Genomic DNA, 136,696 nt, shown 5'->3' with positions numbered 1-136,696 from the left:
CTGAACGTATAGCGTAGCTATCGTCGTAACAATAATTCGAGGTTGGATCGAAAATTTGAGTAATAACAGATAGTCTACAGATGAGTAAGTTTTAGCTTTGTGCGCGAGTATATAATTTTATGTAAACTTTTTTTTAACTATACTTTCCATTCATTTTCTTAATTGGAATGTTTTTTATCACTGTGTGAAATTTTGTCTTTAAGTAAGCTTTTCCATGATATTTAACAGCGATAAAATATTTATTTAATAATTATTATTAAGTACGTGTTTCCCGGTTCTTCAAACCCTCAAACATCAATAAATTGAAATTTCCCGTTTTCAGCTCCTTGTGCTTTTATCGTTTAGTGAGGTGCAAATTTTGGAAAATGAGAGAAACTTACAGAATGTTTATCGTTGTTTTCACGAGAAATTTTATACTGACTATGCAGTGCTGAATCGTGACATCAGTAATATACAGGGTGACTGCGAAATATATGCAAATATTTTAACCACGGCATCCCCCACCCTAGTAGAGCCGAAATATAGAAAAAACAAATTTAAAATCGAATGGGGCAAAACCCCCATGAACCACCTTCGATACGAAGGCACTGAGCCACCTTGTAAACAGAGTTGCAAAAACGTTCGAATAAAAACGACCTAAACACTTTCAGTTTCAATTAAAAGTAAAACCGACTTTTTGCTGCTTATCATTCGTTCATTCATTTACTCATTCATCGTTAAAGGTCAGTATGAAAGTTTTTTGGTAATTTTGATTCTGACGGATGTTTGGTCCTTGTCACAACGATTTTACATTGTTTATTGGAACATAAATAGGAGCAACTTAGAATGCTACTACCTTTTTAAAAGAAATGTTGAAAATGTTGTCCTTGACTAGCAATACAGGCATCAGAGCGTCGCAAGATGTTTGTTGATAGGTAAAAAAACACCGGAGTAGCGGCTGCCACTTTCACTTGTTGAAGCTCTTCGATAATTTCTGGACACTGTTGATTTCCACAAACGAATTGTTTCAACCAACCAATACACGTTTCTCGAAAACCGTCTCTTGAAATCGTACTTGTTGACGACTATGTGAAGTTCCATCGGACAAAAAGTGAGTTACACAACGTGGACAATCAGTGGACTCCAAACCGTCCATTTTGTCAACATGGCATGAATGTGACCGTGTTCATTTAATGTAGGATGCACTACAAGTTGCGAAAATCCAATTTCTTCTTTCTGTCCCATCACGACCACGATCGTGAGTTTGAGGTTGAAAGTGCCATGATCTCGGAGATGCTGTACCACTGATGCAAATGTTCGCGCACACAAATTACCATATCGACACACTCTGCACTAGAAAACTGGACCATACACCGATTTCAACGACCGCTCGATAATGACTGGCCCTTTTCGTGTTTTTCACGTTGCGATTAAAAAAGTGCCTGATAAAGTTACTTTTTTGGTTCTTACTCCGAGTCCCTTGTCCATTCATTGCAGTAATTATATAGGTCACGAACATTACCAGTATAACAATTTACAATTAATTTCAAATATTTTTTTCTAAACACTGCTACCAGTTAGGATCATGAATTTTTGCCAATGACATAATCATATTGTGAGCTATTCCCCATTTTTTTTTGCAAGTATTTCGCAGTCAGCTTGTAGACTGGGAGGCTTCGCCGATTTCGGTGTCTGTAAATGATAACTGGATCATATTTAAAGACCTCTTAGTGCAGTTAGTTGGCAAAAACACTGTTAAAGAAACTGTGACACGTTCAACGAAAAAACCGTGGATTAGTAAAAAGTTACTCCAGATCGTCAAAAGAAAGCATTGTCGGATGGAGGAAGAAGTCCTTTTCATTGGTGTACGTAATAAATACTGCGCTATTTGTAGATTTGTCCAGCGAAATAATAAGCCTTGGCAGGATGATAAATGTTTTAAAAATTGGACAGATTTTTCAACGAGCATGGAGGGTGATATGTTGGCAGAAGGTTTTCGAAGAAGCATCGAAATGTATGGATTAATTTACAATGAATGGAGACAGAAACTGCTATAAAAGAATATTAGAAAAAAATCCATATGGCAATCCGTTAGTAAAAAAAATCGAATGCAAAAACCATTTAATGAGAAATTGTTAAAAAAAAAATTACGAGAACTAGGAACTGATACAACAGCTGGACCCCTTGATCTTCGTCAAGAAATACAAGTGAGCAAGTTTAAAAATAATAAATATTTGCAGTTTTAATTGATACTTTTTTCAGAAGAATCACTTGAGGTTGGCATGGGCAGTTACGAAAGCAATCTCATGTAGAAAGAATGAAGATCTGCCAAAACAGCAAAAAATAACTTTTTTGAAACAAAACATCGACAACTCTCTAAAAGGCATGTTTCTGGGGAACACAAAGAATGTCAACAGCTAAAATATTTTTTTAACGAAAGTTTTAATCCAAGTAAAGCTACGATTATGTGAAAAGTAAAATCAACAGGTAAAAAGGGTATTTTATAAATTTTTCCAGGTACATTATAATTGCTTTTATTTTAGAATTATATGGTAAATTATTAACTTACAAAAATTATCTCACTATACATGCTGATAGTCTTATTTATAGTGAAAATAATAACATTGTCGAAAAATATAATTTCGTAACTGAAAAGTTTATTGGAGGCAAACGAATTAATTACTGTAAAAGAAGATCTTATAAAAGTAGATGTGCTGCTTCTGTTGTCAGCCATAATACGAAAAGGACCAATTTATCTGATGCGAAAGCATTTAGGCTGCGGAATTAGTCTAGGAAAATTTACTAAGCAACTTCAACTAAGGACCATTGGAAAAAATGAAAAAAGGAAAAAAACTTCGATAGCTCGCAAAAGGTTGTTTTACACCAACCGGGAAGGGAGGCAAATTTAATAGGGAAAACTGTGAGAAGCCAGATATTGTGTTAGAATACGAATTTTTGAAAGTCAAGACAGAATTCTTGGAAACTTTGCGAAAATCTCCCATCGAAACTGCAGAGATAGAAATCGCTACCAGACGTCAGCAAGATAGTGATGAAACGTACTGAAAGGACAGTAATATAATTTACTCGAGAGATTTAGTATGTTAGTATGGCAAGAACAATGAAGCTGCAGCTAGAGAATCAGTCGAAAGAATCATTGGCAAAACACTTAGGCCCTGTAGATTATTTATTGATGTAGAATTTCCTTTCCTCAGTGCATCACCAGCTGGAATGACTGAGGATAAGGACATTGTAGAAATAAAATGCTCTTGGTCTACCAGAAATGTAACACCAGAGGAAGCTGTTAAATGGAAATTTCTTTCTTTCTGGAATAATTCCACCGGAAAAGTAAACCAAAACTATAACTGGTTCTACCAAATTCAAGGACAGTTACACATCGCCAAGAAATGTTACCGTATTTTTGCAAAGTGTCCTCCACATGGAGTTAAAATAGAAACCATTTTTCGAGACGACGTCTTTTGGAAGACAAAAATGGGAACCAAATTAAATACATTTTATTTAAATTGCTTGCTCCCGGCACTGGTCGATCCTAGAAGACCTAGAAACATGCCAATAAGGGATCCAGGATATATAGAGGAAGCTATAAAAACTAAAAATATATAAAAAAAAGTAAAACTCCTTACTTATGTTGACGTTATTTATGTCTTATTTTAGTGTTTGTTTCATCGTTATGGCTATTATATGTATATATGTTTTTTTCTTATTTTTTGTTTATATCGGCATATATATGTTAAGCAATTTAAATGGGATATAGATACCTACTCTAGATTATATATAAGCTATTTGTTTTTTTTAATTTCAAATTTTTTGGTAAACGCAACAATATAGTATACAGTGCGTTCTTTTTTACGAATGCATCATATAAATTTTCATCAACGTGTAAAATTTAAGTCGAGTTGATTTTTCTACTGCGATTTTCAAGTTCATTTTGGTATTAATTTTTACAAATTCTGATAATTTTTAGAACCAAAGAAGTAAACATAGTCCATCAGTTATTTTAATCATTTTTACCTGGTAGTTAATATTGTTGATAACATGATGTGTTCCCTGACATTTACATACAAATAAAAAAAATGTTCATTTATATAACTCAAGCAAGGTTCAACTGGTTACGGCTTATCATTATTATCTTATTGTGAGATTTTTGGTGACAACTAATTATTTTCTGCAATGAAGGCAATCGACTAGCTTCAAGAAATGCATTGAAAATGGAAATAAATTATTTTTTTTTAAATTTAACTTCTTGCGGTTCAAAGACTGTCGGAATGAGTAAAAAATTGAGCGTATACCATAAAGAATTGAGCCAGTATTTGTTTTTGAGCCCACATCTAAAATTCTTTAATAAATCTTCGTCGTGTACGTTTCCAGGAAAAAAATAACTGTCCAAAGGTCTTTCGCTAATTCAGTTATCTGTTCATGTATTCTTGTTGCCGAAGGATTAAACCACGTTTCTATGGAGCTGTTTTTTTAATAATAATTTTATAAATTTACAAAAATGTCACTTGAAAATTTAAAATAAAGTTACAACATTATATCAAAGACTACGACATTTTTTGTTCTGTAGAAACCTGGTTTGATTATTATTAGTCATTAAGGCTGACAAAACAGTTTTAAAAAGTAATTTAAAATAAAGTCGCTATTAATTTTCTATGTAAGTACTACATGGTATCACTTTACTATTGTTTCTTGTGGAGAAGTAAATAGCTGAATTTCTTGTGGATTTTACCGTAGCAGTGTCCTTAAAATGATCTTGTTATCGTAATTCCCTGTCTTCTATTTAGGAAGAAGACGTCAAAAGGTGATTTAATCACATTCAAGCAGTAAACGATTCCCAAATGAACCATTAATAATTTGTCAGATTTACACTATGGTATATAACATTACAATAATTATGTTAAATTTCGTAGTTAAGTAATTCACAATTAATTACGTCAAGGTGAAATATCCTGAAACAGCGTTTCATTGATAGCATGTGTAGACCAATTACAATTGAATTGATGTTCTTATCATTGAAATGTGTATCTTTGTTCAATAATTCCACTAGCCGTGTTTACCGATAAAACGACAGTTAGATAATTTCTTCTTGATATGCACAATATAAATTAAAGATATGTTATTTTATTAAATAAGCCTAATATCATGTGCGTGACTGGTAAGAGTTACAATGAACAATCAATTATGTAATACTTTAACTATACTCTTAAAAATAATCGGATATGAAAACCAGTATTCAACTTTGTTGGGAAATGCGATAGCGTGGAAATGATATAAAGGTAAAATTCCGTGCAGCTCTGCTTTTAAACTAGTTCATTCGATGAAGTCTTGGAGGTCGTAAGAATCACAGCATACCTATATAATATTTTCAGCAGCTTTACATTCACATTCTGCTCGTATTTGAAGCTGTCTTAGAGTTGCTGTAAAAAGTCAAGTGTGAAACTTCTGGCTGTTTTAAAGACATACTTTCTGGAATAGCTCGGAAGGGCGTAATTAAATAAAAAGAAACCCTGGCCATAACAGCTCGAAATTATCGTGTTTCAACAATAGGTATGTCAACAAGGAGAAACGCTTACGAAAATAACATTTTAGTGTGTCGTGTTAACCGCAAGGTATTTGAGTGGAGCTTGATATGGCCAAACGAAGGAACAGAATTAAATCCTGGAATTAAATATAAACTGAAGATTATTGCATACTGTATAATAACAGGTTTCCTGAGCACATTAATTGCTATTTCCTTGTTTTTTGTAATTAGAGGTAAGTACTTTCGTTTAATTATTACCTAATCACTAATCAGTGATTGATGCTTACGTTATTTTAATGTAAACAATTTTATTTTCGCATATAAACATTACGTGTAAACTTTGAATCTCACATACACGATGTGCAGACAATTTAAACAATGTAAATAAACAATTTCCTGTAATCATAAATGTTAAAATCTACACGGAAAAAACTCTTATTGTCTTATTGGTTGTCTGTGTGGTGATTTTCTAAATGAATAGCATACAAAAGTTTACAGACATTTTTTATGCGTATGTGTTCTAAAGTTTATAGTCAACTGATATAGTACTAGTTCACTAGTTCTAATACTTTTAGTATTATATCTTTTACGTAGTACATATTATGTTTTAGATGACGATTATTTGGACGTTGAAGATATTTCCGTCATCGTAAGTACGTACGGTATATACTACATGGTATTTTCCTTTATAAGACAACAACAAAATATCGCTGTCATTCTCAATAAATTATCGAATTTCAAAAGGTTTGGCAAACCTCCTGGATTTGATGTGCTTGATAAAAAATTGAATCTTTTTGCAAAACTACTTACCGTATTTGAAGTTTTCGTTATAACCTTTTACAAAACTATGAAAATAGTTAAAAAATCTGAATGTAAAAAAATTCATGCATCGTTCGGTTCAAAAGGGTACTATTGCGGATTAGGTTGTCCAGCGTGGACTTCTTTTGATGTTGATTTTTTCCCCGTTTTTCAGTTATTCATTCTTTACGAATTTCTCTTCACATTTGTGCATAGCAAACTGTGCTCTTAAATTTCGTATCACGTGCTAGAAATCTCTTGTCATGTTACTTTAAGAATTGAGCACTTAAAATCTCTTATACTTGAATGTTTTTCTACCGAAGACCGCAGTACTTTTTCTGTAAAATTAAAAAAATGCGTTGCTTATCACGACGAAATATTGAAGTAAGTACTCAAAAACAGACCGATTTTGTAGTGATGAATATTTTTGCAGTTTAAGCGGCAACATAGATGCTACATTTTCGTCAGTTATGTTTGGACATTTTGCTTTAACCGGTGCGGTTTGTGCATGTCTCGAGAAACAAATCATAGATGTAAGTAAAGTTATAAGTATTTGTACTGTGTTGTTTAGTAATGATTTAGTTCTTTCCAGGGACATAACGTGATTACAGGATTTTTTCATTTTTTGATGTGGATCGCAGCTATATACGTTGTATGCTTGGGGGGCCAACGTGTTATAGATTCGGTAAGTTGAATTAAACTCAAATTAAATCCAATTATAACTTAGTTCAACCCACCCTTTTATTTTTAAAATACATATATCTATGTATATATGTATATGGGTAATTCCTTGCCAAATCGACCACTTTTGAAACCAACCCCTTTCGATTTTGTTGAAATTTTTTTCTACCCCACTAAAGATGTTTCTGAAAATGTTTTAAAATTTTTTTACATAACAAAAAAAAATATCAATTTAAAAAAAAACTGAGTTATCGGGACTTTTTTTTTTTCAAAATTTTTGTCTTTAAATGTACTTTTCAGAAAATTTTAATTACCGATTATTGTAACGGTGTCAGTTAAACTCCTAATAAAATAAACATCTATTTTTCAGAGTGAGTCTGTCGCCGATGCACTGTGGACGTCAGAGTGGTATAAGGCCGATGTTTCCCTACAGAAAAGTTTCCTTACAATGTTGATAAGATCACAAAAAACTTGTAACATAAGCGCGGGTCCTTTTGGAATTCTGTGCTATCCATTCTTTGTCTCGGTAAAATATTATTATTTAAAAATCGGGAGGCGTACAATGGAGTAATTTTTAATATTTATTAGGTCCTAGCTGGTTTCACAAGGAAATCTAAGGAAATTACGACTTTATTAAAAATTGTTTCAATGTTGTACCCCTTCTCTAAAGGAATTGCAAATTTAATAACATTCTAATAATTTTAATTTTAGGTCCTTAAAACTTCATATTCTATTCTGTGTTTACTGACATCTTAATGATTTTAAACAATATATTTAGTGTTAAAATTGTTTGAAAATAGTTTTCATTGAGTCCTATTAAATAATGCGATAATTGTGTTTGCATTTTTACTTCCCATTACCCCTAGAGGACGGAGAAAAAAATCTCCCGTTTCAGTCCGTCTATCCGTCTGTCTGTCCATCTGTCTGTCGGTCCGTCTGTCTGCCGTCTCGGATTTTTATTAGACAGGTAATCTCCGAAAGTACTGGGCCGATTGTTGTCAAATTTTGTATTTATATAGGGTGCCGCATCCAAGTCTGGACATAGGGAATTAACATGGCAAATTGTTTTCTATTTTATAATATCTCCCCACATCACTTTAAAGCTATTATTGAGTGATGGCTTTGTGGAGGTCGAAGAGGGCTATCGGCCAGTATTTTTCTCAAATCGTCGCATAGCCCTCATTTACTGTAAAAAGGTTTAAAAAATCGTATTTTGAAATTCGCGCCTGATCCGATTTGTCGCAAAATGTTCCGTCGCACTGTCGAAGTTCGGAGATCGCGTCTTTGAATTAACCGTGCAAAATCCAAATGTCAAAGTGAAATTAGAAATTATTCTCAGAAATCAACGAACAACTCAAACTGAATTATTTTATCCATTGTGATGATTATTGTGGGACAAATTAAACAGAATAAATGCACAAATTAATCCATTCATTCGTCATAGTGCAGGACCCCGTCAAACGGGCCATCTCGAACTATACTCAGGCCGTATCCAAAAAGCCCGAGATGAAGACTTCGAGCAGCTGGTCTTTCTCAAAACCCCATCGGCAGCATTGTGACATGTCCTGAAGCCCGTCAAGCTAGGAATGTACTCGCGCTGCTTCACTCAGTAATCACTGAACGACTCAAATAGAATTATTTTATCCAATATGACGATTATTGTAAGTCAATATAAACGGACACAAAATGCTGCGCCCTGTATTAGGAATATCATGTAGAGGGTAAAACGCTAACCAAAATTGGTCTAATCATCCCCACCAATAATGTGATGACGTCACTTCAAAATTGTACATAGTAAATGGGTTTTAAATTGTATAAAATAACATAGTCCTACACATGTAGTTTAAGACTACGAATTGAGTTTTTACCCGAAACGTCCAGATTTTTGGAAAAAAAATCAAAATTATAAAACAACATTTTGCAATTTAATTTGGAATCTGCAAAACCGAATGGTTTGAAATCTTGCAGATGGTTTACAGTTATGATAAGCATGATACATTTTTAATCATCTTATCGCCTCCAAAAATTGATGACGTCAGCTCACAATTTTGCCGAATAAATCCTTTCGAAAATGAGTAAAATGTGATCAGACTAACTTGTAATCAGAGCTGTTCAAAGTACTCAAAAAAAGTACTTGAAGGACCAAGTACAAAGTACTACTTGAAATAGTGTTCAAGTAAAGTACCAAGTTCTTACTTTCAGCAGGAGTATTTCAAGTATCAAGTACTTTTCAGATGTACTTGAAGTACAAGCCAAGTACATTACTTCAAGTACTTACGAGTACTTGAAGTACTGGAGGTATACTTCAAGTACTTACAAATACTTGAAGTACTGAAAATGCTTCAAGTACTTTCTAATTATTTGAAATACTGTAGAACTAGATGACTTTTCCTGTTTTTTTAAAAAAGCTTAATATATTTTAGAACTGAATTTTTTAATACTCAGAATTTAAGTATACAATAATACATATTTCGCCACATAAAAAATTGCATAAGCATCAACTTAAATGCAGAATGGTAGCTCACTTATTAATAATATTATGTTATTTATAAACAATATTCTTTTGAAATACTTTTACATCTTTCTATTGACACAATGCCTTCGACAAAATTAACGTCTATTTCTAATTTAAAATAAAATACATGACGGCGTTGTCCATGTATGCTTACGATTAATTTATAACAAAAACATCGGCACTGTATGGTATTTTCTCAGGCTTGTGTTGTCTTTTTTTAATATTTTGAATTTTGGTTCACCACCAAAACGTTCTGATTTTTTAATAAAGTTGTGTTAAAAATATATGAATTTTATGAACCGGTTCCGTGTTTAAGTTTGTGGGTAGTTTACAGCACCCTTAATCATTACCCATTGTGAAAGTGCACAGGGCCCGATTTGTGAAACTGAAATTTTTCAGAAAAAAATTTTAGGAGCAGTGCAATACATATACATGCTCGTGACATAGAAATGTTTAAGTGACTATGTTGCACTTTCAAAAAAAACGTATGAATTTTTTAAATAAAAAATAAAATGCCTAAAACGAGAGTCCATTTTCAGAGAAAACTATAACTCTTGAAAAATATCAAGGTGATCAAAGTAATTAGTCTTTTTTTACTTTTGCGGTTACCAAAAATGCTGAGAATTTTCTTGGAATGAATGCCCCATATTCCTGAATATATCTGTCTACCACTTACGTATTTACTATTCTAAAAATTATTAAATTAACCTAAATACTACAGTGACTAAATAGTAAACACTAATCACTACAATGTTTGTCTAACTAAGTATGTAACTTTACACTGACAAATCACAAATAATAGGTTCGTAATGCTGTTCCGTCCATTTATACAAAATTTTGTTTCTCTAATGCCACAATACTTTCAGAATTTTTCTTTACATTTTCGATTGGCTTATTTTTTATTTTTACCTGAAAACCCCAAGAAGATGGCATTAGTAACTGATAACTACAATGACTTCAGGGAATGCCTAACAAGTCTAACAACGGCTTTTGCGAAAATTCAGGTAAATATGTACTAAATTTATTATTGTTAAAATATTTCGTAGGGGTGTATTTATCTAGGCAATTATACTAACTAATCGCGAATTTCATTAACTTTGTATTTTTTTATAATGTGAATACGTATTTTGTTCCATTTACGGAAGCGGCCACTGACCCTTTTGGGTATCTTTACCTGATATTGTAAATACAAATGTAAATTCAGTACTTCTGTAACCGTCCTGTATTTAAACATCGAAACCGAACGCTGTCTATTATTTGGCACACAACAAAACAAAGGTCCTTCGAGCAATATCAAAGTACAATTCGGTACTCATCAAAACCATACAATCATGGTCGTATCAACTGGATTACAAAAAACATTGGTACTACGAGCCGAGTTTCACAAAACATATTTCATTTTGAACAATATTGGGTTTATGTAATAAGCGATGCAATGTAATACCATTGTTTAAGTATATTATAGTTGGACAACCCATACGGAGAATCACTTTCCCATGTAGAAAAGAATGAACATATATTTTACATCTCACTCGCTTCACTGTGAAGTGGCGGTACCTTACGAAAGGAGGTAAAAATAGTCTGTAAGCACGTGGTGTCGATAAGGTAGTAAACGGACGTATTAATCAGTACGTTGTACGGGGAGCAGTCACAAAATAAGCGAACGTACGTGTTGAAGACTACATATATGTAACATATTTATATGTAGTGCATACCTATTTCATGTGTGTGGTAGCACGTATATTTGCACAAAAACAAATAAAGGTTAAGGTAACAAAAATTTAATATTATCGCAATATATTGTCCATGAACACCACTGCTTTAATTAATAAGTAACAAGTCATCTAATTTACCTCCAGAATAACTATGGGTTATCATCAAACTATGAACACCAAATTAATGAACATCTTACGTATTTTTTTTATTAACAATAGTCAAATCACTAAATACATATTATCTTTGAAACTAAACTGCATTTTATCACAAAATATTTACCACCATTTAAATATATACGATTTAGACATCAAGAAATAAATTTAAAATCGCAAAAATTAAATGTAGCAGACTTAAAACAGCCTTAAATGCGTCTTGTGCTTATCAGTATGTAGGCATTTGAACGCACAGCAATAATCGTTCTTGATGAGTGATGACTACTGTAACACAGTAAATTCTCGAAATCGAAAATTTAAAACATTGAAAAATTCAAATATGGGAAAATTGTAAAATCGAGAAATCGAAACATAAAAAAATGAAAAAAATAAAAATTGGAAAATCTAAAATTTAACAATCGAGAAATTGAACAATCGGTTAATTCAAAAATCGAAATATCGAACAATTGGAAAATCGAAAAATAAAAAAAAATTGGAAAATTCAAATATTCCGAAAATTGAAAAACTAAAATATAGAACTGAAAACTCAAAAAATCCAAAAAACTAATAATTTAAAAATTGAAAAGTTAAAATTGAGAAATCGAAAAACTGAAAAATCACAAAATTGAACGAAATATCCAAAAATTAGGAAATTAAAAAATTGAGAAACAGAAAAGTCAAAAAAGCAGAGTCGAAAAATTGCAAACTTAAAAAATCGAAAAATTGAAAAATCAAAAACCTGAAAAATTGAAAAATTGAACAACTGAAGAACTGAAAAATCGAGAAACCGAAAAATCTAGAAATTTAAAAATTAAAATATGGAAAAGTTGAAAAATTGAGAAATTGAAATATAAAACAATCGAAAAATTGAGAAATTGAAATATAAAACAATCGAAAAATTGAAAAATTTAATGTATTAAAAACGAAAAACTGAAATCCCAAAAATAAAAAATCGAAAAATCTAGAGGTCGAAAAGTCAAAGAATCGAAGTATTGAAAAATATCAAAACTGAAAGTAATATGCAAAAATGGAGAAATCGAAAAACCAATAAAGCGAAGTCCAAAATTGAAGAATTGAAGAACTGAAAAATCGAAACTTTGGGAAGTAGGAAAATCAAAAATAGATTCATTGAGAAATCAGAAAACTGAAAATTTAACGTCAAAATGTTTTCAATGAAAAATTTAAATACTGAAGAACTGAGAAGTCAAAAAATCGAGAAATCGAAAAATCTAAGATTTAAAACATTGAACAATTAAAATATCGCAAAATTCAAGAATCAAGAAATCCAATTCAATTAAAAAAATTGAAAAATTGAAAAATCGGAACATTAAAAAATTGGAAAATCCAGAAAGTGAGAAGCTCAAAAGAAAAAAAATCGAGAAGCCGAGAAATCGAAAAATCGAAACATCGAAAAATTCAAAAACTGAGACATCGAGAAATCGAAGGATCGAGAAATTGAGGAGTCGTAAGTCGAAAAGGAAAGTTAAAAATTAAAAAATTGATAAATTGAGAAACTGAACAATCAAAACAACGAAACATCTGAATTCGTTTAATTGAGAAATTAAAAAACTGAATAATCGAAAAATTTTAAAAAAGAAAAACTGGAAAATCGAAAATTAAAATTAAAAAATTGGAAAAATTGAAAAATTGAAATACAGAAGTATTGAAAACTAGAGATATCGAAAAACCTAGAATTTTAAAAAATGAAATATTAAAACATCGAAGTATAAAACAGTCGAAGAATTGAAAAATCTAAAGTTTAACAATAAATTGAAAATCCAAAAAGTAAAAATCGAGAAATGGAAAATTTGAAGAATGGAAGAATTGGAAAAGCCCAAAATTGAAATATTGAAAAATTGAGACATTTAAAGTTGAAAAATCGAGAAATCAAAAAGCCTAAAAGTCTCAATAGCGTATTTATAAATCACAAGATCAGGACTATGCTATTTTTTAAAATTTAAATAACATTATAAATTGGAAAATATTCATTTTTTTTCCAAAAATCTTGACGTCCAAGGTGAAAACTCAACACGGATGCATAAACCGTAAACGGAGGATATAGTATTGTAAAATTTGGAGATTGCGTCATTTCATTGTTGGTGACAAATTTTGGTGAGTGTTTTACCATTTGATAATACAATTTGAAATGTAAATTTTGTCATTCGGAAACATTATGTATTAAATTGTTAAGATGTTCAAGAACTTTCACTTATTCGTTGTAAAGTCCAATGGTCGAAACGGGTTAGTTCTTCGTAGTGGATGTGTATCAGATCAACTCCAACGAATGTCAACTTATAGATAGATCGCTTAAAGCCGATATTGGCCTGAGTGTGGTTTGGTCTGTAGATCAAACAAGTTCTCAGGCGACGAAAAATTGCATGTGGAGGGAGACTTCGGATTACAAATCGTGCCAAGAAAGTAATAAATTTATATCGGTGTAAAATATTTGGGAGAGATGGATTTTCATTCAGATGGATTAAAATTATCATAATCACTATTGATATTAATTAACACAAAATGGCGCGCAAGTTATCAGTTGATTTCGTTAATAAATTCATAAAAACCTATATGGGATTTTTTCATGCCTTAGAAAATTAAAAAGTAAAAAATACAATAACAAAAATTTTAAAATGCGATTTACGAAAAATTAGTTGACCTGTGCAAAGAGGAAAATTTTGGAAACGCTGACAAATATTACATCTTAAAAAAATTAACACTTCAAGAAGTGCTTTCGGCGTAGTATTTTTGATGCTGGCGTGAACAAAATACTCTGTGTCTGTGTCAGTGTGCAGTGCGCAAAGAGTTAAATGTGCAGATCTAGCCGAAAATCCGAAAACCACATCGCTGTGTGTAGGGCTAGCATAACGGAAGTAATAAATCATCCCATCGGTTGAAGAACGTTGGGTCGGTGCACTGATGTCGGTGTTATATCCCGAGAGGGGCCCAGTAGACTCAAAAAAATTGTTGAAGAGACAAAATAAAGCTTCAAACATGATTATTTTTATACTAAAATTCTGAAGTTTATAAACTGCACATTTTATTTATTTATTTATTTATTTTATCTTGTTTTCGAACTATAATAAACATTTCAAACAATGTCCGTAACTTATTTTAATGTAAATTATATTCATGTGGTTGACAAAATCAGATGTAATTAATATCACATCTGATTTAATAATTTAGTAATAAGGTCAAAATCACACTAATGTGTGATTTTGACCTTATTCTAGATTTTATTACAGCAGAATGGCGTATCCTTTTTAAATTTTGAAAGTTCGGGAAACTAGTTCAAGAAACAATTACTTATCTCGTATTTTTGGAACAAAATCTACCAAAACGTCGGATTTCATCAATTGTTTTTCATAGAAACAAACAGTCTTCAAAGCAGCCTTTAACAACCCGGTATTACAAACATGCGTTTTCCGACAACGAGGGAAGTACTGTCTAAACTCTTTAGACAAATTTTTTAAAGTTTCTGTCAGTCTTCAGATAGTCAAATTAAAATAGGCGTCAAATTCATTTAAATACAATTCTTTCGTATCACGTTACAACGCGTTGCTTCATATTTTGTATATATGTAGGGTAAATGTGTACAAGAGTGCGCATATGTATAAGGGTACGCACTGATGATTTCTGGTTATTAGTGCCATCTGGGTAAGATGTAGTTATACCATTCAGAATTTAATGCTAAACCTGAGATAAAGGTGCAAAAGTGACCTGAATATAGTTTATAGTTTGGTCGTACTGACGATTTTATGTTCACACGTTGTGTGGATGTAATTTTTACCGCTCATAGTTTTAGTTTTTTGTAAGGTACGTACCAGTTCTTTTATTTTACAGTAATAATTTTCATTAGTTGTAACTTTTAAGGTGTCGTTATACACTAACAGTTTTACACTTTCTGTCCATCAAAAGCTTTTAACTTTGAAAACATTAGGTTATGTACAAATGTACAAGAGTGCGTAGCGAGGTATTGTGTAAGAGTGAGCATTGCTTGCAATACGTAGTCTAATAGTCTTGGAGATACATATCATACGATAATGAATTATTTAACTCTACTACTTTGTACTGCTTCTCAAGTTGTGTGGTGGTGGTTATGGTGATTTTTTTTTTTATTTTTACTTTCTGAGCGTGTTGTAATCGAGTCCGTCGACCGACTCTCTATTTTTACGTTTTCTCGTCTTTTCAAGACCCCTAAAGTACGAAGAAATAGGTCTCCCGTTTTATGTGTAGTCTGTAGTCACTTATTCCCATTTATTTTCATCTTAGAAACAAATATTTTTTCATAAAATGTAATGCGTACTCATAAGCGTTCAAATGCGCACTCTTGTGCAATGAACTGTCTAACAGTGCGCATTTACACATCTTGACAAAAATTGAAATTACTCTTAAACTATAGTGGTGTTGGGGCGTACAATTAAATATATCTGATCTCTAAACATGTATATAACGAACCTATATCATAAAATTTGTCTATCCAAAAAAATTAAAAAGTTGTTGACAGTTTTACACTAAGTGCGTACTCTTGTACACATTTACCCTATATGTCTATACACATTACTCCTTACGGAACGATGTTAATTATGGATTTATGGATAACTCCTCGTATAAGAGCAGAGTGAAGGGTGTTTGCCTTTGCTAATGTTTGATGGCGCCATCTGAAGTAGAGTAAAATAAACCTAATACGTTCGCTCACTGTAGTGAAAATGCGCGTTGACGAAAAATTTGTCCCACGCCCCCTGGATTCCTTGTCCTAAAGCTCACTATTTAGGCGAAGTAAAATTTGTATTAGGTTGTCCAACTATAATATACTTAAACAATGGTAATACGTAAAGTTGTTGTACGGTAATAAATAAATTTCCGCACAGGAAAGATAAATGACACTAATTAGTGTGATTTTTAAAACAATTGTTTTTCTGCATTTCGTCTTTTTAAATTGTCGGTGTTCAAATAATTCATACAATTTAACAGATTATTTGAAACTGTAATGTGAGAAAATATAAGTAGTAATAACAAACTAAGTTTATATGGCTGAACCATGTATAAACAAAAAAAGAAAATTTGGTAAAAAACGAGTGTCCAACATGATAAAGAAAATTAAACTGCAAAATATTTAACATAAAACTAATGAAAGAATAAATATCTTTTTGAACGAGTACTGAATCATTTCTCAAATATTTTCAAATCCGACCTTGCACTTTAGCAGGTACGTCAACAAACCCGATTCCCTTTGGGGTACCGAGAAGGTACTGAAAAACTACCCGCAAAGTTAAATTCCAGACCAAAATACAAAAAAGACAAAATTCATATATTCATAATTTTACATCCCTGAAAATTTTACACAGATCTCCGACCCTTCTGCTGTCGTCATCCACTCTCAAATGACATATTTATGACATTAATTTTCTTACCTACCTATCTATCGGCATCATGCAAGTACGTATGAAATGTACGTCATATTGTGGATAAGATATTAACAATCACAGATCAAAATATAACCTCACAGGAAACAAACACGATTTTACTATAAAAATACATCTAATCAAATAATTGAATTAATAACTTCAAGTATTTAACAGACCCTATTGTGAGATGTGAAAACTTCGTAAAATAGAGACTAAAGTATTTGAAATTTCCACTTTCCACTTTCATACTTCAAGTAATTCAAAAGTATTTAAAATACTGAGTGAAGTACTTGGAGTAAAGTACTTGGGAAAATCAAGTACTAAACTCAAGTACATTTTAGAAATACTCCAAGTACCAAGTACCAAGTACCTAAATATAAAGTACTTCAAGTACTTTACTTGAAGTACTGAACAGCTCTGAATATATCTTTTTAACAATTTTTACATTTATTTAAATTCATTGTTGGAGAGCTACAACAGTTTACAAAAACTTATTTTATTCCTCTATATTTTTGATAATTCTTTGTATTAGTAAAGGAATTATATAAAAGAGTAGATAAACAAATCACAGGTATAGAAACATATTATTCTGCAGATTTTAAATAAGATCACTTACTAAAAAATATGGGATGACGTCATCAAATATTCTGGTAGTGAGGACAAATTTTGGTTACTAGGTTCAGATGTTTCGCAGATTATCTGTCTAATCAAATCGCGAATAAACCTACTTTTTCATAACTTCGAAACTATGAAACACTGGAAAACATGATGAATTAGCTATTCGGTAACCCTATTAGGACACGTACTCTAGGGAAGTAAAACCAGTGACTTCATATTCATGGAACACAATCTTTTAAAGAAAATTCTGAGAACATTTGCGTTGCAAATTTTGCTTGCAATTAAGAAACAACAACGAAAGTGAAGTTATAATCCACGGTCTGAAAGAGAAGATGTTAAGTAATCAGGACTTCTAGCATTTAATGATTTAACTTTTAATTTTGAAAATAAAAGAGTTGTTTTACTTTTACATATCTCATCAAATTATTTGATGCAGAAAAGTACAAAGTCGTTATTTACCACAAACAAATTTGCAGCACAAGAAAGCAATTTCTGTTTTTAATTTTTATGTGTGGAAGCTTTGTCAAATAAAATCAAGTTAATAAACAATAAAAAACACTATCCCTTAATATTTAAATTGAACAGTTTTATTAAAATATAGGTATCTACTATTCAACACTATTGCTAGTAGTTTTCAGAATGTCATCAAGTGGGGGAAACGTCCTCTGTAGTTTATTGCTGGTTACTATTTAGAAATAAAGAAATTTAATAGACGCATCTACAACTACATTTGTTTTATTTAATTCATACAATTACAAAAAAAAATGTACAACCTGAAAATAAATCTTCGGCGCTTATTTAAGATGTGAGTAAACATAATACGGAATAGGACATTTTCATAACCTAAAACAAACTGTCATGATTTAATCAACCAAAAATAAAGCCTAACCGAAACGAACAAAGCATACGATAAAATTCCAAAAGGTCCAGCAGTAATATAGAGATTTTTTTGGCTTCTTAATAATAAAAACTGTATATCTTTTCGCAATCGAATATCTGTTTTATACCATTTAGAAACCCATATTGCGTGTGAAATCGAGCCACTCTGAAAAAAGGCTAGAAACAATGATCACATTAAATTAGTGACGTATACAATCACTTTAACACAAGATGCCAGATATCACTTAGGTATATATGTTTAGGTATATAAGTATATAAGTAAATAAACTTTTTATGGAGTAACTTACTGCATTAATAAGCAACTGCCCTGCAACACAAGGTAAAAATAAATTGGTAATCCAACCTAGCATGTGCAAACCAGCACACAATTTGTCGTCCTAAAACCCAAAATTTAATAATTTCAAATGTCAGCGATAATTTCTACCTCAATAAATTGTTTTTCTAAACAAGCACAAACTGTTGAAGTTATAGTCAGATGAGCGAACATGGTGTTAGAGAAAGGGGCGTCAAGTTTCTCTGCTAAACTGAAATAAAATAATGGCAATATGAAGTAATAACCGCCATAAAGCTAATTTTCTTGTAAAACCCTACAATACATTCACTTACTTCAAAATATTGGCGTGATACTGTATACATTGTCTTAGTTTCACTTTGCACCTATTGTAGTTCTCAATTTCAAAGCTGTTCTGAATCATAACATTTAAATGCTTAATTTTTAGAATTATATGTCTGGTGAATTCAAACGCACATGACGAGATTAACAAGGCTGGTTTAAGAAATAATTGACTAGCAATAAACACACTAGATTACTATAATTTCTTAGTTTAAGTAAAAATGTACTCTCAACAATAATAACAACTGGCAGTGTTTATGTTTATACATCGGAAGAATGCCACGTAGAAGTTCTTTTGATCTGAATGGGTTTGTCACCTCAAAACAGAGAACTAAAACTACAAATTAAACCCTTAATTTAAAAATCTAATTAACTGCCAGCGGCGATAAATCACATTTAAATAATTTGAATTTGAGAAAAAAAATTCAATCAAAAAAATCGTTAAACATATAGGCCTTGTGCACGTTTAGTTTAATTGATTCTTTTCCTGATGGTTGGTAGCTCGCTAGGGGATTTTAGTTAGAGGGTTAACTGGTACACAAGATGGCGGCATGGTAAAAGCATGGTGAAAGCGTCAGTCTAGGTGTGTTTGTGTGACTTTAACAACGTGGTAAGGTAGCTTGATTAGTTTAGTTGGTTTGGTAGTTAATAAAATGGAGGAAACCTTTGCTTAACGACTATTAATCGTAACGATGACGTCACAATTTTCCCTAACACGCGCAGATAATTCTGGCGGCTTTTTAATTGGTAAAATGCGATTTTTCGACCGACGCCAACCCATGTAAATTTGATTCATTGTTTGTAAATTCAGAGTTCATGTTAGGATTTTAATCGTTAACTGGTGCTAACACATTTAACAGACATTTGCTAGGAGTTTTCATGAAATTCACTCAGTCAAGACTCGCTTAATTTGGTTTGTGTAATTATGAATAAGGTATCTAGATGCTAATACTTAAATGTTACATTATAACACTTTTTAGGTCTTCACACAAGATTAATAATAGTTGATTTACGGCAGTTAAATTAACTTAATGTTGCGCCACTGCTAAAAAGACGGTAGAAAAGTGCAGCAAAATTCATAATATTATGAATTCCGAGACTTAAAAAGATTTCTCTCTTTAAGCCGTTGTCATCGTTATCATTATTACATCACCGAAACGCTTTTTTCCTCGCAACGGTAACTGGATATTATTGTGTTTATTTATCATGTGTTTGGAGTGAGCAGTTCTCGGTATAAATTGTCAAAACAAATTGTTTTTAAGTAACCAATCACTTGGATTGTGGCATAATTGAACATAATGTAAATTCTTTGTTTGAATCGTTGATAAAGTGTGGCAAATATTAATTTCACGTAAATTTGTTAGCTTTGCAATTTTCACCTCGTACAATTTTTCTCTATCTCACAATTTCAACTTCAGTGATTTTCTTTGCTGTATAATTTAAATTAAACGTAAACTTTCATGTTCTGCAGTTTCTATCCTCACGTAACATTTTATTTTCACAAGTTTATTTCACACCAAATCTTTTGTTTTTATGAATTTTTGCTAGTTTTTGTTTTGTAAACAATTTGTTGATGAATGTTTCCATTGTATAAATTATCTGATGTCCAGTTTTAATCTCACATAAGAATTGTTTGTTGTTTAAAATTTCACAAGATTGTATGGCGAATTTAAATGTTGTTTATTGTTCTTTTTCAAACTTTAAGACTTGCTCAATTGTCGTTTAATATCCGAGTTATACGAATTGAACATATAAATGCAATTGAGGTTAAATAACACAAAAACACGTAGTGGAAGCGGAGTGCGCGGTTCCTAGTCGAGCTGGCGGGATTTATCGCGCCATCTGCACAAAAGATGCAGCTTAAGATAGAATTCAGGGGCGGTCGAGACGACGTAACGCTGTCGGCTTCGTGATAGCCGGGACACAACTGCGAGTTTGTGACCGTAACGGCCTGTACGTACAGCTTGTCCGTAATAGAGAATTGCTTTGCGGCAGGCTTGCGATAGATAGGAGCACCGTCGCAGGGGAGAACAGCCACGACCAGTAGCCCCAAACTCCGCTTGTGCTGGGTATTTTTGTTCTGTTCTACTTGATTGCCATAATTTTAATTTGACGGTACACGCCCGTAATAACTTTTATATTTGCATCCGGCTACTTTACTTCAGATTTTGTTTTGTTTTTATTAAATTTGTGATATTCAAATATTGCCTTGATTCAGAATTTTGATTTTATTTAAAATTCATTCCAAGGTTTTTTTGGAGCTGAGCATTAAGAAGGTCGTCAACTTGTGCAACTTAATCGCAGTTTTTTTTTTGTGAGTGGAGGAATAAATAATTTTGTGTCCTCCATAAATCCTGTGTCGTCCTCCAGACGATCACAGCCAAGGCCAAATTTTGAATTTTTAAATTTTTCGCGGACTTCCAAATTTTTTTTCACGTGCCAATTTAAGGTGGGATGTTTGGGTTATCACAATGTGTGAAACAAATTGTTGAAAAAATATCATTTAAGAGTATCCTTTTGAGAATTTAAAACCTTTTTAAAATGGATAACCTCTGAGATTATACAGGGTAAACTAAATTATTGATATGGAACACAATATTTGAAAAACTTAGTGGTTATTATCAATAATTAAAACAATTGTAAGTTTAATTTACGGTAAATAAGTATATACGTAGTTCTATTTTACTTGTTATAATCTAGGAAATTTTAGCATGTGCTCAGCTCAATAATCAGACGTACCTCTAAAGATTTTGCATTTTATTTTATCTACTTTTTTATTAGTTTTTATAGAACTTACGAAATATTATATGTCTCAAATGTTGTACATGTTGAGACACAAGGCATTCCTAAAGACTAATGATTATTTGTTAACACAGAAGTTTATTATTTAAACTACTATGAATTACTGTTAAAATACCATTGTTTGATAATTTTCATAGCGAATAATGTTCCGTTTATTATTGACTATGAAACAATGTGGAATTAGAGTATGCTTGAATACGAAGGCAAACTAATAAATACAATTTTAAATAATCATACATAGAGTGGTAAATACTACTTATGACTGTCTACAATTTATACTGTATCTTCAGTTAAGTTAATAATATATAAGCTTATGAATGTATTGTGCTCTAACAAACATTCGAAGCCACGCTTTCCTTGTAGGTAGACGAACTTAATTTTACTTTTGTGAAATTGTATTTAGTACTGATAATAAATTTGAACAGTCGTGTTGTGTAAGTAAAAAATTCTATTATAGTAGCAATTAAAAAATAACAAACGAAGTAGATCTTTTACACATACCTACTTCAAATTTTTGAATGCATAACGAAGGAGGAAAAATTCTAATATGCCAGGTAACACGACGGAACATGCAATTCAGTTTCATATGGCCAAATTTTAAAGAAGAACTCAATCCAAGCAAGAGATACTACACAAAAATTTATGCATTTTTGTTAGCATGTGGACTGATAACAGTATCGACGATTATGCATCTCATCATATCATTAACAGGTACACTTTAAACAGTCTTATTTGTTTTTACTGAAACCATTTTTTAGAAAACCGGAACGTGTACATTAGTGAGGACATTGGGGTAATAATGTCGATGTGTGGTATTTGGTATATGGCGACCATATATGTAAGAAGTCAACCAAATATTGCAAAGCTGCTGAAAGACTTGTCAAATTTCGATAAATTTGGAACTCCTCCAAATTTCGAAAAATTAAATAAGAGACTCAACATTTGGTCATGGTTTGCATTTATGTATCCAACACTTGGTTCAACTTTAATAAATCTGACAAAATTTTTAATGAAATCTGACTGCGAAGAAATAAATCGGAAGGAGCATTTAAATGAGAAATGTGGTTTGATGTATCCATTTTGGATACCTTTTGAAATAAATTATTTTCCCGTTTTTCAACTGATTTTCCTCTACGTTTGGATATCAGTAACGCTCCTTGTGAGACTTCATTTGTCTTTAGCTTTTCAAGCAGTAGAGATAACGCAGCATATCATTTTGAGAATAAAACACTTGAGTTCTCTGGTTGTGGAAAGTTTCGATAACTATGATGGTGAAAATTGTTACGAAAAAATCAAAAATTGCATCATTTATCATCAAGATATTCTAGAGTAAGTCAACTAACACGTTACTAAGGATTCTAATTTTTTTTTAGCAGCATGGCTAGAAAACTGGATAAATGTTTTTCAGATCTTGTGTTTGTACACTTTGTTATGACTGCTTTTATTTGTGGGTGCTTTGAGAAACAACTTTTCGACGTAAATTTTATCCAGCATTGTCAATTTTAATTTAAATATGGCCATTGCAGAAAGTGCATCCACTGGACGCTATAGTACATCTCGTTGGTTGGATAGTCTCCTTATTTATTGCGTCACTTGGAGGACAACAACTAGTGGATGCGGTAATTTTTTAAATAAATATAAAAATTAACTATTTATTAATAGTCAAGAAATATGTAGTATAATGACGAAGTCTTCATCTGGTTATAGTAGATACAGTATATAAGTACTTACTAGTTTACTAACTACTACAACACTGAAATTAAGTATGGGTGAGATCTTGAGAAAGCATATAAAATTATCTTAAAAACAAATTTCTGGCACCGCTAACATACACGTTCAACTAATTGAAAAGAAATTGTTCAAAAACTTGTTAAAGAACTAGAAATATTATTCACACCCTTTGTTAAGCCACTAATTTTTTTTCTCCATTGTACATCTATATTATTATCTAATTTCAGAATGAATCCATTTCCCAAGCTATTTATGAGTCAAAATGGTACAACACAAACGTCAAGGTACAAAAAGATACATTGTTTATGCTTGTTAAATCTCAAAAAGGTTTATACGTTACTGTGGGATCATTTGGAATTTTGTCTTATCCTTTTTTTGCTTCGGTAAAAATATTAGATTAATTTAGTTCAATGTTTTAACTTTAATATTCTTTCAGGTACTAAAAATGTCTTATTCCGTGTTGGCAATGTTAACTTCATAAAAGAAAACAACGAGTTTCAAGTGTAGCGTATTAATAAATTAACTCGTAATCTAATTATATTGTATTATGTTGTTACAAAATACACCCGTACACCGTTCCGGTATGACGCCTATGGGTTTTCTAGTATGTGCGGCAATGATGGGTGATTCAACGGCGGTGACGGCGGCCAGACGGCGTTTGCTAAAGAAAAGCCTGGAACCGGAAGTCGCGATGGGTGCTCCAGAACAAGTCTAGAAGCGGTGACGTCGACCTTTCGAGAAGGACCGCGTGCTGCTTAAATGGATACCACCGTCGGGAAGTCAGTGTTGTCCAAATACTGGGAGAAGTAGAGTCTAATCAAATCTAGTACATTAGGGGTTTAATAGACAGTATGGCTAGACGAATGTAGGCTGTGACTAGAACTAGGGGTGGAAATACTTCGTATTAATTTAACTTTTGTTTGTGTTGAATTGTTATTAACATTTAATGGCTAAGATAAACGGAAAACTTCTGATAGTAAATTTTGTTTTTGATCGGTTTGTCTTTATTTTACTTTTCTATAAACACTACAGTCGCCTGCAGAAACATCTCTTACAGTAATTTCTCAAAATACGTGTTGCGTTAATTTTGCATGCATATAAAGAATTTACATGATGTTAAATTATGCCATACTTAAACAACGATTCAAAAAAAGAATTTACATGATGTTAAATTATGCCATACTTAAACAACGATTCAAACAAAGAATTTACATGATGTTAAATTATGCTTTGATCCAAGTGACTGGTTACTTAAAACAATTAGCTTTGAGAGTTTATATCGTGGACTGTCCCAACTTATTCCAAACAAACACAGGGTAAATAAACACAAAATGCATCCTTCGTCGTGACAATTACGTCTTGGTGATGTAATTTCCCTCGCCGCAAGAAATACGTCTTGATGATGTGATTTCCCAAGTCGCGAGAAACACGTCTCGATAATGTCCGGATGATTACTGCCTAAGGTGAGAAAAATTAATCCCCCCGTCCCTCAGTCCACGATATTATGAATTCTACCCCACTTTCCATTGTCCTTTTCCCAGAGGGGTACAACGTTAGGTTAAGTTAACTTCCGTAAATGAACTATTGGCAATCCTGTTTGAGGAATTAAGAAGTGTTATAATGTAGCACTTAAGTATAAGCATCCAGAAACCTTATTTATAACTTGATAAACAAATGATGGGTCCTAACTAAATGAATTTCATGAAATCTCCTAGCAAGTGCTTTATCTAAACAATCTCATGACTGTTAAATTGTGTTAGAACTCGTTAACGATTAAAATCCTAACATGAACTGTGAATTTACAAACAATAAAACAAATTTTCATTACGTGGTAGCGTTGGTCGAAAATTCGCATATTTCCACTTCGAAAAAATCGCTAGAATTAGCTACGCTTGTTAGGGTTAGCAGTGCTTCTGTTCATTTTGTATCGCTCATGGCAGAATATTTATAATAGAAAAATATAAATGAATAAACAGAACATTCGTTTAGAAATTTATCAGAGATCATACTATCAAAATTTAGAGACATTTAAATTTTTGCCTGCATTGTTGTACATGTAGAGCACTTGTGGTGTTGCAGAACGCAGTTCATTGATCTTCGATGAAAGATGGTCATTGAGCCCATTGCTTCGTATGGGGCTATGTTTGAATCTGTCTGTTTTAAGTGAATTATTTCACTCCCATTCAAAAGAAATCGCTATGTGTAATACTCTGCATGAGGTCAATATTTGTAATTGACCCAACGACTCGCGAATGAGAGAGGTTATCCTATTGTTGAATATTTGTTCAAGTCATGGGACAATATATACGAATACACAAATGCCATTGTGTAATTTTAACAAAACAAATATTTTATTTTAGTGTTTATTTTTTGGGGGGTCATGAGCCAAGGGGGCGTAGCTTAACTGCAAAATCTTTATTTCTCTGCGAGAAATTAAATACATGTTTTTGAGTTTCTAAGTTTCTAAGAATAAAAAAAATCAGCACAATTGAGATGGGGTGGGCGGGCGGGGTTTATATCTTTTTTTTGTTAATATACATAGCATTCTTTGAATGACCCGATACTCAAAAATTCGTATTTAATTTATTGTAAAGAAATAAGTATTTCGCAGTTAAACTCCGCCCCCTTGGTTCCAGGCGAATAAAAAATCATCACAATTGAGATAGGGCGGGAGGGCGGTCTGGCTAACATTTTGCCTTTTTCTTTAATATGTGTAGACTTCTTTTCACTTAAAACTTAAAACATATTAAAAATATAAAATTTGTATAAGTTAATATCGATTTCGCAATTATTGGACTCTGTCCATGTTTTCAGTTTCTTGTTGTGAAAAGATGGCTATGTATATTAAGAAAGAAAAAAATGCAAAATAAGATGATTTTTTTTCGTCGTAAGCCCAGGGGCGGAGCTTAATTGTAAAATACTTATTTTTCTACGAGAAATTAGCATGGGAAATATGTTCTTAAGTAATCGTTTTATACAATGAAAACTAAATGCATTAATTAAAAAAGAAAACCAAAACAGAAGCCCCACCCATCCGTCTCGATCTCAATTGTGATGAATTTTTCATTCGTTGTCAGACCGAGGGGCGATATTTCCCTATAGCTATAAACTTGTGTCATTAAGCAATAATTGTTTTACACGAGCAAACATCAAAAACCAAGTTTTGAGAAAATACTTAGGTAAGTCCAAAGATTGAGAGCAGGGAAAGTGTTTAGACCAATGTTTCTCTTCTGGGATTATTTATACGTTAGAATAAACAAAAAAAATTCTGATGTATAAAACAAATTCTTTTATTAATTAATTATGAATTTCTCGGGCACAATATGGTTGTTCTTTGGGTTACGTTGTAAGTACAAACGTATATTTCCCCATAAAAAATGATGTCAATTATTTTTTTAATAAAATTTAATTTTACCAATGGAACCCAAAGTTATGATTTAGTTGTTGTTTAATAATACACTCTTTTTTATATTAAAATATAAACTTTATCCTAAAAAGATACATTTTGCTGTACCAAAATTTACTGTTTATCAAAGAAACTATGGGACGGATTTCACTTCAACACTGATTTAGTATTTAAACACAGACGGATGGCTAGATACGAAAGAGACACTTATATTTATTTACATCCAAAACGCAGAAAACGTTTTGTCCAGTTAAAACCAGATAAAATCCGTCTGTTTTCACATAATGTCATATACTAAAAAAGATGCCAAATTAGTAATTACAGTCATGTAAGTATTGTGCGAGTAATTATAAGGGTGAATATTAATATTTTGCCTTCTTTCTACGCATTCAGGTGGCCACATTTAAGACTTCAGCAAACACAGAATAGAATATGACGTTTTAAGTACCTAAAATATGCCAGAATATAAAATTCGCAGTGTAGGTATATAAGTAAGTAAATAAAAAAAATATGTTTTAGAATTACCGAAACAAAGAATAGATAACAAAGAATCCCACAGGGACCAGCCTTTATCTTGCTACTCTTTTGAGCTCTTATCAGCATGACAAGAAAACTTTTTTGGAGTTTGGAGTCGGCCTCGTACCATTTTGAAGTCCATAGGGCATCAGCTACCGATTCACTCTAAAACAACTATTTTCAACGAGTGTTAAAAATAGTATCTTAACAAAATGCTACTTTAGAACCGTAATAATATTACGTCATACTGTACAGAGAATCAAAAACAGTATGTACAAATCTCAGATCCAAAACCAAAAGTTTTGCAATTTGAACAATTCTGGGGTAGAATTGTGGGAGTGAGTAAAAAGCCAATAAAGCTTAATACTGATTTTATTCAAAACAACCTAACTTATTTATACAAAACTAACTATTTACAGCCTATGAGTGGTTCTAAACTAAAGGTAATGAGAGATTTGAAATTGTATTGCGACCCAGTTTCTTGCATGTTCTTTTGTTTCATTACCGCTGCCTTCTTAACGCTGACGATGGTGCTTGTGCGGTGGTCAGTTCTGGTGCTTGCAATTCCATGTTTCAGCGTTCTACATTCTTGTAGTTGATCCTGACCTCCTTATTCGTGACGTAAAGCGGAAGTTTAAATTTTAGAAATTATTGTTTAAATTTAGGATTTAAACACAATTATTTAAATTATTTATTTAATTATTAATATTTATATTTACAACTTTACTAAGACGATTTCCTGCAAAAAAAAGTTTAAAAACATGTACTTACGGCATTAATGACACGTTGTCCAGCTAGACATACACTAAATAGAGCGCTAAGCCACAGTACAAAATGACAAACTCCTGTAAAAGCATTATGTCCCTAAAATAAACTTCATAAAAAATGCGCATTTAGTTTGCGTTTAGTTTAATTACATCTAGAACTTGTTTCTCTAAGCATGCACAAACTGCACCAGTTAAGACAAAATGTCCAAACATAACGGTCGAAAACGTAGCATCAATCTTGGCAGTAAGACTTAAAATATCTTTTAAAAAAGTCTTAAATTTGTTATAGTTGTCGTACATACTTCAATATTTCGTTGTGATAAGCGATGCAATGTGACAGTCTTGCACGAAACACATTACTACTGTTGCTAGTAAAACATTGTACAATTAGTGTTTTCAGGTGTTCTATTCTTAAGGTAACGTGACAAGATATTTCTAGAACATGAAAAGAAATTTGAGAACAATTCTTGCTATGTACAAGTGCAAAAATAAACTCATATAGAAGATATACGTGAAAAACTGGGAAAAAATCTACATCGAATGGAGTCCACGCAGGACTTCCTAAACCGCAGTAGTATCGTTTTAATCCCAATTTCGCTAAAGTCTCCTTGCAGACAGATTTTTTTTGCAACTCTCGCAATTTTGAATGAAGTTATTGTCCCAAATTCAAAAGCAGTTAATATTTTTGCAATAATATTTAGCCTTCTGTTAAGAACATCGAAACCAGGAGGTTTCCCAAAATTGTTGAAAGTTGATAAGTCTTGTAAAATTGAAGCTATATGAGGCTGTTGCCTTAGAAACGAGAATACCATGTAGTATGTTCCGTAACAACTCACAGCAATAGAAATATCTTCAACATCTAGGTATTCGTGATCTACAAAACATTGATTAATTAATTCATTCTAGTAATTGAAAATAATTAAAAAATAAGACCTCTTTGCTGGACTAAGATGATAAATGTAAATTACTTGCCTTTAATAACAAAAAACAGTGTAACACCAATTAAGCTGTTTAAAAGTCCTGTTATTGCACAGTATGCAAATAATTTAATTTTATATTTTACTCCAGGATTTAGTTCACTTCCTTCGTCTGGTCAGAGCAAGCTCCACTGAAATACTTTTCGGCTTATATGACAGATATCTATATTGTTATCAGATTTATGATTAACACGAAAGACTATCATTTTAGGACTTTCTTCCGGTTAACGAGAAGAAAACCTTTTTCACTTTATAAATAAAGCAAATTTTCGATTTACTTATGTGTTTATTAAACGACGTACTGATCTTGACAGAATTCCAAGAGTGACTGCCTTAGTCGGGGAATATTAACGAATATATAACTTTGACGTTCTGAAATAATTTATCTTAACTGTCGACATGTGACCATTTTCTGAGTTGTCTGTCACAATTTATTGATAACATTTGATTGGCTACTGGTGAAAAGCTTCTATTGGTTCAGTTCATATTATCGAACTTAAAACTCTAATCACTGTGTCGTGCTATGTAGTTGATTACAACTTATGCTCGTCACGCACACACTGAATACAACATATTTGACATACTGACACACATGACACATTATTTTAATCTCAGCTGTCAACGTGCTACTATATCATCAAATTTAAACTTTTATTGAAGAATAGCTTGCAGGCATAATTATAAGATGAGTAAAATGAGAATTAGTATCTGTTTAAAATATACATTTACAGTTTGGGTTTGTAAGCCGAAGGAAAATTCATAGTGGTTGAATTAGGAACACTGAAACTGGACGCAACAGGTCATTCAACATTCGATGTAGTAATAACTAGTCACCACTACCAATGAATTAAATTGGTATAGAAATTGTGTAGCTCCAAATGATACATGCATTTACGTAATTTTATATTTTTATTCTTAAGACAAAAATTAATGTACCGTACGATCGATTAAAATGAATACGAAATACTTCACATAGTAACTGTCGATGGATTGCAGCTTTCACGATTTACACTGGCACAGTGCACCTCACACAAAATATCCGACGAAGTCGAAATGCCACATGCACCGACATTCTTGTAGCTCCCAAAAGCGCTCTAAACATTAATACCTTCCAAGGAACCATGCAGATCCTACGAATTACGATTCGAAGGAAAACGACGAGAAAAGGCTGCTAAACTAAGCTACGAGAAAGAAGATCACTGTTCAAAAACGAAGTACCAAAAACAAAATGGATTCCCTTCCGTCTGTGGTAACGTGGCAGATAAGTTCGATCCTCTAGTGTGAAATTCACTCAATGGAGAAATAAGACAAAAATCCCTAAACGATGTCAACAGTCAGATTATCTTCTATTGAAAAATTCTACAAGAAAACAATGTAGCAAAAAAAAGTCTAGGGAACGCTCCACGGCGTTGGTTCCACCTAGGTAAGCAAGTGAAATTCGCGAACAAAAATAACAAAATAATGCCGAAATTTCAGAGAGACTGGACGGACTGAAGTTGTCCATTATTGCGACCGTGCGAGTTGCGAAAAGTTTTACAGATGAGAAAAACAAAAAGAAAGTCGGTCTGTTCAGTACAGCGAGTTTTTAATGCGTAACTATTAGTTCAATAAATCAAGGCAAAGATCCAGTTACACGGAATTAGGTACATCGTATTTAGTAGACTTGAAAATGTCTCAGGGGACACATGTACAGGACAACGAAGATATACCAATCGTATTTAACAATATTATTTTATAATAACATTAATTATAATTAATAATAAATTTTATTCCCAACAGGTAATTCACCCAATAACAGGGAATAATATAAAAAACAAGTATGTCATACAATGTACGTACAAATTAATAAACAAAAATGCCATTAAATGAAAATGAGATACTAATACAGTTTGTAAATTTAAATAACTAAAAAAAAAATGCATAATTATGACTATGTTAAAATATTAGATAAATATTTCACAATATTAAGTAACGAGTCAGCATGTATGTCACAATTAATGGAGATATAATTAAATAGCTCAGTCATAAGCACAATTGGAGACGTACGCATAATATTAGTTCTGCAATATGGTGCATAGAAAGTTACTAGTTGACGAGATCTATTCCGTGGAACTACATAAGCAAGTTTGGATAAAAGAAATGGACAATCTATATTGTTAGATAGTAATTTGAACAAGAATGTTATGACTAAAATATTCCTCCGAGTAAGTAAGGATTTAAAGTTGAACCTAGTCAACAACAATGTATGGTCATATCCTCTTGCGGGGTACACACCTTCTATGTGAAAACATAAAAATTTGAGAAATTTTCGTTGAACTGCTTCGAGGCTGTTAATATATCGATTAACATGGGATACCATATAATTGCCCCCTATTCAAGACGGCATCTAACGAGTGCATAAAAAAGTTGTGTTAATGTTGTTATATTCGTGAATTTCTATATATAAATCCAAACATCTTGTATACTTTTTCGATGACATCAATAATGTGATTATTAAAACTAAATTTGGAGTCAAAAATTATATCTAAGTCCCTAATATTGTCTTTGCGTTTTAAACGGCTACCTAGGATATGGTATGAAAACGTGACGGGTACTAGTTTCTTCGTATATGAGACCACTGAGCATTTATCTTCATTAAGAGTCAGCCTATTTTCATGCCACCACTGGACTACTATATCGATGTTGTGCTGCAGTTTTACACAGTCTTGTGGGCTAACAATATGCTGGAATAACTTCAGATCGTCAGCAAATAAATTCTTTTCACTAGTGATGCGATCCTATATTATGCATTTCAGCCTTAATTCGCAAATTTACTATAATATCACTGTTGAACCAGGCAGGGAATTTACGGTTTGATTTAATGGGTTTCATTTTTGGCACTGCTTCGTCAAAGGTTTGAGTCAATTTGTCGTAAAATTGTGAACAGGCTTTATCGACACTTAAGTTAGAATATAAAAAGTCCCAATTACTGTTGCAGATCGTCTGATATAAGCGAGGGTAATCTGCTTTCTTAAAGTTGTATTACTCGGGATTTTTGTTCATTAGAAACTGGTTTGACAATGCGATAGGTTTATAGACTTTTGTCCATAAGCATGGATGGTGGGGATCTTCCTTAACAAGGGCTGAATCGGATGGCTCTACTTTGCAATCAGTGTTAGAGAAAACCAAATCGAGAATGTTATTATGTGCATTGCGAACTTCGTTAAATTGTTTGAGACCGTAAAATTCACTGAAATTTTTTATGACGTTTACTGTTCTGTTTGTTGTGTTTGTAAAGTCACTTGCACTGAAATCACTCAATATCAGTACTTTATTATTACAGAGAGCTTCGATTGTGCTTAGAAGATCAAAAAAAGCTTCAAAGTCCTGCGATGATGTTTTTGGGGGATGTACCTATATGTTAAGAACGACCAAGTAATGATGTCCAAGGTATAGTTTAATTCCTACTATGTCAATACTAGGCATTGCATTTAGAATAAAAGAAAGATCCAGTGATGTTGCCTTATATTTATTTCTTACACTTGTGAGTACTCCACCGCCTCTAGTTACTCCCAATGAATGGATATCACGATCTTGTCTAAACACAATAAACTCAGCTGGAAAAATTTCACTATCACTGATATCCTTAGTAAGCCACGTTTTCGTAAGTGCTATAACATCATAGTCTTCCCTTTCGCAAAGACTATTATAAAATTGAGTAACCTTCGATCTTAAACCTCTAACATTTTGATATAAGTAGTGAAGTACAGAGTTATTATTGGGTGAATTAATTAGTTTAAAATAGTGGGAATACTGTTGACATAGCGAATTCTTAAGTTTTGTTCACCATTGGCTGTACGATCGTTGAGTTCTTGTTTCAATTTGTTATAAAATGTGATTTGCTTAGGTGTACGATCAGTAGCCAGGGAGATGTTCTTGTAATCGTTATTATTCTTAAGAAATTTAGCATAGCGAAGAAGTTTGTAAACATCGGACTCATCATTTAGACGAACCTTGATAGGCCTTGGTCTAGTGATTGAAGCATCTGAACGTCCTAGACGATGTACTACCAAATAATTAGACGGAGAAAAATCAGGGTACGCAGACTTAAGGATATTATCAACAGTAGAATTGTCATTATCAGATCTTTGTGTAGCCGCAAGAGTAGAAGGTTGCTCTGGTACACCGAAGATGATTAAGTTTTGTTTGCGCTTGTGCCTTTCATTGACTTCGATGACTATTTCCTCAAGCGTCAGTGGGTTAGATGAATTAAGATCTGGCTTTTGAGTTGATGCAAAAGGTTTGCCAAAATTTTGAAAATCGGATAAGTCTTCTAAAAGTTTTACCAGGCTGGGTCTCTTGTATAGAAAAGTAAACGTTATGTAATAAGTACCAGATAACGAAATCAAAACTGCAATATCTTCGCTAAGAGAAATCTTCGATTGATCTAGAAATCATTTCATACTGTTAAAGCTTCGAAGCAAGAAAACGTTAATCACTTCTTAAAGAAAGAATAAGATGCATTAATGCGAGCGGAGAGGTAGTGCTGTTCCAGGTGATTTGCCGGTTATGACCAAGACGCTCCTTGAGATGTAATTTGACATTGGAGCCCGTAGAATGTGGAATCAATGTAGAGGTTGGTTGGGTGATTGCGAGTTTAGCAGCTGCATCGGCTTGATCGTTACCATCAATATCTTGATGAGATGGAGTACAGAGGAAATGGATGTCTTTGCCGGTTTGGTGGAGAAGAGCAAGTTGGTAGTGGATTTGTTGTACTAGAACGCAGGTTGGATACATTCGGCCCAGCAGTTTTAAGGAGTTCGTGGAGTTAGTACAGATGTTATGATGTGGCGTGTTACGCAAAGAATCATCTTGGACCGCAGCAGAGATGACAACGAGTTCCGCTGTTAGGATGGAGCTAGTGGCTGGTAGACGATAAAGCTGTTCACCTGATGGAACAGCATAAGCTGCACCAACGCCTTCTGTTCTCTTTGAGCCATCCGCGTACATGATGAACGAATCAGGAATGTCTGCCAGGATGGCTTGGAAGCGCTCAGCAACTGTGCAGTCGTTATTAGAGGTGACCGAGGAATCATCAAGATGAAGAGTAAATTGGAGGTAGCCGCGAACCCAAGGAGGGAAAATTTGTGGCGGTTTAGGAAAAAACACAGGAAGTGAATAGGTCAGCTCACGGAGGATAAATGAAAGACGACGGTAAGGAGGAGAGCATAGGGACGTTTTTTTAGTAAAGATAAGCTGTGAGCGTCAGGAAAAGAGGAGGTTACGGAGTGGATGAGCTACATCGGCAGCTATTTTTAAACTATAAGATAGCAAAAGGAAGTCACGACGTAATAAGAGCTAAGGTTCGGCAGCTAAACAGTAAAGAGATGTGACAGTGGTCGTGCGAAAAGCTCCTGTTGCTATACGTAGAGCAGAGTTGTGTAAAGAATTTAGGGGAGACAGCACGGATGATTTAGCAGAGGAATATGCGAGACAGCCGTAGTCTATTTTGGAGCGAATCAAACTTCTGTAGAGCCTCAAAAGCATTTCTGAGTCGCTCCCCCAGTGATGATGAGCTAAAGTCTTGAGATGTCCTAAGGTTTTGTGACATTCTTGTATAAGCGAACGAGTATGATCTTTCCACGTCAACTTCTGGTCAAAGATCATACCTAGATATTTGATGGTCGCCTGGAATGTGATGTTTTGATTATACAGCTTGAGGACAGGTGGAGATGGGGGGCGAAGTTTTGAAAAAAGAGTGCCTCTCGTTTTCTCCGATGAAAACGTGAAACCAGTAAGCTTTGACCAGTTTTCAACCGTACCGATGGCATTTTGCATGAGGTGGGTCATTGAACTGAGATTTTTACCTTTAATGTACAAAGTGAGATCGTCTGCGTAGAGGAGGTTGATTGAATATCAGAAACTATGTCATTTATTGCAATATTAAAGAGAGTAGTGCTAAGTACCGATCCTTGTGGAGTCCCCGTTTCCAGCGGTCTTTCAGTTAATGTACAACCATTTACGGTGACTCGGAAGCTTCTATTAGTTAAAAAATTGCTGATAAACACGAACAGCTTGCCTTGAATGCCCCAAGTATGCAGTTTTTTGAGAATCTGAAAGCGCCAAGCCGTGTCAAAAGCTTTCTTTAAATCAAGCGAGCACATACTGACCGTCTGCGAAGGCATCATGAATTTCGGTCTCCAAAGTTAAAAGGCTATCAGCAGTTGACCGGGAATTGCGGAAACCGCATTGTGTGGGGTGCAGGAGAATTTGACTTTCCAGATACCAGGTTAAACGTTTATTTAGAATTTTTTCAAATAGTTTACACATTTTGCAGGTGAGTGAAATATGTCTATAAGATGTAGCTTCAGTTTTTGGTTTGCCTGGCTTTTCAATCGGTATTATTAACGCAGTAGACCACATAGCTGGATAAGAGCCCGTAAGATAAAGAACATTGTATGCCTGGAGTAGATACAGTTTTCCAGAAGAAGGAAGTTTTTTAAGTAGCAAAAAGGAGATATCATCAGGACCGGGTGTTGAGTTTCGACAGTTGGTAAGGGCAAACTCGAGTTCCTCTAGGGTAATGGACAGATCCAACGGATTATAGTTTGCTGGGGAAAGTGTAAGCCGCTCTTTTTCTTTCCGTTGCTTTAATTCTAGAAAAGCGGGACTGTAATTTGAGAAAGAAGACGTTTTCTCAAAAGTGTCTGCCAGTACCTCTGAGATGTCGGAATCTGTTGTCTGAATCACACCATTATTATTCAATACAGGAACATAAAGTGACGCTTTGTTGTCTTTGAGCTGTTTGATTTTGTTCCAGACTTCGGAGGGAGTTGTGTTGATAGTTATTTTGGACATATAGTTTTCACCAGGACTCTTCTTTACTTTTTTTGATGATGTAACGAGCTTTTGCACGAATACGTTTAAACTCAATTAGATTTTCAGACGTGTTGTGGCGTTTAAGACGGGTGAGAGCTTTTTTACAAGCTGAGACGGCTTCTTGGCCTTTCTTGTTCCACCAGGGCACAGTCCTACGGTTGACAACGCTTGTGGTTTTGCCCATAGCAGTCATTGCAGATTCAGTGATTACTTTGATTAAATTTTGAATCATCTCCGTTGGTTGAAGCGAAACATCTGCAGAGGAGAGTTTATTATTTATAAGGTTGGCGTAAAGCTCCTAGTCTGCTCGACAAGTTTTCCATCTGGGTCGCACGCGGCAATGTTGACGCAGGAGAGACATATGCTGTATATAAATCGGAAAATGATCACTATTATTTAGATCAGGCAGTACTGTCCATTCTAGCAGATGAACCAAAGTCGGATGACAAAAGGTTAAATCAAGAGTAGAAAAATAGCCGGTTGCTGCATCAAAACGGGTGCTTCGTCCAGTGTTTAAAAGAACTAAATCGGAGGTATCTAACAGCTGAGCAAGTATGTCGCCTGTTTGATCGGATGTTGGGGATCCCCAAATATCATGATGGGCGTTGAAATCACCCAACAATATCAATGGTGAAGGAAGCTGCTTCAAAATATTGGAGAACTGATCGCACGTGATAAGTTGGCGAGGAGGAAGGTAGATATTGCAGTTAGCTATTTGCTGTGGATATTGGATTTACACAGCTACAACTTCGTATGGAGGGTGAATTTTCAGTTCTTGCGAGGGAACAGAGTCATGGACCATTATAGCTACACCTCCTGAGGCAATTTTACAATCTACTCGATCTTTATAGAATAGAGAGTAAGATTTTGGACAGTGAATTTTGTTATTTGAGAAATTAGTTTCTTGCAATGCTATTACGCGTGGACTAAGACTGGAGAGTAAAAGTTGTAGATTGGCGAGACGGGCGTAATACCCGTTTAAATTCCACTGTAATATGAAGAGGACCGATTAGAAGAAGTCGCTACGTTGTGATTGATCAGTTTCAGTATCGGATTCGGAACTAAGCTTAAGGAGCTTATATAGGCGTTTTTTAATTTTAGTGAACTTGGTTTTCATGGAACTATTTTATAGATGAGGATATAATAATTTGAGCATATCAATGAATAAATGTATATTAGTCGTGTATTGTTGGGTCAGATGGAGCAGATCGGAAGTATTTGGGACATTTAAGAAAAAGTCTCTGAACTGGTCATAAGAAAGGGGGAACTGATTTGGTTTGTCAAAACATATTTTCAACGGCGCCAGATCATCAGTCAACGCAGGCTCCTGTGGCTCTTGTAATGATTCAGTTGAAGATGATGCAGTCGTTTTCAACTTTTTGGGTTGTCTTCGGGGGTTTGGTATTACAAATTCAGGGGTTTGCAGTAAGTTATTTTCTGAAGAGATAGAAGGTGGATGAGTTTTTCCAGAGAGCTCTTCAGAGGTTAAACTGGCCGGTCGCTTTTTTGTAGCTTCAGTGGGCTTGTTGTCGGGCATTTCTTTATGCTGTTGTAGTACGAGCTGAGATGGTAAGAGCTGAGAGGCTATGTACTCGTTAGGGGTTTCATCTTGGGAAAGAGTTTCGGGATTTAAGCTGTGTTGCTGCATATTAGTATCAGTAGGTGTTTCGAAGGGATTTGACAGTGACGTGTTTGTATCCCTTACTGAGTCTGATTTACTAAGGCATCTATTTGTCGGATGTCCTGCTTGCTTGCACAGAAAACAGGTCATATCATCGACACTGAAGAATATGCGAAACAGTGTGTCGTCGTGTGTAATTACAGTTGGTGAGGGTAAAACAAAATGTTCTGACGGTGGAGTAACGAATACATGTCGACGGAAACTCTCAACATGACTATATGCCTCGTGGTGAATTCCTGCACGTAGGGTGGTTATTATACGCCGAAACGTAGTGCAACTCGATAAGTTTTTGTGTATAAGAAACCCGTTCGCAGAAAATATGTGGGATAACACGTGGAAGCAAAGAAAAGGAAAACGTAAACAGGATTTAGGTTCCACGGCTTACCTTTTAGCTGAAACTCGTGGGCAACTTGAAATTCTGGGCACTGTTTGAGTTTTCAAAATTAACTGTTTATTGAAACACTGCTACAAGTACAAACTCGATCAGCTCGTAACGTAGTCCGATGCTAAGTCACACTATCTTTACTAAACTATCGACGTTTATTTTATTTTGCAAAACTTACATCGATTCAAACTTGTTTAATCCACTTTACATTGTAAGACAACGTTTCACAATTTTAGAGATATTTCCATTAGGAGTATGTTTTTGGTTTTAATAATAAAAAAAACAAAGCATTCAGATCTGCAGATTGGATTGCAAAATGTTGTTATAAATTTTTTTTCCAAATATCTGGACGTTTCGGGTAAAAACTCAACAAGGATTCATAAACTACAAATGTAGAATTATGTTACGTTATACAATTTAAAACCCATTTACTGTATATAATTTTGATGTGGCGTCATCACATTATTGGTAGGGAGGATTAGACAAAGTTTGGTTAGCAGGTTAGGATTTTAATCGTTAACTGGTGCTAACACAATTTAACAGACACTTATACTAGGAGAGTTCATGAAATTTACATATCAGGATAACACCCTTTGTTTGTTTAATTACGAACGTGGTCTTTCATTCACGGCAGTGCTAAAATAACCATCACCGAAGCATTTCCTCGCAACGTTAAAAATTGATTACATCACCGAGGCATTTGCTCGCAACGCTAAAATGTACATCACCGAGACGGTTTATCCCCGCAACGCTGACTGGATATTTTTGTGTTTATTTATTATGTGTTTTGTTTGGGATAAACAGTTCACGGTATTATAAACTCTCAACGCTAATTGTTGTAAGTAACTAATCACTTGGATCGAGAGATAATTTAATATTATGTGAACTCTTTGTTTGGATCGTTGATAAAGTGTGGCAAGTATTAATCTCATGTAAATTTGTTAGCTTTGCAATTTTTCACCCGATACAATATTTCTCCATCTCACAATTTTAACTTCAGTAATTTTTAGTTTCCGAGCGTAAGCAAAGGAAGTATTGTAATCGAGTCCCTCGGCCGACTCTCTACTTTTACGTTTTCTGGATCTTTCATGACCCCTAGAAGACGAAGAAATAGGTCTCCCATTTCTGTCTATCTGTCCGTCTGTCTGTCTGTCCGTCTGTCTGCCGTCCCGGATTTTTATTGGACAGATAATCTCCGAAAGTACTGGATCGATTGTTGTGAAATTTTGTACTTATGTTAGGAATCTTATGCAGATGGTAAAACGCTAACCAAAATTTGTCTAATCATCCCCACCACTAATGCGATGACGTCACTTCAAAATTGTACATAGTAAATGGGTTTTAAATTGTATAAAATAACATAGTCCTATACATGTAGTTTACGACCCCCAATTGAGTTTTTATCCGAAACGTCCAGATTTTTTGGAAAAAAAATCAAAAGTATAAAACAACATTTTGCAATTTAATTTTGAATCTGCTAACCCGAATCCTTTGAAATGTTGCAGATGTTTTAAGGCTATAAAGAGCATCATAAATCTTTAGTCAAAATATATTTGGTTATCCCCTCCAAAAACTTGATGACGTCAGCTCAAAAGTTCGCCGAATAAATCCTATCTAAAAAGTACAAAATAGGATGAGTCTGTACTTGTGATATATCACTCCATTCATATTTTTTGGATTTGACTTGCGACGAAATTCCGGATGAGAGGGACGGACGGACGGTCCGGTGGCGGTCCGGAATCTCGCCAATAACGTATGGGGTGGCGGCGTACTTGAGTGCCAAGCTTTGGGTCGACTAGTATCGCTGATGTCAGTAACACGTCTGGTCGACCAAGCTTATGCGGCTACCTTCACGCCACCGGGGGTGGCGCCTTCGGTCAGGAGCGACGGTCGCTCGGGCGCCAGCTCCCTCTCCGGGGGAGGAAGCGCCGGGGTGCTCTAAAGCCGGAGACACGGAATTCAGGTGATGAGCCGCCGCGAAAACTAGAGAATAATAAATAAAACGGCGAGGATATGTTATAACAAAAATAGGGTTTATTCCCTGCCACCAGCTACACGGTCTAAGATAATAAATCTTACGGCTAAGCAACTTAAATAACTAAACAACGGTTTTACAACAAAAAGAATTAAATGTCCGGAACGGTCGTTCCTCCTGGGCGGCGACTTCCTTCAGGCCGGGCTCCTCTTGGCTCTGGGGGCGGCGACCTTGAACCTGGAAATCGGTCAAAGACGGTACGGCGACCCGGGAGGGGAGCGCGGTGACGGTAACGACGCGTGCACGACGGTGTCGACTTTCGACGGTGACAAAAAAAACGCGGTGACGGTGACACGGTTTCTCGCTCGGGGGCGGCGATTCCAAAACCGGTACAAACACGGACAGGCGACCCAAAAAGGTACTTACGGTGGGTCGGAGGGTCAAACGGCTCACTTCTCAAACGAAACTTTTCCAAAAATTTCTCAACACCAGGACAGCAGCCACAGCACTTTCGCACTCCTCGGAGTTGCAGGTCAGAGTCCTCTTCTTCCGCCGCGGCGGCGCGGCGATCGCCAATTTACCCCCGGCTCTCGCGGTACGCGTCACGGTTTCCGGCCCGCGAAAATTCGCTTCGTTACAGACTATACAGGGTGACTCAAAAAAATCAATGAATGCGTAAATTTATTTTACTGATTTACTCAGGAACTACAAATCCGAATGCTTTGAAATCTTGAAGATGTTTTAAAATTATCATAAGCATGGTAAATTTTTGATCAAAATGTATTTGGTCGTCCCCCTAAATAATTTATGACGTCACCACAAAATTTTGCTGAATAAATCCTATCTAAAATGTACAAAATATGGTGAGTCTCTTCTTGTAATTTATCATTCCATTCATATATTTTGGATTTGCATATACCGGGTGACTCAAAAAAAATAATGAATGCGTAAATTTATTTTATTGATTTACTCAGGAACTACAAAACCGAATGCTTTGAAATCTACTGTGAAAAAAAACATAATAGGCATGCAGTCGTCACGTTTCCGACAGCGAGGGAAGTACTGTCCTTAGACCAATTTTTTTGGTTGTTTCACACCAGATCTTTTGTTTTTATAAATCCTTGCTAGTTTTTGTTTTGTAAATAATTTGTTCATGAATCTTTCCATCATATAAATTATCTGATGTCCAGTTTTATTCTCACAAAAGAATTGTTTGTTGTTTAAAATTTGACAAGATTGTATGGCGAATTAAATGTTGTTTATTGTTCTTTTTGAAACTTTAACTATCGTTCAATTATCGTTTAATATCAGAGTTATACGAGTTGAACATATAAATGGAATTGAGGTTAAATAACACAAAAACACGTTGTGGAAGCGGAGTGCGCGATTCCTAGTCGAGCTGGCGGAATTTATTGCATCATCTGCACAAAAGATTCAGATTAGAATAGAATTCAGGGGTGGTCGAGATGACGTAACGCTGTCGGTTTCGTGATAGCCGGCACCCAACTGCGCGTTTGCGACAGTAACGGCCTGCACGAACGGCTTCTCCGTAATAGAGAATTACTTTGCGTCAGGCTTGCGATAGAAAGAAGCACCGTCTCGGGGGAGAACAGCCACAACCAGTAGCCCCAAACTCTGCTTGTGCTGGGTATTTTTGTTGTGCTCTTGTTGACTGCCATAATTTTAAATTGACGCCACACGCCTGTAATAAGTTGTGTATTTGCATCCGGTTACTTTACTTCAGATTTTATTAAATTTGTGATATTCAAATATTTGCATTGATTCAGAACTTTTGATTTGATTTTATTTAAAATTCATTCCAAGTTTTTTTTTTTTTGAAGCTGAGCATTAAGAAGGTCGCAACTAAATCGCAGTTTTTTTTTGTCAGTGAAGGAATAAATAATTTTGTGTCCTCCATAAATGTTGTGTTTCGTTTAGCGGCACTTTTCCAAACTTGGGGTCCACCATTTGCATCTGAACGCATCCCGCCATTTCTTAAAAACACAACTAGGGTTCCATTTTGTCAGCCGATCACAGCCAAGACCAAATTTTGAATTTTTTAATTTTTCGAGGGTTTTCAATTTTCTTTCACATGTCAATTTAAGGCGGGTTGTTTGGGTTATCAAAATCTGTGAAACAACTTGTTGAAACATTATCATTTAAGAGTATCCTTTTGAGAATTGAGAAGCTTTTTAAAATGGATAACCTCTTAGATTATACAGGGTAAAGTAAATTATTGATATGTAACACAATATTTGAAAAACCTACTGGTTATTATCAATAACTAAAACAATTGTAGGTTTAATTTTCGCTAAATAAGTACTACTTTACTTGCTATAATCTAGGAAATTTTAGCATGTGCTCACCTCAATAATCAAACTTACCTCTAAAGATTTTGCATTTTATTTTATCCACTTTCCTTTATAAGTTTTTATGGAACTTACGAAATATTATATGCCTCAAATATTGTACATGTTGAAACACGAGGCATTCCTAAAGACTAATGATTATTTGTTAGAGTAAGGGTTTATTATTTAAACTACTACGAATTACTGTTAAAATACCATTGTTTGATAATTTGGATGGCGAATAATGTTCCGTTTATTATTGACTATAAACAATGTGGAATTAGAGTATGCTTGAATACGAAGGCAAACTAATAAATACAATTTTAAATAATCATACATAGAGTAGTAAATACTACTTATGACTGTCTACAATTTATTCTGTATCTTCAGTTAAGTTAATAATATATAAGCTTATGAACGTATTGTGCTCTAACAAACATTCGAAGCCAAGCTTTCCTTGTGGGTAGACGAACTTAATTTTACTTTTGTGAAATTGTATTTAGTACTGATAATAAATTTAAACAGTCGTGTTGTGTAAGTAAAAAAACCTATTATAGTAGCAATTAAAAAATAACAAACGAAGTAGATCTTTTACACATACCTACTTCAAATTTTTGAATGCATAACGAAGGAGGAAGAATTCTAATATGCCAGGTAACACGATGGAACATGCAATTCAGTTTCATATGGCCAAATTTTAAAGAAGAACTAAATCCAAGCAAGAGATACTACATAAAAATTTATGCATTTTTGTTCGCATGTGGACTGATAACAATATCGACGATTATGCATCTCGTCATATCATTAACAGGTACACTTTTAACAATCTTATTTGTTTTTACTGAAACAATTTTTTAGAAAACCGGAACGTCTACATTAGTGAGGACATGGGTGTAATAATGTCGATGTGCGGTATTTGGTACATGGCGACCCTATATGTAAGAACTCAACCAAATATTGCAAAGCTGCTGAAAGACTTGTCAAATTTCGATAAATTTGGAACCCCTCCAAATTTCGAAAAATTAAATAAGAGACTCAACATTTGGTCATGGTTTGCATTTATGTATCCAACACTTGGTTCAACTTCAATAAATCTGACAAAATTTTTAATGAAATCTGACTGCGAAGAAATAAATCGGAAGGAGCATCTCAATGAGAAATGTGGTTTGATGTATCCATTTTGGATACCGTTTGAAATAAATTATTTTCCTGTTTTTCAATTGGTTTTCCTCTATGTTTGGATATCAGTAATGCTCCTTGTGAGACTTCATTTGTCTTTATGTTTTCAAGCAGTAGAGATAACGCAGCATATCATTTTGAGAATAAAACACTTGAGTTCTCTGGTTGTGGAAAGTTTCGATAACTGTGATGGTGAAAATTGTAGCGAAAAAATAAAAAATTGCATTATTTATCATCAAGATATTCTAGAGTAAGTCAACTAACACGTTACTAAGGATTTTAATTTTTTTTTAGCAGCATGGCTACAAAACTGGATAAATGTTTTTCAGATCTTATGTTTGTACACTTTGTTATGACTGCTTTTATTTGTGGATGTTTTGAGAAACAATTTTGCGACGTAAATTTTATCCAACTTTGTCAATTTTAATTTAAATACGGCCATTGCAGAAAGTGCATCCACTGGACGCTATAGTACATCTCGTTGGTTGGATAGTCTCCTTATTTATTGCGTCATTTGGAGGACAACAACTAGTGGATGCGGTAATTTTTTTAAATAAATATAAAAATGACGTATCTATAAATAGTGAAGAAATATGCAGTATAATGACGAATTCTGTTGTTAAAGAACTAGACATAAATATTGCCCGCACCCTTTGTTAAGACACTAATTTTTTTTGCTCCATTGTACATGTATATTACTATCTAATTTCAGAATGAATCCATTTCCCAAGCTATTTATGAGTCAAAATGGTACAACGCAAACGTCAAGATACAAAAATATATATTGTTTATGCTTGTTAAATCTCAAAAAGGTTTATACGTTACTGTGGGATCATTTGGAATTTTGTCTTATCCTTTTTTTGCTTCGGTAAAAATATTATATTAATTTAGTTCAATGTATTAATTTTAATATACTCTCAGGTACTGAAAATGTCTTATTCCGTGTTGGCAATGTTAACTTCGTAAAAGAAAACAACGAATTTCAAGTGTAGCGTATTAATAAATTAACTCGTAAGCTAATTATATTGTATTATATTGTTACAAAATACACCCATACACCGCCCGGTACGACGCCTGTGGGTTTTCTAGTATGTGCGGCGATGATGTGTGACTCAACGTCGGTGACGACGGCCGGACGGCGTTCGCTAAAGAAAACTCTGGAAGCGGAAGATGCGATGGGTGCTCCAGAACAAGCCTAGAAGCGTTGATGTCGACCTTTCGAGAAGGAGCGCGTGCTGCTTAAATGGAAACCACCGTCGGGAAGTCAGTGCAGTCCAGATAATGCAAGAAGTAGAGTCTAGTCAAATCCATTCCAATCGAGCCGGAATTATTTTGTACATAATTGGCGCTGTGATAAGCCGTGTAAATTAGAGTTACTACGAAATGAATTGTTGAGTTTTTAAATTATGATCATCGTAACAATATTTTAACTAAATGCATACGTACAATATATCTACTATTTCACATGTAATAATAGCAAATAAAACCATTGGATAAAGGGATCCACTTATACGTATTGTTACGATTGACGGACGAATAATAAATCGGGTGTTGGTAAAACTCAAAAAATTTATTTCTTCAGGTCGAATTACAACACTATCTATTGCGACGAATATGTACAGAAATTATTCCGGCGCTCTCGACTGTCTTCACTGGATGAATGAATCCATTACCTACGGTCGCCTCTATTTAAACCCATAGTCTCTGATCGAGATCCTTCACGAACATCCATCGCGACTCCGCTTCGAGACTCCCCTGGACGCCGCTTCGAGACGCTCCAGACCTGTCTTTATGCGCCCGCCTCTCGGCCGTCAACAGCGATGATTCACCCATCAGCGCCGTGCGTACGTCCAGAAGGCTCTCGACCGCCATAGGCGTCGTACTGGGGCGGCGTAAGGGTGTATTTCGTAACACTGCCCCCCTCTTCAAATCCGATCGTCCCGATCGGAAGCGTCTTCGTTGTTTCCTTCGTACCGTTTTAGTCGATCGAGATGAACGATCTTCATCTTCGTCTTTGGTCCACGTTGGATCCGATAAACTACGTCATTTATTCTAGTGACGATAGTGTATGGACCTTCCCAGTCAGGAGCCAGTTTTGGGCAACGTCCCTTCTTCCGTCGGGGGTTATACAGCCACACTAAGTCATCTTCCTGGAATCCGCCACAGTTGGCCTTCACATCATAACGGGTCTTCATTCGGTCACTGGCAATCTTGATCCGGCCCCTCACTAGTTCATGCACGTTGACCAACTTCTCTTTCAGTTCGTCCACGTAGTCACGTACTTCCATTGGTTCTTCGGATGGCAATCCAAAGACTAGGTCACAGGGCAGCCGCAGTTCCTTCCCAAATACAACGTGAGCAGGTGTTTGGCCCGTGGTGTCGTGGATAGCTGCGCGGTAGGCCAGCAGGAATAGTGGAAGGTGCTGGTCCCAATCCCTTTGGTGCTCTTCTACCACTTTCGAAAGGTGTTGCTCCATAGTCCGATTGAACCTTTCCACCATGCCGTCGGACTGTGGGTGTAGTGGCGTTGTCCTTGTCTTACGTATTCCCAGTAGCTGCATCACTCTTTGGAAGACGTTGGATTCGAAATTGCGTCCCTGGTCTGAGTGAAGTTCCAAGGGGACGCCAAACCTACTGATCCAATTGTCAACCAGTACTTTCGCGACCGTGACGGCTTCCTGATTTGGAATGGCATAGGCATCTGGCCACTTGCTGAAGTAGTCGCTAGCCACCAGGATAAACTTGTTGCCGTCGTTTGTTACAGGGAACGGACCGGCCACATCGATGGCGATTCTTTCGAAAGGTGCCCCAACATTATATTTCTTCATCTTTCCCCTCGCCCTGGTATGAGGACCTTGGCTGGCCGCACACGTCGTACACTTGCGACACCAACTTTCGACGTCGTCACGATAGCCTACCCAATAAAACCTCTCCCGGATTTTCGACAAAGTCTTGTTCACTCCGAAGTGGGCTCCAGATGTTCCGGCATGAACTTCCTCTAAGACCTTGGAAACCTTTACCTTGGGGAGTACCAGCATTGTCTTAGAGGTACGCCCATCAGGACTCTCCCACTTCCGCTTCAAGAGCCCATTTTCCATGACCAAGGAATCCCATTGGGCCCATAACGCCTTCAAACTGGGAGATTGGTCGGACAATTCTGCCCAGCCGGGTCGTTCGACTCCTTCCTCCTTCCACTTTAATATTGGCCCGATTATGTCGTCTGCTTCTTGTTCACGCTTTAGGCGCGCCGTTGTCCATTCTTCATCTTGCTCAAAAAGCGTTCGACGAACGGGCAGGTTCCCTTCTTCGGCGTCGATTCTGTCGCAGTGCTTGCACTCTCCGCACGGACGTCTTGACAAAGCGTCAGCGTTGTTGTGAAGTCGACCCGCTCGGTGTTTGATCCTAAATTGGTACTGCTGTAGTCTTTCCAGCCAACGCGCTACTTGGCCCTCGGGATTCTTTATCCGCAGTAGCCACGAAAGGGCAGCGTGGTCGGTCCTGATCAGAAACTCCTGTCCGTATAGATACTTGTGGAAGTGGTTGACGGCTTTGACAATGGCTAGCAGTTCCTTCCTTGTGGCACAGTAATTTCTCTCTGGTTTGGAATGTAATTTACTAAAATATTCGATAACCCTTTCCTCCCCATCTTGTATCTGCGACAATACGGCCCCAACTCCCGAGTTACTCGCATCGGTATCGAGGACGAACATTCCTTTGTCCCTGGGGTAAGCCAAAATGGGGCTGGTGCACAAAGCCGTCTTCAGTCTCTTAAAGGCCATCTCACATGTACTGCTCCACTTGAAAGTCGCCTTCTGCTCCGTCAGTTGGTGTAACGGTGCTGCGATGTCGGCATACCCTTCTACAAATCGTCGGTAATATGTGCAGAGTCCCAAGAAGCTTCGTAGTTCATGCTTGTCTCTTGGTATGGGCCAATCCCGGATAGCAAGAACTTTCGTCGGGTTGGTTTCTATTCCTTTCTCCGACACGATATGGCCCAGGAACTCGACTCGTTTCTGGAAGAGTGAGCATTTCTTGGGATTTAGTTTCAAACGAGCGTTTTCCATTCGTTCTAGCACCTCCTCGAGATTCTTCAGATGGTCATCAAACGTTTTGCCCATAATCATGACGTCGTCGAGGTATACCAGACAGGTCTTCCATGTCAATCCTTTCAGCACCATCTCCATCAGACGCTCGAATGTTGCTGGCGCATTACATAATCCGAAGGGCATAACGGTGAAGTGATAGAGGCCACTTCCGGTGGAGAACGCAGTCTTTTCTTTGTCGTCCGGGTGCAAGCCTACTTGCCAGTAGCCACTCTTCAAGTCCAAGGTCGAAAACCACGCCGAGCCGGATAAGGTCGTCAAGGTATCGTCTATTCGAGGAAGGGGGTAACTGTCTTTCTTCGTGACGTCGTTCAGTTTCCTGTAATCGACGCAAAATCGGGTAGTCCCGTCCTTCTTGGTGACCAAGACTACTGGAGATGACCACGCGCTGTTGGATTCTTCGATTACCCCATCTCTCAACATGTTGTCCACGAGTTTTGTAGCTTCTTCTTGTTTGGCTAGGGGTAGTCTTCGAGGAGCCTGACGGATCGGTTGCGTGTCACCAGTGTTTATTCGGTGTTCTACGATGTTGGTCTTCCCGAATGGTTCCTCCTCTGAGGCGAAGACATTACGGTGCCTACGAATGAGTCCTTTGGCCAGTTTTCTCTCACGAGCAGACAGCTGGTCCCAGTTGACCTCCAAGCCTTTGGTATCCCCTTCCTTAGACTCATTCTCAACGTCTTCTTCCTCGCAGTTCAATACTCGGGCGACTGGCTCACACATTCCGATAATCTCCCCTTTTCTAATATTGACTGCATTGGGAAACACGTTTGCCACACGTAAGGGTATGTCACGATCGGTTTTGACTAGGGTGCTCGCTATCAGGAGCTTGTGGGTCGAGTCATGTGCCGGCTGCACCATCCCCAAACTGTATCCGGGGTTCGTCTCTACTCTGGCGGGGACGATGACTTCTGCATTACCATCTACCTTCGTTGTCTGACAGACCACTAGTCTGACTGTTGCAGCTTCCACATTCGGACGTCCCAACACAAATTCTTCGGCTCCGAAACGCAGAATTTTCTGTTCTGGGTCGATCATTAAACCATACCGGCTGATTAGGTCCATACCCAGAATGAAATCGTCAGCGATTTCCGCCACCAGAACTTCATGCTTTATTCGGAGTCGACCGAGCTCTACATTCACCACCGCTGTACCCAGAACCGGTGTTGTTTCTCCCGTGACCGTCTTCACATTCGTGGCGGTACGTACTGATTTAATTTGGCAATTTTGTAACCTGGATCTGCGTGCAAGGGACACTTCGGCTCCTGTGTCGATGATGATCTTCGATTCCCGTCCATTGATTTTTCCGCTGATTGTCGGACTATCGACGCTCCCCGCGATACTTCTAACCATTACAGTTGTTGGGGCTTCTCTTTTAGCAGCCAGTACGCGCCCCGAGGTACCGACTGCCTTTAGTTTTCCTGCTCCTGATGTAGACGAGGTCGCGGCTGCGATCTCCTCATCGGCCCTGGCGATCTAACACGGCAATCCCTCCTAACATGCCCTTGACGCCCACACCTGTAACATTCTAGGCGCCCTCCATGTTGTCTAGAACTGCCCGTCTTGATTTCGGCAATTATTTCGCGGGCGAATTTCTCAAAGTTCTCGCTCATTTTGTCGAGACTCTCTTGAATAGGGTTTACTTCGCCCTCAACCCCAATGCCTCGTATCTTAACGTTGGAACGAGGTGAGCTGTTGTATGCGGCGTCCACTTCTAACGCTCGAATCAGCGCCTCGGATGGTTTCTTGAACCCGGAGATTTGCAGGACTCTTCTTACCTCACTATCTCTTACGCCGTTTACGAAGGTTTCTGCTGCCAGTCTGTCTTGGAAGTCTTGCGGAGCTTCAGGATAGGCGAGGTGTACCAAACGTTTAACATCAGCCGCAAACTCCTGAAGAGATTCACTACTCTTCTGAATCCTAGATTTAAGCTGCGCTACGAAAACTTGCCGGAGGTGTTCATCTCCAAATCTGAGTTCGAGGGCGGTCGTCAAGGCGGTATAGTCCCTCTGGTTCTCTTCTGATAATGTCTGTAGAATCTCCAGGGCCGCACCTCGTAGTGCTACTACCAAAGCGGTCGCTTTGTGTTGGTCATTCCAGCCATTCGACAAGGCCGCAACTTCAAATTGCTTCTTATAAGTAGTCCACGACGTCTGCCCATCGAAAATAGGGGGTTGAACTCTCACCGGACTGAATTCTGCAGGGGTCGCAATTGTAGGTCGTGGTGTTTGCAACCTTTCTTCGAGCTCCTTGATCTTGTTTTCCATTTCATTTCTCACCTCGTCCACTTCATTTCGCACGACTTGGAGGATTTCGCTTCGGCTGTTCAAAAGTGTAGTTTGCATAGCTTTTAAATTTTCTTCCATTATTCTTTGATTTTCTTCCATTATTCTGCGATCTTCTTTTCTATTTTCTTCCATTATTCTTCGATCTTCTTTTCTACTTTCTTCCATTATTCTTTGATTTTCGCTCAACATTTTCATCATTTTTGTCAGTTGTTCCTCCATGTTGGCTGTTTGCGCTCTTGTGGTAGTCGGCATAAAATTTTCTTCTAGAAACTTCTAGAGCCTTGACAGATGTCAATTCTCGAAGCCAATGTCAGGTGATGAAAGTCTAATTCCGTTATTCCACTCTTACCCCGGGAGAGAATTTTCTCGAAAGTTCACTTTGTTCCGGTCTCCCCTAGTAGCACCAACCAAATTCGAATCCCGATTTATTTCACAATTAATCCCACTTCTGACACCAGTGTTACGATTGACGGACGAATAATAAATCGGGTGTTGGTAAAACTCAAAAAATTTATTTCTTCAGGTCGAATTACAACACTATCTATTGCGACGAATATGTACAGAAATTATTCCGGCGCTCTCGACTGTCTTCACTGGATGAATGAATCCATTACCTACGGTCGCCTCTATTTAAACCCATAGTCTCTGATCGAGATCCTTCACGAACATCCATCGCGACTCCGCTTCGAGACTCCCCTGGACGCCGCTTCGAGACGCTCCAGACCTGTCTTTATGCGCCCGCCTCTCGGCCGTCAACAGCGATGATTCACCCATCAGCGCCGTGCGTACGTCCAGAAGGCTCTCGACCGCCATAGGCGTCGTACTGGGGCGGCGTAAGGGTGTATTTCGTAACAGTATACACGCTAATTTATTAAAACACTTAAACTAGTTTTTTCTAGACTCATTCTATTTTCAAGAGTTTTATCTCATGATATAACAAATTTAATAAAGTTGGTCTAACGTTATTAGAAAGAAGTTTTCCGTGTCTAAAAAAGGTCAAGGCGGATTCATAAATTATAAGTTTAGGAGTATGGTATCTCATAAAATTGAAATACCGTTTAACTTGAAAAAATTTCATATGAGAAATAAACAAAAATTAGTAAAAAGAGTTAATAGAATTGATTATTCCGTAATCAAATCACTAATCCAAGCTCAAAACAATAAAACGGTTGTTTTCAAAACTTTTGGTGGGTGCGTACGAAAATTTCGTTTTTGTGCTAGGAAGCGAAGACCACGAAAATGGTTCATTTTGTTGAACCAGACATTTTCATTGTTATGTTTTGTTATCGCAATGAGATGTCGTAAACGAAGAGTGTGTGTATTCTCTAACCGCTTGTAAGCAACAATATCTGGCCAAATACCGTGATTTAATAATTCAAGAAACATCGTTAGAGGCTTACATTAGAGATGTAATCAACAGATTTGTTAGAACTGGCAGTGTTAACAAAGAGAAATCTCGTGGAAGGCCTTCAGTATCTCGGGAAGTTGTTAGTGATCTGAGATGACTTGATCAGAATTTGCAAACATCTTTGACAAAATTTCTTCAACAGTCAGGAAGGGAAATTGTATAGTGGACATTTTCAACATTTACTATGCTGTTTAACCTCAATAAATCAATTTTAGTTTTTAAAAAGATATGAAGAATTTAGGCAACCAGTTATACAGATACGTGTGGTATTTGTTATGCGTCCTTGGGCATTTAGTACAGTTCAAATCTGAGAGGCGGCACGTTCACATGACCTACTGTGACCCTATAATCATTTATAGACATTGACCAGTTCATATTTTGAAATACACACTTGATAAAACCCACTCTCTTTTCATTTCACAGGTCAAACCACAGGAAAAGAAGCATAGTATGCGTATAATTGAACAACATAATAATTATTTTGTTCTGTACGATAAAATTAACTGAAACTGCTTTATAAAATATTATGATAAACTTCACAAGAAAATCCCTGACAGAAAACTCATTAACACCACCCAAAAGTTTTTAGTACGTTAATTCCTATGGCCTGTAACATTTGTTATATTAACTTTTTTCCTGTATTGGTTCGGGATTAAAATAGCGCAGCAGTTTAGTCCTGCTTGAGGTAAAAGTCCTCTAATGAGGCCCGTTCTCGTCGAATTCACGTTCTTACTGTCCTCGTTCTCATGTTAATAGCTATTTCTTTTACTAGCGTAAAATTTTAGCGGGTCGTGCTGGCGTCCTCAGGCTTCACCTGAAATTTTTTTTATTTTTTTTGTCCGTCCATTTATCTTGAATTTTCGCTGTACCGCGTTTATTTTCCTTCATTTCAACATCGTAGTTCTCTCTTTTGGGCGCGCACGTTTTTATCATTAGAGTTATCAGTTCAATATCAATTTCGTTTTTAATGATCAACGACACCTATGCGATTTCAGAGTACTATAGGTGTCCTGTACTTATGACGACTTCCGGACAGAGTCGGTCCCTCGCCGCATTTCGGAAAATCAGGAAGGCCGGAATGATGGTAAAAAATAGTGATGATTCATAAACCAGAAGTGCAGAAATATGTCATTTTTCAAAATTTAAATAACATTTACTGTGCAAAATTATGTATTGACGTCATAAACTATCAAAATTTAGAGATATTTAAATTTTTACCTGCACTGTTGTACATGTAGAACACTTGTGGTGTTTCAGAAAGTAATTCATCGATTTTCGATGAAAGATGGTCATTGAGCCCATTGCTTCGTATGAGGTTATGTTTGACTCTGTCTGCTTGAAGCGAATTTTATATAAGTAAGCTTGTTTCACTCCCATTCAAAAGAAATCGCCACATGTAATACTCTGCATGAGGTCAATATTTGTAATTGACCCAAGAAATCGCGAATGAGATTATTATTATCTTATTGTTCAATGTTTGATGGTACAATATATACGAATACACAACTGACAGTGTGTAATTTTAACAAAACAAATATTTTATGTTAGTGTTTATTTTTTGGGGGGTCATTGACCAATTGACTCCATGGACGAGCCGCCACTGCTTGCAACTAATAATTTAAACTTCAACCTGATGAATAAAATACTATATATTAATTCATTAATAATAGTGAGACAGGCATATTCTCTTATTTTTATCCTAATTAAACATGAAGCATCCTACAGCTATAAACTTGTGTCATTAAGCAATTGTCTTACACGAGCAAACACCAAAAACCAAGTTTTGAGAAAATGCTTTTTTGGTAAGTCCAAATACTGAAAGCAGGGAAAGTGTCTAGACCAATGTTTCTCTTCTGGGATTACTTATACGTCAGAATAAACAAAAAAATTTCTGATGAATAAAACAAATTCTTTTATTAAATAATTATGAATTTCTACTGCGCAATATGGTTGTTCTTTGAGTTACACTGTAAGTACAAACGTGTATTTCCCTATAAAAAGTGATGTCAAGGATCAAAATTTACTGTTTATGAAAGAAACTATGGGAGGGATTTCACTCCAATACTGATTTAGTATTTAAAGTATGTGTAAAATCCAAGTCACTATTTGCCTGCAATAGTTTTACCTGAAACGAAAATCAGTCAGATGGCTAGATACGAAAGAGACTCTTATATTTTTATTTACATCCAAAACGTAGAAAACGTTTTGTCCAGTTAAAGCCAGATAAAATCCGTCTGCTTTCATACAACGTCATATACTAACAAAGATGCCAAACTAGTAATTACTATAATGTAAGTATTTTGCGAGTAATTATAAGGGTGATTATTAATATTTTGCCTTGTGTCTGCGCATTCATGTGGCCACATTTAAGACTTCAGCAAACATAGAATAGAATATGACGTTTTAAGTACCTAAAATATGAAGAATATGAAATATAATCACTAAGTAAATAAAAAAATTATTTGTATAACATAAATATATTTTAGAATTACCGAAACAAAGAATAGATAACAAAGAATCCCACAGGGACCAGCCTTTATCTTGCTACTCTTTTGTGCTCTTGTCAGCATGACAAGAAAACTTTTTTGGAGTTTGGAGTCAGCCTTGTACCATTCTGAAGTCCATAGGGCATCAGCTACCGATTCACTCTAAAAGAACTATTTTCAACGAGTGTTAAGAGTAGTATCTTAACAAAATGCTACTTTAGAACCGTAATAAAATTACGTCATACTGTACAGAGAATCAAAAACAGTATGTACAAATCTCAGACCCAAAACCAGAAGTTTTGCAATTATTTAAATTATTTATTTAATTATTAAAATTTTTATTCATAACTTTACTAAGACGATTTCCTGTAAAAAAAAAGTTTAAAAATATGTACTTACGGCATTAATGACACGTTGTCCAGCTAGACATACACTAAATAGAGCGCTAAGCCACAGCACAAAATGACAAAATCCTGTAAAAGCATTATGTCCCTAAAATAAATTTCATAAAAATGTGTATTTAGCTTGCGTTTAGTTTAATTACATCTAGAACTTGTTTCTCTAAACATGCACAAACTGCACCAGTTAACACAAAATGTCCAAACATAACAGTCGAAAACGTAGCATCAATCTTCGCAGTAAGACTTAAAATATCTTTTAAAAAAGTCTTAAATTTGTTATAATTGTCGTACATACTTCAATATTTCGTTGTGATAAGCGATGCAATGTGACAGTCTTGCACGAAAGACATTAATACTGTTGCTAGTAAAACACCGTACAATTAGTGTTTTCAGGTGTTCTATTCTTAACGTAGCGTGATAAGTTATTTCTAGAACATGAAAAGAAATTTGAGAACAATTCTTGCTATGTATAAGTGCAAAAATAAACTCATATAAAAGAAATATGTGAAAAACTGGGAAAAAATCTACATCGAATGGAGTCCACGCAGGACTTCCTAAACCGCAGTAGTATCGTTTTAATCCCAATTTCGATAAAGTCTCCTTGCAGACAGATTTTTTTGCAATTCTCGCAATTTTGAATGAAGTTATTGCCCCAAATTCAAAAGCAGTTAATATTTTTGCAATAAGATTTAGCCTTCTGTTAAGAACATCGAAACCAGTAGGTTTCCCAAAATTGTTGAAAGTTGATAAGTCTTGTAAAATTGAAGCTATATGAGGCTGTTGCCTTAGAAACGAAAATACCATGTAGTATGTTCCGTAACAACTCACAGCAATAGAAATATCTTCAACATCTAGATATTCGTGATCTACAAAACATTGATTAATTAATTCATTGTTGTAATTAAAAATAATTAAAAAATAAGACCTCTTTGCTGGACTCAGATGATAAATATAAATTACTTGCCTTTAATAACAAAAAACAGTGTAACACCAATTAAGCTGTTTAAAAGTCCTGTTATTGCACAATATGCAAATAATTTAATTTTATATTTTACTCCAGGATTTAGTTCACTTCCTTCGTCTGGCCAGAGCAAGCTCCACTGAAATACTTTTCGGCTTACATGACAGATATCTATATTGTTATCAGATTTATGATTAACACGAAAGACTGTCATTTTAGGGCTCTCTTCCGGTTAACGAGAAGAAAACCTCTTTCACTTCATAAGTAATGCAAATTTTAGAATTACTTAAGTGTTTATTAAACTACGTACTGATCATTGCAGAATTCCGAGAGTGACTGCCTTAGCCGGGGAATATTAACGAATATATAACTTTGACGTTCTGAAATAATTTATGTTAACTGTCGACATGTGACCATTTTCTGAGTTGTCACATTTTATTGATAACAGTTGATTGGCTACTGGTGAAAAGCTTCTATTGGTTCAGTTCACATTATCGAACTTAAAACTCTCATTATTGTGTCGTGCTATGTAGTTGATTATAAGTTATGTTCGTCACGCACACACTGAATACGACATATTTGACATACTGACACACATGACTGAGAATTATTATCTGTTTAAAATATACATTTACAGTTTGTGTTTGTAAGCTAAAGGACAATTCATAGTGGTTGAATTGGGAACACTGAAACTGAACTCAACAGGTCATTCAACATTCGATATAGTAATAACTAGTCAGCACTACCAATGAATTAAATTGATGTAGAAATTGTGTAGCTCCAAATGATACATGTATTTACGTAATTTTATATTTTTATTCTTAAGACAAAAACTAATGTATCGTAAGATCGATTTATATGAATACGAAATACTTCCCATAGTAATGCGTAGGTACACTACTTAGATTATTTTGACTTTAGTGCTCTTATTAGAGAATGATTTGGTGCAGCACATTCAGGTTTGCCACTTGGACAAAAAAAAACAAAAATGACGGTTTTTGTTTATTTACTAATTTTTTTCTGTGATCTTAGAAACGAGCAAAATACACCCCACTATATACTCGAATTTATAGAAAAATAGATTTAAGTATTAAATTTAAAATTAATTTTAATTGTAGTTAACGGTTTCAGAAAAAATGTAATACATGACTCGTCAGTAAAATGTCCGTAGTTGGCTCGGAGCCTTAAAATACTCGGCACGAAATGCCTCGTATTTCAATAGGGCTCCTGATCAGTAATGATTAGAGAGCGGATTTCTGTCGGGCTAGACAAGGCCAAACTCGGTACGGCTCGTACGGGATGGGAATTCATTGCAGTTACCGGCTGCACTTCGTTTATTTGAGATTAGAATAACGCTGCTTCGTTGCACTCTGCTGTTAATTCCAGTTCTCATTTACTTAGCCGTTTGATTAATAAATCGTTAATTGTATTTATGGAATCAAGTGACAATTAAATTCAGTGGTTACCTATCACCCGCTACTGAGTCCCGGCGATGCACCGCGTCCCCACCTATAACGTGACGTAGCCCGACAGAAATCCGCTGTCTAGTAATGATCCATTTTCATGACTTTTCTATAAATAACTATTAGTAAAAAATACGACAAAAAAATTAACTTCAATTGAAATTATTATCGTAATGACCGTTTTTTCTCAATGTTTTAATCTATTGTTGAAATTTATGTCTATTAACCCTTTCGCTATGACTGAAATTTCAGCCTCTTTAAGTGCTGAGAACAAATGCGGTTTTCCCAGTCGGGTTTGTACGGTAGCCGTATTTACGAGTAAATTTATATATACATAAATAAATCCGGTTGAGGCATTTCGAGAATGTTATCTGAGACTAGAGACCGTAATATTGTAACGAAGCGAATTTTCGCGGGCCGGAAACCGTGACGCGTACCGCGAGAGCCGGGGGTAAAGCCGCGATTGCCGCGCCGCCGCGGAGGAAGAGGATTCTTGCCTGAAGCCTTGAAATGTGACGAAGTGGTGTGGCTGTTACGAAGTTTCAAGTTTTGAGAAGTGCAGTTTGACCTTCCGACCTCCGTAAGTACCTTTTGGGTCGTCTGCCGGTTTACTTCACCGGTTTTTTTTTGTCGCCACCGTGCTCCCCTCCCGGGGAGTACTGTCTTCGTGCGATTTCTAGGTTCAAGGTCGCTGTCCCTAGGTCCTGAAGGAAATTGCCGCCGGACATTTAATTCTTTTCGTTTATTTTTGTTTGTAAAACCGATCTGTAATTATTTAAACAGTTTAGCCGTAAGATTTATTATTTTAGCCGTGTAGCTGGTGGCAGGGAATAAACCCTATTTAATGTGTAAAATCTCTTGCCGTTTTATTTTACTCTCTTGTTTTCGCGGGTGCTCACCACCTGAGATTCGTGTTTCCGGCTTGAGAGCAACCCCGGCGCTCCCTCCCTCGGAGAAGGAGCTGGCGCCCGAGCGACCGCCGCTCCTAACCGAAGGTGAAACCTCCGCCGGATAAGCTTAGGTCGGCCAGATGTGTTTGTTTATATCAGCAACACTGGTCGGCCCAAGGCTTGGCACCCAAGTACGCCGCAACCACACGTTATCGGCGAGATTCCGTCCGTCTGTCACACCGGAATTTTGGCGCAATATTACTAGCGTAAGCATGCCAGTTTACCGAGCGAAATAAGTGAAGATTAGCGCTGTGTCCCATCTGGAATTATATTTTGCTTTAACACTAGGAGGACGGCATTTAACGCATACCTCTACGGACGGCTTGCGGTCATTTGACCGCTGTACTTTTTTTTCAGTAAAACGTGGCCAATAGCGTAATTACTTTATTAAAATTAATTAAATAACTAAATTACAGTAACATAAACATTAGAAAGTGGAAATCATAAATGAAACTTATGATTCAAAGCAATTTGCATCCAAGAAATTTGTAATTTTATTACATTTTCCGCATAAATTATTTTTGCATCTATCACGCGTTCGGTTTGCTTTATTGCGGCATAGAATTGCATGGCATTGTTTTCTTTTTCCTGCGAACTTTTTCTTAGGCAGTAGGTCATTTTATTAGTTTGACCTGACCTGACCCAACGTCACTTGCTGCGAGTTCTTTTCACAATTTCTAGAGGAATTTTAGTCTGCTTATTTTCTTCTTTGTCACTTTCTGATATTAAATCCATGCATTTATTACAGCCAAGTCTAAAATGTTATAAATAACTTGTCCTTGATCCCGCTTTGAAGGAATTTTTTCTAGCCACTTGTTCCAAAATATCGTCGCCATATTTTGTATAGTTGCAATAGGCTATGGTGTCCAGAAGCTTTTTTCGATTATCTTGAATTATTATATCAGGATGCATCGTGCTCAAAAGCAGAACATTTTTGTTTTTTTCCCTTGATATACAGTCGTCGTGATAGTATTATACTTCAGAACTTTTGTGTCATATACATTACCACTATCCGTCTTGAGGCGAATTATTCAATTCTGCGAGTAATTCCAAATTTGTCATATTTTTTCTCACCGAATGTTCCAACATTTTCAAAGCAAAAATCACCAAGAAAAAGCACACCCTTCACGAAAAGAACAAGATCCAAACCAAAGAATGTAAGTACGTGCAATGCCAAAATAAATTAAGTTACCACGAAAATTACAAACCATCTTATTGGAAATTATGTCCAGATGTTGACAGGATGGGGTATCAGGTAATTTTAATTATTTCGAGAATTTTTGAAGCGATTCTATTGCAGCGGTCAAATGACCGCACTCCGTCTTTCTAGGAAGACATATCCCCACACAGGTGACGAACAGTCCTATTGAATTGCGATTTTTTCCACATACAATCAAGAACAAATAAATAATTGTCACGAAGGATAATAACGAAACCCTTTATGAAACCAGAGATATCAAGAATAAAAAATACAAAAGCGGTCAAATGACCGCCTCCGTCGTTCTAGTGTTTTAAGAGGTCGGAGCGTAAAACACCCGTCAAAAACAATATGTTACAGAGTGTCTGTCGAAGATCGAGCGTGCATGAAGATTCTTGGTGGGCCGTGCCACCCCAGCCTTTCCCGCCGTTAGGCCTTTGGGCGTGCCCCGAAGGGCGAACCCTCCATCAAGAAGCTTTTTACTACCCACTCGAGTCCTACACCAAAAGCGGGTCGACACCGGGTTTCGGCATTCCACACTCCCCTATTTACCAAGCTTTGTTAGTTCAAGGGGGCGCCTTGAACAGATAGGTACTGGTGAACGCTCGCCATTGCCCCGTTACCTTCCTTGCTGTGGATCGTCTGACGTCCGTTGCTAGCTACCCAGTCCGTACCTTTGGAGGTGGGGTTGGCTGACTTGATTGGGTACGAAAATAAATTTCGACCCTCAAGCCTTTTGAAGTAAGTGATACAACTCACTACCCGCACAGCTCCTTTACTCGAAAGTAGAGCCTTATCAGAACGCAAGCGTTCCGTCATGGGTCGGACTTTTTCACGTTTTCACGTACCAGTTCCGGTTGGAGCAGTTCCCATGGGAGGAATATGCAATGTTCTGCAAAGTGCTCGTGAGTTAGACTGGTACTGGTGAACCTGACCAGTGCTGCCTTCGAAACTTAGTAAGTTTCGCGTCCGTGACTTGCCGTAACAGGTAGCTCAGTTGACCGATTATAAAAGCTTTCACCTTCAGTTTGAACCGATACTCTCAGCTCTCCCTGAAGGCTTCTAACCTCCCTCGCCTCCCATACGGGTAAGGCTTCTCAGAACCTTCTGAGCCTAGCGCCCATTCAGTTTGAAAAGCCGGAATATGATTCGTCGTGGACCTGGTAAACAGTCGTAGGAGTTCGAGCTGCTCCATACCTGGCCCGGGCCAGCTCAAGAGGCTCTTCTCAGTACCCGGCGTCGTTCCGGATGCAAGCATTCCCTTCGCCCACGCGTGCCTCTGGATTCCTCAGCGAATATTAAAAAAAAATAGAGCCCAGTGGTAGGCACTGGAAGTTGTAAAGTGTATTGTTAAAGCAAAACCTCAAAAATTTTCGGTCTGTAGGAGCAACACGTACCAGAAAGTAAGCGTCAGATTTTAAGCTTGAAAGGTGGTGGCTCGATAAATGCGTTAAGGATTCTAAGTTCAAAATAAAGCGTTTGGCACCATTTGGCTTGGTGACGAGATAAAATTTGTCCCTGACAAAGAAGAGATTCTTCAATATTTCCAACTCTCAGCGCTTAGAAATTTCAGAGCTTAGTTCGAATAACTCCTATCGTTAAAAATTTCTTACACCGAACTACACAAACATCTCTTATAAAAAAAAAATGGCGAAGGTTGTTTCGACAGAACTTCCCTCGCCCCTGAAGTGCAATGAAACATGTCCGGCATTTCATTACAAAAATTATTTTGGAGCATATTCTACAATTTTGTCGCTGATTGACTTTAAAATCTTCAATAATATAAAAACTTCGCATGTTGAAAATTTTAATACAACTTTTGTGCAACTAACAAAGAAAGATTGTTTTGGTAGACATTTGAAAACACTAGTACCGTAAATGTCACATTGTTAGAATCAGTGATTGTTTGGTTATATTACAGTTAGAAAATTAAGGAAAAATTTGGTGTAGTTTTTGAAATATGATGTGATAAAGCTAAAAAGCCGCAATTTTAAAATTATGAAAATTCAAGAAATAATTCAATTTACTATGAAATTTTAATATATAAAAATCAAATTTTAACACGAATAAAACGGAATAACAAAAAGTCTATAATAATTTGTGTACGATTCATCAGCTTCTTCAGAAATTGATAGGTTTTTGGATAATTGACAACTTCGCCACAAATTGTCCCATACATTACTTACGGATCTTCTAAGCTGCCAACTCTAAGCGGAACGGACTTTAGACGTTGAGCCAACGACATGTATCTTGTTCATTTAATCTAATTAAAGTTGTTGTGTTTGAATTGTAGTCGGATTTCACCCCTTGAATACCACAAATTACTCTTGAAGCTTTGATGAAAGTTTCAATATCATCAGTGTTGACATCGTTTGGAGTGACTTTGTAAACTATCTATTATAAGTGAATGCGAAACGTCCCCACTACTTTTTCGGTAAAACCTAAATAGTGAATAATCGGTTAAAAAATAAGTCAGGTCTACAGCGAACAGTTTTCTGTAATTAGGAAAATTTCTGATTTATTAAATGAAACAAATTTAGGTACAATCTCAAATTTAGGAGGTGCATTTACATAAATAATACATGGATTAAAAAAGTCAAAGTAAATTTTCTAGTATTCACTCTGATGAACCGGTAAATTATAAAGTATCGTGGATAAACGAATTATGCAGGATTTATAGTTTGATGTAACCGTACATGCAGTAATTGTAGAAAGATAAAACAACGAATTTCAATGGTATCATTTATAGTTGACCGTAACCGTGGTCGTATAAACTTCATTACCGTACGAGATGGTCATCTTTTATTTGAACCGTAGCGACTAGTGCGGTCAGCCAATCCGATGAGAGAATATCGGTGGTAAATGAAGAAATCTGCTTGAAGCTTGACCCATTGTTATTTTATTTTTAATTTATCCGTTTAAAATTCTGGAATCCATTTTTATTCAGATGATCATTGTTACCCATTTTTATCGTATCTCTTGGTTGTTTGCACGTTGTCTGTTATTATTATAAAGTGCTTAATCACACCGAAGGCTAAACATAGGTCGCCACATTACATCTCAATAACACCGATTATTATTGTTACGAATTACACCCTTACGCCGCCCCGATACGACGTCTATGGCCGTCGATAGCTTTCTGGTCTTACGCGGAAGATGATTCATCTTCAATGCGACCGAGTGAAGGAGCGCTAAAGAAACGCCTGGAAACGGAAGTCGCGAATGGGGGTTCCGGAGAAGTCTCGAAGGAGTGACGTAGGCGTTTCGAGAAAGACCGCGTGCTGTTACAGGTTATGTTTATTGTGATAGTACTCACAGTGAAGCGGTAAGTGACAACATTTATTGCGCCTGCGTATTTTTGCGGTTATTGAAATTATAAATTGAAATAATATTTTGGCGTACTGCAACTTCAACTGTTACGACAACGGGTACGGTTCCGTCAAACTACAAATGCAACATTACAGCGTCTGTCGTTTTGTACATTTAACCTAGATAACCCGGATTCGATTTCCTCATTTTGCGCTGAGTCCTTAGGCATCTATTTTTATTACTATATCAAGTTGGATTTAATTTGTTGTAAACATTGTAAAGTGTGTCTACAATAAACCTAAAATTTAATCGATAAGAGATGACAACCCGAATGGTACAAATTAACTCACTTTTTCGTATAGCAATGCTTCTTAACATCTCTGTCAAATCTCGATTACGCACAGAAGTATGAATCAATAAAACACATGATTTTTTGCGCTATACGTTTTCTTCTATCAGAAAGCAACGACAATTTGAGGCTTTTTCAGTTAAACCCCCGTTACGTTCTGCAAAAGTTCTAATAAACCTTTGACGCCGGTAGCGTATTTTGGAATTAAGTTTATTCCACTGTGATTTTTTCCATGAATTATATACAAGTTGTTTAAAATTAAGGAGATATGGAGCACCGAAATTCTCCAATAATTGACTTGTTAGCTAATTAATAGTTATTTATTATACAAGCGGTTAAAGTGAATGTTTAATGAGCGGCCAGTTTAAGGCAAGAGCGGCGTATGCCGCGAGCGCCTTAAGACCGCGAGTTACACATTCATTTTAACCGCGAGTGTAATACAAAATTTTATTCAATTTTGACAACCCCAAGTCCCAATTTGTGAAAAAATTGGTGATTCAAAGTTCAGACTCGAGAAACGTCAGAATTAACAGCGACCAAATAAAAGTTTTATATGCGTAGAATTTAGTGTACAATATCAGGTGTGTGTGTGTAGTATGTGACTCTGGCGACGGTTGTTTGTTTATTTTAAACAAACTAAAATTGTCGAAAAATTGCAAAATCATGCAAGATTCTAACGACAAAACTTGCTCCCAGAAAAGACCAGATTAGAAAGTGTATCAAAAGTTCTTTAGATGGAAAGAGCAGCAAGACACTGGAGAAATTACAGAAATGGTAACCATGGTTTTAAAACAGCAAAATAAAAATTTTATTCCGCTAGCGGTTTAAAAATTTTATGATGCTACCGGATAAACCAAAGCTTTAGTGGCCTACTGACGGCAAAATAAACGTTTGTTTACATATCAAAATTGAATAAAACAATTTACAAAGGCTCAGTCAACAAGAATGGAATAATTTCATGTATCGCACCCGATTTTTGGCTCCTAAAATCGTGTAGAACTGATACCTCCAAATAATTTACTGCTCCGATATAGGTATATAAAAAAATTCACAATTTTATTTATTATTTGTACTCCACTGCACAGCGTTTCTACCACGCTGTTTAATTAAACCTTCTTGTTGATTTCTGTTTCGCTTATATCCAAGTGTATTACTCCCATGTTGAAGCAAATAGTTATTTCAATAATAATAAGGCATACTCCTAACTCATAATTTAAACTGTAATTTGATAAATAAAATACTATCGATACATCAATAACAGTGTTTCTTCAACCTCGTTGTTATCCTAATAAAACATGTAGTGTTCCACAATTGGAATTTTGCGGCGCTGAGCTGACTACTTATTCTCTAAGAGATCGTTGACATATACATACTTACTTATATTTTGCAGTAAATATTCTAGTATAGTAAATCTTCACACTAAAACACAAAGTTTGGGTAAGTTTGTTATGGCGAAATGTGCTTGTCAAGTTTTGCAATTTCCTTGGAATATATCTACTAAAAATTCTGATTTTTAGTAGATATATATTTGATTATTTTATTTTCAAGTTGAAAATATGGTATCCTCAGGAAGTGGAATTACAATATGTCGTTCAACAAGGAGAAATCTAAGATACATTTTACTATGGCCAGCCGCTAACACCGAACTTAAACCAAACATTTGTTACACAATCAAAATTGTGGTATACGTTTTTATAACTGCAGTTTTTCCACTGAGTATCATAATGCATGTGATAAACACTAAAATAAGTATAAACAGTTAAATAATAATAGTAATTTTATATCAGAATTTTTTTTTTAGAAAATCTAAATGTGTCAGTGGTAGACAACTTTAGTCTTTTAGCATCGATAACTGGCGTATATTATATGACTTTTATATATACAAATAATCAACCAAAAATAGCCAAACTTCTCAAGAAAATGTCAAATTTTGAAAATTTTGGGAAACCACTTAATTTCGACCAGAAAGAGCAAACCCTAAGTTTCTTTTCCACATTTTTCTTCGTTTATCTGTCTGTCAGTGTAATACAGTATGACCTGTTAAAATTCAAAGGCAAAGAAGAGTGTGAAGCTAAAAATCGCAATGAAAATTTGAATGAAAATTGTGGTTTTCTCACTTCACTTTGGACACCTTTCAGCACAAACAATATTTTCGTTTATTGTGTATTTCATGTGTATATTGTTCTGTGCGTTCAGTTGTTAATGAAACCCAGTGCGCTGATAACATACAACGAATTTGAGATAGCAGAACATTTGATTTTAAGAATCAAACAACTGAATCAAATGATTCTTGAACTTTTTAACAAAACAGAGTACGCAATTTCACGAAATAAATTAACTAACTGTGTTATTTACCACACCGACATAATCAGGTACTATGTTTAACTCGGAATTTTGTAAAACAAAGTGATTTATAACTAAATGCTTTTAGGATGGCTAAAGCACTTGATGAATGCTTTTCGAACGCAATGTTTGCGCATACTTGCATCACTGCAACAATTTGTGCATGCATTGAAAAACAATTCACCCAGGTAATAATAATAATAATAACGTTAGACTTGTTACTGTGTCATTGCAATTTTTCCAGGGTGATCGTTTGTGTGCTATACTACATTTTTCTGGTTGGATTCTTACTTTAACATTTGGCTGCTTTTCTGGACAGATTTTAATTAACGCTGTAAGCTACAATAGACAACGGATTTTTTTTTATTATATTGTTTCCATAGTGAATCAATTTCTGAATCCATTTGGTTTTCAAAATGGTACGAGGCGGATGTTAGACTACAGAAAGACATTTTGTTTATGTTAACAAAAAGTCAGACAGTTTTTTATCTTACAGCTGGGCCATTCAGTTCTCTTTCGTTTCCAATGCTTGTGTCGGTAATCTTTTACAAAGAGGTTTACAAAGAAATAATTCACATTTTTTAGGCTGTTAAATTATCTTACTCTCTGCTTTGTTTATTCACCTCGTGAAATATGAAACTTGTTGTGTTTACAAACATTTCATTTCTGTGCAAGTAACAGTTTAAGAAACACAAACTTTCTAGCAAGTTGTAGCAACTGCGAAGGGTAAGTACAAGTCACATTCAATACTGGGTTTACCGATTTATATCGTAGAAGTGTTTTACACTAATTTTAGCTTTCAGAAACGTCTAAAGTATCAACAATTTGGAGGGATAGTGTAATATGACGACAAATGTCTTAAAATTTGAAAATCTTTCTTCACAGACTTTCTTTCCCTATTTAAATATGCGATATGTCTTATGTAGATATTTATATAAACTTAAATGAGTTGTATTAAATGACATTGGAAATACAACACCGAGAAAGGACTATTTTTGAAGTTGGTTCTCTGATGAAATTAATAGATACTTCTTTATGCAGTCGATTTCAGATTATAATTGTTTCATCCTCTGGTGTGCCTCAAGTTTTAATTCTAGGATATCGATTCTTCATTAGGTACATTAATGATATCGTTAAGGACATCAAACTGAATGTTTTGATATATGTATTCAGAGGACTTAAACCCTTTCAATGGAAGATTGCTTTTCCACATTTTCCCTTTAAACTACAGAAAATTGCAACATCATCTTTGTCACTAATAAATACACACAAGTATTGTTTATTTACACATTAAATAAGACGGTTTTAACGAAAGTAGATATATTACATAATATATTGTCATAGGTGTCACATTTGACTCTAAGCTCTGGCTCAAGTTACCTTTATTCTAAGATATGGTACAAATTTAAACGATTTTTAATAGTTCTGCATATTATATCTGGTTTACGTTGGATACAGGTTTGAATATAAACTGCGTTCACGGAAAAGTATATTGACTTTTACCTTGTAAGCAAGGTGGATCTTGGCCTTTTCGGAACCCGGAAACCGGGTCTGTTTCCTTCACACGGGAACCGTTAGAGACATTACAGTATGTAACGTTACGACAACTCTAGGGAACAAGGAATGAGATAGTAGGACGTCTCTTGCTCTAGGTCAACCCCACCTTGGTGCAGATTGTTTCCACAAACGGTGTTCTGGCGAAGGTAAACGAGTACCCCCAGTTCCTAAATCAAGGTCTGCAGAATCTGGCATCAGGTACTTCTGCCTCAGTGGCGGAACTAGGATGCTTGTATTCCAGTTGCCATGAAGTGTCTTTGAGGGCTTGGAGAAAGTATTGTAATGACAATGGCTTGAAGAGTACCGCGAGCATGTATTGATAGACCCCAGGTTCCTAGACCCCGAGACGTGTTAAACTTCGGCTTGGAAAGTTTTGAGTTAGCGTTACCCAAACAGGAGGCGAGAGGACAGTGTGTTCTTATAGAACTTTACGAGGTGATTGATACAATAGGTCACAAACCGCGACGTCTACTATAGTGAAGCGAAGCGTTAGTTAGGTCTACCAGTACCCTTCAAATTCAGAAATGCAAAACACGGCATTGTGTGGCCTTTCCAGGTCATTCCCACACAAAACTGGAACGTGGAAATGTAAACACTTTTGACTCAATACCGTGCGTTCGTGTCCCACTTGCTATGTGGGGACGGGCTGGATAGTAAGATGTATAGAGCGAGTAATTGAGTAGCTGTGAGACTGACACCCCAACGGCTTGTTCACTTTTTTCACATACTACAAATGGTTCGCGAGATGCAATTGCTTGTGATGGATTAGTCATTCTTACTTTCTATCGTCCAGACTGACGCTCCAAACCCGTTAGCTGCAAATGCCCACAGTGTACAAGACAAGAAGAGCAATAGCGAAGATCTACCAGCATCTTATTTCAAAGTATCCCCTCGGCAGGCAAAGCTTGGACCTTGGAATGATTTGGACTCGATGAGGTAGCGAAAAGCTTAAGTATGGTGGTTTTTCTTTCAGGGATAAATTAGAGCCAAAAGCGACAATGCATTTTTGAATAGAGAAATAAATAACGGGAAGCGTCAGCTAGGGAGTTTATGTTGTCTCTTTGTTTATTTTTACATTTAATTCACTTAACTGGTTTCTTTGTAATTATTTGTATCGTTTTTCTCTGGGAGAAGTGTGATTGATGTTGTGTCTTGCATATATGATATGTTATTGCTGATGAAGTGCTGATAAAAGGCGAGACGGAGACCAAATCATGACTGATTTAGACGTTTTGTTTACACCGTTGCCATGGAAACCGTGCGTCTAGTGGCTGGAATCGGATCCTGTTCCGACAGTGCTCACGAGCAGTAACTCAATTGAGGGTTTTAATTTTCATTCTCCCCGCTTCCTAAAGAGAATCGAATGTCTCCTAAGAACGACTATCAGTTGAAAGAAATTAACGCAAACAATTGAAAATTTTGACAATAAAGTGTCAAATATTTTTGTGAATAACAAAAACAGAAGATTAGAGTTTAATTATAAATAAAGTTACATTCTAGTTATAAGTGAAAGGCAAGTACCTATAAAATAATAGTACATTATGGAACTAGTGGATGAAGTTGAATTTCAACGGCGAGAGTGATTTTTTCACACGAGCGAGTGCAACGAGCGAGTGCGAAAAAGAAACTCGAGCCGTTGAAATTTCTTCATCCGCGAGTTGCATATACTATTTTTTCTAAGAAATTAGGAAATAAATGTTTGTTTATGGTAGGTATTTTATTTTTGAAATACATTAACTGTAATAGAACAATTTGTGCAATTATCACCAATAATATTTACACTTTTATCGTAAGTATTATTTGAACTTGTATCTTTGTTTAAACTTAGTTGGCTGCTTCCTGTATCAATAACTGCACTTGTTGAAGTTGATGGTTTATCTATAAACAACCTGTTTGCAATATCTTTTCTTGCAGATAACGATTCGTCGATGTATCCTTCAGCTACGGTGGATGATTTCCACCCACCGTGTCTTTTTAACATCATAATATCGCCGCCTGCATTCACTAATAAAGTCGCAGAAGTTCTGCGGAATGCATGGCCCGTGTACTCTTGAGGGTTTCTTAATTTCAAATATGTGGCTATAGTTTTTGGCATTGCGCTAATTTTATTTATTCCAACAAATTGTTTTGTACACTTCCCTGATTGATAATTGCAAAATAATCTTGAACTCTCTAAAGCGGGAGGACGGAGTGCAAAATACTTCCTGCACAGATCAACATATTCAGCAGGAATAACAAATTTTCTCGAAGTTTTGTTTTTAGTATTTGGAAGTGTTATGATTATGTTTTCACCGTTTTCCATGTTATTTAATTTCAATCCATAAAGTTCATCGCAGCGGCAAGCACCCGAAATACCAATTACTAGTACCACCTATAACAAATTAGAAATTATTACTTATGTAGATCCACAATGTTTGAATTACTTTTGTCAATAAATAAACATGGTCCGGTGCTTCATTTATAAATTTTATGATTTGTTCTTTGGAGAAAGTGTTGGATTTTTTCGGGTGATACCCATCGGATTTTCTTTTCAGAAATGCTCGTAGGTTTAAATATTTCGAAATATCTATGTTGTTTTTATTTACAAGCATCGCCCTTAACATCGAATATTGTGCCCACAGTGTGGACGGTTTCTTGTCTTTAGCTAACTCCCCAAAATATGCACCAAAAACGTCTTCATTAAATGAACGGCATTGTTTTCTCTCTCTCCACTTCATAAATTTTCGGTATGTTAGCTCATAAAACTTTTTAGACTTTTCGGGTATCAGATTCGAAAATGCCGCATTGGCAGCATTCAAAATTTCTTCAGAAACTTCGTCAGTCTCACTCATGTTCATTGTTTTCACTTGTGTAAACTAGCAGTATTAAACGTCAAACACTAACGGGTCGTCCAGCCTAGGCGTCATGATTTTCGAAGCGCGCGAAGCGGACGGTGCGGTCGGTGCAGGCGATACGCGACACGTTTCGCTAGCTGCGAAACGCTCAGGCTGGACGACCCGTTAAAATCGTAGACGGCCGAGTATTTTTCCACTAGAGGGTGAAATGAAATTTCATCCACTGCCAGCGATGGGAAAATGACAAACTTCAACCTTAATGAGTAGAAAATAGTAATTTACGCAACTAGTTCGGGATAGCCTGCTTCCCGCATGAACGCTTGTTTGAGGCACGACCGAAGGGAGTGCCGCATTTGCGTGAATGCGGGAAGCTGGCTCACGAACGTGTTGTGTACAATATTTTTTGCGACGAATAAACCTTTAAACTGAAGAGATTAACTGTGAGTTATTTATAAACAACGCCATTGACAGCGCCGTCAACACGTCACAATGTTGACACTACCCGAGTATTTTAAGGTTACCATGGCAACGGGAAGTTAAATGCACGTGTGCGGGAAGTTCGACCTCCCGCACTCTGGTGAATGCGCGAAAGCTATCAAAAAAGGTCATGAGTGCAAAAAAAACTTTTTCGCCCGATCGGGCGCTAAGTAACGCTTACTGCCCCAGTTTTTAGTAAGTAAAGTACACAAAATCCTAAGATATGCCCAATTCGGCAATAATTACAAACAATATTAGCTTGAAGTCTTTATTAAACAAAACATATTATGAATTATTAATATTAAAGTTACTTACTTGGCAATTATTAAATACAAGTTCAGTCTTTTTTTGTTCACAAACACATAGCTTCTCTTTGGTCGTTTCACTGTACGGCGAAACGTTTTCGTTTGGAATATGCAGCGATAGTGTTTTCAGAAAAAGACTCTTCTGCAACATTTAGACAGGCACGGTTTTTCCATCGTGTAAAATTTTCTTTGCGTCTTCAACTTTGTTTTCAATACATTCTTGCACGTAGCTTTCTGCTACAGCAGAACTCTTTCAGAGAGGCAGCAGACGTTCTGCTAAATGCATGTCCAGTGTAAAGTTCGGGTTTTTCTTTTTTCAAATATCTTGCAATTATTGAAGCAAACTTCCCAAATAAATTTTTTCCTATAACCTGGTTGTAGCATCTTCCATCTTTATACTTCAGAAAAAAACGATGGGATTTCGCATGGGCAAGTAGCAAATTAGCATATTTTCTACACGCTTCCAAAAATTAAATACCACATTTTTCATGGACTATAATCGTAAACGTCCATGGAATTCGTGTTTTGGTGTTCGGAATTTCACTACGTTCAAAGGACCTTGGTCTTCTATATCCTCCATAGTTAAAGCGCAAAGTTCTTGCTTCTTGCAGGCTCCGACTATGGCCATTGTCATAACTACCTCAAGATCAAAAATTTATTGTTGTATAAATCACATATCTTCATTATTAAGAAATCTTTGTGAGGAGCTTCTGCTATAAATATATTCATATCCTGTCTAGAAAACACCAGCGAGTTTTTGGGACGGTATCAAGCGTTTTTACTTTTTAGAAATGTCAATAATTTCGAGTATTTGGAAATATCAGTACCGTCATTGAAGTTGGTCATACACCTGATCATAGAGTATTCAGCCCAAAGGCCTGAAGATTTCAACTTTGCACTTCGATATACGAAATATGCTAATACGACCTTTTCGGTGACTGTGGCCACGGTTTTTTCCAGATACCAGTTTTTAAACAAGGCATACCTTGATGTAGATTGCTCTGGAACCAGAGAGCTGCATCTAATCTTCTAAAACTCTTCAATTTCACTGTTTTCATTCTCTTCGCTAAACATTGTATAAACTGGATCGAATTTTTTTTCTTATTTTTGACACATTTATTTAGTTTCACATGGTAACGTGCCCACCGTGATAACCATACGATGAGAAAACTATCATGTTTTAAATCTGCTTCAGATTAACGAACGATTTCTTAACCGATCGTGCGAAAAATTGTCTGGGCACCGCGGGTGTTAAACTATTTTAAATGTCTCGGGTATGTTGTGGACCACTCTAGAGACCCCATACACTATTTTGTAGTATACATTTCTCCTAATATATGCATGAACAAACAATGTTTTGACTTCGTTGATGCTATGTTTTTGTTGGAATTTATTGTTAAATCTAAGATTGTTATAATTGATCATTTCAATGTCCCTGCATACAGTTCATATTTAAATTCAGGAAATTTTCTTGGAAACACTGTTCCATTGCTGCATCTCATGAATATTCTGAAGTCTTCACAATATAATAATGTTCTAAATGTTAATGACCGGGTTCTTGATCTAGTTATCACTAACATATCATGTAACGTAAATAAATCGGACGAAGGACTAGTTCCTGTAGATGTACATCATCCCCCTCTGCTATTGATGGTTAATAGTACTGTAAAACACAATAATTACCTATACATGTAGTGTGAACACAAGGAAGAACTTGAACTTTCGGACAGCTGATATCACTATGTTTTAATCAAGGGTATTTCACTGATTGGTCATCACTCAATAAATCTATTATTATTATTATTATTAATATTATTATTATTAACGAAAAACTTCATTTTACAAACTTAAAATTATAACAAAAATTCACAGAAAATTATACATTAATTAAATAAAAATAAAAATAAAAATTACTTAAATTCCTTGGTGGAAGTACTGCAACGTAACTTAATCTAATGTAACTAAAAATTAAACTTATATACATATAAAAAGCAACTACAAACCAAAATAATTTCTAACATCAATTTTAAATTTTAATCTTTTCAAATCAAATACTGATATTTGACTATGGCTAGAAATTTTATTAATAGAATTCATCATTCTAGTTAGAGGGTGATTTTGAGCAAAATTTGTTGTTGTCGCAATTCTGAAAATGGTCTTGCTCCTTGTCACACGACTACTCCCTGCAGGCACACAGAACGAAAGCTTTGATAACAAATTCGGACAGTCTATAAGTCCGTTAATTATGCCATGTATAAAACAGACATCAGAAATTTTCCTACGAGAGCCAAGCGTCTGGATATCAAAAGTAACCATGACTCACCTGTATTCACCCTTGACATGAGTATGTCCAACTTTAAGTTCCAAGGGGCGGAGGATTTTTTTTTAATTTTCTCTAAATTGTCGATGTCCACTTTGTAAATAGGGTTCCAAACCTGAGAACAATAATCAAAGTGCGATCGCACTAAGGCAAAATAAAGTGTTTTTAAAGACAAACAAGACAATTCCTTACAATTACGCTAGATGAGACCCCACATACTCATTGCTTTCTTGACAATATGTGAATAATGATTCTTAAATGAAAGGGCTGTATGGAAAATGACTCCCAAATCTTTAATTTCCCAGGCACGAGATATTAAATCAGTGTCCAAATAATAATCAAAATTAATGTGTGACTTTGTATTAAAAAAAGATATTATATGGCACTTCTTAATATTTAAAGGAAGCCAGTGTTCATCACAGCAACTATACAATTTATACACATCCAGCTGCAGTTGTTTCGAATCTTGAACAGAACGTATCATTGCAAATAATTTCAAGTCATCCGCATACAACAAATAATTGCAATATTGAAAAGACAATGTCAAATCATTAATAAATAGTGTAAAAAGAACTGGCCCACAATGTGAACCTTGAGGAACACCAGACGAAGCCCAAAACGAATCTGAAATAAAATTATTAATACGAACCTGTTGCCATCTACCATAAAGAAATAAAGATAACCACTTCACTGTCAAATCTTTAAAACCCAGTTTTTGAAGTTTTATAATCAGTAACCGATGATTGACACGATCAAAGGCCTTCGCAAAGTCCGTATAAATAGTATCTACCTGAATACGGTTAGATAATGCATCGTTTAGAAATGACTGATATTTTACCAAATTAGACATTCCGCATCTCTTAGGATAAAAGCCATGCTGTTGACAAGAAATAATCTGCGACGATGCCCATTGAAGTTGACTTGATACTAGTGAATCCAGCAATTTAGGTATTGCGGACTGATTACATACCTACACCCCTGTAGTTTTCAATTTTATCATGTTGGCCCGAATTAAAAATAGGAATGATGTAACTATTCTTCCATAGTTTAGGAACATATCTTTGTCTAATGATGTTTTAAATAATATCAATAAAGGTGAACAAATACAGTAAATACAGTTCTTTAAAACTACGCTTGGCACTCCATCGGGACCAGGATTCATGACGACTTTAAGTTGCATATAAGATTAAAAATATCTGAAACAGTAACATTCAAACCGATATCATTAACTTGATGTGATGAATCTATATTACAAACAAAATTCCTTTGATCATCAACTTCGTAAACAGATGAAAAATACTGTGCAAAAAGGTTAACTATCTCATCTCCATCGTTTCCAGAGTGCTGATTAAGTATCATTTTAGAAGGTATACTAGCATCACTTTCCTTTTTATCTCGAATGAACTTCCAAACAAACTTTGGATCATTTAACATGGACGCATTAACCCTTGTAACATACGAAGCGTATAGATTAGCACTTAAATCATTACATCTGGATCTCAAAGATCTAAAAAATAAATAAACATCGAGTTGCCATATCTTTTATAACTTAAATGTGCTAATTTTTTCTACCAATAAAGATCTTTAAGTTCTTTGTTATACCATACAGGGTAATTGCGCACTTTATGTTTAACAATTTTGTATGGAATGCATTTCTCAAAGCCAGGAAATATTATATCATGGAAAAGTGCAACCATTTCATCTAAATCCTTGTCCACCAAATAAGAATCCCAATATATATTTCCATTATTAAAAGAGTTTCCGAACGTAATGACAGCATATTAACAGAAAAAATACTCCAAGAGCAAGGAATGTGATGAATACTTTCGGGAAAAAGAGGATCTAAGGCGGAAGAAATTTCAATATTGCTAATGTTTTGAAAAAATAAGGTCTAGAAATACATTTCTACTATCAGGAATTGTGTTTACTTGTTTTAGATTTAAAAATTAGCAAGTCATGCTGACAATATTATGCAACTCCTGCGATACAGATGATTGATAAGTATAATATATGAAGAATCTGGAAACCGTTCAAAAATTGATTCTAAATCAGAGCAGAAGTCCTTAAAGCAGAAGCAGGTGGAATATACACTCCCCCAACAATCAGATCTAAGTCATTATATTTTAAGTGTACAAACATACTTTCAACTGACTAATCCCTTAGAACAACGTAAGAATCTAAATCTTTTTTTACTGTTATTAACACTCCACCACCCCGATATTTAGCTTTAACTTCAACATCACGATCTGTACGAAAAAAGTTATAATTATTTAAACACAATTCATCATTAGAAATCCTACTGCACAACCATGATTCTGCAATAACAAGAACATCATAAACACAAGAACTGACGTTCAAAGAAAAATCTTTTAACTTAGTCCTAATCCCGCCTACATTTTGATAATAAAAATTAATTAATTTTTTAGAAGATTGTTACGGGAAGTTCTCTTACTAGTAATATATGCCAGATTGTTTTTATATTTAACAGTTAGATCGGATTCACCTTTGGACAACCTATCTCTAAAATCGTTCAAAACAGATTTGTTAAAATCACGTTGAACCCTGGTCAGATCAGGACGAAAACGATTATTTCGATTGGAGTTGTTTTTATTAGAGCGAAGAATTTCTTTAGCCACATCTTCATTATTACAAACAATCTTTAAAGGACGAATGCTGTCAGGTTTGTAAGAGCCAATACGAATAACTTTTTTGGGTTTAGGGAATGACCCTAACGGAGACAATATATTCATAACTCGATTAATATCATCATCGATTTTTTGATGAGTTGACGATGCTGCAGATTCAGAAATATTATAAATTAATACATTAGAACCACAACGTTTCCGATCCTCCATTTCCGAGATAATAACATGTATGTCACAAACGGCACCAGTAGTGTTTTGGACTGTATTTGGTACTGGTTTTTTAAATACATTCCATTCCTCTTGAATTGTACAAACCTTATTTTCTACCTCTGTTAGTCTGTCACTGATATTCTTAAAGTGATCATCTATAGTTGCTTTAATCTTTTGTTTCATAATAGTTAATTGTTTCTTGATAATGTCTTCAATTAATTCAGCGGATATCACATTAGCAGAACTAGAAGCAGAACAACATTTAGAACATATCCATGGAGATCTTTTATTAATGATTTCGGCAATTTCGTTCTCACTAAGTTTTAAACATTTAACATGTGAATGTTTTTTGCGTGTTCCACACTTAGTTGAGGGTGTTGTGGGTGTAACAGGACCCTCACAGTTCATACAGATGACAGTCATTATCAAAAAGAATAAAATAAACGGGATAAACAAGGATACAGTTCTTCGCACCTACGCGGTCCGTCGTGGTGACTAACAATAAGATATACAAACTGGACCACGGAAAGAAAAAATTAGAGGAAACACAGGAAACAATTTGTAAGCCACACTCTTATGGATGTGTGTACAAAAATAATTGAAATAGCAGCGATAATTTTTATCGTGTAGGTGGACTTACACAAAAAAGAAGAAGTCATCAAATATTCCCACAATCTCAAAACTCACTCAGTTTAACCGCATCAATCTTAGTTCATGAGATACACAATTCTAGTCATCAATCACCTTCCAAAATTCTCAGAAAATTTCCCACTTTTTACTACTTAAAACCGTGAAAAACAAGAGCACAAACCACGAAGGTTTTTCTTGGTCGTTTTTTCACAACAATTCTAACAATGTGAATCCAGCTTGTGAAATATTCTACATGAAACTTTCGGAGGTGTCTAGTTCAAATGTTCCAAAAAGTATAGCACATAAATATCAGTATACTGTCACCCTTGGTTCACTCTTGATCTCATAAAGGAAATAAATCAAACAAGTAAATTTTGGAGGAAGTACAAGAAATACGGGATTACAGAACACTATGAAACTTTTAAAGAAATTGCGTAGGGATATCAAAGTGAAACTAGCGGCGCTATGTAAAGATTACTTATCCAAAATTGAGGGCGAAATTTCTAATGATCCGAAAAAGTTTGGCAATTTGTTAAATATAAAGAAACGGTACCGATATTTCTTTTAATATTAGTTTCGGTAATGTAAACTACTCAAGACCAAAGGAGAGAGTAGATGCTTTTTGGGAAATGTTTAAGTCAGTGTTCACTCTGGTAACATATAACTTAGGGAACTATTATTCCAAAGAATCTAAGTCTTTGTGTCAATATGTGTCTTTAAAGTCTATTTATGAACAAGAGGTAATTGATGCAATATATCAGTGAAAGTCTAAGTATACAGCTGGTCCTGATAAGATTCCAACAATAGTGAGCAGAGATTGTGCACTGACTTTAGCCGAGCCTTTAACAGCGTTATTCAACTTATGTTTGAGAGAAACTACATTTCCTGATGAGTGGAAAAAACCGTTTTTAAGAGTATTGATAAGCTGATAAGTCTTGTATTGGAATTTATTATTTACAAACAGTTTTTTTCATAATTACAATGTTATCTTACTGAAGTGCAACATGGCTTTTTTCCTGGTACATCGACAGTGACAAACTTGTGCGCAATCACTCAATATATTTCGAAATGAATAGACCTAAATTGTCAAACTGACGTTATTTACATTGAAATGTCCAAAGCTTCTGATAAGTTAGATAACGACATTATTTTGCCAAAATTTAGTAATATTGGCTGTTCCCCAAGTGTGGTTGAATTTTTCTCCTCTTACTTGTGTAGAAGAAAGCAGTTTGCATTTGTTCATGGTCATTTTTCTCAAGAATTTATAGCTCCTTCGGGGGTACCACAAGATTCTGTTCTTGGACCATTGTTGTTCAATGTTTTCATAAATGATATAATGGTTGCACTGAATGTACCCTGCTTATTATATGTAGATGATATCAAAATAATATACCATCATTTCCAGTATTGTGAGAATCTACAAAAAAATCTTAATGTTGTTGATTAATTAAAATTAATAAAAAAATGTCAATGGTGATGTATTATGGCCTCAAATATTGGTAAGTTTCGTACGGATGTCTTAAAATATTCCCCAGCGCCGGTCTGGTCCGCCTGGCTACCCGTCGACCGTTGGGGGCCCCGAGCTATTAGGGATCTTAAGGCATCACTATAAAAACTAACTTTATTATTTAAAAAAACATACATTGTGAATATAGGAATATTTGTTGTAGATACGTGTTCTTAAATCTACCTTTCTTGGCAATAATGTTAACACTATCAGTGGTTATGTATAAAATAGGATGTTCCAAGGCAATTGATAACACTGAGTTTGAACTACTGAGCAATTCATATTTGACAAAACGAACTCAAAAATATTGAGATGAAAACTCGGAACGCTGTGATTTAGCTGTTGTATTTTAGGGTGTGTGGTTGGATTGAAAGTTCATAACATTAAGTCTCCAACAAAATAATGTGAGTAATCTATCTATGTCAATTACTTCGGATGCTTTTTAATATGTTATCGATCGTAAAGTATGTTAGCATTTGTCTCAAGAATAAAAAAATATAAAATTACATAACTGAATATATTATTTGGAGCCACACAATTTCTACAGCAATTTAGATCATTGGTAGTGTCGGCTAGTTATTACAGTACTGAATTTTTGATGACCTCTTGCGTTCAGTTTCAGTATCCTAATTCAACCACTATGAATTTTCCCTCCGCTTTGTATAAACACCAACTGCAAATGTATTTTTTAAATCGATTCGCAGTTTATTTATATTCGTAATTATTGTGTTTACTATAGTAGTTCATCTATTAAGAATTTTTCTTCAATCAAAGTTTAAATTTAATAATATATCAATATGGTAATCAACTGAGATCAAATAAAATGAGTAATGTGTGTCACTGTGTCAAATATTTCGTATTCAGTATGTGCGTGACGAGCGTAAGTTGTAATCAAATACATAGCACGACAAAATGGGAGTTTTAAGTTCGATATTGTGAACTGAACCAATAGAAACTTTTCGCCAGTGACCAATCACCTGTTAGTAGTAAAATATGAGAACTCAGGAACCAGTCACGTTTCAAAAGTTGACAAATTACTTCACAGCGTCAAGGTTATATATTCGAAAACATTACTGGAATAAGTCAGTCACTCTAGGACCCTGTAGTGATCAGATCAAACTATAAAGAAATTTATGGTCAGTGTAAATTAGGTGGTTTAATAAACACTTGAGTAATCCAAAAAATCAAAGATGTAGCAAGTGAAGGACGTTTTCCTGTGAATAATCCGAAGGGAACATTAAGATGTCAACCTTTCGTTCGAGGGATAAATCTGATAATAAGATAAATATTTGTCGTATAAGCCGAAAAGTATTTCAGTGGAGCTTGCTCTGGCCAGACGAGGAAAGTGAACTAAATCCTGGAATCAAATATAAAATTAAAATATTTGCATACTGTGCAATAACTGGATTTCTAAACAGCTTGATTGGTGTTACACTATTTTTTGTAATTAAAGGCAAGTAATTTAAGTTTACCATCTAAGCGTGTGTAAAGACAGTTCTAAAATGGATCTAATTTTTGTAACTATTATCGACGTCAAAATTATTTTCAATTACAAGAATTAATTAATTAATCAATGTTTTGTAGATTACGAATACCTAGATGTTGAAGATATTTCTATTGCTGTGAGTTCGTACGGAACATACTACATGGTATTCTCATTTCTAAGGCAACAGCATCAAATAGCCTTAATTTTACGAAACTTATCAACTTTCCACAAGTTTGGAAAACCTCCTGATTTCGATGATCTTAACAGGAGGTTAAACATTATCGCAAAAATACTAACCGCTTTTGAATTTGGAATAGTAGCTGCATTTAAAATTGCGAGAATTGCAAAAAAATCGGAGTGCAAGGAGACTTTAGCGAAACTGGGACTAAAACGACACTACTGCGGTCTGGGAAGCCCTGCGTGGACTCCATTCGATGTTGATTTCTTTCCCGTTTTCGAGATATTTCTTCTATATGAGTTTATTTTTGCACTTGTACATAGTAAGAATTGTTCTCAAATTTCTTTTCATCTTCTAGAAATAACTTATCACGTTACCTTAAGAATAGAACATTTGAAAGCACTAATTGTACGGTGTTTTAATAGCAATAGTCAAACTGTGTTTCGTAAACAACTGTCACATTGCATCGCTTATCACAACGAAATATTAAAGTATGTATCAACTATAACAAATTTAAGAGTTTTTTAAATGATATTTTAAGTCTGACTCTCGACATCGATGCTACATTTTCTACAATTATGTTTGGACATTTTGCGTTAACAGGTGCAGTTTGTGCTTGTTTGGAGAAGCAAATTATAGATGTATTTAAATGAATACAAGCTAAAATACGTACTTATTTTTTAATAAACTCTGTTTTTAGGGACATAATGCTTTTACAGGTTTTTGTCATTTTGTTGGGTGGATTACCGCTCTGTTTATTGTGTGTCTAGGTGGACAACGTGTCATTAATGCTGTAAGTCTACTACAGAATATCCTTTTAGCAAAGTTGTAAATGAAAATTTTCAATATTTGTGAAATATTTGTAAAATTATTTCTAGTGATGGCTTACACTTTTTCTCTTGTTTTTTTTTATTGATCTTTTTGTATTCTTTTCGGGATTTTCTTCTTAGTTTATTTTGAATTTGACATTTTGTTTAAATACAATTCGTAAAACCTGTTGAAAATTATGTTTTAGAGCGAATCCGTAGCTGATGCCCTATGGACTTCAAAATGGTATAAAGCTGATTTCAAGCTCCAAAAAAGTGTTCTAATTATGCTCGTAAGAGCTCAAAGAAATAGCAACATAAAAGCTGGTCCTTTTGGAATTCTTTGTTATCCATTTTTTGTTTCGGTAAATCAGAAATATTCTTAGATGATAATAATTTTTCTTAGTGAATTATGACATTGCATATTTATAGTGACATATTTTAGGTACTTAAAACGTCGTATTCTATTTTGTGTTTGCTCACTTCGTAAATATTGCCACAGGAATGCGTAGAAATAAGGCAAAATTTAAATGACTGCAGTTACTAGTTTGGTATTATGAACGTAGACGAACAAGCAGATTTTGGGGAATTCTGTCTTTAACTCGACAAAATGTTTTCCAATTTTCAATGTAAAGAAAATGTTTAATAAACAAAAGGAAAAGGAATATTATGTACTTGTTATTTAATAATAAACAAAATAGTTATTTGTCCAACAAAATTTGGAAACGTTGCTTTCGGCGGTCTTCAGCGACATCACAACAGTTAAACAATATAAGCACCGTCTTCCGCAGAAGGTTACATTTTTCCGTCGAAGAAAGTATAGAAAATTAAAGCAAACCTGAACAACACCATGTCGAGCAGCCTGCACTACAAGTTATTAAAATAAAAAGCACTTAAGGATAAGTTACTTCGGAAGTTTCAGCCGCCGGGTTGAATAGAGCTACAATAATTATAAATTATATTATAATAAACGGGCAGGATTATTGTCATGCACGTATTCACGTTAATAAAATAGTCAACGCTTTTTGTTTTAAATTTAATTTATATTACAGTGTAAAAAGAAGGAAATCAAAATTAAATATTTAAAATATTGACTATTTTCTTAATGATTTATAAATTATTAATTTGCCAAAAATGTTTGTTTCTTAACGAATCATGTGTCATTGAGATACTCTGCAATCACTAAATCAGTTTTTTAGTGAAACTTTTTCAAATGCATATGGCAGTTTCTTTGATAAATCGTATGTTTTGATTCCATGAAATTTATCATTTTAGAATTTTTTTTGTATCTTAAAATAAAAAAAAACCCTGTATTTTTAAACTATAGCCAGAGCAGTACTCTTCGGTATAAGTGTAGTAAAACTTTATCAATCAAAATATTAATACTTCTAATTTCTTAACAGAGAAATATACAGGTTTGGACTTGTAGTGTAATTTTAAAAACAGCAATATTATGTCCCTGTATATTCAAAGAAGTGTAAAAAGCTAATTTCGATTTGATCAATAGAGAATTTTTTTTATTCAGGAAAACTGTTTTTTTACATTCCAACCGTAAACGAAGGAAGTATTGTAATCGAGTCCGGCCGAATCTCTACTTTTACGTTTTGTCGCCTTTCATGACTCCTAGATTACAACATCGAAAATCAAAATAAAATGTACTTGGGGTTTAATTCAATAAGCGGAAATCACAACATTAAAAAAAGTCTGGATCGTCGGCATTGTCATCCGGTTATTGCAATTCGTAGAAAACATCTTTTAGTTTAGTTTCTTCATTTCACTCTCATGTCTACAGCTTGACAGACATCAATAACGAGAGGGGGTGGCGTGCCTCGGTGCCAAGCTTTGGACTGACTAGTGCCTCTGGCCGACCAAGGCTTATACCGGGGGTGGCGCCTTCGGTTAGGAGCGGTGGTCGCTTGGGCGCCAGCTCCCTCTCCGGGGTAGGGAGCACCGGGGTTGCTCTCAAGCCGGAGACACGGATCTCCAGGTAGTGAGCGCCCAAACGATGAATCGATGTCGATGGTTTTTCTTCTGTTTGAAAACCGGTTCAGTCGGGAGTTTCTTACGAAGGTGGTTTGATGAATAACTCAGTTCGCATCATCTTGGAGGATGAAAAAAGAAAAAACAGTAACTGCGTGCATAAACTGTCGGTGATTTAGAAATTAAGAAAAACTAGTGTGTTGAGTGAATTTGATTTAAAAAAGGACAAAATTGCAATTCGTAGTGTGATTCAGTTCTTTTTTTTTGGAAGGAAAACTGCAAAAAAATCCATGAAAAAATGTTTCCTACATTGGGCGATTCTTTTTATGAAGGTACTCGCCTTTCAGTTAATGAACTGGAGCGCAGGAAAACAACCGCTGAAGATACACCACGTTCTGGAGGACCAAAGACTGTCGCCATAGCAGAAATCATTGAAAAAGTTCATAGTATGATTTTGGCCGCTAGATGAATGACAGTGCGTGAGTAAGCCAAAGCTAGAGGCATCTCAACTAAGAAAGTTCATTTCATTAATCTCCTACGCAATGGTGGAGGAATCAGCATTCTTAATCAATTTTAGACTTTTTGAGGGTTAATTAATTTTGTAGGGGGTTTTTAAGTATTACACTTGTTATTCAAAACCCTTTCGCTTCTCGCTTATTTGTTTAAACGAAGTTTATCTTTTTACCAATTATTATGACTAGAGTTCCTTTTGGAACACAATCTAGCAAAAATTTTGAGCATTGTAGGAAAAGTCTAGGGGACGCTCCACGGCGTTAGTTCCACCTAAGTAAATTCGCGGACAAAAATAACAAAATAATGACGAAATTTCAGAGAGAAGTATGAGTTAATTGAACATTTGATATTAAGAACTAAAGAACTAAATCAAATGATTCACGAAACTTTTAGCAATACAGAATACGAAATTTCACGACGTAGATTAACTAACTGCATTTTTTACCACTCAGATATAATCAGGTATTATGTTTAATTAATAATATTCTTCAATAAAGTTATTTTTTTAGGAAAGCGAAAATACTCGATGAATGCTTTTCGAACGCCATGTTTACACACACTTGCCTAACTGCAATAAATTGTGCCTTCATCGAAAAACAATATTACCGTATCTAAGGATATAATAAAATGTGGTAGCACTATATTTTTGTTCTAGGGCGATCGTGTCTGTGCTGTATTACATTTTTCGGGTTGGATTCTCGTTTTAACATTTGCTTGCTTCTCTGGACAGATTCTTATCAACGTTGTAAGTTACAAATGACGAAGATTATTTTGTGTTAGAGTTAATGATTCTAGAGTGAATCAATCGCCGGATGTATTTGGTTTGCAACGTGGTATGAGGCCGATATTAGACTACAAAAAGACGTTTTGTTTATGTTAGCAAGAAGCCAAAGAATTTTCTGACTGACGGCTGGACCATTCAGTTCCCTTTCATTTCCAATGCTTGTTTCGGTAAACTTAGAGAAGGAATTTTTCGAAAGAATTATTAAATGTTTTTTAGGCGGTTAAACTATCTTACTCTCTGCTTTGCTTACTAAATTCATGAAATGTAAAATTTGATGATGTGTTTACAAAATGTCATGCAAGTGAAAGAAACCGTTTAAGACTCGAATAAAGTAATTTAGTATACCTATATGTGTTTTTTTTTTGTTTAGCGTTACGATGTCAATAAAACTGACCAAATGTCAAATGTATAATAAATGATTTTCTAATAAAAATGTAGATGAAGAGCAAATAAAATCACACGGCCGAGCAACATTAATCATTGCAGCAGTTCTCCTTCTTTGTCTTTTAACGCGTTCAAGCACACTTCGGGAACAAAACTCTAACCTTCCGCAGGGTCCAAAGTGCCATTCAAGGTATTTAAAAGGACGATTCTGGTTGGGACGATAGGGTCCAGTAATCTTATTCGAGCGACTCGAACCCTAAAAGGTACCATTGGGTTGGTACCGGCCCGGAGATATATTCAAGGGCTCTAAGTGACTGGATCCGGTACCTAGTCGACCCAGACGACGCGTCTACGGTGTCCATATGGAGGAATCATTCCTGACCAGATGCTTTCCCTTACCAGTGATCTGTCAATACCGGTGTGAAGACAGCAACGATTTTAGTTCGATTCGTAATTTCATGCAGGCGGCACACACATAGAAATATATTTCAAAAATATCGTTACTACTGGTTGTGACACTATGAAATTATGTGTGTCAGCTGTCTAGCCTTTAGTATAAAATATAGTTCCTTAATATAGTTATATACGGGCTTATATCATTGACGGTACGTCTGTAATTCGCTTATCAGTGTTTGTGCCACGATGAAATTCACTGTGGAAGATTTAAATTAAAGATGAATTAAAAACAAAAAGTACAACAAAAAACCACAAAATATTTATTTAGAAAATTTCAATAAAAAATATAATATCGCAGTTAATAAACGAACAATGTTAAAATTAATAACAGTTTAAGCAATTAACTACGAAACAATTATTTACAAACGACTCAAAGTTTTTAAGAATTATATGCTTAATTTCTCGATTTTTTGTTTTCTTTAGAGGAAATCCATTCTTTGCTGGTAATTATAAAACAATTCAAAGTATGTACATCAAAAAAATCGTTTCGGCAGAGGTAAATTGCTTTTTAAATTATGCTATAGCGTAACGGTACCAGGAGATTTAGACCATGTGATGTATATGTTCATTAATGGAAAGGTTTTGTTTACTAACCTCAAATGTGAAATCAGATGACAATTCCTTAACAAACTCGAAGTGTGTGTGACAGATGGAACTATCATCTGCATTAGTTTCGGTGGGAACTAAAACAAAATCCAGTTATTTCTTAATCAGACTTAAATGAATTCAGGTATATTTCGTTTAGAAGACGTTGACATTTACTGCTCCATATCTGGACTTATATCTTCTAAAAAAATTGGTGAATTACTTCAAGCTGTTTAGAAATTTTGTTCTACTTACTTTTTAGAGAAGTTTGGCCTCTTTCGCTGTCGTCATGCACTTGTTCTTGACTATTGGAACAGTTAACAAAGCTTCGACAACAAATTGTATATAACTTCTTCCTGTTTAGTAAATTGTCTTTAATTTTTAGCGTTATGCATATTCGGGAGTAAATGTATTATTTCCTCGATATGAAACACCCATAAGTTGTTCTTTTTGAACAACACCATCCTTCAACAGTTTTTCATGATATGATATAAGCAAAACTACATCGACGCAATTACTATCTGTAAATAAATAAAAAAAATTATGTAAGGTAATTTAACAAATATTAAAACTCAAGACAAAAATGCGACTTACGATCTGCCCTATATGGTATGTCGGTACACACTCTCATCTCCCAAAATTTAAAAATTTTTTCAAACCATAATTCGTTATAAATTCTAAAGATCTCCCACACTGAATTTCATCGTGGCACAAACACTGATGTGCGTATTACAGATGTGCCGTCATATCAGCTCGTATAATATCCCTCATATTTGACTTTTATTGGAACTATATTTTATACTGAAGACTAGACAGCTGCCACACATAATTTCATAGTGTCACAACCACTAGTAACAATATTTTTGAAATATATTTCTGTGTGTGCCGCCTGCATGAAATTACAGTTCGACCTAAAATCGTTGCTGTTTTCACACCGGTACATTAAATTAGCCAATGTTTAAGGTTTTGGAGTTTCCATATCTTCAAGGTCTTTCTCTTGATAACACCAACTTATCAGATATCCTAACCCCACCTGTTGAATATAGTAGATATATAAGGAACACCGTTAAAAATATTGCTGATTATTGCAATACGGATGACTTAAAAGTTTACAGTAATACAGTAATACTTTAATTGTGAACATATTTTATAAAAGTTCCTTGTGATTATAAGTTTAAAAAATAAGTGAACTCCCTGACGGGTAAGTTGAAAATTACAGACATAATTTACCATGTACGCGTATTTTTTATTGTACATAATAATCATTAACGAATTTATTATAACCTGCATTGCTTTTATCAATACGTATAATACTTTAGGCCTAAAACTTGCATTTCTACCTCTGGTAAATCTCCAAATTTAATCTAATCTAACAGTACTTCTTATAAATAAAGAGCGAATTTTAGACTAAAAAAAGCCAAAATAGGCGAGCAACAGCTGTGAATTTAGACAACAAAAGGCTAAATATGCTCTTTAGGCAAGTTTTAGGAAAAACTATAGTGTGATACTCGTGAGAATTGGTCAATGACCAATCTTCTCACTCGTGGAACAATATACAATTACGCAACGTCTGGTTCTCTTTCAAATCTATACAGGGTTAGTATGAAATCCCGAAACGATAGAATAACTTTGTTATTTGAAAAGCATTTTTTTGGAAATTTGGTGTGGATGTATAATTAAACATGACGACTTGATTACAATATTTTTCCTTTTTTTTATCGCTTTCGGTTTGACACACAAGGCCCCCTAATTTTATTTGTTTTAATGGAACCCCTAGAAATTCAGATTTTGGAACAAAATAGGCAGAAAAAAGTCAAAAATAAATGGGTTGAAAAAATGTAAAAACGACACTCGTGATCGAAGAAAGACAAACAGGCAAAAACAATTAGGGCTCAAATAAAAGAATTTTCTCAGATATACATTTATATACAACTGTTATGCGTTTTGTAGAACCAGTTTTTTTTTTGTTAATTTTAACTATATGGGAATGTACTGTATAAAAAGTGCTTTTTAAAATTATATTAAATGATTAGCAGTAATTGCTGGAATATTTTAAATTTTAAATTCGAATTTAATAATAGATAGATATATAATACATTTTTTTTTAAAGATAACACTATAGTTCTCAGCTTACGAATTTTAACTGTTATAGTAGCAGAGTTTCCAGCCTTTAATTTTATTGTCGAAAACTGACACATACACTAGTATCAGTGTTTTGACAGGGAAGGGTCTGGTTTTACTTGGAAGTTATAATTTTGATTTTTTTTTCAGCAAAGACATTCAACGTCATCATGGACTTGAGTTCCGAAGAAGAAGAAATTATGAAATTGGAAAAAGAATCAATAAAATTAGAAGAAAATTTAAAACGGAAAAAGGAAGATAGAAGACTAAGAAAACATTTAGAAAAGTTGAAGGCTTTATATACTTCTCACTCTGAAGAGAATGCATGTTCCTCAAAAAAGGTATTGTTAACTTTGGGCCAGCAAAGAACCAATGTTTATTTAGATTTGTTAAAACTTAAAAAAAATTGGTCGAAACTTATTTCGACAGGATTTTCCTTGCCCTCCGATAAACTCGATTACAATACTTTCTTTGCTTACTCTCAGAAAGTAAAAATAAAATTTGTAAAATTAATTTTTTAATTTTTAAAACATTTTGTATTTTATAGCACGTGTATTTACACCGAAAATCTAACTCTAGACCACACTTTTGTTCAACATTCGGCGATGTAACACATGTTTTTTTATATATTTGGACGAATTGTTTATGTTTGGGCGTAACGACGACGGTCACTCCGCCGATAACCAACTAATGTAGTACACCTTATTGTTGTAAAATTTCTCGGAAAGAAAGAACAAGAATTTTATTTATGTTATGTATAAACCAGAAGTATGGAATAATATGTAATAATAATAAAACACCGTATACGGACGAAATTGAAAACAGCAATGGCAGGTACACCACTGTATAAAAAGCACCCCTCAAATTTGAAAGTGGACCCGCTCGAACCAGAACTGGTCGTCTGCGCAACATAATTGGTGTGCTGTTTTCAAATGATTCCAACTCAAGTAGCTATAACACCTTAAATTAAGATAATCTTAAAATAATATGAATATGTATTCGTGTTTGGTTCAAAATCATCTATCAAATTGCGACGTTATCTGCAGCAGACATAATCGCTACTTAAGTATTTTATTTGTGCCTTAATTTCCAAGTTTCGTAATTTATTTATATCATTTTATACCGCTTTGGCCAAAATACGCGCATACAAAGTCAAAGTAGACCACAGCGATCCTAAATAATTCTAATTAAAAAAGCAGAGCAAAAATCTTTTGTTCTAGGGTGTAGTACGAGTATATGTTCAAATTTTTGGTCAAAAACTCGTTACATTTTTGTAAAAACTTTTAGCGTAATCGCAATCGCTCTCTTTGAAAGACTCAAACTGAATTTTTATTTTTGGATTTGCTAACAAAGATAGCAGGTTTTTCTGTTTTCCACTGAATATTTTATTGAAATTTGTGTTTTGTTGGAAACAAAATAACTACAAACTTTCTCTAGAAAAGATTTATGGGAATTTTCCTCTCCAGATTAAGTTTACATATCCATCTTGTGGAGATTAGAAAGCAAATTAATGTTGTAAGGCCGGATCAAGATAACATAAAATTGATGTGTTTATTTGTACTTTTAATGAAAATTTGTCATAAAATAGCGGTACTATCTTAAGCAAATGTAATTCTTGTTTATTGGTTCTTATCCGGGTCTTATTTACCAAGAAAAATTAATCCGTTTCGGAATTTATTTGCGTCAAACTACTTAATATTTTATTTTTCGTACTCTAGGGGTCATATCTAAAATGTACAAACTATGATGTTTCTTTCAATTCATTCAAAAGAGAATGTCGTAAAATTCTATTGTGTAATTAATTTTTGTAATATTGTACTTTGTAACTGCTATTTTTGTATTGCCCTTTTTTTTGGCGTAATAAATATTAAATACTAAATACTAAATACTAAATGATGAGTCTGTACTTGTGATTTATCATTCCATTCATATTTTTTACATTTGCTTAAAGAGGTGGCTCAAATAGTTAATGAATAAGTCAATTTGTTTTATTCATTAATTCAGGAATTTCATTTTCCCGAAAATGTGGAGATACAACACTGTTATTATTAGTATTACATTGCAACAACCTAATTTGATACACACAAAATTTTGTAAAGTAAACACTCGTTTAAAATATAAGCGTAATGTAATTGTCACCATCAAAAACGAAAATAATATTCCGATGTTTTATATGTTGCTTTATTATTAAACAATTAAAGAAAACAACTGAAATAAAAATAATAAAAATGTACTACTATGCTACCGTTTAGTCTCATCTCCAATACGGTATTATTTCTTGGGGAATGTGTTCAGACATAGAACGAGTCCCCACTCCTCAGACTGCAAAAAAGGACGGTACGAATAATGATGAGTATGAGGATTGGATACAGGGATAGTTGCAGGACGTACTTCACGTCCGCAAAAACATTAACTGTTATTAGTTTATACATTTACACAGTAGTGACTCATGTGAAGACAAATTATAATAGTTTTAGAATGATTAATGATTATCATAATTATAATACACGGAATTTATACATACTAGAAATCCCAAAACATAATTTAACATTATATAAAAATACTTCTAAGTATATGGCAATATTTATTTATTTATTTATTTATTTATTTCAATACAGTGCCCAACGGGCTTAAGGCCCAATAACAGGACAAGGTAATCATACATACATAAAAATACAATACTTATTACAAAACAAAAATAAACTAATAATAACATGTGCAGATAGATGACTTACGGATGTTCAGGTCGAAATTGTTTTTTTATATCATTTGAGGTTGAATTAAAAATGTCGATATTATCTTGGATACAGGTGTAGTTGGCGAGCATGAAGATGAGAGGTGAATTGGACATAATGTTGGTCCTAGAAGTCTTGATGTAGAAAGTGTCGTTACTTCTAGTGTCGCGTACAGGAATCTTGAAATCCAACTGATTTAGTATACAAACACATTCATGTCGCCCGTGTATGAGATTAAAAAGAAATAGGATGGAGTGTTCAATTCTTCTTGTAACTAGAGAATTCAAACTAAATTTTCTCAGTAGCAATTCTTGCGGATAGCCTTGTGGGGGGTAAACACCTTCCGATAAATACGAAGCTGTTTTAAGAAACCTGCGCTGGACCCTCTCTAATTCTGATATGTAAATGTTATACAAAGGTGACCACACCAGCGATGCATACTCAAGATGTGATCTGACATATGCAGTATACAATAATTTCAAAGTATCGACATCATTAAAAAGGCGACCATTTCGTAGTATGAACCCTAAAGATTTAAAAGCAGAGCTAACAATCGAATCGATATGATATTTAAAACTGAGTTTTGGATCATAGATAACTCCAAGATCACGCATAACATTGGGTCTCGCAAGCTGAATGCCGTTAATTTCATAAAAATAAGTGAACGGCGTTAGTTTATGTGTGAATGACATTACTAGACATTTTCCGGTATTTAAAATAAGATAGTTATTTAGGCACCATTGGTATATTTTATTTAAGTTTTGCTGTAGACGTTCACAGTCATCATATGATTTTATAACAGAATATAGTTTTTGATCGTCAGCAAACATTAGGGAGGGTACATCAATAACATCTACTATGTCATTGATGAAGATATTGAAAAACAATGGCCCAAGAACAGAGCCTTGGGGTACGCCACTGACTTGTTTAAATGCTTTCGATTTAAATCCTTTTACATTGACATAAAGTAACCTGTCATTTAAGTATGATTCCACTAATTTTATCAGACCATTCGAAAAACCAAAGTTGTTATTTAATTTCCACAGTAAAAGACGATGACTGATCTTGTCGAACGCTTTAGAAAAGTCTGTGTAAATGACGTCGACTTGTTGTTGGTTATCTAAGGCCTCGGATATAAACTGTGTCAAAGTTACGAGATTCGTTTCAGTTGGACGTTTTCTTACAAATCCATGTTGAGTTGACGATAGAACAGTAGCGACATTATCGTAAATATTTGCATATAAAAGATGTTCAAAAATTTTGGAAAAGTTATTAATTATAGAGATCGGTCTATAGTTTTCTAAATCTGATTTATCACCTTTTTTAAAGACTGGACATATACGTGAGAGTTTCCATTTTTGAGGAAATGTAGATGTTTTTAAAATTAGATTAAATAAGATTCTTAATGGAATTACAAATATGTGCGCACAGTCCCTTATGGTAAAGGCGGGTATTAAGTCAGGGCCAGACGTTGTAGCAGCTTTTAATTTTTTGATTGCAGACAGTACTTGTTTCTCCGTTACCATACTAATGTGGATTAGGTTTGCATGGTAGTTAGAAGGCTGTGGATTTGCGTTTATTGACGATTTGGTGAAAGATTTAGAGAAATGGTGCGCAAAATTATCAAAAAAAATATGTTTATATAATAAACTACCACAGTACATGAAAAAACTAGATGTAAAACAGTTTAAATTAAAAGTTAAAGATTTATTAATAGAGAAGGCCACGGTGTATAATAACTTATTATACACCGTGGATAAGGCATATTACACAATTAATGAATACCTAGTAGATAATATATTGTAATAACCCAAACCTCCCGCCTTTTATTTGACATTGAACAAAATTCGAAAGAGCCCGCTAAAATTTGAAATTTGGCCTTGGCTGTGATCGTCTACAAAAGTGGGACCCTACATTGTGTTTTGAAAACTGGCGGGAGGCGTTCGTTCATACGAATTGGCGCACTGCGGAGCGGGAAGAGTAACGGATTAAAAAAAAACTTATATTTGGAAAAAAAAACTATGAGAAATAAATCCAATAAGAGCTCAAGAGACCTTGGCCAAGGGCCCCAGAAGAAGAAATTTAAATTAGATTAAATGATGCACACATGTGATCAACAATCTTATACAACAAGGAAAATGAAATGAGAAATTATTCATGTTTTTATCAATAACTTTAAACAACAAGACGTTTGGAAGAGATTATAGGTATGATTCACATTTTGACAATGATTTTATTGAATTAAGCTACATTTACGTTGCTGATTTCATCAAAGAATTTATCTGATAATAACAAAGACGCTATGGATTTTATTAAAATATTTATCTGATGTTAAACAAAGAAGTTATGACTGCATTAAAAAGGTTTGGAAAAAGTTACGTCGATGACCGAATTAAAACAAAAACAAACAAACATCCCCCCCAAACAAAATACACACATAAAAACAGATACGAAACAAACAAAACAACAGATAAATGCGACATAAAAATTATGCAAAATAAATAAAATATAGGCAACCATGGGTGCACATTCGCTTTGAATTGTGCCTTTCTTTCAATGACATTCATTTTCAAATTGATCGACAAAGCTTTCGGTCAACAACAAATCCCCGATGACTAATGCAAAAACTCACAAAAGTCGCCCTTGAAATTCCCCGATCAACACCCCGTACTTGCACCTTACCACTTTCTCTTTCTATTTTTTTAGCGGTTGAATATTTGAAAAACTACATGAAATTTTCCAAAATTAGAGTTTACAACAAACGGATAATAAATCGAGGAAAAGCCATTCAAATACCTTGGATATTATAATGTCGGTCAAATTAATGCGCCTAATTAATCGATGTTACTAACACAAAGAAAATCCCCCGTCCCCCAGACTATGATATTATTAATTTTTCTGATGCCGTTTTCAGCGTTATTTTGTTAAACATTCGCTTGTTCACATTACGTGTGAATTTACTTTACTCACACGTGCTGAATTATGCAACGCAAAATAAATAACTCGAAAATTGCCATCGAACTTTCCGCATAACATTCGCTAAATAAAACTGCCCTAGCTAACCTAATTCCCTGAAAAGCCCTACTAAAACGGATTAACATTATGTTGAAAAGGTTAGTATGAAAATTAACGGCCACGGCGTCATCCGGAAGCGCCGCCATTTTGTAGCGTTCGTTCGCATATGTGACACACACGCGAAGCGGGGGAGGGAACTCCGTTGGAAGGAATCACAGCTGAAAACGGAAACAAAACGCACAGACACTTGGAAAACGCAAAGAGCACCAACTTGACGTCTTACTCGAAAGAAAGACGAAGTCAATATGCCACGACCAAAGACTTCAAATATATATAGATCGGCGATAGAACGAAAAAGTTGAAGCTAACCGGTCGCCATTTTGGATGTGACCGAAACCGCGGGAAGTTTAAAATCGTATACAATAATCCACTTCATATGAATAGTGAGTTTGCACACCATACACACACAAACTAATAAACTTCAACAGTACTATAATTGCTGAATCTTAAATGCACGGAAACACTATCAAAAGAACCAAAGAAACTGTGATCACATCCACGTCACAACTGAAAGTGATACATAAGAAAGAAATAGGTTATGGGTATGGGTTGTTGCGGTGTAATTAGTGACAGAAAAGTAACAGCAATGGCGGCGATTTCTGTTGACAGAACTGCTTCACGAAATACAATAGAATTTTGGGTGACAGCCAGTCTATATATATTTGAAGTCTTTGGCCGCGACTCACTCTTCTCAAACACGACCCTTCTGCGCACCTCCCTCTTAGTGGTTTTCGTTTCTTCCATTCATACACCTTTTATTACCAAAAGTTCGGCGCGCGGAAATTTGGTTCGAAACGGCTTACTACAATATAATTGACATGTTTACCCATACCTAGCTCCGTATGTGTCCGTATACTATGTTTGTACATGTCATTGTTGTATTAATTTGTATTGTATGTATGTATTTGACTTATTCTACAGAATTGTATATCATTGTCCATAAGAATTAATAGAGGTTAATATTATTAAGACCCACCACTGACCCGGAAATGACCGGCATTCAGGCAAGACTTCTATCATTACGGGTACTAAGACCAAGTAATGATATGCATTGATTAGATTAACAGAACAACTTTCGAGATTCTAGAATTACAGCATACAAATTAGTCTGCTATTATTCTCTAATCTCACCCCATCCCCAAAAGTCCAGCGTAACTACCGACCATTTATCCGCGCATCACATGAAAAGTGACCTACACTACTCTGACCTACTGGTGCTAATCTAATCTGACTGACATGATCAGACTGTTCAAGAAACTTACGAACAATATGACATGTTCCTAACAAAACAGCTTTTTGAATTTTGACAATTATTGAATCATTCAAATGCAAAGACTTTAAATTCTCAACTAAGCTATTTGGAACTACACCTACATTAGAGATAACTAGGGGTAGAATTGAAATTTTTTTAAGATTCAACATTGATTTCATTTCTATCGATAATTGTAGATATTTTGAAATCTTGGTGTTGTATGTTTGAATAATGTTGTTTGTGTTAGGAATAGCAATTATTATTAATAATATTATTAATAATATTATTAATAATATTTTTATAATAAACGGAAGTCGAAGCAATAAAAAAGTCTGGACGACCATCGGCATTGTTTGCAGTTTCTCTGTTTCACTCTCACGTATTATTATAGCAACAAGTGTTACTACTTGTTGTCTTAAGTTAAGAATGCTTATTCATAAATGATTTTCTGTCGCGTCTGCTAATACACGCGGCATACGTGAGTAACTGTTTCGTTATTTTATCGATTTGTAAATCGATAGATAATAATTTGAGAATACAGTAGTTTTATTTTTAGTATGACAATATACTACATCTACCCATCTTTCCATTTTTCAAAACAACTAGTTTTAAGAAGGTTTGGAACCTTCTTTTTTTCTGTTACACTGTGATTAGTACCTTCTATATTGTTTTTACTCTATAGTGATTACCACCTAAAAATAACATTCCACAAATATTAGACTACTGCTGTCTTTATAGACCCAAAGCACTCTCTCATTAACAATTTAGGCTATGTTAATTTACATTGTCTTCGCAAAAAATCGTCTAATATGTATATTAATAAATAAATAAATAAATAAATAAATAAATAAATGTCATTAATTAAATATTTTGTTAGCCGCCAGGTGGAATACAAACAGAAGATACTTCAAACAAACGAGCATTTGCATTTCGGAATAATCAGCAAATTAAAGAAAGTACCAAAGAAAATACACGTCAAAAAGAGCGGATTCGTAAAGAAAAGGATGGAAAAGTAAATGCAGACTTTTCGAAAGAGGTGAGTTTGTTTACCAAAATATATATTTACTTTGGTTTTTAAATTTGTGCGACATATATATTACAGCTTGAACATACCAACTATGTAATGAAGCAAAATGAGATAAACAATGCATTTGGACGTTTTGATGAATCGATAATAGGTATTTGAATTTAGTCGATATCAATAGTAATGTTTGAAGCAAATTTTTGCGTCGGCAATTCTGAATTATTGACAAAAAATACTAGTACCTCAGTTTACAGTTGTAAATTTTGAGATGACCACGCGTAACAAATGTATTGATTGGTTAAGACGATGGCAGCTGCTATATATGTTACTTTGAAAATCAGTTTTGCCATTATAAAATTTTAAATAGGTTGCCAACCTGTTTAAAAAAATCATCACATTCATTAATAGTCACCCGGTAGTTATTCATGTATGTACCTAGGATGAAAAACTATTATATGCAGGTCTGCAGTTTGGTAGTCGAGGCGTGGCCGAGGACAGCAAACAGGCGAGATTATAACGGGCAAATTACATGTCCCTATGATCTTCTCGGTTTTAGAAAATTAAAAATCAATACAATACAAGCTTTTTAAGTTCTAGAATTCTTTATTTTAATCATAAAACCAAATTCAAAGTTAGTCTCCAGAATTAATGTTAACTGTGGAACGTAAGGGACAAATTCTGAGTTCTTGTCCTAGGTTTATAAGCAGCATTATTTCTTATTCTAACCTGTTGAGGTGCTGTTGATTTTTTTACCTTATGTTCTTGACAACATTTCACGACAGTTTTTATTGGTTTACTGCAATTCTGGGGCTGTGTCACCATTTTGTTAAATTTTGATGAGTATTTTTTGTTAATCATCAATATTCACATGCACATACAAGCTGACTGACTATACATTAGAAAAATAATTAAATAATGAACCATAACGGAATACGTTTATTTACTTTCTAGGTCTATATCTTAAAAAGAATTACAGTTTTTCTCGATTTATTCACGTTGTTGATTCTGTTTCAGACTTTCGAAAAACGAGGAGGAACCACCGACAAGGGCAAAAAATACGAAGATTTAGTTACCGCTAACGTCGCACTACAATTAGTAAGCGACAGTAAAATAAATGACTTTCGCATTTCTTCGAACGATAAAAATTTTGGTGATTTTGATGACCTAGTTATTGAAATTAAGACAGATGGGGAAATAAAAACAAAAGCACTGCAATTAAAACACAGTAACGAAAAAAGACAATTATATATAAAGCAGCTAGCAGGCGAAAAGGGCGACTTTAGTTTAATAAAATATTTCAAATCTGCTCAAGATGTTCAAGGCGAAGTGCAAGAATTTATATTATTCACCACAAATACATTTAAAACTTCAAAAGAAACAAAATTTAAACTAGAAGGAGAAGAGTTTTACCTCAAAGCAATTAAAAAGACAGTATCAGGAGACGATTACGACGTTTTAAGAATTTCTGAAAATATAAATTATTATCATACATTTCAAATCTTAGAGGACGAATGGACTAAACAAAATCCTGAAAAAATTCAGCAGTATCAAAAATTCTTCGAGTCCTTTCGTCTTTACACAACCCAAGAACGTTTTGAAGCTCTTACAAAATCAACAATGAATAAATTTACTGAGATGTTTTGCTCTAACGAAGAAACTTTCAAGAAGTACGTCGAGGTCATATTAGAGTGGAGTATGCGAGATGGAATAAAAGGAAAGCTAAGCAAAAGAATGATGCAACGTGTCATCGCACTTCGTTTGCTTTCTTCTCAGATCGAACCGTTTGTTTTTGGTTCAGTCACAGACGAAATGAAAATACTTCGAGAGGCTATTTGTCTGTTCGACATTACGTTGTTGGAAAAAAAAGGCAGCAACGCAGTTAAAAATTTGTGGGGAGACTTGGACCAAAACATTGACCTCAAAGAACTAAACAAACTTCGAGTACTTTATTCCCTTTCTTGTAATTATATAAGTAGTGTTGAAAATCTGGATGCAAATTTGTTGACACAATTACTATGGCTGATGGAGAAATGTCCGCTTATTGTAAAGGAACACATCAATATGGAGAAAGCTATTAAGGTCTGTCCAGATGCAAAATTTATTATAATTGGCGAGGGAAAATATGAAAAATGGATGACAGAACGCTCTGTGTTTCAAAACTTGTTCAACTTGAAATCAGAAGTCGAATTGTATGAAAAAGTATTGCGACAATTCACCATTTCTATACAAGGCAAAGAACCACGTAATTTGGAGACCGCATTAGAAAAGAAGGACGAAATTTTAAACCATGTTAATGTGAACAAACTTTTAGAAATGTCGAATGGTCCATGCCAGATAGGTGGACAAAAGGAACTTTTTCCGAATCTTTATATCGATAGATATTTGTCAGCCAATATTATAGACAAAAAATATTTAAAAAATGTTGATCGAAATACTGTTATCATTTTAAATTGCCCAGGTAATTCTCAGCAATTCGAAATATCTAAAAAGCATACTCTAACAGACATCGAGGGTTTTTTAAGTAATACAGACCACAAAATTTTTGATAATCCAATTTTTATAACGAGTGCAAAAAATTGCAGTTATTCTGATTTTCAGAAAATATGTTCTAAAGTAGAAGCATCTAAAACCATACACTATTTTAAATTTCTCGACGATCGAAATTTAGAATGGATTGGAAGCAGAGGATCTGTTAATGAACTGCGAAATTATAAATTACCTAGTCGTTCTAAAAACGAAAACGAAATTTGGTCTTCAGAATTCATCAACAACATAAATCTAATAACAGCTGACCCAGGAATGGGCAAAACCGAGTTAACGAAGAGTCTAAAAAACAACTGTTGTGGGAGATATTGGACCGTGATTCTGAGCGCTCAAGATGTTATGTCTTTCTTTAAAAATTCAAGAAAATATGAAATATCAGCAGATTTAAATCTATTCGAAACATTCATTTTAAACGAAAAATATCGACAGCTGGCTGCGCTAGATCGAGAATACTTGACGCTGTGTTTAAAGCAACGCTCTGTGGTTTTTGTATGGGACGCCATTGATGAATTATTTACTGGGTATTTAAATGGGACTTTAGATCTCATTCTAATGTTATCGCAGAAAGGTTTCACTCAGTGGGTTACTGCAAGGCAACATTTGAGGTCTTCTCTTGAAGAAAAACTTGACACTCTGTCAGTTAGTATCAATCAGCTCAGCGAAGTCGAGCAAGAAGATTATATTAAGAAACGTCTTAACAGTTTAATTGCGTCTGCAGATATGAAACCCACCATCGACAAAATTAAATCCACGTTTGCATTTACAAAACATATCGATATATTGGGAATCCCTCTTCAAATTTTTATGCTTACAGACGTATTACTTAAAAATAAAGAAAAATATATAGAGTTATTAAAAAATAAATTTCTCCTGACTGACATGTATCGTTACTTTATTGAAGGAAAATTTAAGTTTTTCTACGAAGATAAAGTACCTGTAAACAATGTTTTTTGGGAAGAAGATGTAAGGAAAAAAAAGGAAGAGAAATTAAAACAGTATGAAAAGTTGGCACTTGGAGTAATATTTCCTGAAGATGTTTTGAAACAATTAAAGATAGATTGTTCGCAAGATATAGATTCTGTTCCTGAAGAATTCGCAACTATCGGTATCGTGACTGGAGTACAAAACGGCATTCCGCAGTTTGCACATGCTTCCTTTGCCGAATATTTTGTTGCTTTATATTTTTCTAAAAATTTTGCAATGGTACGCAGAGCTATATTTTTTGATAAAAAGTATGATAATGTGCGTTTCTTCTTCGACATGTTAACTGGCAAAAATTCACCGGTCCACATCGCGATTTTACACAGAAATTTTGATGAAGTGGAGAACTTTGACGACGAAATAATAAAACGTAAAGATGAATGTGGAAGAAGCGCCTTACATCTCATTTGTTCTTGGGGACGAAGACAAGGGCGTTTAAATGTAAAAAGCGAATCTAGGGATTGTGTTATTGAGGCAAATATGGAGATTATGAGTAATTCATTAGAAACGAAAGAATATTTTAAAGCGTTATTGTTTTTGTTAGATAATTGTGAAATATTAGGACATGATATTTTACATAAAATCACACCCTGGGCCTGTGCACAAGAAAGTGAAAGTTTGGGAGCGGAACTGGAATTATTACAAACACGTAAATCACGATTGGAAGATTCGTATAGTCGAACAGACAAAATTAATATCTTATTTTTTTCCGCTTTGCACGGATACGCAAAAGCGTTTAAAATAGTTGTTAACAAACAATTATTTTCATCTTCGAGTATTTTTAATGAAGAGGTAAATTTTAGTGTTAAACTCGATCGTAGTACACCTCTTATAATAGCTTCTCGAGAGGGGCACCTAACAGTTGTAGAGTTCTTAATCAAATGCGGAGCCGAAATCAATAGGGCTGATAAAACTGGTAAGACACCGCTTTACGCAGCTTCCTCTGAAGGTCACGAAAAAATTGTCGAATGTCTGGTGAAATGCGGAGCCGAAATCAATCGCGCTGATAACATTGGTGCGACACCGCTTTTCTCAGCTTCCTTTCAAGGTCACGAAAAAATTGTCGAATGCCTGGTGAAATGCGGAGCCGAAATCAATCGCCTTGACAAGTATGGTAAAACACCGCTTTATACAGCTTCCTCTCAAGGTCACGAAAAAATTGTCGAATGCCTGGCGAAAAGCGGAGCCGAAATCAATCGCGCTGATAAAGATGGTGACACACCGCTTTACGCAGCTTGCTTTCAAGGTCACCAAAAAATTGTCGAATGCTTGGTGAAATGCGGAGCCGAAATCAATCGCGCTGATTATTATGGTCGGACGCCGGTTTACCTAGCTTCTTCTCAAGGTCACGAAAAAATTGTCGAATGCCTGGTGAAATGCGGAGCCGAAATCAATCGCGCTGATAAAGATGGTGAGACACCGCTTTACGCAGCTTGCTTTCAAGGTCACCAAAAAATTGTCGAATGCCTGGTGAAATGCGGAGCCGAAATCAATCGCGCTGATTATTATGGTCGGACACCGGTTTACCTAGCTTCCTCTCAAGGTCACGAAAAAATTGTAGAATGCCTGGTGAATTGCGGAGCCGAAATCAATCGCGCTGACTATTATGGTCGGACACCGGTTTACCTAGCTTCCTCTCAAGGTCACGAAAAAATTGTTGAATGCCTGGTGAATTGCGGAGTCGAAATCAATCGCGCTGACTATTATGGTCGGACACCGGTTTACCTAGCTTCCTCTCAAGGTCACGAAAAAATTGTCGAATGCCTGGTGAAAAGCGGAGCCGAAATCAATCGCGCTGATAAAGATGGTAAGACACCGCTTTACGCAGCTTGCTTTCAAGCTCACCAAAAAATTGTCGAATGCCTGGTGAAAAGCGGAGCCGTAATCAATCGCGCTGATAAAGATGGTGAGACACCGCTTTACGCAGCTTGCTTTCAAGGTCACCAAAAAATTGTCGAATGCCTGGTGAAAAGCGGAGCCGAAATCAATCGCGCTGATAAAGATGGTGAGACACCGCTGTACGCTGCTTGCTTTCAAGGCCACGAAAAAATTGTCGAATGCCTGGTGAAAAGCGGAGCCGAAATCAATCGCGCCAATATTCATGGTTGGACACTGCTTTTCTCAGCTTCCTTTCAAGGTCACGAAAACTTTGTCGAATGGCTGGTGAAATGCGGAGCCGAAGTCAATCGCGCTAATAAAGATGGACGGACACCGCTTTACGCGGCTTCCTCTCAAGGTCACGAAAAAATTGTCGAATATCTGGTGAAATGCGGAGCCGAAATCAATCGCGCTGATGAACTTGGTCGGATACCGCTTTTCGCAGCTTCCTCGAGAGGTCACAAAAAAATTGTCGAATACCTAGTAAAATGTGGAGCAAAAACCTTTCGATTATAAAAATGAATAATGAAAGTTGAACTCGAATAGTGACCAAAAATCTGCCGAATGCTTAGTTCAACAGCGATCCAAAACTCCTCCACGTCGGGCCAGTCTTTCAATATTCTATTACCATCCACGCCGACCACATTTTTATTTATTATTATTTTGTTAATCAAATCAGGGACGGTTCATTCTATAATTCCGTAAATTTGAGAATGCAGTACTGTTGTTATTTGAAATTTGCTATACCTATCAGTGTCAGCTGGTGCACGTGCCCCGTCCAAAATTACAACGTCTACAAATACACTGGACATAACAAGATAGCAATTTTCAATATTTAAAAAATTCTCCGGAAATTTGTGTCGTAACTTCTAATTTTTTTATCTCGCTCCATTTGTATAAAATGGATCAAAACTTAGATCCATTTACATCTAAAGATGTATGTCTTGGATATATGATATGTTATTATTGCTGATAAAAGCCGGGCACACATGGATAATTTAAACGTTTTATTTACACCCAGTGGCGTAACTACCGGTGTTCCATGTATTCGGCGGAACACGGGCCCGCTTCTTCAAGGGGCCTGGTCCGGTCACACGAACATTTTCGTTTTATTGAATGTTTTATATTATTGCGCAAATTACATCCTGAAATAAAAAATTCGAAAATGTGCGGTGATCCTAAGATCGATCGTTCATTCCTATTTAGGATTTTTTGCTGCAAAGGGCTGAACCTCTGGCGGAATCTCAATATCATAGACTTAATAAACTCGGGTTTTAGCGACCGGCACCAGCGGCCAGAAATGCACTGTCGCACTGTCGCAATCCCATTGTGGCAAATCTAACACCCCATTTAGTAAATTACCAATCTTCAGCCGACATAAGTATGACTAATTTATGATTCAGGACAACAAAATACTTTAATTTTGTCCTCAGATCTTCAGTGAAACTTTATGGTGTAAGACGTAAATAAAATTCAGTTTCAGTTGCGTTTTATGAAAACTTCCGTATTTTCAAAACTATTTTAATTTTGTGTTTGTAGTGCTTTTTGGAATAATCAAATATATATGATGTATGTTACAACCAATTTTTTAAGTAGAAAAAACACTGGATTGCGAAATTATTACAGAATGAGTACCTAGTACCTGCTCTAGTTCCAGTGAAATTATCACAGCATAATTCACTTTTCTTACAATACCACTTTCGGTGGCTTGATCGGAAAGATCTTTTTCGAAATTAAAAATGACAAAATTTTTTTTAAGAAACACAATGGGCCAATGCAGATTATCTTCACTGGCTGTTACCTCAATTGAAAATCAAATTGCCAGAAGATTAGATGTGTCAAATCTCGTATCAACTTGTGCCCATTGGAAAGAAAAAAAACAGTTTCGAGATAACAAAATGGGCATTTTCATTTCTAATACAACGTGTTTCAAAATGATTTTCATCTAGTCGCCCATGGCTGCAGATTTTCATGAAGGGAAAGACAGGAGTTAAAGCGATTTCAAAGCTAATTAGAAAAAAAGTATTTTGAAACACTTTATATATTTTAATTATATGTATTTACTATTTAGGTAGTTATTGTATTTTGATTTTTTTTTTTTTTAATTCAGTGTTTCAGGTAGAATGATTTTAATAAAACGTAAGCCCTAATTGCAATATACGCAAACTTTACTCATTATACTCGTATTTTTAAATAATTATTATTTCGCTGTTCATTGGGGCCTCACAGTGTTGTAGAACACAGGCCCGTAGTTTGATTGTTACGCCACTGTTTACACCGTTGCTATGGAAACCACACGTCCTAGTCATTTGGTTCAATGAGACCGCAGTCCCTTTCTGACAGTGGTCCGCAGGAGTACAATCGCGGATTTTAATTTTCCTGCTGCGCAAGATAGACGTAAAACAGATATGATAAATATTCTTGGATAACCTTGTCGGTAATACAGACATTCGGAAATGACTAAAGACCGCCTATATTAATAACATTCGGACACATAACGCAAGTGTAGACAACAATCGCCATATATTACGCCGATTGATAATGTGCATAAAATTTTGTCGAGTGTTTGAACTTGCTTTACGTGGACATGACGAAAGTAGACAACCACAAAATCCAGGTATATTTCGAGGCCTGACTGATTTTACGACTGAACTGGACTCTACTTTATCAGATCATTTGAAAGAAGCAACAGCTTTTAAAGGAACGTCTAAAACTGTCCAAAATAAACTTTTAGATGCCATCAACGTAAAATTTTGACCGAAGGCAAAAAGGTATGTGGACAAATCCTTTTTTACTTTTATTGAATGTATGATTGTATTTATTTCCTTCACACAATTTCGTCTATTAATTGGGAATAACAACCTGTTTTTTATCTTCATATTTAACTCACAATCAAATTCTGTCCCCCCATTCCAAAAGGTCACCAGCTGCCACTGATACCTATTCAAATTGATATGAGCGTCCTTGCACAATCTGAATGACAATATTGCAAAACTTTATTATAAAAAAACAATGTTCCCTTAACGCTTGAGAGATATCATTACTTTAGTTACAGGATTTATGATAAAAAAAAAACAGAATTCATTAAAAAACTAAATTTATTGGAGTGTACTTCAGAAGCGAGAAATGTTCTGTCTAATACCTTGGACCAATTTTTACCTAGTTTGATTAAAATTAAAATTTGTTTCTACATTATTTATATAGAATATATTTTAATGAATAAGTATGTCTCTATCTATAATCATGAAATACCTGTATAACAAATTATTTTAATTCAAAATTTCATTTCTGTTCGGGCAATCCCCACAATAGTCTCCATATGTCGCACATAATTTTGGCAATGTTCTTGGGTTATTGCCTCAGAAGCATTGTGGATTTGGAAATTGGATATATATAACTCGTCTTCGTTTCTAGGCTGATTTCTTTTAATAATCACTTTCCATTGATTAAATAGTTCCCCAATTGGGTTTGATCTGTAGATTTCAAAGGGGGCTGCGCACATCATTTCCACAGTTCGACCAAGTCTTGTGCAACTGTGTTGAGGAAAGGCCTATATGGAGGTAGAAATACAGGAAAATTTCCATGGGTTCGTAAGAATTGTTGAATCTTTTCAGTTCTTTGAAATCTTACATTGTTCATTAAAATATGTCCGTGCACCCCTAATATTACCTTCTTGCAAGTGACTCGTGATCGAGTAATTACGGCCTCTCAGCTGAGCTTTAACTTTGTTTGCGCTACATTTACTTGGTCATTTTCCGTACGATCTTCTAGAGTGTATCATGTTCCAAATTCATCAGTAACAAAAAGGACTAGTGAAAGTACTTGATAACTCTGTCTATGTTTTCATCAATCCATCGAAATTGTTTTGCCATAAAAAAGAAACTGTTTTGACACAAAGGAAAATACTTTGAGAGACATAGCGCACCATCTAATAAAAGTAGGAAATAGGTGTAACAATTTGTGGAACACAATTGCCGAAAGACGAAAATCAAAAGAAAACCACTATTTTATGATGGACACCTTTGTATACATACCTTTATCTTTCATCTGTCTTCAGATATTGTCAAAGTTTGTACTGTGTTTATTAATTAATTTATTTATCTCTTCTTCTATTTAAATTTATTTTTGAGATACACACAAGTTTCACATCTATGGAAAATATAGACGCAAGCTGAATAATTTCATATGGAGACTTCTGTTATAAATATTTTCTTCATAGTTTGGTCTGAAGTATGATATTCGGATTTTTAACTTTGGCCAAATTTATTTTCTTCTAATGACACAAATTTTGAACTTTCGATAAATTATTTTATAGTGCTCCAAATTTTAATTAGCTGACGACCACATTAATGTAAACCTGATCAGTCACTTTTTTACCAAAATTTTTCAACTATATCTTCGGCCAAACTCAGCGTAGCTTCAACTTTTACTTCAGGTGAGTCATTATCTAAATATATTTGCGTTATCTAATAATGAAATTTCAGTACAAAGTACGTCTTACTATCGAATTTGAAAAATACAAGCAAAACACGTAAACTACTAAGGTAAGTCAAAATATTTTGAAATTAACTTTATAAATTTGGTTTAGGATTTCAGGACAGGTGTTTCCATAATTAAAAAAATATTGGAACCAAAACTTCTGTTATTCGTCAAGAGCTCTTGGAAGAATATTTTGAAAAATATCTCCACTTCAAAATGGATTGTGGAAAACTTTATAAAAGAATATTTAATATCAATATCAAAGAAGTAAATTTCCCGAACAAATTAATATTAAAACTTTAATATTTCATAATGTCACAAAATATTTAGAATTGCAGTAAAACAGATGCTAAACGAATTCTAAACCAGAGAGTTTAGACAAAATTCCTGCATCATCATCATCTTATCATCGTAATCTAATAACTACAAGCTGTCCATATATTCCGTAAACACTGCATACCAAACAGTATGGTGCGATAGAAAATCATCTTACTTAATCAGAGTCATGTTATTTATATGGCCAAATCGCTCACAGGTAACATCATTTAACATATTAGTAACACATTTCAATCAGAGGACACATTCATTGAGGTAATTTTCCATCGCACAATTCATTCTAGTTCTAATAGTACAATAATAATTTTATTATTTACATGTAGTGTTGTAAATGGTCTTTCCAATGTGTAATTTATTTTATCTGTGTGTGTCTCGTATTTAGTACATATATTTAAAAAAAGTTTTGTCAGAATCGCTCAACGGATGCAACATCCATGTTAAAGACCGAAGCATCAACATGAACAACCCGTACTCAAGACGCTTTTTTGTATTTGCATCTGTTCAGCGCTTCGAGTACAAAATATTTAAAAATTTTGAAATGTGAAGTGGCATGATACCTTTTAACTACTTATACTCGGAATTAGCAAGAAACGACGTCAAAGCTGTTTTCCACCGTCGAATATTTTTCTCACTATAGATCTACTGGGTTTGCATAATTAATTTGTACCAAGCCGTGTTTCTCTTCAAGCGTCGAAGTGGCTTGTGGTTTAAATTTGTTCATAGTGTTTTAAGCATTTCACAACGATTTCCCAAAACATACTCTTGACAAACTGTCAAAGTTTGAGTCAGAGAGGAAGCGGGAACTTTACTGTGACCAAATACTGAAGATGCTATACAAGCGTAGCAACTGCGAAACTTTGTTCTTTCTTCAAAATTGGTACACAGATGAAAAAACACTTAACAAAACCAAAACACGTAATTGAAGCAGGTTTCCTTTTGGGACTGTTTGTTGATAAATAGTGCAAAAATCTGAATTGGAGCAAAAAACCGAAGACGGACGGCAACCTTGTCGTATGTTCTTATTTAATCATAGTTTTGTCAGTTTATCAAAAAAGTATCATGACATGTGAGCGATATTTTTACCTTGTAGTTGAAACATTTACAAATATTGTAGTTTATAAGTTGATTACCAGTAATGTAACGGTGATTACTCCAACCAAAGACTTTGATAAACCTTTGTATCTAAAGAGTGTAATCACTCTGTACCTATATTGTAAATATGTACATAATAAGTTAATATGTATATATATATATATATATATATATATATATATATATTACGTGCCTGTTCATTCATTACATGCCAGTGGGTGTAACTATGGTTTTACTATAAGGCTAGACAGTTCGTAATTCATGGATTGCTATGTGGGAGTAGAAAAAAGATTTTGCAGTCTTGAATAACCATGCTACAGTAAAATGTTTATTTTTTAAATTTAATACCACAATTCCTTCTTCTGCACCTGTAGAACGGGTGTTTAGTAGCGGAAACCAAATTCTGATACTAAGAAGAAATAATTTAGGTAACAATACGTTCGAAATGTTGTTAATTTAAAAAAAATCATTAAACAATACATAAAAAAATACATAAACATGTTTTAGTTATTTTATTCGCCAAAGCTTCAAAAAGTATCTATTTTCTTGTATCTGTATCTAGATACATTTCGAAAAAATCGAAAATAATCTGTATATAGATAGATACTTTTAAAAGTATCTGTCCCCACCACTGGGTACCAGTTGGACACCTGTTCTGATTGCTTGGGCTTTACATTGCTCAATGCTACCAGAAAACTATTATGTTAGATATGCTAGATTTGTCAACTGATTTTTCGTGCTTGCAAATATTCTTGTATTATCTACAATTCTACCTATAGCAAGTGACTTAGAGTATTTTCTATTTTGGTGTTAATTCATATATTGAAACCACAATAGAATAATTAGAATAATTTATTTACATTTACAGAAATTTCAACATCAGGCATGTCGTTTTATGAAACAGGGAAAGAAGGTCTTCTCAAATTATTTTCAAATTTTAAGATGTTCGTTGTCACCGTTGTCATATTATAACATTTTTCCAAATTACAGAAAATTTAGATATCTTTCAAACCTAAAATTTGTGCAGAACGTTCCTCCATGAAATAAACGATGTACGCGTATACCGGTTATTGAAAATAATTGTGTATTGAGTAAGCTTTGAACAGTATAATTTGTTAGAAGTTATCTGTGGCTGTTTCTTGCACATGTGAGCACATCAAATTTTATATTTCATGAAGTCAATAAACAAAATAGTGAGTAAGAAAATTTGACAATCTGAAACATATTAATCATATTCTTATCAAACGTATTGTATACTTACCGAAACCAGTAATGGAAATGAAAGAGTACTGAATGGTCCAGCCGTAAGATAGAAAATTTTCTGGCTTTTTGTTAACATAAATAAAATGTCCTTCTGCAATCTAAGATCCGCCTCGTACCATTTTGAAAACCAAATGGATTCAGAGACTGATTCACTCTACAAACAGTATAATAAAAAAACTGTAGGTATCTATTGCAACTTACAGCATTTATTAGAATCTGTCCAGAAAAGCAAGCAAACGCTAAAGCAATTAGGCATCCGGAAAAATGGAGTACTGCACACAAAGGACTACCCTAAAAACAAAAATTAACAGTACAATATCAAATTTACCGCTTATTATTACTTCTGCAAATTCTTTCTCAATGCAAGCAAAACTTACTGCAGTAATGCAAGTATGCGCAAACACGGAGTTCGAAAAACATTCATCGAGTGCCTTTGCCATCCTAAAAGAGGAATTTTATTTAAGATAATTCTGGATTAAACATAATACCTGATTATATCTGCGTGATAGATAACGCAATTTGTGAACATATTTCGCGCAATTTCGTATTTTGTATTGTCGAGTGTTTCGCGAATCATTTGATTCAGCTGCTTGATTCTCAAAATCAAATGTTCTGCCATCTCAAACTCATGATATGTTATTAGCGTGCTGGGTTTCATTAATAACTCTGCGCAAAGAAGAATATACACATGAACTGAATAGTAGATAAATGGATTTTTTGTGCTGAAAGGCGTCCAAATTGAACTGAAAAGACCACAGTTTTCATTCAAATTTTCGTTCCTGTTTTTCTTTTCGCATTCTTCTCTTCCTTGGAATTTTAATAAGTCATACTGTAGTACAACGGCGTTCCTTTTGTTCGAAATTGGGCGGCTTCCCAAAATTTTCAAAATTTGACATTTCCTTGAGAAGTTTTACGACTTTTAATCGATTGTTTGTGTATATAAACGTCATATAATATACGCATGTCGTCGATGCCAAAAGGCTGACGTTGTCTACCAACGACACGTTTAGATTTTCTAAAAAAAAGAACTTAAGATAAAAAACATGGTATTATTTTTTTATATTTATACTTATATGAGAGACTATAAGGTGCATTAACATACCCAGAGGAAAAAATACAGTTATAAGAACGTATACTACAACTTTGATGCTGTAAGATATGCTTGGTTTAAGTTCTTCATTAACACCTGGCCAAAGTAAAATGTATCTTAGATTTCTTCTAGTCGAACGACATATTATAATTTCATTTTTTTGGGCTGCCATAAATTCAAGCTGAAACAGTAATAAATAAAATCAACGTATTCCTGAATTTGCATTGCTGTTGATAACACTCAAGTTAAATTTAAACAGGGACCACTTATAAGTAAGCATATTTTAACAGTCAGAACCCTAAATAGTTGTTCAGAATAATACCAAATGCGTTATTTTGTGACAAATTTTATCACCTAAAGTAACATTTCAAAAATTTACACTGTCGATTTTCGTATCTTTTATTTCACTGAAAATTAAATTAAGTATTTAACAAACAAGTAAGCAAAAATTGTACGGTATATGATACAATGGTACATTTTGCAATAATAATGTCTAGAGTTACCTGAAAAGTTATTTTTTTTAATTGTTTTTTAGTGTTTATTTGCGTAACACAACTGAGGACTTCACCACTATAATGGTTACTACAAGTTTCTCAATGATTGGTTGAAGAGTGACTAGTGTGCTTACAGATACAAATTCGAACTACCAGTACATGTTTGATTAGGATAACAATAAGGTTGTAAGAATATGTTTCTCCCACTATCGTTAACGTATCAGTAATATTTTATTCACCAGTAACTACTTTCAATTACTAGTTGAAATTATTCCTTATTATTATGGAAACTGCTGTTTAATTTAACGTAAAAACGAATATGCATACGACACATAAATCGACAAAAATGTTTAAAGTAAAAGGCCTGATCAGGGTGTACCTAGAGTTATTGCCTAAACCGTGAAATACTCGAAACATAAATAAAAGTTGTTTAGACCTTGGAAAGTGTCACCGAAAATTCTCCGTTAATTTCAACATTTTGGCAGATTAATTTGCGTGCTTTGACTAATTGCATTAAATACAAAAATACTCGTCCCACCATCTCTCTACAAAGGTAACTTAAGTAGGTGTATCTCAAGATGTTCACGGAGTATCAATAAGATACCTTCAATATGTTTCCACTTGTTGATATTCTGTACATTTAATATCTAGGAGATTCTATTTCCTTATTGGTCAAGATATTCCTGTTTGATAACAGAGTTTCTGTCAACATTAGGAGAATTTGATTCTTTATTATTATCAACTTTTATTTTCTTTGCTGCTGCTTTACGAGATTGAAAATTTGGATGGTGAATTATTATTAGAGTCGAATACTTTCTTCAGATTACTGTGCTCGACACTGACTTTAAATAAGGAATAGCTAGATGAATAGTTTGAAGATACTCTATCCGAGCCGAACTTTTTTATATTTGGATTTTTACTGATTTATAAATGCTCTGGGGCTCTGTACATCCTGATGCACAAATACACGACTTTCTTGAAACACTTTTAATTTCTGGCATTTCGTCATAATTTTTAAAAATCAAAAAGTATGTTTTTGTTTTCCTTATTATTGCTGACCTAAGGTCCAAACTTGCGCTTCTTATAGTTCATGAATGAAATTGTGCTGTTATCAATTTAGAGTTTCTTTTGTGAATTCGTGTGAATACATTTGTTATGCATCTTTCCATTAAAAAAAAATATATTTAGTTAAATTTATTTTGAACATTTCAATTATTAGAATCAACTTTCATTCCTGCAAATAGGCCATCGCTTCGCTCTTTGATGTGTCGCAAATTGTGCAATATTTATTATGTACGCTTAAAAAGACCTTTTTTTTGTTTTTATTCCCATACTACAGTATCCAAATTGCGTTTGAGTATATCTAATAATTATCTCCAGGATTAAAATTAATATTTCAAAAGAATACGGGAAATAATTATTCTGTGCTGAAGGTCTGTTGTCGGCAACTTTTCATGAATTATTATTCTTCAATATCGGCTTACAATGTTTTTATGACCATGTCCGGTAATCGTCTATCCCGGTGCGGCAGGTATACACATTTTTGGAAGAATTGCTGGTTCCGTTTAAGGCAAAGTAAGTACAATTTCTTAGGAAGGTATTTAAACCCCTTATAGGATCAAAGGCTGCCTGGCAGGCCGGAATCACCAGAATGTAACTTTAAATTTTCAGATTTTTGTTGAAACTTATTTTACTTTAATCTCGTTTCACGATCTCTGAGAATATATCACGATAAATTATTCTACCGAGGGTTGTAAAAATATTAATTTTATTGCCCAAGACTTACACTTAAACATAATCGGCACATTCTAGGGCAAAACGGACCTACCAAGCCCGCCTCGCGTTAGGTCCAACAATGAAAAAGTGAAGAAATAACACATGTGACAACAGGAAAAGATGTTACATTTGTCTGAAAAATAAAGGTATAAAACAGTAACAAATATGCGATTTATGCGAGAGAAATGTATGTATTGAACATTCGATTAGTCGATTACAGAACTAATTTGTGCTAATTGAAAGAATTAATCATTGTGTAACACGCAATTATTATTTTCTAAAAATAATAACTTACCTTAAACAAATATTTTTACTATTAAAATTACTCTTATTTAATAATACAAATACAGCCAGCGGGTCTACCGGACCTGGGTTTCTCAGGTACACAGATAAAATGCATTGCCCCGACAAGCCTAAAACGCAGTGAATAGTGAATTATGGTTAATGGATTTTAAAATACCATCTTACCGTGGCTTAGATTTATTACCCCTCAGGATTATATTTAAAGATGTACCTATAAGTACTGAAGGCTACAATGTAGGAAATATCAAAAAAAGTATCAAAAATTACTACTAATATATCTCAACTAATAACTACTGAAAAAAGTGAAACAAAAAAATGTATGTGTATCTGCGCCATTAATTTTGTATCTAGATACAGATATTTTGTGCTTAAATTCGATTTTATCTAGGTACAGATAATAGATACCCAAACATGTATCTAGATACTTTATTTAGGTACAATAAGTATCTACTCTTAGATACTGCCCAACACTGGTCAAAATATTTTATGAGGCAGCAAATTTTGTAATCAAAGTAATTTTAACTTTATAAAGCAAAGATTAACAATTTACTCCAAAAAGTAGTAGTGGAAATTAAAGTAGAACCCTAAGGCTATCTTCAAGGCAAAAATTCTCTCTGTATTTTCACCCTATCAAAAGTTAACGTGGGGTCTAAAATTTAACATGGAAATCTCTAAGGCCACTTTTATAAAATATGCACTGTATAATTTTCATAATTTGTTTGTTTTTTTGTTCATATTTTTATGTTTTATTTATCAATTTTGAGACTTCTTAAACTTTCCCTTACTTTCATAACTTTGTATGCATTTTATAACATTAATATTAATAATAATAATAGTATAATTTCCAACAGACTAATTGTCTATAATGGAACACCAAACCTTATTAACGTCATTAACATCATTAGAAAATTAAAATATAAATAAAAAATTAATCATTAATAAAATGAAAAATTACATATGTATACAAACAAACATAAAACAAAGTAGCGCAACATTAATAAATGGTGATATAAAAGCTATAGCGCCTGACACCTTTTTAATAAATTAATCCTATTACTAGATACAGATAAATTATTATCGTGAAATATGGCAAAGCTCATTCCGATACTACAATTTTACATTTACATTACAATTTACAATAGAACATTCTACTCTTTGCTGTGTATGTGTCTTATTTTTCTACTTATTTTCGAATTATGAAGAACACACTTTCGTTGCCTATGTTATAAATTATATTGGAATAATTTAGCATCTGATTTAGAGTTAGTTGATTAGTGGCGGCTCGTGACTGTCTGATGTGGTGAGGCGATGATAGAAATTTAGAGACAATAATAACATTAATAATAATATTAATAATCAAATTAATTAAATTAATCTCATCATAGACCTAAACGGACATTAGTTGCTTCTGCAATTTTTTCGTCTGTTCATTTGAACCAAGAATCTCATTTGACTTCTATTGAAGTTAGACATACACAAAGCGCAGGTTTACGATGTCCTTACAATTTACAATTTCATAGAATCAGAGATGTTACATCAATGTGTATTTCTTAACCAAATATCTAACTTCAACCTAGCCCATCTAGCAACAGATGTACAAAGCACAGGTTTGTAGCGTACCCTGACTGATTTTTTGTCTGATTTATTTTGTATATTTACAGCAGAATTAGAACCATGAGTAACAGCCTAACCCCATGTATCAACAAATACATAAAGCACAGGTTTATTACAAGTTCTGACTGATTCATATATATATATTTCTGTATTATGTATATTTGTAGCACAATTGGAAACATAAATTGCAATACGTTATCCTGGAGATCTCCAATTAAGTCATTTTAAAACACCTCGCAAAAGAAAAAGACATTCGTAATGGACACTATAGAAGGTCAAAGAACGCACTTGTAGTATTATTTCTAGCGTTGAATACCCAATGGAAGTTACCAACAGCGTGATTTTTAATAAATAGTCTAAAAGGACCGGAGAGGGCAAATATCGTAAAAAATTCTTTAGAATTATTACATGAAACTGGCGCTCTTTGTTATTCCGTAACATTTGATGATGCTAGTGTTAATATAATAAATATGTGCAACAAATTAGCTACCGATTACAATCTTGACGAGGAATTTCAAACATATTTCTTCCATCCCTGTACAAAAGAGAGAGGTACTAGTATATAGGACGCATGCCACATGGTAACACTCCTTCAAAATACATTGGAAGCACGTGAAACTTTTTACAACTCCAAAGCAGAAAAACAGAATAGATGTACGAAATTGACCCCACGCCACGACGTATTAATTTTCATAATGAAAAACAAAAAGTGAAATTGGCTGTGCAAGTCTTCAGCTAAAGTGTATCAGATGCTCTGAAATATTATCCTCATAAAGGTATTATGACTATTTTGAAATGGCGTTAGTAACATCTGAATTTTGCAGTGTTGTGAATACCGTATTTCATATTTTAAGTTCAAGAAAAATGTTTTCCAAATCTATTCAGCCGTGGGTTAAGCCGCACAAACTATGAAATGTTAAAAAAAGCACATATAAATGTACATTGATTATTTAGAAATCATCAAAGATGTTAAGATGAGGCTGGTGGTGGGATCGGACAGAAAAACGGGACTTGTGGAGCTTACTGTGAGTTTAACGAGTGTACTAAATTTGTATGAAGATCCTGTAGCTCAGGGCCTCATGTTTTCTCTTCTCACTTATAAATCATATCATTGCCACCTCGAAACATTTTTTTCTGATGTGCGAGGAGGCCACAATCATAACCCATCCTGTTTGCAGTTTGAAGCATCCTACAAGCAACTGTTATATCGCCATCAAATAAGTACAGCCGAAAATGGAAATGCAACTATTTTGCATGTGAGTTCACAAACAAAAAAGAAAGGGCAGCACACGCTACACATTATAGAAAAAGATTTGGAGTTCAGCGATCGAATAATGTCGCTCTCGTCGTATACTTATTGAAGATGTGGTCGAATATACGAGTATATCGAGATTTGTCTCTAAACAAGTTGGTCGGCGTGTGAAAAAATGTACAGTGTGTTCCCAGCAGTTAATAGGAACAAACTGTAAATCACTCTTACAAACGTTGAAACGGAGAGGCAAGAGGGTTATCCCTAGTAGGGATGTTATCAACATTTATTTGTTAATTTGTACATAAAAATAAACAATGTTTTTTAAAATGTGTTCTTTTGTCTTTCTAAACATGAAATATTGTAGCTTAAAACTATTGTTTCAAAAAGTATAATCACATGGATCGCATATATACTATAGTAGCGTACACTACACTACCTTTCAAAGATCCTGAGGGTTTAAGAAATTCTTAGTAATCTTTCCTACAGTCTATCTATTTTTCTTGTATGCCCTTATTTCACTAGATAACTCTCACACAACTTCAAAAACAATAAAGTATTAACATCACAAAAGAAAAATATTTTCAGGTCAAATAATTCACAGTAGGTAACGAAAGGAACAGTAAATTATTGAGCAGCGATAAATTGTTGGTTCAAGGATGGAAGCGAGATAAACATTAAAATTAAGGTTCGGATACTATGCAAGATGCATATTCTTGCATATTCTGCATATTTAACTATTTTTTTGCATTTATTGCATATTTTAATGTGAAGTGTATTTTTATGCATATTTAAAATTTTTGCTGTATTTTTCCTGGTAACTGGTGAAAATTTTAATGCAGTTGGTTATTGGCAGTATGCAGGTAAATGAGTACCGCCCTTTGCTAATAATGCCGACGGGTTTTTCCAAGACTTCGTTTATGGGCACTCCCAATCGGGCGCTTTACTGGAATTTTTTACTTAAAGGCCTCTAAGCCGGATGTTATAAATATATAGAGTTGGAAGAGATGAAAAACCTAGTATCGATTTGAAAGTATTTCATTCTTCGATTTCAAAATTCATTCATCATTCGTCTACGAACTTGGCGACAGAGCAGTGATATTACGAACAATTAAAAAAATGTTTTGCAAACTATCGTCGTGGATTGGGCCCTACTCAGAATTGATTCTAGATGGATATGGTGTTTTTTTGCAAACCTTAATAAGTTTTTTAAAATATATTTTCAATCCTTAGACTAAAGTCTAAGAGAACCAAATAAAAAAATAGGTTTTGCAAGTTATTCAGTGTCATTAATAGTTATCCCTTACGTAAATAATAATAATTACTACTAATTGTTTTCATTTTTTTTTATAGATTTCGAGCACAAAGAAACATCTTATAGACCAACATTGCAGAACGCCTCTTCACAAAAGAAATTGTGAAAAAATAAACTCAACCACTATAACTTAAACATCAATACGAGAAACTTTATCTGCTATACAGCTAAAACTGAAGAGGAAACAACAAGTTCGATTTATGTCAGGCAATGTTTGCCTCGAATATTTCATTAAAATAAGTTAAGTAATCGTACATTTTATTCATTTTTGGAAAAATACTGTAAACGACATTCTAGACGAAAGCACTCTCAGGAAAACAACTGTAGATAGATGTTATACCAAAACTGTTGTTAAAATTAAGACACGTTTGCAGAATAACTTTATTTACTCTGTTGTTTACGAAACAATAGATGTACGCAGCAGATATATAGCAAATTTATTTATTTATTTAAACCCATACATTCCGTTCTAGATATTTCTCGATCGAGGTTCCATTTTCATCGCCATACGTACTAGAAAGCCTTCGAAGAAACCCATAGGCGTCGTACCTGTTCGGTGTATGGGTTTATTTCGCAACAATAATTCCAAATCATATCAAACTTAATTTGAGATAAGTTTCTTGTTGGTCATATTGTTTACTTGTACTTCGGTGTTTCTTGTTAGTTGTGTTCTTATTTTTTCTTTTATGTACTTAATCTATATAACATCAATTAATAACAATATTAATATTTTTTCATTTATAGTGATTACTTTGTGCGTTAATTGACTTGTATTGTTGTTTTTCATTTGCTGTCTTCCCCTTTGTTCGAACTTCAAGTGTCTCAAAAAACATGTTTTATTAAAACTTCAGATCATTGTGGAATAATCTCAGGTACTTAATGAACACAGAGGAATGACTATGGTCAGTGTTACAAATAACTTTTTTAGGTTAGGATGGGTTATTCTTTGGAGCAAAACACTTCCATCATCATGTCCTATTACCTTAATGGGGTGTTAAAGGAGGATGGGGACTGGGTGTACTCTGGAGATGCGTGTAAAAACGCGTATCTGCTGAAATATCCTGGTGTCATCGAAGAAGAAACTTTAAAGACGCACATACGGCATATTTTGGCCAGATTTAACGACCTAGTGACGTCTGTAAGGGAAAACCGACGGGGAGACTTCAAATTAGTGAAGACGTTGTTGAGGATTTAAGGACGAGAATGGAACAAAGTCCGAAGAAATTTTTGTCAAAACTCTCTTTAAAGTTCGGAGTACCATGCACCACGTGCCAGAAAATCGAAAATGAGAAGTTACATATGCATCCATGTAAGATTTCGTAGGTTCAGGAGCTGCATCAGCAGATTTTCCTTGCCGCGTCCAGTATTGTCGTTAGTTTCAAGGTAATATGGACGATAACCGGATTCTCGATTTGTCGTTCTTTTCTGATGAAGCCTGGTTTCATCTGTCAGGCTACGTCAACTCACAGAACTTCAGAATTTGTAGAGAAAATCCTCACTCTTTTGAAGAAACATCATTACACGCGGTGAAGCTTGGTGTGTGGTTAGCTGTTTCCAGATGACGATTCATAGGCCCGATATTTTTTCAAGTAAATGTATGTGATCAATAAACAAAATTGGATGTAAAAAGTGTATCTAGGTACTGCAATAAAGTTTTTTATCCTCAGTAACTTTCATTTTTCGTTCTGTGGTAGTTGCATTCTCTTACTTTAAAATTTAGTTCAACTTACTGTTTACTATTAGGAAGGTTAAAAATCTTTATTAAACATTCTGTCATTTCAAGAGGTCGCGTAATCGTCTACAGAACTCTATGCTACTGAAGTTTTATTGTTTTTTTCATCTTTTTTATTATACAAATTTTGAAAAATTTTGATGTCAAAATGGCCATGTGGGCGTTTTTTGAGTACAATTTCTTTGACATTCTTGTTACAGAGCTCTGGCATGTTTCAGATATCTAGAAACTGCAAAGCTGAAGGTAATGCTTGGACATGGCAGTTTTCATCTACTTATTTTAGGGACGAAGATCAAGGCTTTCAATTGTGTTTTTTCAAGTGAAAAGCACCGCTTACAAACCACGTCTGCACAATGTTTTGACGATTCCTTACAATTTATAAACTGAACTTTCACGGGATCACAACTTTAGCAAAATTATTTAATGCAAAAACTACTCATTACCATTTTAAGACAGTGATACTGTTCTTTAATTGTGATAGGACTTTTACTCTGCCATTGTCCATTACGTGATTGTTCACAATTTTTACCTTCAAAGTACCTACAAAAACGTAATTTTTTAATTAATTACCGTGTTCATTGTTTCGACAAATTTAACTTCACTTTTTGGATTTCATTATTTGAAAAATTATTGTTTCTTTGCAAAACAGACCAGATGATTTATTCTGTTCAACTCTAATCGACTTTCCAAGATGTAATTCATGACAAAGTCCTTAAACGCTTTTCTGATAATTTACAATTTTTGAAGGTCAAATGTACTGCAATAGCGTTCACGGACGCTCGATAACACTGCAACCCCTAATGCTCTGACGTATTTTCGTGTCTATTTAAAACGAAATTAAACAATTTTTGATAGATTTGACAGATTCGTTTTGAAATTCGTGACATTTCAAAAGAGCTCAAATGACTTTGGTGATTGGCGGCACCAGAAAAATTTCAGTTGTTTTTCATAATAATAATAATAATAATAATATATATTTCGCCTCATATTGTACAGAACAGGAGGACATGTCAATTAATTACAATATGTACATACTTAATTATTCAATATAAAATGTAAGCAAAAAGGAGGAGCCAACTATAGTAAACCGAACCGTAACAGAGCATACATTTTAAAATCACACACAATTTTTCACAAACATTAATAACGTATATATTAACAATTTTTCTTAGACATTAATTGTTGCCAGCTTAGCTACTAAAAATTCATCTACCGTGTAGAAACAGTTGCCCTCTAATATATCCCGGACGGTTGACTTGAATAGAGGAAGAGGCTTTTCTTTCACCTTTTTAGGGAGGGCGTTAAACAGAATAGCACTAGTGTATTGCGCTGACTGTTGTGCTTTTTTAATACGGTGATACGGGATTACGAAATTATCTTTATTTCTAGTGTCATAACTATGATAATTAAGATTCCTTTTAAATTTGGTCTCATTAATTTTTGCGAAAACAACAGACTCTAAAATAAATAAACATGCCAGGGGTAGTAACTTCAGTTTCTTAAACAACTCACGGCATGATTGAAATTTAGATTTCTTTAGCAAGGCTCGAACAGCTTTCTTTTGAATCAAAAAAATTCTAACTGCACTCGTAGAGTTTCCCCATACGAGAATGGAGTAACGCAAGAGACTCTCGAAGTTACCTCTGTAGAAAACTAAAGCGGTTTCGAGATCACAGTAGTCTAAAAGTTTCCGTATTTGATACACAACTGAAGATAGTCTGCCTGCTAAATAATCTATATGTCCGGTCCATAGGAGACGATTATCAATTACTACTCCAAGAGACTTTATTTTGTTAAGTTCGCCAATTAAATTGTCTATTTTCAATGAGAAAGTTAATGATGTCGTCTTCTCTGCATTCATAACTAGCCTATTGTCGTCAAACCACTGTTTTGCTGAGCACATACTGTTTTTTTGCATAAGTTTTAGGTTATCCATATCACTTGCGCAGTTTACCAAAGTGGTATCATCGGCAAATAATATATGACTTTGCGCTGTAATCCCCATAGGCAAATCGTTTATAAACATTATAAAAAACAAGGGCCCTAAGACAGACCCCTGCGGTACACCACACTCTATTTTAGCCAACTGTGATTTCTCCCTTTTTTCCTCTACACACTGATATCGGCTTGTGAAGTAGGATTTAATTAAGTCATGAGGCAACCCCCGAATGCCGTAGAACTCAAATTTTTTTAATACCAACTGATGATCTATGCTATCAAAAGCCTTGCTAAGATCTAGAAAAGAAGCACATGCTAGTTTCTTTTCGTCCAGTGCAGTTAAAATTTCGCTTTCCAATTTTAACAATGCCATTGTTGTTGAACGCCCTTTTCTGAAGCCAAATTGGCTGTCTACAAGTAAGTTGTGGTTGTCAAAAAATGATGCAAGTCGCCTATAAAGCCGTATTTCAAAAATTTTAGAAAGCGCCGGCAATACAGAAACTGGACGATAGTTCAGACAATTATTAATGTCACCCTTTTTATATATAGATCTTATTTTTGCAATTTTTAGTTCATCAGGGAAAGTTTCTTCTTCTATACACTTGTTTAATAGGTGAGCCAGAATTGGACTGAGCCAGTCCTTTATATATTTCACCGTGTTTATAGTTAGATCGTAAATATCTCTAGCATCACTCGCCTTTAAGCCGCTAATTATACTGGAAATCTCCACAGGATCAGTATATTCCAGACCAAATGACTTCCCTGGCGACGTCATTTTACATAGGTAATTATATATTGAATTATGTGGAACAAGATTATTAACTAATTGTTTTACTACATTTGAAAAGTGGTCATTAAGATTATCCGCGGTCAAGTTATTATTTTGCGATTTATACTTACTTTGACCTAATTCCGAACGAATGAGGTCCCAAACTGCTCTACTTTTATTTTTTGAGCTTTCAATTTGTTTCTTATTGTATTCTTTTTTTGCTAACACAAGACGTTCTCTGTAGATTTCCCGTATTTGTTGATACGCCCGATTTGCCCCTTCAGCTGCTCTTGGAGACTTCCGCATTATATCAACGGCTTTTAGACTTTCTCTCATGTTTCTTAGTTCGTCGTTATACCATTTTGACTGAGGCTTTTGAGTATGTAGTTTAAGAGTTACTATAGGAAAGCAATGATAATACAGATCTAAAAAGCTACTGAAAAAACTACTGAAAGCAGTTTGAGCAGATTGAGATGAATATATAAAGGACCAGTCAGTATTACGTAAATTTTCACAGAAATTTTCTAATTTTGTGATAGTTATGGGACGATATATCCGCTCCGTTGTAACCACGCTGTTCGTTGAGAGTTTACATTTCATTTTTAAGACTATGGCAGAATGATCGGATAGCGTAGGATCTGTTACTGTACAGTCCTCTAGCGAATCGGGTAAATTTATAAATACATTATCAAGACATGACATTGATCTAGTTGGCTCTTTCACCAAAAACTTCAGATTATACGAAGCCATTAAATCTAGTAATTTATTTCTGTCTACATTAGATTTCAAAAAATCTACATTGAAATCACCCGTCAGTATAAAGGATTTCTTAGGTTCCAACTCTAGTAAGTAGTTTAATAGTGACTCTAGGTTATACAAAAACACTTGAAAGTCACCGTATGGTGAGCGGTAAATTGTAATAACAACATTATTTAGGTCTAACAAACTCACAGCTATTATTTCTATCGATTTCTCAACACAGAATTGGCTGACCATAATTTTTTTATATCTTAAATTCGATTTTACATAAATTGCAGCTCCACCATGTGCAAAGTTTTGCCTACAATATATATCTGCTAATATAAAATTTTTGAGATTACAAGTATCTTGTTCTTCCGTCTTTAACCAGTGTTCCGTCAGACAGATTATGTTTACATTTTTTTCCCCTACTAACAATTCTAATTCTAACAGTTTATTTCTTACGCACTGTATGTTTACATAAAAAATTTTTAATAGCTTGTTAAATTCTAAGTCAGTTCCTGAGTTTTTGGCATCTTCCGGAAAAAATTAAATCGCCTAACTAATAGACCTGACGCCCAGAAGTTACTATCATTCAGCTTATCTAGAAGATCATAGTCAAAGCCAACCTTAAAGGAAAGTGTTTGGGCCTCCTCCCTGGAATCCAGTTTTTCGACCCTAAAGTCTTGATTTGGACACTTGCTCACCAAATAGTTTCGCAACCCTTCAGCGGTCGAGTTCTTCGTTGCACGACCTACGTAGAGCCATGCCCGTCGCGTTACAGCTGCGAAAGATGTTTGAGTAGACTTGTTCCCTTCAACATTTTCTCCCGTATTCTCCTCTATTTTTGCCGTGCCATAAATGCCTTTTTGGTTACGCAGTCTTCTTTCTCCCGATCTCCTTTTATCATTACCGTTGATTTTTTGATGATCCGGGATGAATGGTTCATCTCGGATGTTTGTACTGGCTGTCACTTCTTTGGTCTCACGATCGATATGATTGTTTACAGTTTTTACCTGGTTGGTAGTTTTTGCGATTGAGTTTTTACTTCCTTCGCTGGTGGCTATCTTATTAACTTTTCCTTGCAAATACTCTATTTTTTCCTCCAGTTGGTTTACCAATTTCACGTATATTGCATTTTCCCTACTTAGCGATGTCGTCATATGGAGTATATCCGCCAACTTTCTCGCGGCATCTGGATTAGGAATACATTTGACACAGGACCAAAAAGTAAGCCTTTCGTCTGGGTTGGTATTTCCAGCACTAGTGGCACATTTGGAGTGGTACACTACATTGCACAACGCACAAATAACACCTTTTGCAACTTTTTTGTTACACGACATTAAGGCGCATTTTGAATTTTCATTCAGCTTCACGGACAGCACGCCAGTCTTGCTCGCCATCGCCAATTGGAGATGGAATAGCTGAGTTGATTACAGTATTTTATGATAACGTTGTATGTATAGCAAGTGACTTAGTGTATTTTCTGTTTTAACGTTAATTCTTATATTGAAACCACAATTATAGCTATAATATTTTATTTACATTTAGAAAAATGTCAACATAAGGCATGCCGTTTTATGAAATAAGGAAAGAAGCTCTTCTTCAATTATTTTCACATTTTAAGACGTGCATTGTCACTGTTGTCACGTTATAACACTTCTCTAAATTATAGAAAGTTCAGATATTTTTCAAAACTAAAATTTGTTTATAACGTTCCATGGATCATTTGGTAAGCACATCAAATTTCATATTTCAAGAAGACAATAAACAAAACAGTGAATAAGACATTTTAACAACCTGAAAACGATTAATCATACTTTTATAAAACTTATTACATACTTACCGAAACCAGCAATGGAAATGAAAGAGTACTGAATGGTCCCGCCGTAAGAGTGAAAATTTTCTGACTTTTTACTAACATAAATAAAATGTCCTTCTGCAACCTAAGATCCGCCTCGTACCATTTTGAAAACCAAATAGACCCAGAGATTGATTCACTCTACAAACTGTATAATAAAACAAAAAACCTTACCTGTCGTAGCTTACAGCATTTATTAGAATCTGTCCAGAAAAGCAAGCAAACGCTAAAGTAACTAGCCAACCGGAAAAATGGAGTACTGCACATAAAGGATTACCCTAGAAAAAAATGTGAAAGTACAGTAGCTAATTTACCATTAAGTATTACTTCGACAAATTCTTTCTCAATGCAAGCAAAACTTATTGCAGTAATACAAGTATGCGCAAACATGGAGTTCGAGAAGCATCCATCGAGTGCCTTTGCCATCCTAAAAGAACAATTTTATTTAAGAAAATTCTTAATTAACATAATACCTGATTATATCTGCGTGATAGATAGCGCAATTAGTGAACATATTTCGTGCGATTTCGTATTTTGCATTGTCGAAGGTTTCGCGAATCATTTGATTCAGGTGCTTGATTCTCAAAATCAAATGTTCTGCTATCTCAAACTCGTGATATGTTATTAGCGCACTGGGTTTCATTAATAATTGTGTGCAAATAATAATATACACTTGAACTGAATAGTAGATAAACGGATTTTTTGTGCTGAAAGGGGTCCAAATTGGACTGAAAAAACCACAATTTTCATTCAAACCTTCATTTCTGTTTTTCTTTTCGCATTCTTCTCTTCCTAGGAATTTTAATAGGTCATACTGTAGTACAATGAAAGACAGATAAACAAAAACGAATGTTGAAAAAATATTTAAAATTCGTTCCTTTTGTTCGAAATTGGGCGGTTTCCCAAAATTTTCAAAATCTGACATTTCCTTGAGAAGTTTTGCAACTTTTAATCGATGTTTTATATATACGAAAGTCATATAATATACACCTGTCATTGATGCCAAAAGGCTGAAGTTGTCTACCAACGACACGTTTAGATTTTCTAAAAGAAGAAACTTAGTATTAAAAAGACATTATATTATATTTTTATTTATACTTAAATAAGTGATTATAAGATGCATTAACATACTCAGAGGTAAAATTGCAGTTATAAGAACGTATACTACAATTTTGATGCTGTAAAATATGCTTGGTTTAAGTTCCTCATTAACGCCTGGCCAAAGTAAAATATATCTTAGATTTCTTCTTGTCGAACGACATATTGTAATTCCATTTTTTTGGGTTGTCATACTTTCAGACTGGAACAATAATAATAATTAAAAGTAATATATTTTTGAATTTATATAGCAGCTGAAAACACTCAAGTTAAATTTAAATTGGGACCACTTATTTTATCAGTGAGAACGCTAAATAGTGTTCAGACGGTTATTATACATACTAATAATATTTCAGAAATTTACGCTGTCGATTTTCATATTTTTAATTTCATTGAAAATCGTACCACACCAAAAATTGCAATAATAATGCGTAGACTTACCTAAAAAGTTGAATTTTTTTTAAACTTGTGTTTTAGTGTTTGCTTGGGTAACCCAACTGTAGACTTCACAGTCACTGCAAGTCAAGGTTTCTCAATGAATGGTTGAAGAGTAACTACTACGCTTACAGATGCAAATTCCAACTACATGTTTTATTAGAATAACAGTAAGGTTGTAAGGATATGTTTGTTCCACTATCATTAACGTAACAGTAATATTTTATTCACCAGTATAAAGTTTCAATTATTAGTTGAAATTATTCCTTATCATTATCGAAATTGCTGTTTAATTTCACTTAAAAAACGGATATCCATACGACACACAAATCGACAAAAATATTTAAGCTAAACGGCCTGGTCACAGCATATTGTACTTACAGTTGTTGCCTAAACACTGGAATACTCAAAACATAAAAAAAAATAAAAAAGATTATAACTTGTATTTGGATGGATCACATTAGATCGAAATCTATATTAAAATCCCTATTAGTGTATTTTATAACGACTATTAAATAAACTCAAAAGTAAGTCATTTAGACCTTGGAAATATAAATGTTGGTTATTTTTATAACCAAAAATTCTCACACCACCATGTACTTTGATATCTCTTCAAAAGTGACTTAAATGGAAGTTTCTCAAGATGTTCACAGACTATCAGTAAGATACCGTCAGTATGTTCCTATTTGTAGATATTCTACACATTTATCTAGACGATTCTGATGTTTCCTTATTGGTCAAGATATTCCTCTTTGATAATAGCGTTTCTGTCAACATTTGGAGAATCTGATTCTTTGTTGCTCTCAACTTTTGTTTTCCGAGCTGCTGCTTTACGATAAAAAAAATGGATTATTAAGAGTCCAAAACTTCCTTCGGGTTACTGTGATCAACACTGTGTGTGATGGATACTGAAGTTACTTTTTCGCACGGAACTTTTTTATATTTTGATTTATGAATGCTCCAGGCTTTGACCTCGATTAAAATCCTGATCCAGAAACACACTACTTTTTTAAAGCAATTTTAATTTCTGACATTTCTTCATTATTTTTTATAATTTAAAAAATACATGTTTTTTCTTTCCTTTATTGCTGACTAAAGTCAAAGCAATAAATTTGTGGTGTTATCAATTTTAACTTTCTTTTGTGATTTTGTGTGAATACATTTATAAAGCATCGTTAGATTTACTTTTGAACATATCATTTCGTAAAATTCTCATAAAGTGATAGGCGACACGTTTCCATTGCTCGAAGTTGTCACCTGACTGGGAAGCTCCATACACCGTCGTGAACAGAATCAACGATATTGTTTACAGAATTCGACGAGGGTTGAACACGAGAAAGAAGATTGTTCATTTAGCCCACCGCATGAAGTACAACAGTGACAACGTAGAAGTTTTTGATCGGGACGATCAGACGCGTATGGGTTCAAGTATGTACGACGATGATGACTCATTGTCAGTGATGGCGGCCGGAAAAAAGCCTGGAAGCGGAAGTCGCGATGAGCACTCCAGAAAGAACTCGTCTGCCGAAGTTCTAGAAGGGAAGTATGGCTATGAAATCTAAAGTATGAGCACTGTAGGTTATATGGCAGCAAAGTAATTTCATTTATGATTTGTAAAGAAAATAGTTTCAACATCTAAAATCACATCAATCTCTTGTGAACTTTCATACTCTTCTTTTTCAGAAAGATCCGATTTAGTTTGAATGATAAACATAAAAAAATTATGCCATTGACTGTATTCGACTTAATAGTCCAATGAGAAAAAAATGTATTTCTTTATTAAGTACTTACAGCTCAACGTAGCCTTGGACTTTGTCATAATTAGCGAACGGAATATATTTCGAAACTGGTTAATGATTTAGAAATTGAAAAACATGTTTACAACAAATCGCTAGAGCAGAGTGCATATACATATAATATAAACAAATGAATATAGATTTCCTTCATCAGTCGGAATCAATCTTGTCATCCTTGCCAAATATTTGATGTTCTCAACATAATAATAAATAAACATTAAATCAACTATTCTAGATCAGCTGTTATTATTATTATTATACCCGAAACTTGCAGCTAATGGCTTGTGTTGTGAAAAATGATCCAAATTTTTGCGTGCAACTGTACACTTCACAATTACCTACTCGTTTTATTAATTAGTTATATGATGCAATCAGAAATAAGACTGTTATTAAGTGCAAACCATTGTCAAGATTTCCATACGTTTAATAAACAAAGATAACGCTAACACATCAAATCTAGTGTGTGTCAGCAAGAAGCCACCATTCGTTGAAGATGACAGCCAGCGAAGTTCAGATGCAGCTCAAAGACGAAGAGGTAAATTAAAGACAAAACTAAAAACCGTGCTTATTTTTCAAAATACAGATTTTATTGGCACCTATTATACACATAACACAGCATGGGACGCAATATCGTAGTATTATGAGAAGACTGTGGCGTGCTTGTAATCATTGGATTAAGTGTCCCAAAGACTTGCAAAAGATATATGGTGATATTGGAGATACACTTTATACTGTGGGTCTTATGTAAGTATGCTCTGGTTACGCAAATATTAATTTAAAATTTCTTCTGTTTTATACGTGTACAGTTTAGATGATATTGAAGATTTTACTAAAATTCGACGAGGTATTCCTTGTGCCTATATGGTTTATGGAGTTCCGTTAACGGTGCAAGCTATAATACATAAAAGTATTTTGTTATTTCAAGAATTGATTTATCATCTGGGAGATAGTGAGGTGTTGTCTAGTTGTAAAAATATATAATGATAATATGATTACGTTGTACATTACCTATAGAGTTGTTTTACAAATATCCTTATTTAGGAACTCGCCGATGAATTCATTAGAGTAGGGGTCAACCTTATGACAGGACAAGGAATGGAAATATACTATAGGGACACTGAAAAATGTCCTACCTTTGACGATTTCAGGGTGGTAGTTCACGGCAGTAAGTTAAACATTAGCTTTTTTTAATTTTAATCACATAATGTGCTTCGCTTTTAGAAGCTTCCTACACCTTTATGTATGGAGTTCGATTATTAGAAATGTTTGCCAAGACAAAAAAAATCAATTTCAGTCATGAATTTTGGGATAAAATGGGTTACTTCATTCAGGTATACAACGACTATATAAATCTACGCGATCCTAAGGTAAGGAAACTATGATTTTCAAATTTGATTTAAGTAGTTTCACAGTGGGCAGCCGTTCGGATATTCTGTGATGATCTAGATGAAGGAAAGTTCAGTTATCCCATAGTTCATGCTATTCAAAGTCATCCCGAAGATCATCGCCTTACAAGTATGCTTTACACAAAATATTTGATCAATCGACTTAATTCATTATTTTAGATATGTTGAAAGAAAGGCCACTTGATTTGGAAAGTAAGAAACTTTTTGTAGATATAATGGAGAGTTTTGGAAGTTTTGAGCACAGTCGCCAATTTCTGGAGGATTTGAAATGTGGAATTATCGAAGAGGTGAAAAAAATGAAATTAGAGAGAAATCCACATCTAGAGAGAGTTCTCGATAATATATTCGCTAATCTAGAAACTAAACTTTTTATATAGATGCCTGGATAAGCAAACAAGGTTGTTCTCATAACGTAATGAGTTCGAATCATAGACGGTGGCGGGGTACGGGTGATCAAAGTGTGATATGTTAATGAATTTAGAAAAACAAGCTTTATAAAAAGATGTAGTGTCATTAAAAAAAAGTAAGATATCGAAGACAAATAACAAACATGAAGGACAAAAAAACCGACGACCTAACACATAATTATATATTCACTTATTTTATGGTGTTGGTATCTCAATAATTCATACCGTGATTTCAGCTCTTAAGATAAAGATTTTTTGTTTGGAACTTCAGCTCTTTAAAGTGTAATGCCTTGAATTACTTTAATAAAGGATTTCTCATTTTATGACCAAATTCATCACCTTTAGTTAAAATGTCTTTGCGTAAAACAAAATTATCTCATCTCGTCAATAGCCGTCGATACATACCTATAAATATGACGAGTATTTTTTTTTTAATTGAATAGATTGTGATGTTTTAGTTTTGTCTGTAGGCTACCTCTTCGTCTTGGATCTGCGTTTGAGGTCTACCTTCAGCGAATATTTGCTTGTTGTTGGTTAAGTAGAAACGGTTTGAGAAAGTTTTACGTCTACAGAGCTTGATTTACATCATTAGAATTATTAACATTTTAGAATATTTAATAACAGTTTCAAATTATTATCAAAACCAATATGCAAAATTCAATATTTACTCCTTATTTTAACACTACCACCACTCCTCAACTGGTTAGAGGGACTTTGCGCTCGATTTTCTTCCTTGAATTGATAAGTAAGTACACTCAAAAAAGTGGAAAGTGGAAAGAGCGACGTGAGAAATCAACGACCGAGACGTATTTTCCGCGACGAGGTATGCATTTTGTGTTTACTTATCGTGTGTTTGTTTGGGATAAGCTGGGGACAGTCCACGATATAATCTCTCAAAGCTAATTGTTTTAAGTAGCCAGTCACTTTGATCAAGTCATTGTTTAACATCATTTAAATTCTTTGTTTGAATCGTAAATAAAGTGTGGCATTATTTAACATTACGTAAATTCTTTGTTTGAATGGTTGCTAAAGTGTGGCATAACTTAACATCATGTATTTTTTTTTTGAATCGTTGATGAAGTGTGGCAAATATTAACCTCGTGTAATTTTGTTAGGCTCTGCAATTTTTCACCTCATGCAATTTTTCTCTATCTCGCAATTTTAGTCTCAGTAATTTTCTTTACTGTATAATTTAAATTGAACGTATACTTTCACCCTCTGCAGTTCCTAACCTCACGTAATTTTTTTTGTCTGCACTTCACACCAGTTCTTTTTTGTTTTTATAATCTTTGCTAGTTATTGGGTAATTGGAGCACGAATCTGACTATAATGGGATTATCAGAAAGAACTGGCAGTAACTGGGGTTTTCCACCTTGCTTTTTACCAGTACGTTGTGTGTGTATTATTCGAAATGAAGGACAATCAATTCAGATGTGAGGTCGATAAACTTAGTAAATTTGTAATTAGATTAATATCCCTGACACCTTCTACTTCATGAAGTCCATACATAATGAGATTATTAGAACGTGTCGAACGTTCTTTTATTTCACTCAAATTTAGACTCTCCGGGGGTCCTGAAGAAGTTGTATCATTATCATGATTTATAGTTTTTACTTGATCTTGTATATTTACAATTAATTGAACGTTATTGACATTAGAATTTATGTCGTCAATATTCTTTTCCACTTGCACAACTTTTGATTGTAAAGTTTTTATAGAACTAGAATTGTAATGTAAAACTTGCGATATTCGCCGTGCTTCCCTGGTGTATAGTTGCTTATGTGTGTTGTAGAGATCGAAGTGTAGTTGTGAGTGCTGTTGGAGGTAGTTGTTCAACCCTTATATCGAGGTACCCCTACCATAAACACCCCTACTAGTGTACATAATTGTTGGGAATTGGCTGTACGACCAATGGCGTGGTATTTACAATATTAATTATATTACACATACACAAGATGACTCTCAATCATTATCCCATGAGTACCGATAGATTATATATCAGATTTCAATTCATCCAACTTTGCGTCTAAACCAGTTACTAATTGAGCATGAGCTTCTTGAAAATTGCAATGCGGATATTTCATTTAGTTTAGCAATTAACGTTTCAAAATGATAAACCGTAAGAAAATGTGTGCCATCAGTTCCCTCAGGATTTACAGACGAGACTCTAGCACTACGGCCACGACATTGTTGGCAAACCTATTTATTAGAATTGCTGTCAGCAGGTGGTGCAAATTAATGGTTTCGCATTAGAACCCAATTTTTTTAACATTCAAAGCAAGTGAAGACAAGCGAAAAAACCCCACGCCCTCCGCTTGTTATCTTTCTCCGCTTATCAACATGTTATTGTGCCGCCACAGTACTCCCCCCCCCCAGCGACACAGCGTGCGGTCGTGCTGGGGTGCGAAGGAGATAGATGCTGGCGTCGCCCCTGGTACTCTTACGGTCGTCGTTCCAACCCTGGCTGTGCTGCGGACCCCGAACACAGCGGACACAGGGCGGTAGCAGAAGGATGTTGCGTGCGTGCGTACGTTGCTTCTGTCGGTAGTCACCAATGAAGGTAAGCCAAGAAAAATGTTGTTGACTAGGTGGGAATCAAACTCCACGCCCCCCACTTGCCGGGCAGGTATCCTAACCACTAGACCCCGACGCCGCTTGTCTTTCTCTGCTTACCAACGTGTTATTGTGCCACCATACAAGTATCCGACATTGTATCACTATCTTCTGTTCAAGTCACGTGATAACAAATAGGGAAAAAACGCTGCTATCAGCAAATTCTTATCCGACTCGTTGTGAGTAGGTGAAAATTATATCTAAGGAAAAAGCTGCTATAATTACAGTCCTTCAGTCTAGAAAGAATATAACAATTTTCACCGATAGAGGTTGAATGTTAATTCTAAGTATACATATTTATAAATAATAATAATTTACCACTATTTAAGCGACAATTTCATCAGCGTGCCACACACACGACACGGTTCAGCTTACTTCATTAATTAATAATATGAAAAAGGTTTTTGTTAAAGCTCCTTTAAGAGTACAAGTAGGTTGTGACGTCACTCCCGTCTGACGTCAACTACAGCACCGGCAGTTAGATTTCATCGGAGCAAGGCCGTGGATCTTTATTATTTGGGCTGGTGACAATATTTTGGGCCCCAGTCGACAGAATGTCGACGAGAAAATGAAAAAAATAAAGTTTAGACGTAGAGGGAAGAAGAGGTAGTTGAATGACAGAAACAACCAGTGGCGGCTCGTGACCTAAAATTTTGGTGAGGCCACACCTTATGACGTAAAAATAGTTAAATACATATAATTTTTTTTTATATCTGTAAATTACTCTACTCTGTCAGTTGAAAGTGATACCTGAGATTAAAAAAATTTCCACTTCCATTTTTCCCACACTTGGCGACTTACTTAAGAAATTTGGAATTGTAAGTTGCTTTTATACGTCAATACTAGATGAAAATTTATTTTATCACGAATTCTGCGTTTTTTGATCACAGGAAATTTGAACATAAAAAAATATTAACAAAAATGCACCACATAATCAACTGTCCGGCAAGAACCGACGTGTAGTTTTCTTGCCAAGAAAGAAGGATAGGGCAGAATAGGAAACAAGAATGATAACAAGTGGAAGGTTTAAAACAAAGATAAATAAAAAATGTGGCAAAACAATAGTAATATAAGTAAAATGAAAACTTAATAAAAATTGTAGTTTTCGAACAACCACTTCAAAACCGTGGTTAATAACAAAAAAAGATTTATAAATATATAAACAATAACAATACTTATGGATTAATTTATCTTGTAGGTTGTATTTACTGAAATTATGTAGCAATTGAAATAAACCTTCAGAAGTTCGTCCAGAACTAACATCGAAAAACCCCATGAATCTTTCGACAATTTTACCGGAGATAACGTAACGAAAAATAACTGATAATTGCGATTTACAACTTATGTCAGTCGTTTCATCAATCTGGCAGGAAAAAAAAGGAGCTTCAAAAATTTGTTTGCTAATGTTCTTGTTTATGGAAAAAGAAACTGATTCAGCTAACTCGTTCTGAAAACACGGGTTTATTGTCAAAATCTTTTTCATATCTATTCAACAATGAAATTAATTCTTTGAAATTTCCGCGATTGAAAGACGTTTCTGACTCGTCATGTCCTCTAAAGGTAAGCACTTGTGTACACATAGCAACATCACTTAACCTTTTAATAATTTTCCTATTTTCGCGAACTTTGACATTAAAATTTTCTATTTCAATTTTGCGAGCAGAATCTAGAGTACTGGCAATATTCTGTTGGCCGAGAAGAACAAACTTGGAAGTAGATGATATGTGATCTTTACTTTTGGAATATTTTTCCAAGGAACGCGAAAAATTTTTCAAATCTGCATATCAAGTTTCTCACCAAACCGATTCTCCACTATTCGAGAATAAAATACATGGCCAACAGAAAAGTTTATTCACAGTTGTACTCCCAGCAAGCCAATCATATTTTGTATACCAATTGAGACTGAACACCCTGTTTTTTTGTTTTTCTCTTTGAATTAATGGACGTTTGCTTTACTTTACAAACAGTTTATCTTCGTATGTTAACTTATTGGAGGGACATTTATTCACGAGAAAGTTAATAACAATGTCATTTGTATTTCGAACAGTGGAGATTACCTGAGTACCAGATGGGCCTGCGTCCATGTTCATTATTATTTAATTACAAATAAAATTAATCGGAGTATCCACAATCCACTACTTAACCAAGTACCGAACTCTTTAACGACAACGACTGAAATTTAAAATTTATGCACTCTGCAAAATGCAAAACGCACGTGCATGTTGACCTATGATGTGGACTGAGCTGAGAAGGAGAACCAATCAGACAAGAGCTGCGGCCGGCCTCAAAACTATCTGTCCTAAAGCATTTGATTCCCATAATAAACGGAACCGGTAATACTGTGCGTTGTAAAAACATCGAGCCTCCTATTCCCACATTTGAATCAACCCGTGAGGCCGGCCTCAACGCATGAAAATACATGATTGGTTAGAATAACGCTGCGCCTTTATTTTGTGGTTGGCATAGAAAGTTCAGTTGTCGCGCTAATTTTAAATTACCCCGTACAAAAAATCCATTTTTCATACTAATGGAAGAAAAACATTTTTTATGATTATGTATGGTGAGGCCCTGCCTCACCTGCCTCACCTGACAAGCCGCCACTGGAAACAACACCTACTCGCTGATATGTATATAATTTAGAAACTGAATTTCCGAAATGGCTTACTCTAAATAGGCAATGACATGACGCTTAAGCGTGTAAACGACCCTTAAGATTTACAAAGCGGGTAAAAACAATCTGTACCTTGATTCTTGATTACCTTATGTGCTTAGGCCACGAAAACTGATATTCCCAATGCCGCCACTCTTGTATGTTATAATAAATTTCTTTATCTGATAATAAATACTGAGATCGACACCATAAATAGGTAAGTGCCTTCTAAAATGCTACTAAATGAGTAACGTACATACTAACAATTATAGATTAAAGCTACGAATTAATAACTACTACAGCAAAACTATAACTTAACAATTATAACAATTACAGTAATCACATTTTGTGGACCTCTCTGCCAGCATAAACCATAAATTGTACAGTAAATACCTCCAAATAGTTGTTAGGGGATGGTATCTCGGGCTAATCGAAAACAGGCAGCTACCACATCCCACGGTCATTTCAAATTGACTTTCTTGACTCCAGAGTCTGGTAGGGAGTCACCAATATAACACCAATGACAGCACCAAGATATCAGACGTACCATCGGCCCATAAGATTCGGAATCTCAACGGTACCAGTCCACACAAAAGCAGGGGCGTATAGCAGCAACACTATGATGGTTCGCACTCTGACTTCATGCTCAAAATTACACCAAAAGAGACAGAAAAAAAAGGACCTAGAGAATTCCTAATAATTAGAAATCTATATTAATTTCACAAAATCAAAATGTTACCTAGGTGTTATTGATCTTTTTAATCACATAATTTTAGTATAGAATAATTGTAAGGTGGTATTATTAATAAAATTCAGCCCACAGAATTACTCGCCACCATTTTCAAACCTTTATCAGCACCCCTCTCTTTTTGTGTGTCTTTTTCCGCTGATCCTTCGCGCCTTATCAATTACACGGCCAAGCGTCATGTCACAGCGAAAAAGAAGCGCAAGAATTTGAAATTAGTGCGAAATAAAAGTAACAATTACTTCGTGATTGTTACAAGGTATACAAAGATACACTACCAAATGTACCATTGCCTCCTAAACCTGTCATTACCTGGTTAACCACCTTAGTGACCGACCCGCCGATTTCCTTAGATGGATACACAGTATTTATTTATTTATTTATTTATTTATTTATTTATTTATTTATTTATTTATTTATTTATTTATTTATTTATTTATTTATTTATTTATTTATTTATTTATTTATTTATTTATTTATTTATTTATTTATTTATTTATTTATTTATTTATTTATTTATTTATTTAGTAAACCATACTCTACAGGACAGAACCCAATTACAGAGCATGGGGTATAGCATAATTAATTAGAAGACATTATGAGATGATTACGAATATCAGCAGGACTGCAAGAAAATATATCAATGAAACGTTCAATATCGGCATAATTACGTATCATCTGAGTAATTGGTGAAGCAACCCCAATGTTTGTACGTGACTTAGGAATGTGAAAAGCACTTTTGCTCCGAGTATTCGCCGAATTAGCCTGTAATGAGATTTTGGAAAGCAAGTAGGGACAGTCATAAAGGACGCCAAGTATCTTATAAAGAAAAATGACAGAATGTTGAGTACGTCTTAACTGCAAAGATGACATACTAGCCTTTTGTAAAAGGAGTTCCTGAGGAAATCCTCTAGCCGGATACGACCCATCAATAGTATAAATGAGAGCTTTAAGAAATCGCCGCTGAATCGTTTCTAATGCCGTAATGTTAATATAATACATTGGGGACCAAACAAGGGAAGCATACTCAAGCTTTGACCTGACATATGTGGTAAAAAGGAGTTTTAAAGTATCTGGGTCGAAGAATTCTCGACCGCTGCGAATGACAAAACCTAGTGTATTGTAAGCCGAATCTACTATCTGATTTACGTGGTAATTAAAAGAAAGTTTTGGGACAAAGAAAACTCCCAGGTCGCAAATAACATCAGGTTTAACAAGAACGATGCCGCGTGTATGATAGTCATAGGATGTAGTTTTATTTTTGCGGGCGAACGACATCACTTTACATTTGTCAGAATTGAGATAAACGTTGTTTTTAGAGCACCAGTTATCCACAGCATCTAAGTTTCTTTGTAATTTCAACGAGTCAGCAGTCGAATTAATTATACTATAGATCTTAAGATCATCTGCAAACAGGAGATAAGAAACATCCAGAACATCTGAGACATCATCAATAAAGATATTAAAGAGCAGGGGACCCAATATGGATCCCTGAGAGACACCGGTCTCCTGTTTGAAACTTTTCGATTTGAAGCCCCGGACATAAACAAACGAGTACCTATCACGTAAATATGACCTAAGTAACTTGCATATGCTGTCTGAAAAACCGAAGTGTTCCAGTTTGCTCAACAAGAGGCCATGGTCGATACGGTCAAACGCTTTTAAAAAGTCGGTATAGATAACGTCAACCTGCTGACAGGTATCTATTGCCTCACAGAGGGTCTGAGTCATTGAAACTAAATTAGTTTCAGTCGATCGTCCTTTCATGAACCCATGCTGATATTGACTCAAAGCTTGCATTGTATGGCGGTAAAGAAGAACGCGGCGTGGCCGACTTGGCGCGGCCGACTTGGCGCGAGACATTTTGACGCAAAGCCAACTTGGCGCAGGGACACTTTGGCGCAAGCCATCTTGGCGCGGGCCATCTTGGCGCGGTTGAACTCACACCAAGAAAAATAGATATAAATATACAGCCGTTGTTAGCATAACCTAACGCGTGGAGGGGTAATGCCGACTTTTTAATGGACACACGGGCGCTTCGCGCCCTACACCCCATTATAAACATACTCCTAAAGGTGGAAGTTCTTGTTGCGTGGATCATTAAGTTATTGGAATTTGTGCGAACGAAACTGTGTATTTGGTTGCCTACATTTGGCATAAATAAGAGGGTGCTAACCACAGTACGAACAAGAAATATTGTTTATACAGGGTGCCGCATCCAAGTCTGGATATAGGGAATTAACATGGGAATTGGTTTTTATTTTATAATTTCTCCCCAGATCACTTTAAAGCTATTATTGAGTGATGCCTTTGTGGAGGTCGAAGAGGGCTATCGACCAGTATTTTTTTCAAATCGTTGCATCGCGTTCATTCACTGTAAAAAGGTTTTAAAAATCGTATTTTGAAATTCGCGCCCGATCCGATTTGTCGCGAAATGTTCCGTCGCACTGTCGAAGTTCGGCGATCGCGTCTTTGGAATAGGGAATAACCATGCAAAATCCAAATGTCAAAGTGAAGTTAGAAATTATTCTCAGAAATCAACGAACAACTCAAGCTGAATTATTTTATCCAGTGTGATGATTATTGTAAGTCAATTTAAACGGAACAAATGCACAACCTGCATAAAATATTTTATTAGGTTATGCTATGTTCTACTGCGATTAGATGAAAAAGCGAGGGTCTGCTTGTTCTTCAACGGTTAATTTATTTAGTAGGTAATTTGGGTAAATTTCACACTTTTTTTTCGAATCACTAAAGATTGGAAGTCAATTGACTTTACATTCGTTAAGCAGGGATGGAATTTTGCCACCTGGAAGCATGTTCATTACAAGAAATTTTTGAGAGAGAAATGTAGAACATTGATTCATCAACATTTTAATAGTTATTTTCCTAACAAGTGTGGGAAGTCAGCGATTCCGAAACGAGTGCAGGTGTTACTGAAACGAGCGTAGCGAGTTTCGGTACCTGCACGAGTTTCGGAATCACACTTCCTGGGCGCGTTAGGAACAATGTCTTTCCTAACAGCGTCTGTTAAAATTTTCAGCAAATAAGTTTTTCATCAAATTTTAAATCGCAGCACATTCAAAAATCATATCGTTGAGTAGTCAAGGTATTGCGAATGAAATTGTTTAAACACAAACAAGTTTTTCGCAAAATATTTGTCAATAATACCTAATCGTGTTGTGTTCTGTGTGTCCAATTGAAGATTCCTCTAGCGATTCTATTCCTTCGGATATAGTTGCTGATGCAGAGAATGCAATTCAAGGCCTAATACCGACAAAATGTAAGGACCGACATGAGAAGGCTTATAAGGAATTTTGGGCATGATGCAATGAAAAGCAAGTAAAGAAAGTTTCAAAAGTAGCTGTATTGGCGTAACAGTTGTACTATCACCGATAAAACGAAGCTGAAGTTGGATCTGAACAAAAGGAGA

At 34.8% G+C, this 136,696-nt stretch overlaps 4 protein-coding genes and 1 long non-coding RNA gene across 6 annotated transcripts; 3 read left to right on the top strand and 2 right to left on the bottom strand.

Moving 5' to 3' along the window:
- Positions 1–77,258: 77,258 nt before the first annotated feature.
- LOC135125691 (uncharacterized) lies at positions 77,259–80,417 on the top strand. The gene is made up of 6 exons (XM_064051343.1): positions 77,259–77,274; positions 78,867–79,437; positions 79,488–79,587; positions 79,647–79,739; positions 79,962–80,117; positions 80,198–80,417. The coding sequence occupies exons 1-6, from the start codon at positions 77,259–77,261 to the stop codon at positions 80,240–80,242; spliced, it is 981 nt and encodes a 326-aa protein (XP_063907413.1). The 3' UTR covers positions 80,243–80,417.
- Positions 80,418–84,398: 3,981 nt separating this feature from the next.
- LOC135125788 (uncharacterized) lies at positions 84,399–85,333 on the bottom strand. Its single transcript, XR_010279957.1, has 3 exons — positions 85,049–85,333; positions 84,710–84,975; positions 84,399–84,656 (listed from the first exon to the last, which is right to left on the bottom strand). It is a non-coding gene; the product is annotated as an uncharacterized LOC135125788 (long non-coding RNA).
- Positions 85,334–85,560: 227 nt separating this feature from the next.
- Positions 85,561–106,460, top strand: LOC135125783 (uncharacterized). Its single transcript, XM_064051467.1, has 6 exons — positions 85,561–85,655; positions 86,726–86,916; positions 94,515–94,673; positions 95,676–104,499; positions 104,549–104,608; positions 104,653–106,460. Exons 2-4 carry the CDS (start codon positions 86,746–86,748, stop codon positions 100,578–100,580), a joined length of 5,235 nt encoding a protein of 1,744 aa, XP_063907537.1. The 5' UTR covers positions 85,561–85,655; positions 86,726–86,745; the 3' UTR covers positions 100,581–104,499; positions 104,549–104,608; positions 104,653–106,460.
- A 468-nt stretch (positions 106,461–106,928) lies between these two features.
- LOC135125786 (uncharacterized) lies at positions 106,929–107,682 on the bottom strand. 2 transcript variants are annotated; one of them, XM_064051470.1, is made up of 4 exons: positions 107,612–107,682; positions 107,436–107,525; positions 107,233–107,388; positions 106,929–107,186 (listed from the first exon to the last, which is right to left on the bottom strand). In XM_064051470.1, exons 1-4 carry the CDS (start codon positions 107,672–107,674, stop codon positions 107,142–107,144), a joined length of 354 nt encoding a protein of 117 aa, XP_063907540.1. In that variant the 5' UTR covers positions 107,675–107,682; the 3' UTR covers positions 106,929–107,141. The 2 variants fall into 2 exon arrangements, 1 of the variants encoding a protein (XP_063907540.1); XR_010279956.1 differs by lacking the exon at positions 106,929–107,186 and having other exon boundaries at positions 107,265–107,388; positions 107,576–107,648.
- Positions 107,683–125,935: 18,253 nt separating this feature from the next.
- LOC135125690 (terpene synthase-like) lies at positions 125,936–127,225 on the top strand. Its single transcript, XM_064051342.1, has 7 exons — positions 125,936–125,977; positions 126,026–126,186; positions 126,249–126,396; positions 126,484–126,607; positions 126,664–126,809; positions 126,855–126,957; positions 127,008–127,225. The coding sequence occupies exons 1-7, from the start codon at positions 125,936–125,938 to the stop codon at positions 127,223–127,225; spliced, it is 942 nt and encodes a 313-aa protein (XP_063907412.1).
- The last annotated feature ends 9,471 nt before the right edge of the window (positions 127,226–136,696 follow it).

This window comes from Zophobas morio, unplaced genomic scaffold (assembly GCF_036711695.1).
Source record: "Zophobas morio isolate AGI-343-1 ecotype UQ-CSIRO unplaced genomic scaffold, CSIRO_AGI_Zmor_V1 ptg000009l, whole genome shotgun sequence".
NCBI classification, from domain to species: domain Eukaryota; kingdom Metazoa; phylum Arthropoda; class Insecta; order Coleoptera; family Tenebrionidae; genus Zophobas; species Zophobas morio.
This window is presented reverse-complemented; position numbering and strand designations above follow the sequence as displayed.

Bases quoted from the DNA above. Each gene is read 5' to 3' on its own strand.
- LOC135125691 (XM_064051343.1), top strand. The intron at 79,438-79,487 runs GTATGTATCAAC...TGATATTTTAAG, and splicing joins TATCACAACGAAATATTAAA to TCTGACTCTCGACATCGATG. The intron at 79,588-79,646 runs GTATTTAAATGA...CTCTGTTTTTAG, and splicing joins TGGAGAAGCAAATTATAGAT to GGACATAATGCTTTTACAGG.
- LOC135125783 (XM_064051467.1), top strand. From the start codon at position 86,746: ATGGACTTGAGTTCCGAAGAAGAAGAAATTATGAAATTGGAAAAAGAA. The intron at 86,917-94,514 runs GTATTGTTAACT...ATATTTTGTTAG, and splicing joins ATGCATGTTCCTCAAAAAAG to CCGCCAGGTGGAATACAAAC. The intron at 94,674-95,675 runs GTGAGTTTGTTT...ATTCTGTTTCAG, and splicing joins ATGCAGACTTTTCGAAAGAG to ACTTTCGAAAAACGAGGAGG.
- LOC135125786 (XM_064051470.1), bottom strand. From the start codon at position 107,674: ATGGCAAAGGCACTCGATGAATGTTTTTCGAACTCCGTGTTTGCGCAT. The intron at 107,526-107,611 runs GTAAGTTTTGCT...TTTTGTTTTTAG, and splicing joins CGCATACTTGCATTACTGCA to GGTAGTCCTTTGTGTGCAGT. The intron at 107,389-107,435 runs GTAAGTTGCAAT...TACTGTTTGTAG, and splicing joins GACAGATTCTAATAAATGCT to AGTGAATCAGTCTCTGAATC.
- LOC135125690 (XM_064051342.1), top strand. From the start codon at position 125,936: ATGACAGCCAGCGAAGTTCAGATGCAGCTCAAAGACGAAGAG. The intron at 126,608-126,663 runs GTAAGTTAAACA...CTTCGCTTTTAG, and splicing joins CAGGGTGGTAGTTCACGGCA to AAGCTTCCTACACCTTTATG. The intron at 126,810-126,854 runs GTAAGGAAACTA...GTAGTTTCACAG, and splicing joins TAAATCTACGCGATCCTAAG to TGGGCAGCCGTTCGGATATT.